The 144179-nt window shown below is 39.5% G+C and overlaps 1 protein-coding gene across 1 annotated transcript; it reads left to right on the top strand.

The window, feature by feature from the left end:
• Positions 1–46714: 46714 nt before the first annotated feature.
• LOC124803424 (ARL14 effector protein-like) lies at positions 46715–94742 on the top strand. The gene is made up of 2 exons (XM_047264607.1): positions 46715–47249; positions 94687–94742. Exons 1-2 carry the CDS (start codon positions 46715–46717, stop codon positions 94740–94742), a joined length of 591 nt encoding a protein of 196 aa, XP_047120563.1.
• Positions 94743–144179: the final 49437 nt, after the last annotated feature.

The following is a 144179-nucleotide window of genomic DNA, read 5'->3' as shown; positions in this document are numbered from 1 at the left end:
GTTCCAGACTGAAGCGCCTAGAACCGCTCGGCCACACTGGCCGGTGGAGTATTACTGTACTGTGTGGCATCCGCATCATATGGCACTGATGGATGACATCGAAAAAGTTCAAAGAAGGGTAGCTCGTTTTGTATTACCGCGAAAGAAGGAAGCTAGTGCCACAGACATGATACGTGAACTGGAGTGGCAATCATTAAAACAAAGGAGTTTCTCATTGCGACGGGATCTTCTCATGAAATTTCAATCAACAGTTTTCTCCTCCGATTGCGAAATCATTCTGTTGGCTTCCACCTATATAGGGAGAATCGATCATCACGATAATATAAGAGAAATCAGGGCTCGCACATAAAAATTTAAATGCTCCGTTCGAGAGTAGGGAGAGACAGCTTCAAGGTGGTTCACTGAAAACTCTGCCAGGCACTTCATTGTGAATAGCAGAGTAATCACGTAGATGTAGACGTAGATGTAGATTACTCTGAAACTCACAATTAAGTACCGGGCAGAGGGTTCATCAAACCACCTTGAAGCTGCTTCTCCACCGTTTGACTCTCGTACAACTCTTACCTCTCTCCATACGAGCACTGATATCTCTCATCTTATCATGATGATCATTTTTCCGTACACATGTGGGCCCCAGAAAAATACTTTCACACTCTGAGAAGGAAGTTTGTGATTCAAAATTCAGGAAAAGATGAAGCCCAAGCGAAATACGCCCTTGTCTCAATTACTGTCACCCCAAGTCGCGTATCATATCCGTCGCACTGTTTCACCTATTCCATGATGATACAAAATGTATTGGCTATCTTAGTACTTTAACGATGTCGACCGGCAATCCTATGTGTTGCACACTACACAGCAATACTCCAGAAGAGGTCGGAAAAGTGTAGTGTAAGCAGTCTCTTTAGCAGACCTGTTGCATTTTCTGTGTATTCTGGCAGTCTTTCGTTTGCTTTCCGCACAACATTACCTGCGAGGTCGTTCCAATCTAAATTATTCGTAATTAAAAACCGAATTCTGTAGTTCAGTCTAAATCATTATGATTTCGTTGATTCTTTGTGTTTCCTTAATTTAGCGTACTCCTTTCATTAATCGTTTGTATGACCATACACATAACGTCATTTAGAGTCAATTACCCCTTTTCGCACCAGGCAAACATCTTGCCTAAACCATTTTGGACTGCGTCATCTTTATGACTGCACTGCACACTAATCTACAGCATCTGGTTGAAACTATGAAAGAGGGCAGTTCAGAGTGTCTTCTAAACCTGTAGTTCAAGCAATTACTTCCCATTTCCTTTCTTGGTTGTTGGTGTGACTTGTGTAACTTCCCTGTCTTTACGTACGGAGCTTTCGACGAGCGAACGGTAATAAATGATCTGCTAAGTATGCAGCTATTTTATCAGCATACTATGAAGGGAACCTGACTGTCTGGACAGGAGGTCTTGCCTTCATTAGATGATTTAACCTTCTACACTACTTCTAGGATATGTAGTTCCAAGTTATTCAAGTTGACAAAATCTTGGTCCGAATCCTGGATTATTTACTTTGTCTCCTTTCGTGAAGAAATTTATGAAATCCATATGTAATAACTCTGATTTACTTTGAAGGAATTTCTTAAAGCCACATTTAATAACTCTGATTTAGTGGTAACACGATGATAACATCACCAGTGTTGTCGTGAAGTGAGGTACTGATTGCGTCTTGGCGCTGGTGTACTTTACATACGACCAGAATCTCTTTGGGTTTTCTGTCAGGTTTCGAGACAGAGCCTCGTTGAGAAAACTGTTAAAAGCATCTTGCACTGTAATTTGCGCTAAATTTCGAAGTTCTGAAAAACTTCATAAATCTTGGGGATTCTGTGTACTCTAAAATTTGGCATACATTTTTCATTGCTCCTATTACAACGTTCTCATCAGTTTTGTGTACAATGGAGGATCAGTTCCATTTCTTATTAATTTATCTGGTATATATCTTTCAATTCGTGTCGCTACTATTTCCCTGAACTGACACCACATTTGGTCTATACTTACATAGCAGACTGGAGGGCGTGGAGACCGTCTCTTAGGAAGGTGTCAAGCGAATTTTTATCTGATTTTTTAAGTAGATGTATTTACCGTGTATTTTAGTCGAACTTTAATGCTTTGATATTCGATTTCCAATTTCTATCTGATTTCTTAAGTAAGTGTGTTTACCGTGTATTTTAGTCGAATTTTAATGCTTTGATATTCGAGTTCCAATTTTTATCTGATTTCTTAAGTAGGTGAATTTACCGTGTATTTTAGTCGAATTTTAATGCTTTGATATTAGATTTCCGTTACAATAGCCTTGTGGAAACTAATCGCTATATTTGTCATGATGCTCCCTATTTGTTCTGGATTAGTTGTTGCTAACAGATCAGACAAGTTTTTGCAGCCATTTACACTTCGAGGGGACTCCTTAAGTAACTGTTCAGAATAATTTTGTGATGTTGCACTCAGTAAGATTTTGGACTGTGTATTACGCCTGCCACTGACTTTCATCGTGTATTTTAGAGGACAGATTGAAATCAGCACCGACCATAATTGTATAAGTGGGGTACGTTCTTAGAATGAGACTCAAGTTTTCTTTGAATTGTTCAGTAATTGTATCGTCTGAGTTGGGCGTCGGTAAAAGGTACCAATTATTGATTTACTTCTGCTGTCGTGTATAACCTCTAACTGTACTAAATCACAGGAACCGTCTACTTCGATTTCGCTTCAAGGTAAACTACTTCTGAGAACAGGAATCACATCACTAGCAATAGTATTTAATCTTTGCTTTCCGAACAGGTTTAAATCCTTGGCAAAAAAATGTGCGGCTTTACATTTTTCCACATATAGCCAGATTTCCGTTCCCATTAGGATTTGAGTTCCAGTGTTTCCTGTTAGTGCTTGCAGCTCTGTTTCTTTCCCAGAATAACTACAATAATTTACAACTTCAATACAGTTTGCTTCTAGGTCTACTTTCTTGTGTTTGCCCTACACCATTTTGGGCTGACACCGTTTGTGCAGTTCCCTGAGACCCTGTAGCCTAATAAACTGCCCAGTCACCTCCACACAGACTCCACTGTCCGTGTAGCCACTTCCTGTGTGTGGCGGGCCCCTGACCTTTAAAGCGGTAACCAGAAACTCACCACCCTATAGCCCGATTCAAGTGATCTGTAGCCTACACTGTTGCAGAACCGCTTGAGCGGCTGATACGGACCCTCCGCTTTGCTCTGCATGAATGAATCACCTTTGGTTCTGTCGACGATGATACAGACAGTGAGCTCCACGTTCATCTTTCGTGCAATACTGGTGGTCTTTACCAGTTCAGCTGGCTGCCCAAAACCAGAGACAATCATTTCGAATCCAAAATAACACCCATGGTTAGCACCGATAAGAGCCACCACCTGCAGCTAACCGCACTCTGAACACCTCATGGCATCCAGAATCCCGTTTCACATCTGGAACGAGTCTCAATCACCATTAAGCGCCTAACTTTGAAAATCCGGAATACTAGTAATCCCTCCCTCTGTTAGTGTCCAGACAATGCTCACCTAGACGCTTCCTCTGGAATGGTGTGACCAACTGCATTTTGGTCTGGGTCTTTGACAGCCACAGATGACACCAGAAGCCTGAGGATGCCCGTCGATCGTCTCCTCGAAACCCCTGCGGTGCCTGCGGCATCCTGGAACGTTCTCCCACTTCACTACAGGTGTGGGATCAACCCCAGTGGGGGCAGTACCTGGGGAGGCCACAGTAATGAACCGATCATTATTGACGTCCATCAGATCCCTATTTCTAGCCCCCACACTGATGCCGACTGGCAACAGCCTGAAGCTGTGTGACTGAACAAAATCTGTCTGGAGCTGTGAAAGAAGGGTCACCAAATCAGTTCGTATCTGAAGAAAGCAATCATAGGATCTACCCATGCTGAAGGAGGTGCAAATGTAATCTAGACATAAAAGTAACAGATAAGTGAAAATACGTCGCTCCTTTTTGAAGCTGGTAAAAATAATTCATAATCGAAGTCTGTACTTAATTAATCTGTGGCAGGAACGTAGAAGGGTGTGTAACTACAGTCTAACCGACACTAAACTGTTCCTCCACAGCAAAAAAAAAAACGAAAGCCTCTATAATTCGAGGATCGATACAATCATTGATACAAGCGGACATACGTAACAGTACAGTGCCATTAAAATGAAAGACCGTGCATAGTAATCACTCATATAAGATAGAAAATTTAAAAAAAAAATAAACTAGTAACCACGGAGATAACTGGTAGGCATATTTACTTAATCTCTGGTAAAAATCAGATCCCGTTTGAGGCTCGTAAAAATCATTCACGTATCAACAGTGTACTCCCATGATCTTCTGTAGGATTGTAAGGAGATCTTTCACTGACGATCTGACGGACGCTCTAAGCGACTGTCTTACCCTTCTTAATTGACAGTCCCTTACAAATAAGTCTATCACCCAGACGGTTGGGTACATGCATGTTTTCACATGCCTTTTTGTATCAGCTCGTGGAGATAACGTTACTGGCAACACCACTATACAGTACCAGAATGATTAAGAAATTGCCTACATACATATTAACAGCAGACTGTGTCACGGCAATTTACCGAATTTGTTGCATTAAAAATGCTTATAACATTCTTTCAGTAATGAATACCATTCGCAAACAAGAACATAAGCGAAGTGGTAATTTAAAATGGTCACGATAACTTTTATAATATTTTACATTGACCAGCGAGTCATGTTCGCAGGTAACAGACATTAATATTTCTCGTTACCGCCGGTACGCACGTTTACTTTATCACTGACAAATATCAGATGCAACACGAATTGCTAACGTTTAAATGCTTGTATTAAAGAAGTGCAAAATGCAGTTCAAAACATTACTGCATTTCTGATGCTAATAATTAATTTCCTTTTACTTGCAAACAAAAACTACATTGAGTTCTGAAGAATCAGTTTCGTTTTGATGTTACATTCACAGAGCTTACACCTACAGACAGCCTCCCTCTCTGTCATTACGTGAGGTGGCAATAGGCGTTGGGGGGAGCAGCAGCTGCTACCAACTTGTGCAGTCTCTGGTACGTCAAGTCATCAGCAACAGCAGATGCACTTATATAGGGTTTTGGAGTGAGACGGATGGAGGGAGGAGGTACTGATGAACGTTGACGCCCATGCTCCGATGCGTCGGTGCAGTACGGTGCAAGCTCACAGGCTAACTGATTAAACTCAGCGCCGCAGGTGCCAATGGCCCCTATGCTTACTTCCGCTCTCCAGATCAAAGTGGAAGTTAAAGCCACTGTGCTGTTCTATTTGAGCCACCAGTTAGTGACACGAGGGCACTGTCTGTGAACTGACAAGCCATGCGGAAATTACATTGGATTCGATAACCCCCATGAACCATGGACCTTGCCGTTGGTGGGGAGGCTTGCGTGCCTCGGCGATACAGATGGCCGTACCGTAGGTACAACCACAACGGAGGGGTATCAGTTGAGAGGCCAGACAAACATGTGGTTCCTGAAGAGGGCAGCAGCCTTTTCAGTAGTTGCAGGGGCAACAGTCTGGATGATTGACTGATCTGGCCTTGTAACATTAACCAAAACGGCCTGGCTGTGCTGGTACTACGAACGGCTGAAAGCAAGGGGAAACTACAGCCGTAATTTTTCCCGAGGACATGCAGCTTTACTCTATGATTAAATGATGATGGCGTAATCTTGGATAAAATATTCCGGAGGTAAAATAGTCCCCCATTCGGAACTCCGGGAGGGGACTACTCAAGAGGACGTTGTTATCAGGAGAAAGAAAACTGGCGTTCTACGGATCGGAGCGTGGAATGTCAGATCCCTTAATCGAAAGGTAGGTTATAAAACAGAAAAAGGGAAATAGATAGGTTGAAGTTAGATATAGTGGGAATTAGTGAAGTTCGGTGGCAGGAGGAACAAGACTTTTGGTCAGGTGATTACAGGGTTATAAATACAAAATCAAATAGAGGTAATGCAGGAGTAGGTTTAATAATGAATACAAAAATAGGAGTGCGGGTTAGCTACTACAAACAGCAAAGTGAACGCATAATTGTGGCCAAGATAGACACAAAGCCCATGCCTACGACAGTAGTACAAGTTTATATGCCAACTAGCTCTGCAGATGATGTAGAAATTGATGAAATGTATGACGAGATAAAAGAAATTATTCAGGTAGTGAAGGGAGACGAAAATTTAATAGTCATGGGTGACTGGAATTCGGCAGTAGGAAAAGGAAGAGAAGGAAACATAGTAGGTTAATATGGATTGGGGTAAGAAATGAAAGAGGAAGCCGCCTTATAGAATTTTGCACAGAGCATAACTTAGTCATAGCTAACACTTGGTTCAAGAATCATAAAAGAAGGTTGTATACCTGGAAGAATCCTGGAGATACTAAAAGGTATCAGATAGATAATATAATGGTAAGACAGAGATTTAGGAACCAGGTTTTAAATTGTAAGACATTTCCAGGGGCAGATGTGGATTCTGACCACAATATATTGGTTACGAACTGCAGATTGAAACTGAAGAAGCTGCAAAAAGGTGGGAATTTAAGGAGATTGGACCTGGATAAACTGAAAGAACCAGAGGTTGTACAGAGTTTCAGGGAGAGCATAGGGGAACAATTGACAGGAATGGGGGAAAGAAATACATTAGAAGAAGAATGGGTAGCTCTGTGGGATGAAGTAGTGAAGGCAGCAGAGGATCAAGTAGGTAAAAATACGAGGGATAGTAGAAATCCTTGGGTAACAGAAGAAATATTGAATTCAATTGATGAAAGGAGAAGATATAAAAATGCAGTAAATGAAGCAGGCAAAAAGGAATACAAACGTCTCGAAAATGAGATCGACAGGAAGTGCAAAATGGATAAGCAGTGATGGCTAGAGGACAAATGTGAGGATGTACAGGATTGTCTCACTAGGGGTAAGATAGATACTGTCTACAGGAAAATTAAAGAGACCTTTGGAGAGAAGAGAACCACTTGTATGAATATCAAGAGCTCAGATGGCAACCCAGTTTTAAGCAAAGAAGGGAAGGCAGAAAAGTGGAAGTAGTATATAGAGGGTTTATACAAGGGCGATGTACTTGAGGACAATATTATGGAAACGGAAGAGGATGTAGATGAAGATGAAATGGGAGATAAGACACTGCGTGAAGAGTTTGACAGAGCACTGAAAGACCTGAGTCGAAACAAGGCCCTGGGAGCAGACAACATTCCATTAGAACTACTGATGGCCTTGGGAGAGCCAGTCATGACAAAACTCTACCATCTGATGAGCAAGATGTATGAGACAGGCGAAATACCCACAGACTTCAAGAAGAATATAATAATTCCAATCCCAAAGAAAGCAGGTGTTGACATGTGAAAATTACCGAACTATCACTTTAATAAGTCACAGCAGATAATACTAACGCGAATTCTTTACAGACGATGGATAAACTGGTAGAAGCGGACCTCGGGGAAGATCACTTTGTATTCCGTAGAAATGTTGGAACACGTGAGGCAATACTATCCTTACGACTTATCTTAGAAGAAAGATTAAGAAAAGACAAACCTACGTTTCTAGCATTTGTAGACTTAGAGAAAGCTTTTGACAACGTTAACTGGAATACTCTCTTTTAAGTTCTGAAGGTGGCAGGGGTAAAATACAGCGAGCGAAAGGCTATTTACAATTTGTACAGAAACCAGATGGCAGTTATAAGAGTCGAGGGGCATGAAAGGGAAGCAGTGGTTGGGAAAGGAGTGAGACAGCGTTGTAGCCTCTCCCCGATGTTATTCAATCTGTATATTGAGCAAGCAGTAAAGGAAACAAAAGAAAAATTCGGAGTAGGTATTAAAATTCATGGAGAAGAAATAAAAACTTTGAGGTTCGCTGATGACATTGTAATTCTGTCAGAGACAGCAAAGGACTTGGAAGAGCAGTTGAACGGAATGGACAGTGTCTTGAAAGGAGCACATAAGATGAACATCAACAAAAGCAAAACGAGGATAACGGAATGTAGTCAAATTAAATCGAGTGATGCTGAGGGTATTAGATTAGGAAATGAGACACTTAAAGTAGTAAAGGAGTTTTGCTATTTAGGGAGCAAAATAACTGATGATGGTCGAAGTAGAGAGGATATAAAATGTAGACTGGCAATTGCAAGGAAATCGTTTCTGAAGAAGAGAAAGTTGTTAACATCGAGTATAGATTTAAGTGTCAGGAAGTCGTTTCTGAAAGTATTTGTATGGAGTGTAGCCATGTATGGAAGTGAAACATGGACAATAACCAGTTTATACAAGAAGAGAATAGAAGCTTTTGAAATGTGGTGCTACAGAAGAATGCTGAAGATAAGGTGGGTAGATCACGTAACTAATGAAGAGGTACTGAATAAGATTGGGGAGAAGAGAAGTTTGTGGTACAACTTGACTAGAAGAAGGGATCGGTTGGTAGGACATGTTTTGAGGCATCAAGGGATCACAAATTTAGCATTGGAGGCCAGCGTGGAGGGTAAAAATCGTAGAGGGAGACCAAGAGATCAATACACTAAGCAGATTCAGAAGGATGTAGGTTGCAGTAGGTACTGAGAGATGAAGAAGCTTGCACAGGATAGAATAGCATGGAGAGCTGCATCAAACCAGTCTCAGGACTGAAGACCACAACAACAACAACAACAACCACATATGTGGCACTTCTGTCTGCTAAGCAACTGAATTGATGGACCTGCAGCCATGTCACCCAATAAGACCTTCCCAGGGTACAAGCCACGTCAACTGGGTGTAGCGAACATCGATGAGCATTCGGGTGAGAGCACCTAGAACTAAAATGTTGCAAGACATTCCGGGAGAAATTCGCAAATTGAAAACCGTCGAGATGAAGAGTAAATAGCTATTTTTTTTTTCATTCTGTCGTTCAGTGACATGAAGATGAACCGTCTCGTGAAAAGAGCAACTTCCCATCAGTCAGCAGTTATTCTGGTAATATACATGACTACACGAGACATGTGAAAGATAATCTAATCGTCAGGCACCATACACAGCACCACATGAATGTAGACAATATTATGTCCACAGGCGATGTCTATAGCAGAGTAACATCAGATTAAACATAGGGGTCACCAACCGAACCACCCAGAGAATTCAGCGGTATTTAATCATGGTGTGGAGACTGGAAGTAAGAAGGCATTCGACGAGACCACACTCATCACGAGTCCTAACAGCATCTACGATAGTGCTACAAAAGAAACTGTAAAGGAAAAGATTAGCAATATCAACCTCAATAAAAGTGATGACTTATTGATCTGTAGATCGTGCAACTTGCCCTTCGTGTTCTTAAGCATAATACAGTATATACGGCACAAAATCATTGCTTACGGGACGAAAACAGCAAATACGCAGCAGTAAGGTACCACAAGACGACAAAACAGGAACACTCAGTTGAAAGTTATTTGATATGCAACCAATCAACACGGTTAGAAACTTAAGAAAATTTTGTACACAAGTGATCCACATATCAGGCTCCTTCTTATTAATTCCTTAGTAACTTTTATGACTTACTCCATCATTCAGCCAGAATGGCTCCACATCACATCCATGCTGGTACCTTCCATAAGGTCATTAACTCTATTCGACTTTTCTCCTGCACATATCACTAAAAGAGGTGAATAATCAAGCTTTTCGCAAGTGGTCACACTAATGTGAATGGACAACTATATATATATATATATATATGTATGTATATATATATATATATATATATATATATATATATATATATATATATATATATATTCTCTTGCCATTCTGCATCGACTACCGCAGTCTTTGCGCCAGTCATTGGCCAGATATATGGCAAAGCTATTAGAGCCTCTGAGGGTCCTGAATCCAGCACAGAATGCTTCGATGTTGCTAGCAGCCACCACAGACCAAAGGCAGAGAGACGCCCACCTTCGCCTTCGCCATTGATAGCTGACACACTCCTAGGTCAATAAAGGCGAAACCTCCATCAGCTCCTGATGTGGTCTCTCAGCACTCTACAATGGTCGTCAGCTGCTGCAAACCAGCCTGCGCCGCTGACGCCCAAGTACTGTGAGGATGGCAACAAATAATACAGAACGTTGCTATTGAACATTGATTTAGAACCGTGCACTCTTCACAATACTAAAGAAACCACAGATACACCTACCCACAAACGAGACTCTGCTACCATAGCTAGCCAGCCATTAAGCCACAAAGACAGAAGGGGTTGCAAGGCAAAAGAGACTATGTCCACTAATATTAACATTCACAGACACACATAAAATTGGAGTTTAGCCAGGTTTCCAGTGTTATTCGTGAATCCATTTTATTTATTCTTAATGTCAGATTCTACACAGTTCTAATCACATCATTTATATTACAATTCTCATTCACAGGAAATGAGCTACTCATTTGTGATGGAACTTATCTCAGCATCAGGACGTGAGTTTGCATGCTGCTAATAACCATTACCATCATCCTTATCATCTTCATCGTCGTCATCAGCAAATAGACATGTACTGTTGGGTAGAGGCCTCACATAGACTTTTACATCTAATAAAACTTTACTCTTGACGACAGTTATTTTATGGACGTTTGCTAAACTGAACACCTTTCTGCATTCTTCCATTTTCAGAAGGTCCATCATGTGTTGATAGAATCTTGTATGTCTTACTATAGTGAAGAATAAGTTCAGGCTACCCTTTATGATAGTAACATTTTGAGATACGATGTATCAGTATACGATGGACACTTTCGAAACGGCGGAACGCAGAAATACTTCAAGGTGTAGTAAATATTAAACTTTTATTGATGAGTAAAATGTTTATCTAGCAGAAAAGTCTGAATGCTACACCTCATAAAGTATTTGTTCAGCGTATTTCCCACATTCCATTTGCTACGGTTTTTATCTGTACTCACCTGTGGTACTAGTGAACGCTAATATGTCCTAAAAATACATCACAACTAATGTGTGTAGGCTTGTGATAGCGATTTTCGTGTACTGAGAATCACCGAAGTTTCAGAATCGGATGCACTGCTCTTGTTTAGGCAATTACACGCGACTTGTGTGAACAGGATTGTGCACAGCCCGACGTGGGGTAGAATTGTTAGATTTCAGATTGAATAACGACTTCTACTACTACATCCTCGACTTTCACATCACCCGATACGTCGCATATCAGCTATCGTACATGCCTTATATATCATTATATATTTCACTCTAAGACAGTTGAGTGTCTCTGGATTCACCCAATTTTCAGTCTTTTGGGAGCATTCTGCTGGTAGTTACAGCATCCAGCAGTGATAGGGTCAAACAGGTTCTGGCATATTATGTTTGTACGGGCTGCTTAATTCAGGGGCAAGCATAAATTCAGCGGCAAACCTATTGTTATGCTAAATGATTAAAATAGCCCCTGAGGGTTTATTTATGACCCTCTAAGGATAATTCCTCCTCAGATAACTTCCACCCCTTCCCCTTCTCTTTCCCGACAATACTGGGAGATCCCCAACCCCCTAGGTGATACAAGCGCACACTTGACATCAAATGATGTGACTGTTTAATTGAGCTGATTAGTTAATTAACCCATCTGCAAAATATTCTATCCCTCTCCTCCACCACTCAGCAGTCCTATCCTCCACATGGAAATTGACTGGAAAAAGACTCAATCTGCAGTGGAGAGGAAGGATCTCGTGATATGAAATTAAAATCAGTGTCAATAATATACTGATGCATGTTCTTTATTTAATCAATTTGTAGGAGACAGGGTTCCCCACATGCGCAGAGCTCAATTCTGCCCCCACTTTCATGGACACAAAAACTGTAAGCACTAAGGAACGGGATGAAGTGCAGGCCATTAGTGCCGATGGTAGTCGCTCACACATGTGTGTCTGTCCTCTGAGCACAAGGCGCACGCAGCTGCATGTCACGGAAGTTGGGTCCCTACTGAGGCTCTTGTTCCACATGCCACAGGCACGTGGCAACTGCATTACAATTGCCTCCCATCCCTACATTGCCCATTCTGTGTTGATATGTCAGAGAGGAAGGACTTACTATGGAATGCTTTTGTGATGATAAGTAAAGAAGCAACAAAGAGATGCTGTATTAAAGTATGTATTTTGATGGGTATTTTAGCTATGTTCAGAATCATGTGCTTGTAGTGCCTTAATATGTCCTCCTGGGTAGGTACCGTCATAATGTGTTCAACCGAGTAGATGGTGGTGTTGGACAATAAGTTTAATAAGTGTATTATCCCAATGCATATAGTTGAGGACTTCGTTCATCGCCACCTACTTGAAGAATGGAGGGAGGTGCGGGGATGAGCAGGTGGCGAATACTTTTGATAAAGGTAAGAAATGGCGGTTACTGTACTTACATCTATGTTGTTTCAACTAATTTTTAATGACAGTCCCTCCCAGTCCCTGTACGTAGGAGACTTTCTTAAGATGTTTCTCTGGGTAGGGAATATGAAAATTAATATTTTCTTGTACAAAAACTTTTAATAGTTTTATCCTATACACTTACACACAGAAAAAACTCTTCCTTTATTTTTATGTGCAGTTTTAATAACATCGAGCTTGATTTTTAACTTAAAATTGGAGTCTACACATGAATCATATATTTCACTCTCCAACCAGTAATTTGACAAATTCAAACAAGGTTAGTTCTCGAATTGTAATACATATCTATTTTATTTTTCTGTAAACTATCTCCTTTACTACGCTAACAATAAGATCCGCTTCCTCTCGCAGCTCGTCTAACTGAGAGCATTCGGGGAATTTAATTTCTCCTTTATCCCCCGCATAACACTATTGTTATAACTCTCCATGTCTTCCTGGGTGTACACTGCCAACTCGACTGCTCTATATTCTTGTGGAATTTCCATAAAGAAATTTAAGTTTAAACCTTTTGCTAACGAATTACCATTAAATGTCCGCCTTCTTAGCTTGGTAGCAACTGCTCACCTCCCATTCAAGCGGACCTGGGTTTGATTCCCCGCTGGGTTCGAGATGTGCTATTCTCGGTGACTGGGTGTTGTTTTGTCCCCACCATAATTTCATCCTCATCACCGGCGCCCAATTCGAAAAACGTGGCGTCGACTGAAATAAGGCTTGCACTTGGCGGCCGCACTTCCCCGGGTGGGGCCTCCCAGCCAACGATGCCATAAGCTCATTTCCATTTACTATTAAATGACTTTATTCCGTTGGTTTTAAACTATGCAAACGGTTGTTCTGTTGCAAGGAGCACAATATACAAACCAATCTTTTCGGATATGATGTAACCTTCATTTTCAGAAGATCATGGTACGAATAGAGCTTTATAAAGAGATTTTTCGTGCTTACTTTAATGCTGTTAACGATCTCGATGCCGTCTTTTGCGGCCAGTACTCCAACATATGACTACTTACCACTGTTATTTACAGTAAATATCGATATTGTCTTTATTGGAATTAGTCTGAAGAATGTTCACGTAGTTTACAGGTACATATTTAAGATTCAGTTCATACAGAGCATAGTTTATAAGCCTCACTCGATCTTGAGAGTCCGTAGACCTACCTGCGAACCAGTCAATTGTCGGGTATTCTTATTCCCCAGTGGGTAAATTGCATAACGGTGTTAAACACCACACAGCAGCTGTTCTGTAAGTTATTAGTCAGCTGATACCACATGGATGACATTGTCAAAGAGTAGAGTGGAGCACATTGTAGTGGTATATTGTAGCCCCCAGTCCGGCAAATTGTGCTGTTTTGTTGTAGTCGCATGTCTGGTCACTTTATAAAATCTGTAAGGATTGTACCGATAAGTTTGTGCAAACCAGGGCTTGTGACTTGACACAAAATCTTGTTAAAAATCTTTACTCTACAATTGGAGGTCATCCACGTTAAACAGTCTGTTCCAACTGATTTATCGTTTTCCACAACAACATTGCTTCTTCTCTGGCGGTCTTTTTCTGTGTAGAAATAGTTTCTAGTGTTACGTAGACGCACATCTGGATTATATTAAAAACCACGGCAACATCTTGAGTTATGCCCAAATCCACATGGTAACAGTCGCCGACTAGTATCTGCTGCTATACTCCTGGCCGCTCTTCCATTATAACATCCATTTTTAATGTCAGCTAAATTCACTTTATATGTTATAATAACAAGATTTTTATACTTCTTCGAAATGTTTTCCAGCGCCTCCTTGCCGATTTTATCCACTGTTCGTGTTGCTGTCACACTGTCGTTCCCGTGTAGGAGAAATGGTAGCTTTACAATAACACCATGTCTTGTAGCGACGAACTTGTAGAATTTTCTACGAATATTATAGTTATATGACCCACACATCTCCTTCTCTAACATTACAAATCGTCTCTTCTCTAACTGATCTTCACAATAAGCTTGATCACAGATTTCAACTACCACAATGTTATCTCAGAATGTTTCTGTAATACGAGTAATCTCATTTAAATTCTCCTTGTTAAGGAGAATTTATGTTGCGAATGTCAGAAACAAGATTGTCCAGATTCTCAAGTCGTAACCACAAATCAAAGTAGTGGTCGGTTGGTAGCATCCATCTTTATAATATCTGAAGGATGATAAGCACTTTGGGGGAACATTTGTTGACACTTTAAACTACCACAGAACACTAACGGTTGCCGATGTCAAGTCGCCATTTATACTCTGAAGTCACAAGATAGTGGCACATCCAGTCACGTTATTTTCTGGTCATACAATCTAAATTGGTTTGCACTTGGAATCCAATTGTAAGCTCCTAGCCCATTGTACTATTTAGTGGATAAAGTGTCAGTGGAATGGTGGGGACTGGACCTTGCCATTACCACACTATCCCGTGCCGCAAGCCGGCCGGAATGGCCTAGGGGTTCTAGGCGCTGCCGTCTGGAACCGCGTGACCACTAGGTCGCAGGTTCGAATACTGCCTCGGGCGTGGATGTGTATGACGTTCTAAGATTAGTTAGGTTTAGATAGTCTTAAGTTCTAGGGGACTGATGACCTGAGAGGTCAAGTCCACTAGTGCTCAGAGCCAGTTGAACCATTTGAACCGTGCCGCTAATTCCCGCTATCAAGCTCGTATACAGCAATACTGTATTCCGTCCAGCCACGGCAATATACCAACCGACACCAGCACCGTGCCAGGGTGCAGCATTACCCTCTACTGTGCCAAAACTGCGTTGTACTACACGTTCTGAAAACGTAATAAGGTACAGTTCCATTGTCGACTGTGGAGATATTATGCAGTACTATTCTGTCCAAAAACACTGCCAACTACAGGGCTGTTCACTAAATTGCGTAAGGGTGACACTCTCGAGTAGCAGATTCCCTCCCTCCTGTGGATACCTTCCACACAAAATATCTTAACTAAGCTACGAGTATGCAACTGGATTGCAAGAACACACAAATTTACGACGCATAACCGGAAAATCACGTGACTGGAAGTGTCACAATCTCGCATCTTAGAGTGTGAAAGGAAGCTTGACAACCACAGCCGATCAGTTTTCCAGGATTGTTGAAAGTGTCAATAAGGATTCCTCCAAAGTGTTCAACATGCCTCAGCTATTATGGAGGAGGACGAGATCCTAAAGGCAACATAAATTAATCCACTAATTGTACGCTTCATAGCAAGAAGAATAAAAATGTCTTACTCCTATTACGGAACCATTTTACAATAACATTATGGTAGTTAAAATCTGTGGCTGAGTGAATTACTAGGATCAGTTAGAGAAGGGACGATCTGTAATGTCAAAGAAGGAGATCCGTTGCTCATTTAAGGACAGCACAGGGCAAAATACATATATATCTCCGAAAACGCTATGGCTGAAACAGTAAAACTTAAGACAATTATGTACAACACGGTGCTTGGCATTCTGTGCAATTTTTGTTCGAATATGCGCATCGACATTCATTTTACGAGGGTTTGAACTTTTAATCACTAGTGTTTCTATAATGTGCCTTTTCTAGTCCATTAACGAAGCAATGAAACTGGTATTGTTCTGTTTATATCTGCGTAAGAGACATTTCATGTGGAATCGATCTTTGTTTAAGGTCATAGTAGCTTTGAAATTAATTTCTCAGGCATGTGTTAGCCGTGACCGCTCTATTTTCGTCTAATCTTAAAGGAGAACGTTTCTCCGTGAAAAGATAAGGGAAAAATGCAGCACAGGATTATTCAGTATATAGTTCTTAAGAACTATGCCAGTTTTCTGGATGTCAGCTTTTCTAGTTCTTGAGATAACGTGCAATACAGCTCAAAAATGTCAGTTCTTGGCAGTAAGGATTCAAAATTTTTATTTCGAATTTTCACGATGTTGCTAAACCTCTAGTGACTACAGCTGTCTATATCACAATCTTAATCGTCTTCCTCGTCTTACTGGAGTAATCTCTCCCCCTGCCTCCCTTGACTAGCCAACTTTTGCACTTTTTCTTCTGCTGGCTCAGCTTTTTCCAATCACGCTTCATCGATGCTTCTAAGTATCTACAGTGTGAATGCACCTGGATGGCAGCCTAGTCTCCGCAGGCACTTAATCCTATCTACACTTCCACAACTCAACACCAGACAGGCATCACATGTAGCTATCTTCACAACTGAAGACACAAATACCTTCTCTGGACAAAGCGTCCTTATAAGGTGATTGTAACTCTCATTTGTTTCTGTGTTTTACCATGCTCACAAATTTTTCACAGTTCAGGATTGGCTAGGTACCCCAATGTTGGTTTCATAACATCTAAAATAGTAAGTGCGAAACCATGTTTGGAGTGTATGGCTTTCCAATGGCTTCATCCTTAAGATATTTTCACCATGATATGCCATAAAGGGAATGTCTAGGATTATCATCTCTGGAAAGTTTCTTCATTGCCATCAGTGTTCTTTCTTGTGTCACACTGAGAGCAATATTTGCTCATTACTTGAAAGTCTAAGATTTTCCCTGTATTCACACTAATGACACATGACACACCACTGAGTGATATAGAGGCCCTCTTCATCCAGGTTCCATCAAAATAGACACACAGATCTTTCACTACACAGTATCCTTCTTGCACTTCATTGTTGAAATCTACAGCTTTCTCAAAAGGTGCTTTCATGTCCTCCTTGCACATTTTTATAGCCAGAATTCGGTTATGAACCTGTGCGATGTCTATTTTTAATAAATTATGCAACAAAGTAATTCGTCATTTCGACCTGCAGTTCCTTATGTTTACAGCGTTTGCAATTAATATAGTTTGACGTAAGGTCCGCCAGTTATGCAAAACACCGTTTTTCGAAGTTCCCAAATATGTTTCAGCACCTGTGTGCCATCATCAGTGCCATCATCAGTGGGCTCGTGGTTTACTTAATTTGTAATGTGTACATTTTTACTAAATGATTATAAAATTACGGGAATATTTTGTAATCTTTTAGAAAAAATGTTCAGATTACATACTGAATAAAGCAGAAACCCACTGATGATGATACAGGGGTACTGAAACATGTTTGGGTACATGAAAAAGCGGTGATTTGCATAACTGGCGGACCTTACATCCAACAAAAGAAATTGTTCGTTTTCTTTCTCAGTTTTGCTATATGTCTGCCATTGACTATTATAAATGTTGTAAATTCTCTAAATTCGTTGCTGCAACGTATTGTGTCAGTGCAAAGCTATCATTTCTCATGTACCGGAACGACAATGTTACAATATGAGAAACACTGGACAAAATCGGCTAGGAGGCTATGGAAAACATTTCGCAGAAATCTAAAAATCCTGAGGTTATACCATAGAAAGTGGAACTAGCTGACATTAAAATCGATATTGTAATTGAGTAGCTGCATGGAAAATTGCAGCAGCTGCTTGTCAACGACTATTGCCTTATGGATTTCGAAATTATGCAAGACGTTGCCGGGGTTATTAATACAATCGAGATGTGCGGCTACATAAAACGAAAAACTATTCCTACAGAGACAGCGACCACCAGGGAAACAGCAATGTAATTGTGGAGAACGAATAGGCAGATGGGATAAACTGTCTACCACGAATAACCACATATTGTGGAGTAAAGATATATAATGAATTTATACGTCACATCATAAGGCCAGATATGAACAAAGGCATAGGTAACAACGTTATAGATTTTAGAAAGCATCCAGACATGCAACTACATGTGATTGACCCTGCTCCAAAATCTTTAAGTGTTTTAAACTCAAACAAGCAGCATTTACAATGTGTTACACTGTACTCTGTGCAGATCACATTCATGTGGTGTCAGGTAATTAACAACTTACAAAACTCCTCCTATATTGTGTTTAACAAAGCTCTGCAGTTTGTCTACTGCGACAGTAAAAATATTCGAAAATTGACTGGTATACATGGAAGTCGACTGGACTCTCAAGAACAACAACAGCTTTTAAGTTATGGTCTGTTTACATATAGTTTTACTTAATTGCCTTTAAGTTATGTGGAGATTTGTAACACTGACTCCGACAAAGACAATATACGTATTATACAAAAGTACCACAATAAAGCAGAAAAAACGTATTTCTCTCAAGTCAGATCATTGTTCTCCACAATATCACTCTATAGCTGTTGTAAATGTCCATATGTTTGAAGTACTGGTCCTAATGCCATCATTGTATTTAAATGTGTTCGTCTGCATACGGTGCACCAAGCAACAAAATAACCGTCCGCAGAGGTTAAAACAAACGTAATAACAACATTTAGAGGTACCTCGTTTGCAAAAGCTATAAACTTGAACTTCTATGCGGAAATTCCACAATAATGTGCAGCAGAAGGGATTGCAGTGCACACCAAGAACGACATCAAGTGTGTAACCATGAGGGGATAAAGCAGAAATTACATTCTCCGAGAGCTCATTGGTAGGAGACCTCCAAGAGGGAACGGATCTAACTGTTAACGCAGTAAAGGAGATAGTTTACAGGAAAAATCGAGATATGTATTAAAATTCGAGAACATACCATCTTTTTAATAGTCAAACTACTGGTGGGACAATTAAAAATAACATCTGATGTAGACTTAAATTATAAATTAAAAATTATGCTGGCTATAATTAAAATCACACCAAACACACATAAAGAATGTTTTTTCCTCTCTAAATGTATGTGCAAAAATTAATAAAAGTTCTTGAACAAGAGCATCTGTTTTTGTATCCTCCACCCAGTCAAACATCCTAATAAAATCTCCTATTTAGAATCATATATATGCATGCCTATTGGGTGAGAGTATAGGAGGTGGATGATCTGGAAAAGTAGTTGAGAGTAGGTTGTTGAAAGTATAGTAACCCCCACTTCTAATGTATATGAAAAGTGCTTCATGTTGTAAGCAAACTAACACAGAACCAGGCCAACTGACGTTCAAACTGACACAACTGTGAAAGATAGCAGAATGAGAATGAAAGTGATGGGATTTTGTATACCTTTGCTAACTGAGCATTAGCCAGTAGATATATAATTTCCTGAGGAAGCTTGAAAACCTCATACTGTGTGTCTTGACACCTTGGTTTGTGCAATGAGCTCTCCATCCAATTGCTCAAATTTGCTCTCGCTTCCCATGATGTAATAACTACATGCATCAAGGAATGGAACGGAGAGCAGTACATTAGCCACCATGTTGGGTCACATGCACATATGTCTGTCTCCAGTGCACTGGACCTGCACAAAAGCACACCATGGAGGTTTGGTCGTGCATGCCAGCTAGCGCTGCCAGTCATTTACTGTGGCTGTCTCTACGGTGATAATCTGTCCGTACCAGCATTCCATGCATAATTATCACAAATGCATATCGCATATGCAGGGCAGCTGTTCGCTGCTACATCTGATCAACGGATGTTTAGAACCAAGTACGGTAAGAAGCCACCAACAAGGAAAGCCATTTACCACTGGCACAACAAATTTTTTACGATGGCTTGCCTGTGCCCTGCAAAGAAAAGCAGACGTCCCAGTGTGAGTGAAGCGAATGTGGAGCGTGTGTGAGAGACATTCATAAGGAGTCCAAAGAAATCGGTGCTTCGTGCATCCCATGAACTGGAAGTGGCTCCACTGTCAGTGTGGAAAATCCTGCATGAGAAACTGTCTATGAAACCATCAGAACTGACTGACACAGTGGACGGTGCCATGCTGGGATGGCTAGAGCAAAGAATTTGATTACCGTATTGACGTCTGCCGGGTCACTCATGGTTCGCAAATCGAGTCTTTGTAAAAAAGCTTTCAGAGTTTTTCTTCAAAATGCAATATGTACGACATCTGTACAATGCTTAGTTCTTGTGCAATAGATAATTGAAAGTGTTTCCGGACTTTATGTACACCTTGTACATCTGACTAACTTGTTTCAACTACTATTCAACATCATCCCCACTCCTATGTCCCCAGTCCAAAAGTTATACAGAGATCATTATAAATACGAGACGTCATGAAGAACATTACCAGAGGAGAGCACTTGAAAACAAAAATTCTTGTACAAAAGGATGTAGGCAAGAAACGAAGGTTACTCTGCATTTGACTGTCTTGTTTGAACCACTTTTCAAGCTCATCCTCCCTCCTATACCCCCTATATAAAATGCACGCCCATAGATCACTGTAAAAAGGAGACTTTATTAGGATGATCGTCTCTTTCCTTATTTTTGTTTGGTGTAGTTTTAGTAACACCCAGCTTAATTTTTAACTTCAGTATTAAAATCCACATTTGTAGCATACACTTCATTCTCCAACCAGTAATTTGACAACTACAAAGAAGGTGTCCTCCAATTGTAACGCATACTTAGTTTCTTCTTGTAAACTGTCTCGTTTATGGCTTTAACAGTTAGTTCTGTTCCATCTTGCAGTTCTTCTGGCTGCAAGCACTTGGGGATTCTAATTTTCCCCCTTACCTCCTGCATAATACTATGGTTATAACACACCATTACTTCTTGGGTGTACACTTCACCACTGCTGTTGCTAATTCTTGTGGAATTCCCATACATAACTTTAAGTTTAAGACCAATGTACTGTATTTGGTTATGATGTAACTATCATTTTAGCAGCTCATGGTACGAATAGAGTTCTATAAAGAGATTTTTCATGTATCTTTTTATGTGCTAAACATTACCAATGCTGGTATTTCCAGCCTGTGCTCCAATGCATTGCCATTTACCATCGCTATTTACAGAAAACGCTGATGTCTTATATTCTCCACTTGTGTTCAGACTTTCCATATTCTGTGATTAAAGTTATATGTAAGGTTTGCCTGTACATCTGCAGACCTTATTTTTCCAGTAGTAGTTTATACACCTCGTTAGCGACAGTTTCCTTTGCCAACTACTTGTAGTATTTGTTTCAGTTTTGGGCTTCAAGCTCTTCTATTTCCAGTTCTGTTTTTGGTAAACTTATTACATTAACTGCACCTAAAAATTAATTTGTTTCATTGGGAATAGTTTAGTATGTTTGATACATTGATTCCTTTTCTTAACACAGGTGGTATAACGATATTTGCATGAACTAGTACCAATTCAACCATATCTGAATCTAACAATATTGTCAGGAACAACTTTCTGTCTTGAGAGGAATATGTTTCTTCTACTTTATTATTCTACTTGTGTGTAACACTTACGTTGTATTTGATGGAGTCAGTGTTAAGAATCTCCAAGCAGTTCACAGGTAGATAATTAAAAATGTATGCAGTTAAAGTGTAGCTTATAAGCTTTACTCGGTCTGGAGACCTCAGTAGAATTACAAGCACACCAGTCAATTTCCTTTTATTCTTACTGGCCAAGTAGACAACAGAACGGTGTGAAACACCACATAATAGCTGTTCTGTAAGTTATTAGTTAGGCTGACACCAGCTGGATGAGATTGGCAAAGGGTACATTTGACCACATTGTAAATACTCTTTGTTAGATTTTAAAATTTAAGCAGTTCTGCATTTGCTCAAACGCACAATTCATTCTGTAGTGTACACTGTAGCCTCTAATGTGGTAAGACCATATTGTTTATCCAATGAGGACGTAAGAGTTTCTCATAGTCAAGTAGTCAAATGTATGGACACTTTGTACGGCGATCGCAGATCTCCAATTTATTAAAAATCTCTGCAAAATCTTGCATTATATCAAAACCTATAAGGCAATAGTCGTCGACAAGTAGCTGCTTCTATATGCCAGATAGCTCTTTCATTGTAACATGCACTTTAACGTCAGCTAATTCCACTTGGTATGGTATAGCCACAATATATTTGTATTTCTTCGAAATGTTTTCGGGTTCCTCCTTGTAGATTTTATCCGGTGTTTGTCTTGCTTTCATACTGTATGGGACGCGGTAGCTTCGCCTTGACACCATGTCTTACACCAACAACCTTGGAGAATTTGCTACGAATATAACTGTTATATAAGCTACACATCTCCATCTCTAACATTACAGATTGTCCCTTCTCTACCTGATCTTCACGATAATCTGGATCACAGATTTTAACTACCATAATATTATTGCAGTACGTTTATGTAATAGGAGTAATCACATTTAAACTCCTATCACTATGGAGTGGAACATTTCCAGTGTAATTAATGTCCCAAATGACAGAAACATTAATTTACATGCTCTCCAGTTGCAACCATTAACCAAAATCTTTGTCTTTTGGTCTCATCGTCCTACCTCATAGCGAAAGTCATATGCACAGATCACTCAGAATGACAGCTAATATACCACACTTTATTCCGTTCCTCGATTCATATGATTGTTATATCATTGGAATTGGAGCAGACGTGAGTTCCACCCATGTCCCGGAGCCCTGTCTCCCACAACCTGATTAAATACAGAATTTGCTTCATATGTTATTGTCACTGAGTTGAGTTTTGTGTCATGAGACCCTTCTTCTCCAGTACAGACTGAGACTAATTTCGAGCCAGGTTGGGAACAGATACAGGTGGTAGCATGGCTGGGGTTTTCCCCAGAAGGTTAATAAATTGAGAAATTTAATTAATAATTCAATTAATTAGTTACCAAAACTGTGCTTACATCGTCAGGGGGATGAGATTTTGAGATTTCCCAGAGAGGGGAGAAAGAGAGGGAGGGGTGGTATACAGTGCTTCTCAGAAGGAGGTATTAAAATAGTTGGTTTAAATCAACCCTTGGAGCATCGTACATTGCTTAATATAACAATAGATTTGTCCATGACTGTATGCTTTCATCTGAATGTAGCAACACGCAGAAACAAACTGTGTCAGAAGCCTCTTTACTCTACTACTTCCTTCCACATCTCACAGAGCACATTAGTGTTTATATATCTCACTGTTCCGCCCAACTTTTCCTCATAACCTAGCAAAACCACTCCCAGTATTGTTGGACTAGCTTCGATAGGGCACTTGACCTATCCATTGCCTCACAGGTATTACTGACAGAGAAATCCTGTAATTCTGAACAGAATGTATCCTGTGCTCATTACAAGTTAGAACATAAATTCTGACCCATACAACTGCCTTTTAAAAGCAGAAAGCTTCGAATTAGTCCATCTGGGAGCACAGCAAGTATTTCGCACAGAACAAAAGCATTATTTGTGCATGTCTTGAATATGGTTGGTAAGAACATTGTTAATGACAGTCACTCATCTTCACTATTAATACTCCGGGGATGGAAATTAAAGTCCACCACGATTTTATGCCAAGATATTTGACAGCTACAATTGTAGTTAGCAAGCGCTCCTTAGGATAGTGATTGGTGTATGCCTCTGTAGCTCAGCCATTGGCCTGTACCTACTAACTGCACTTCATTTACATATATCATTCTTTGTGTACAATTTTCAAAATGTTGCACTGTACCTGTAGGCGTCTAACTACTATGCTACGAATGGAAAGTGCTAAGGTACACACATTATGGAATACATACGCGCATTAACAGCCTCACTGTCTCCCCTTCCAGTGGTGACTACAATTACAGTTGCTTGTATTGGAGAGCCAAGTTTGTATTTGATTTACATGTAATTACCAGCATAAGCACAGTAATAGAATATTACTTACCTATTGGACACAAATGATCGAAACATATTCCGTACAAAGAACACAGACTTCAAATTTCCCAAACATCCGCACTACTTCGCTCCAGCAAAATGTTCCAACTCGACGTTCTTACCTTCTTCAGACCTTTCTCCAGGCACTGGCGTGCCATGATATCTGAAAAATGGTAAAAATGTAGATAAAGGCGCTACGGAAACAGAATTCTTGCATCCGAAGACCTTTAAGGGGTTTGAGTGGTAGAAACAAAATCAAAATAATAAAGATAGAGTAACAGTTGTTCAGATTTTACGACAAAGGTATAACGGCTATAAATCCTAAAGTGGTACGTAAAGTTCGCAACTTTTTATACTATCGTAAAACATGGATTTGTCTCATTCCCATTCACTTTGAGAGGTTACATGATTTCGCAAAACCTGCAATTCATTGCATCGGAAGCAAGAGTAACATGGAGGTGTGTGACTCCTCTAACCGGCTGTCACACATATTCATTGTGCCAACTCGTGAGAACACCACTCAAGCAAAACTCATGTACTTAACATCTACATCTACATCTACATCTATGCTCCTCAAGCCACCTGACGGTGTGTGGCGGAGGGTACCCTGAGTACCTCTGTCGGCTCTCCCTTCTATTCCAGTCTCGTATTGTTCGTGGAAAGGAGGATTCTCGGTATGCTTCTGTGTGGGCTCTAATCTCTTTGATTTTATCCTCATGGTCTCTTCGCGAGATATACGTAGAAGGGAGCAATATACTGCTTGACTCTTCGGTGAAGGTATGTTCTCGAACCTTTAACAAAAGCCCGTACCGAGCTATTGATCCTCTCTCCTGCAGAGTCTTCCACTGGAGTTTATCTATCATCTCCGTAACGCTTTCGCGATTACTAAATGATCCTGTAACGAAGCGCGCTGCTCTCCGTTGGATCTTCCCTATCTCCTCTATCAACCCTATCTGGTACGGATCCCACACTACTGAGCAGTATTCAAGCAGTGGGCGAACATGCGTACTGTATCCTACTTCCTTTGTTTTCGGATTGCATTTCCTTAGGATTCTTCCAATGAATCTCAGTCTGGCATCTGCTTTACCGACGATCAAGTTTATATGATCATTCCATTTTAAATCACTCCTAATGCGTACTCCCAGATAATTTATAGAATTAACTGCTTCCAGTTGCTGACCTGCTATTTTGTAGCTAAATGATAAGGGATCTATCTTTCTATGTATTCGCAGCACATTACACTTGACTACATTGAGATTCAATTGCCATTCCCTGCACCATGCGTCAATTCCCTGCAGATCCTCCTTCAGTGTATATAGGGCAGACTTCGCTTTCATACTACACAACATAGATGAGATATTGTATACTGTTGAGATAGTTACATTGGTTTTTCCCTGTTCAGAATAATGTCATGGTCCATTTATTTTAATGTATATAATAGGAAATTAAGATTACGTCAAAGCTTCAGTGAAGATAGTTGGGGAAATCTAACTTCATATGACAGATACGACTTCAGTACAAATAGTGTTCAACTGACTCACCATCATATATCACCAGCTGGGAGCGACCTGGGTGGTATTTTAGGCCTTGCTTGTCTTGTTTGACAGTGCTCTGTGCAGTTTCTTGGCGGCGTTCTATCTATGGCAGAGTACGGAGGAGAAGGTGTGCGAGTTAATAGGTGCGGTACAAAACAGACCACAGTCTATTACTCTCTGTAGTACCTGGATATAACACATGGAGACATGATACGACTCCCCATACGTTACCGTCCCAATATATACCGATTTGTATGTCACTCCTGTTGGTCAGCTTCAATACAAAACGGACCTAATTTATTTATGACACTTATGCGTTACACAGTCCGATTAAATTGTGGTGTTCCATTTTCTTTTGTAATTTATTATCCCTTCTACACAGATCGAGGTAATCACAATGAGCAGCAGACAGAGTGATACTGCCTGCCACCACACTTCTGGAAGTGCAAGGCGTAAAGCAAGAGATGATAAGGAGAGGAGACACATGCTGTTACATCCAAAACACGTAAACTGTCCGAGTTTTTTAATGTTCAGATATATTTTGCCGAATATGCTCAAAGTGAAGTACAAAATGCAAAATCTGTAGTTGATCGTAAGAATTATAGCTATACTACAGAAGATTCATCATGATATGCAACTTTTTCCGATGTAGTTACGTTTTCCGCAAGTGATCAAGCAGCTGAGGAGACTGTAAGTCTTCCCTCTTCAGCCATATCGTCTCCAAGCCAATCTGAATTGAAATGCATAGGAAGTCCTATCGGCCCAGAGCCCTTGTCTTCAAGACAATGAAATGTCCTGAGAATGTTACAGGATTCTGATGTTACTGCATCTTGTACATGTGGAACACAAAGTGAAAGTAAAATGTATTCTAACGATATATGTGAGTGGCCACACAACTTTGATAGCGCTTAATGGATTACGAAAGGAAGTAGCGAAAATCAGCAACTGAACAGTAGGTTTTTGTCTTCAAAGAAATAATATGAGAAGGAAAATAAGCCAAGATTCTGTAGCAGGTCGTTTTTCACATACAAACATAAACTAACGAATAAAACTTACGAGAGACATGGGTTGTGCTACTCAGAAAGCAAAGGGCCACTGTTCCGGTATGTTTGCAGAGTGTCAGGTTCTTATTGCTCGCCTCTGTTTACGAAAGACGGACTAGATGACTGCATGAATGTAAAAATTTTACTGAAGGGATAAGAAGAAAGCGGTTTCTCACAGAAAACCGATAATTTCCCTGTTAGTTCTAAAAAAACAATGATGCACGTGTCGATTCTCAACTCGTAAGTCAAACCTGGAGCGAACAAAAGTATTTGTGAATACTCTTAAAATGAATTGTTGCAACCATAAGTTTTTTAGCTGAACGAGGGCTAGCAATTCGATGTAGTGATGAAATTGTTGGTTCACCCGACAAAGGACTTTATTCAGGGTTATTTGAATTACTAGCCAAATTTGATGTGTTTCTCGCCCAACATATACGTATTCATGCACATAAAGGAAGGGACATACGTCTTACTTGTTAAAAACAATGTGCGAGGAATATATCCATGTAATAGCATCGGCCTTACCGGATCACATTATTTGCGAAATTAAGAGATTCAAATACCATGCAGTTCATATTATTTGCCAAATTAAGAGATTCAAATACTATTCAGTTCAATTGACTCTGGTAGTGCACTACGTCCTACCACCCTGACCAGTGAAAAGATTTGTGTAGTTTTTGGATATGGAAGGTCATACTGCTGAGCATCACTCCCAAAGCTTACTATCTTTTTTGACAGAGAATGGCAATAATATCAAAGATTGTCGTGGGCAAAGCTATTACAATGCCACTAACATGAGTGGCACGTACACTGGCTTAGAAGCACGAATTACAGATATAAGTAACTGCACTGAATATGTTACCTGTTTTTCACATTTGCTAAATTATGTCGACAAGAAGGCTGTAGAATTTTGTTCAGAAGAATCTATTTTCTTCGATTTCCTTGAAAGCCTCTAGAATTTTTTTCTGCTTCTACGTATCGATGGGGCCTGAGAAATGAAAGTACTAAAACTCCGATTTAGAAAACGTTATCGAACACTAGGTGGTTGGCCAGAACTGATTCTACAAAGGTATTTTTTTTGGTTTTCATACGATCAAACAAGTTTTGAATGACATATCTATTAATATGCATCACAAAGCAGAGCACCGCAATCAGGCTTACGGGCCGATTTTTAAAATGTGTAAGCTGGAAACGGGAATAATGTGTGTCGCATGGAACACAATCCTAGAACGAGTGCCAGCGACTAACGTTTCGCTGCAGTCGTCTGGTCAAGATCTGAGCATCGGATATGCGCTTTAGAAATCCTTACATGAATATATCCAAGGAACGAGGTACACATTTTCAGAAATTGAGGCAAAAGCCAAATCCCTGACCAGCAGTGAAGAATATCAGCAACAACCTTCAAGACAACACAAGTGCAATACAAAGTACAACCACTTTAAAGGGTCAACTAGACTCAATGAAGTTGTAGAAAATCTAACAGATAGTGAACATTTTGAATATCAGGTGTTTATTGTGATAACTGATAATGTACTGCATGCATTAGCGAAACCCATGGAAAAATACCATCACCTAGCAATGTTCATGATGACTGTGATCCCATATGGGAAACATAGACTGACAACATAGAATGAATAGCGAATTGTCCCATTTAGTAAACGTGTGATGTGTGTAACTGTGAGTCATACAAACATTATCTAGCTTATATAGCACATTTAAAGGAGGAAGGGTACTTTACAATGTCTCTGTGGTAACAGGCAGCCTGCATCCGACTTGTACACATACTGTTAGTCTCCATTCCTAACCAATAATTTAGAGAGTGATGTTAAGAACACATAATGTGTTAAAGTTACTCTTATGTAGCTTCAAGATATATATGATAAATGCAGAAGAATGGAATATGTACTGAAAGAGCCACAATCAATTCGCAGAGTTCTTGAAGACTGTGATCCCATAAGGGAAACATGGACTGACAAAACAGTATTAATAGTGAATTGTGCCATTTACTAAACGAGTGGTGTGTGGAATTGTGAGTCACACATATATCTTCTACCTTATATAGCACATTTAAGGGAGGAATGGTACTTTATAATGCAACTTGCTTACAAGAGTCGATGTCAGGCATTTCACACATTATTATTTGCTGAGTATGGCAGCCCTGCCACACATTCCATTGCCTACAAAAGGATGACCACGTTTAGAAAAGGCTGTGATGCTGAGTTATTTTCCTAAGAAAAATAACACTAACGACTCATATGCAATTTCTAAGTTACATACGTCGATGCAACTCGTACAGATTCAAGTATTTGCCATCAAAGGTCTTATCTTGTACTATTCTATTTCTATACGAGAACATTTACATTTTGTGACACTGCAAATGGAAGGTCATTAACATATAATAGGAACAACAAAGCATCTAAAATAGAGCCCTGGGGCAGCCCTTGTCTAATGGTTTCGTATTTTGAATGACTATTGTTGTGTGGTAAGAATGATACAGACACACATTGTATTCTATTAAACTGACAGAATGAGATCAATGAGCTAGCTACTCCTGTTATCCCATAATATTTTAACTTTTTAGTGAGGATATCATGCTTAACATAATCAAAAGCTTTAGCCAGATCACATAATATTCCAAGTGGTAATAATTTATGAGTTTTTGATTCTAGTATATCTTCTGTAAAAGTGAATATAGCTTGATCAGTTGACAATCCCTTCTGAAATCCACACTGATTGTGAATGAGAATGTATTTCTGTACCACATGTTTATAAACTCTATTGTACATAACCCTTTCAAACACTTTTGAAAATATTGCGATGTGTCTCCTTTTTTGTGCAGTGGTTTGACAATTGCATATTTAAGCCTATTTGGGAAAGTAACACTGTGGAGTGATTCATTACATAAGTAACTCAGTATCTCACAAAGTTCTGAGTAGAAACATTTAATTATGGTACCGCTGATTTCATCACAACCGCTTAACCATTTGTTTTAAAGAGTGCTAATAATATTAGAAATCTCTTTTGGTGAGGCAGGATATAGCTGCATTTGGTCAAACTTCTCTCGAAATGCATTTTTTAAATATTTTAGCCTGATTTTTAAGGTACTATGCAAACCTAATTTGTCTGTTACTGATAGGAAAATGTTGTTGACAGTGTCTGCAATTTTGGAGGTATCTCTAATCAACTCATTATTTACATTTAACATAACTTCCTCATTTGCCTGATTACATTTTCCTGTTTCACTTTTTACTATCTCCCATATAGTTTTTATCTTGTTATTAGAGGCATTTATTTTTTCTTGAAAATAAGACAATTTGAGGTTATGATTATGTTATATTATAATCTGTAATGTGATTTAACACTGCAGTCATCTTTTTCCCTTGACATTAAGTACAGTCTTCTTTTTATTTTGCAAGATATTTTTATCCCATTTGTAATCCAACGTTTCGAAACATTTAATTCATTTGCTTTGATTACTTTCTTTAGGCAGCAGTTCTCAATGTAACCAATCACCATATTAGAAAAATAATTATACTTTTCAGTTATCCCTCATGAATTACATATGACATTCCAGTCTGTATTCCTCAAACAGTTTTTTGTACCTTCAATGTTGCTATTTTCGTTTATTATTCGTATAGGTTTCCACTTCCTGTTATTAGTTGAATCAGACCACACTATATTAAATATAAGCAACTGGGCTTCATGATCTAAAAGTCCATTTAATATTGGATTTATACTAGGATGTGCTAGTGTGGTAGTATCTATAAAAATATTATCAATAACAGTGCTGCTGGTGCCCATAACCCTGGTTGGAAACTGTACTAAGGGAATGAGATTATAAGAAGTGGTAAGAGGCTCTAGTATGTATCTTGAGTGACTATCCTCCAAAAAACATAAAGTCTCCACTTAGTACGAGTTCATTATTTTTAGAAGTTAAGCAATTTAATACAGCATCAAGCTGTTTAGTGAATAGCTGGAAGTTACCAGTTGGATCTCTGTATATTGTGACTATAATTATATTTCTTTTGTGTGTTTGTACTTGCGTGGCACATGCTTCAAAGTGCTGATCACTACGGTATTAAAGAATGCCAATTTTTCTATACTTGTAACCCTTTCTAATGTAAGTGGCAACTCCTTTCTCCACCCCTTTTCTACAATACTTTGAAGCTAAGGTATACTCTTCCATAATAAGCAACTCAATTTCACTGCCTAAATGATGTTCAGAAATACAAATAATATCAACAGGATTTGTAGTGTGTAGCTCATCTAAACAGATCTGAAATACATTAAATTTGTTTTTCAATCGTCAAATTTTTAGGCAGTAAATTTACAGTTACTTTTATTTTGTCTTCATATGTGGTATGCTTATCTCATCTAAACAGATCTGAAATACATTAAATTTGTTTTTTAATCCTCAGATTTTTTAAGCAGTAAATTTACTGTTACTTTTATTTTCTCTTCATATGTATTATGCTTAACAGTTTCAGATACATCTTGTTTCAGTATTGAATGTGTAGATAATGAGCTTAAGCTAAAAAAGAAATATTACGACGAGTAGCAGTGTCCCTCCTTGAAGAATTTGCTATCAAATTAGCCAGCATATCCGTCGTTATTCTATTGAGATGCAGGCCATGAGACGTAAAGCTCCACCTACCAATAGTGTCAACAAGAACCAAACCGATCCTGGACCCAACAACAGCCTGTAGCAGTCGATCCAACTCCATATTGACCCTCTTCACAGAGCTTTTCAACTGGGGTCGATCATACCACCTGAAAACAGGCACAAACTCAACATTAGTATGGCATGTTGCTGATGTTATTTTTTCAAGGTCACTCTCAGTACTGCAGCCCTAGTCCATATGAATACTGTTCCCTGCTCCACCCACAATTACATGATCCTCCTTGGTGGAACCTTTACACAAAGATCCTATGCCCTCTATCACTTGGCTGAGAGATGCACTAGGCCTGAAAAAGTTTGTGACCTGGTAGCTGTCACCTAATTTTCACTTCAGAAGTTGGCCCACGCCTCTTCAATGACTGCTAGCTAACAGCCGAATTTTCTTCCTGCTTCCTACTTTTCCTGAAGCAACAGACTTCCTAACTGACTTTTGCTGTGCATCAGCTACAGCTACATCTACATGAGGCTCTTCATTAATTAACTGTGGCAGCAGGGCAAATTTGTTTTTTGTGCCACCAACAATGCAACTGTCATATACTGTCCTCTTTCTGTGGCCCCTGTTCCCTGCTACCACTTCCCACTTCTCTTCACCCTTGTTCCCCTGTTAACTTAATTAGTACCTCCCTAGCTCTATCTAATTCAGCCTGAGCGGCTCTAATCTTCCCCTCCTGTTCTTCTATTTTCATATCCTATGAACACACTCTACTAATCACCTGCTCGTACGTGAACAACAGCTGTACTTATAAAGCAGAGAGACTTTCAGTTGATGTCAATCAGTAATACAGGCATGAGAAACACAAGAAATAAGTAGACTTTATCTTATAGCTAACACGGCACTACAATCAGACAGTCACTGATCCTGTGATAGACTTAGCAAAATACTGCATAATAAAAGATGTTCAAATGTATGTGAATTACTAAGGAACCACACTGCTGAGGTCATCAGTCCCTAGACTTACACATTACTTAAAGTAACTTATGTTAAGAACAGCACACACACACACACATGCTCGAGGGAGGACTCTAACCTCCTGCGGGTGGGGCCTCAAACTGTGCTGCCACATCACACTACTACCGCATAATAATGTATGTCCAAAGGACATAGCTATATTTTTGTTAAACTGATATGTCACACATACGTATCCTATATGAAGACACACAATACCAAAATAGCTCAGCCCTTAATAGAACATCTCCTTCGAAAAATCTAACCAGCCATAGGGAGCAGCGATATTTGTGAAAATGTTGTTTTACAAGAGTCTGCAAGTAACACCACTCGACTAAGTAGGCAGTCTTCTTTGGGGTTAGAAAACAATATTTTATTCCCTGTAGATTGCTACTATGACCACATTTTCACTTGTACTACACAGTTCAGTATCATATGTTAAAATAGGCCTTGCAATATGGTAATAGCATGCGAGAGGTACCTCTTACATCAAGTTAACCTAGTCATCTTTCTTCATGAACCAAGGAACTTGCCGTTGGCGTAGTACACCACAATACGTGGACACTCCAATAGCATTGACCGTAAATGCAGATAACCTTATCCCACATTTGTATCAAGACTTTATCCATATACTGTGTTTAAAATCATTGGTAAACCCTGACTACACATTCGCAATTTCCTCATCTTTTCCGAAAAATATTTTACAATTTCCCATGGTGTGATCCATTGTCGCCAAATGACCTAGTTCTGAGTTTTTGAAGTCGATCATTTATATTTCAAGTGTTCCATATGAACTGTACTTAAAGTAGGAATGTATTTAAGAGGGATAAGTTGAACCCTATTCTGTACACTATCTCTTCTTCCTAAGATCTGTAGAATAACAATTTTCATAGGGACAGTAACAGTTTACGATACTTTTTCCTTAAGACCTGTGAAACAACAAGACTCACAGTGTCCAGGCCACCACATGGTGATACAGTATAGCCATCCATTTCTTAAGCAAATCCTAACAGAAACGGATATATACAGAGCGCTTATATATTCACTAATGTAGTAAACATCTTTACATCCATCGGTTTTGTGTCAGTTCACGAACGTGTGACCAATTTCCATTAGTTCTTATTCCATACCGGTATCTGGCTATTTGTTCAGTATTCTCTGTAATTATGTATGCAATAATTATTAAGGTTTATTGTGCAAGACTATTTGTACTGTTATTTGGTACCTTACAAGGTGTGGCTTGACTTCTTCAGCATCCAACTGTGGCTTTGATTTCCCCAGAGTACCTGTAAAGTGTTTGCAGCAACATTTAATTTTCTTCTTCCAAATCTTCACTCAGCAAAGAGACCTTTCATCAGCGCAATACCAGCTGTCTACGACCTTCCTTGTACACACTGAAATGCTAGAATTGTGGTGGAGATGGAGTGTGTTCCAATGTAAAGTAGCATATTTGAGGACACGTGTTCAGTCTGCCTATCTTAAATACGACTTTACACTTATTGATTGTCATAAAAAATAGTTTCATGAGAACGTCATATCGATGACAGTCATTTCTATTTTCTTTATTAATGATAATACTGATCAACTACAGCTGACACAGCTTTGTATATAGCATTGATCCATCGAGGTGTGAAGTATGGACTGTACATCCTCGACCATACAGACTGCATGTCTGTGAGAACCTCTCTCAAGGCACCCTGTTAAGCACTGTATAATCCAGTCATCGCATTTGGGTACAGCACTACACATAACAACCTGCTAATGCGTAGTACAGTCCAGTCCAAATACTGTATCCAAGTACAGCGCTATACTATTCTGTCCATTAAGTACAGGTGCTACTCACTAAGTGTAGTCTCCCACCTCAGACAGTTATCATGTATATTCCATCTGTTACATACATTTTCGTTGTTAGGTAGTTGTGCAGGTACATTTTCTAAGAACTAGTAAGCATAACGTAGCTAAAGGTGATACAGCTGCCGACAAAGTGCTAATTGAAATAGGAACATGCTCCACTTTCACAACGTTCCGTGGATTTCAGCGTGACTTTGACAGGTAACATTGTGTTTCTCAGGTTTTGCTCTGGATATGTGTTTGGTAGACGAAGAACAAATGCTCCACAAACACAATGTAAGTACTGTGGCTAGATGGGAGAATCAGAATAACTGCTGGATGTTAAGGAAACCAATCTACACATTGATTAACGAATAAAAATACACAAATTTTTGCAATAATGATGTAGAAATTAGTGCATAGGCATACACACAGATAGAATATCAAAAAAATTCAGATACAATGGTAGAAATAAGATACCTGCATTTACTGTTAATAGTAATGACAGTTGAAGACAGATTGTTGTACTTGCCAAAAATAATGGGTTCATTTACTACATTAGGAGATATGGCAAGAACATCTGTGGATGAGCCTCGATTGCTAGTGGAACCTACTTAAAAATTGCAGAAATTTACAGTAAAAGTAAAATCCTCCAATTCACCCAGTTACTACCAGTTGTTGCTTATGCGGTCTTTTTAGCAGACTTGTTACACCTTCTAAGCGTTCAGACAGTACAACACAGCACTAGTGTGACAGCAACAATTCACATTAATTTACATTATTTTGGATGTGAGATACAAAAAAGACAAGCAGACATTTTGATGTTCTGCATAGTTTACATTTCAGTAGAAACACTAAGTCACAAACCCTATGGTTCAATTAACAAAATGCTGAATAACAATATACACGCTAATGCTGCAGCTGTTCTCTTTTTGATTAAAATTTCTATTTTGGAACAAATATTATCGACATACATCAACTCCTAATATGATAACTTTGAGTACATCGTGATCATAATACGTCCATTGAAATAACTGGTTAGCATTAAGCAACCATGATTTTAGTGGCAAAATGTGGAACTGCCTTACAAGAGTAGTAACATTTGATTCTGTAGACAGTCTTCCGCAGGGTTAAAAGAAAAACAGCTTTTTAATTCCAGTGGCGTACTAATGCTAAGATATTTGCACATGAACCACTAAGTTCGGCATCGCCAGTTAAAAAGTTATTAGCGATATTGGAATAGCGTGCCAAAGGCAACTTTTACACACCACTAACCTTGTAGTAACATTTGACGATGCATCAAGCAGAGTAATTATCCGATTTTGTTACAACACAGCACTCTGTACCACAACAATTTCATAATAAATTGTCTACAGTGTATTTCAAGATCATTTATAATTCTCACTTCAGTTATATTACACTGACCTACAGGTACTTTTGGAAAATGCTGTATACAGAGGAAGATGGTTTAATTTGCAATAACTTGTCGAATTTAATGTAAGCGCAAGACATAAAAGTAAGATGATACAACATACGTGTAACTTACCAGAGGAAAGATACGGCATTCTAAACTAAACACCTAGCTACATACCACATGTGTCGAATTAACAATGTAGCCAAATACTGTGAAATAATATCGTGCAGTAATATAAGAAGCAGATTATACCACATTTCTATACTTTAAGGTATATACGACAATGAAACTTTACCTCCATATTCTGTAAGCTTACATGGCAGAGGAAGGTAGCGGCTAACCATTAAGATGTTAGACATACCTCACTGTACTTTGTGTCACAGGGTGTGTGCTGAATTTTATAAATTCCCTTACTTTCAAATTTATTTATTATCTTGTTGCTTGTTGTTACAACACCGTTCCAGAGAGACAGTCAGATCCCGTTCGTAACGAGATAAATAAGTTCGAAAGATGGGGAGTTTTTAAATTTTAGTGCGTATCCCTTGATGAAAAGTATATTAGTCAACAGAAAGAACATTTTCGGTCAGACATGAAGAGCATAAAGATGAATTCAGACACGGTAAGTATGATAAATCATCTGTTGTGCATCACGTATAGTAGACATGCCACCTCACTAAGGGAATAGAGGAAGTCCTGGAAACCTTCTCCTTCAAAATGAAAGGAGGAAAATTTATCTTGCCGGAAATATTGGAAATCACGAGTCATGAAAATAAATAAGGCAATAATTTGAATGTGCAACGAAATCAAATTTCTCAAAGACTTCGCAGGATTATTTTGAGGCTGATACTTAATCATATATCGGTAATGGCAGGCATATCGAACATGTCATGACCTAAACCCGAATATCTGTAGTGACGTTTACACTGTGAATAAGATGTGTGCATGCCGTAGTTTGTAACCAATTTACTTTTCATTTCATATAGTACAATAATTTTCGCCCTGTGTATTATGAGGCGAGAGCATGTACAGTACTCGTCAATGGGTGTGGCGTACCTCAGGCTCGTTATAGGAAGGCATCAGTAATAAGTGGAGGATGAATATCAGCCTACAGCAGAGAACTAATTTACCTTTCTGTATTTTATTACAGTGGCCATCAAACGAGAGGGAATCTGGAAGCATTGTTTTAAAATATTAAGCAACACGACAACGGAAGTAATGACATTTATATGTTTCAGGCGTCCGAATACAGGAGCAGTGATCACGAGACAGAGCATCTATCCATACAAACGGCAGCATGGCTTCCGTCTACTTCGGCATTGGGAGAGAACACCATCGGATATACTAAGAAAAAGAGGAGTACATGTAGGGTAGGCATAATCTAAATGGAGAGAGCGTTAGAAGTAAAGTTGACAGGTGTTGAGTAAAGAATATAAATTGGGTATAGAAAACAAATTGGGTGAAGAAAATAGTAAGTGTTGTGGGAAGTGTGCATGTTGAGTGACGAGTGGATGCAGTGATAACATAACATAATGGAAATTGTGATAATACAACTCTCAGACGCCGATCACAAACACTTCACATCACATTTTGAAGACAGTTATAAGTGTTAAGGAAGTAATGTTTAGTCGAAACTATAGCACTTACTTCTTCTTTTCATTTTATTGCAATCACTCAGATAATCATATATGGATTCATACAGTATTTATTCAAAGAATTCATTTCTGCCTGTAGTTTTAACCATAACTGTTTGCAAAAATATCGATCTAAAGACATGGCACTGGAGCATACTGAGAGGACTAAGAAGATCTTGGGAGCTGTCTAATCCACTATTAACAATTGCTGTGGGGCATCACAGCGCAACACCCTATGGCCTATGGCGGTGACCACGAAGCAGATTGAAGGAGAACGCCTGTGGCGTCAGTGGACCAGAACAGTGCCGAGCACTAGCATGGAGAGAATGCATTTGGCAAAAGAGGTGAGAAACTGTCTACCTGGCTCCACATCTTAGGCGTTTTTGGCAATGGCAGGGACATGGATGCAGGAGAGAAATGAGGTCGCCTGGCTAAGGCGTTTCGGCAGTCGCCTGTTGTCCAAAGAGCTGCCGACCATGCAAGTCTTTGGGCTTTGATGTTCGCCTTGAATTGGATGCTATAGAAGGAGTCATCAAGTGGTGTTGTCCGTCTGTCTGTCAAGTTTTTTGGGAAGCTTCAGTCGCTTGGAAGAATTTTAGAAAGCAACACAACATTTGTGATGGCATGCGGTAATGTTCGATCCATCTGGATAAATGATCTCTGTTATAAATGTGTTTCTCACTAAACAGAAACTCTCAGAACATGCTACGTAAAGTGATTGTGGGAAGCACAGTTCGAGAGAGTAACTTTTAGTATTCCCTGCACAGAAATTATCGTGTCAGGGATTGGCTGCTTCTCCAGCAAAGAAAAGGAAACTGTCAACTGTGATTGAGATTGGCCGGGAGGGAAAGCAAATGAGCCCGAAGAGTCTTGTGATTGGCACTAAACCCATGTGGGGGGGGGGGGGCAGTTGCGTTGGTGCACTTTTTGAGTTTAAATGGAAAGGGATGATCTGGGAATTGGGGCTTCTGATTTAGACTCTGGTCTAGAGAGAAGTCTTGTTATTGGTGGGCTGCACTTGTGCTACGTTAGAGGGTAATTGCAATCTGTCTCACGGATCGCCTGCCTGCACACTGCATATTTTGTGCATACGACAATGAATTACAGGGCGCAGCATATCGCTCCTCTCCAGATGCTTGTGCCACAATTGTCACCTAAGACAGCCCTCCAGATCTAGAAAGGGGCAAGGTATTGCTGCTCCGGCTTGTTAGAGCAAACAAAATCGCAGTCTCGCCACTTCTCACCTGCACCAACGTAGTGTAACTAGTGTGTAGAACAAATCCTTCGAATTCTATTCCGCGCTAGATAACTTCAGATTGAGTCATCGATGTTTTGAGACAGGATAAATAAATTAAACAGACAACACATTTTCTTTGTGAACCAAATGCCACCCACTGGAGTTTCAGTTGTTTGTTGCTTCAATTTGAGTTGCCAACAGCCTTTGAGTTAATTTTTATCTCGATTAACTTGTGGTGTTTGTCCTTCATGATGAATAATAAACCCTTGTCATTTCTACTAAAGATTAATCCTGTGTAGATATATTAATCACCCATCACCAGCTGACTACATTAATGACAGGGCCATCATTTCATTAATTCTTCTTAACATTCACATTGTTTTTTTAATATTCTAATAAAAGTGACAATGGGAAAAGCAGGATAGCAATAACAACCACTGTCCGAGGGCAGAATCAATTTAGCAGGCACATGGGCAGGTAGACAAGTGGAAGGCTTAAAGGTTAAAGCGATTGCTTTCAGGGTGTAAACTTATAGTTGCCTGTAGTCTTCCTAAGCAAACCGGAAGACCAGTTTAAGCTGTAAGGGTCTACTAGGGAACCCATGAGGTTTCTGTACAGCTGTGTCACATCAAACGCTGTGTGAGCTATAACGTAAAAATGCTGTCTCACACGAGAAAGCTCAGTTTGTTGTGTGGTTATCAGAAACCAAATCATCGATTACTGTGCAGCGGTAGTTTTTCTCTCATTATGATAAGAAAGCATCTGATGTCAAGTTAATCAGAACATGGATGTAAACGTTGAAGAAACTAATTTATTTCAGAAACGGACAAGCAGCAGCAGACCATGGAGACTGTGTAAGCATTCCAAACTGCAATCGCGAGGTCGAAGCTCCATGAAAGATTCAAGTGCCAAAGAGTACAGTGCGTAAAGTAATTCGCAAATGTCTTAAATTGTGTGGATTCAAAGTCCAAATTGTTCTGGCATGTCAAGGATGAGATATCTTAAAAATGAGTAGTTTGCAGTTGGCAAACTTATTCGTTTGGATGAGGACAATTATTTCCTAAAAACCTCCATACAGAACGAGATAGCGGAGTGGTTAGCACACTGGACTCGCATTACTGAGGGCGGCGGTTCAAACCCATATCTGACATTTCCATTTGTGGTTTTCTATTGTGTCCCAAAATCATTTCAGGCAAATGCTGTTATGGTTCCTTTCAAAGGTATGGCCGACTTCCTTCCCTTATCCTTCCCTAATCTAATGGGCTGATATGCTGGCTGTTTGGTCCCCTCCCCCAAATCAACCAATCTAACTGCCATAATGTCCTCATCTGGTGATTAAAATATCCTCAATTCGAACGAGAACACATTCTGGACAGTCCAAAGGTTAATGTGTGGTTTGGGTTAATGTGTGTTCGATGATTCACCGATTCTCGTTCCCTGAAAGCAATATTAAATTGATATGCTTTTGTAGACACGTTGGTTAATTATCCCATAACCAAGATATGGGATGTGCAAGACGCTATGATTTTTCGGCAAAATGGCGCTCCCTCACAATGGGCTCTAGAAGTCCTTAATTTTCGTCATGGAACCTACCCCAACAGACAGAGTGGCCCAGTTCCATGAACACCGAGACCACCTAAGATTACCCCCTCGTAATTTATATTTTGGGCTATGTCAAAGATAATGTGTACAAAACAATAGCTCCTGATGCTGCGATATTGCAACAATGAATCAGAGGTGCCCTTGGCATAATCACATCAGAAATGTGGCAGAATGTGTGGAAGGGGATTGAGTACCAGATTGATACTTTGTGGGTAACTGGGGTTACAAATGTTGAAGTGGTTTAAGGGGAGACGGCAGGCGAGTGAACTTCACCAATTCTGTTTATAGTTTTTATCATATTTGAAATGCCTGGTCTTTCCTCCGTGAAACAGTTTTTTTTTTTATATAAATACGACAATTTTATCGTGAGATATGGTGGCTTTGCTGACGTTCTGTGCAATCTGGGGACAGTGACAGCACGGCTTATGACCAGGTGTGTGCAGAACAACCCTATGGTGCTAATGTAACAACTTCTAAATTAGAGTGCATTGGGCATGTCCAGAAGAGAATGGGGTCCAGATGGAGAAGATTATTGAAAAAAAAGTAAAAAATAGTTTTGGAGAATCGTAAGAAGGTAGATGGTAAAGGTCACCTGACAAATTTTGAAACAGACAGATTTCAGAATTATTACGGCTTCGCCATAAGAAAAAATGTAGGAAATATAGAAAATATGAAAAAAGCTGTGAGGCCTACCTGTTTCAATAAGCTCTCCACAAATGAAAATCCGGTGCATGGCTTTTGCACGAATGATCCTGACACTTGGTGCAAGTACAGGAGAAGTGCCGGATGCATTCTTTACCTGCATCAGTAATGACTGAAATTATACCCATATTTAGAGATCTTTGTAAAGATACCTAGTTGAAGAAATGTCTTCATGGGAAAACCAAAATGTAAATGAATGTGAGAATTCTGTCATTTGGAACTGGAGACCGAAAACTGTATTTGTTCAGCGTACAACCCTCAAATTTGGTGTTTATGGTGCTATTTTATGCTTCAATGATGGTGTAACCAGAAAACTGAATGTTTTGGATTTATTGGGCATAAAATCTAGTAAAAATACAGCAAAATCCTTGGTGCAAATGGGTTAAGAGAGAATCCGCAAAGCAGATATTGCTAATTTAAAATGCACAAATGAAGCCTGACAGAAAAGAAGAGGCAGCAAGAGAAGAAAAGATCAGAATGATTCGGATGACGCTCATTATGATGCAGGAAAATATTAGTGGTAAGTAATTATCATCAATAACTATACTAAAATCGCAATGTTAAACTTTAAATGACTTTTTCTCAAAACTACATTTTTTACTTTCAGGTACAATTATTTGATAAATTAATGGGTTTAGAAACATGAAATATGGTAAATTTTTACTGCAGATGGGAATAAGTACCCCCAGCATGAACCATGGACCTTGCCATTGGTGGGGAGGCTTGCGTGCCTCAGTGATACAGATAGCCGTACCATAGGTGCAACCACAACGGAGGGGTGTCTGTTGAGAGACTAGACAAACGTGTGGTTCCTGAAGAGGGGCAGCAGCCTTTTCAGTAGTTGCAAGGGCAACAGTCTGGATGATTGACTGATCTGGCCTTGTAACAATAACCAAAACGGCCTTGCTGTGCTAGTACTGCGGACGGCTGAAAGCAAGGGGAAACTACAGCCGTAATTTTTCCCGAGGGCATGCAGCTTTACTGTATGATTACATGATGATGGCGTCCTCTTGGGTAAAATATTCTGGAGGTAAAATATTCCCCCATTCGGATCTCCGGGCGGGGACTACTCAAGAGGATGTCGTTATCAGGAGAAAGAAAACTGGCGTTCTACGGATCGGAGCGTGGAATGTCAGATCCCTTAATCGGGCAGGTAGGTTAGAAAATTTAAAAAGGGAAATGGATAGGTTGAAGTTAGATATAGTGGGAATTAGTGAAGTTCGGTGGCAGGAGGAAAAAGACTTCTGGTCAGGTGACTACAGGGTCATAAACACAAAATCAAATAGAGGTAATGCAGGAGTAGGTTTAATAATGAATAGCAAAATAGGAATGCGGGTAAGCTACTAGAAACAGCATAGTGAACGCATTATTGTGGCCAAGACAGATACGAAGCCCACACCTACTACAGTAGTACAAGTTTATATGCCAACTAGCTCTGAAGATGACGAAGAAATTGCAGAAATGTATGATGAAATAAAAGAAATTATTCCGATTGTGAAGGGAGACGAAAATTTAATAGTCATGGGTGACTGGAATTCGAGTGTGGGAAAAGGGAGAGAAGGAAACATAGTAGGTGAATATGGATTGGGGCTAAGAAAAGAAAGAGGAAGCCGCCTGGTAGAATTTTGCACAGAGCACAACATAATCATAACTAACACTTGGTTTAAGAATCATGAAAGAAGGTTGTATACATGGAAGAACCCTGGAGATACTAAAAGGTATCAGATAGACTATATAATGGTAAGACAGAGATTTAGGAACCAGGTTTTAAATTTTAAGACATTTCCGGGGGCAGATGTGTACTCTGACCACAATCAATTGGTTATGACCTGTAAATTGAAACTGAAGAAACTGCAAAAAGGTGGGAATTTAAGGAGATGGGGCCTGGATAAACTAAAAGAACCAGAGGTTGTACAGAGATTCAGGGAGAGCATATGGGAGCAATTGACAGGAATGGGGGAAAGAAATACAGTAGAAGAAGAATGGGTAGCTTTCAGGGATGAAGTAGTGAAGGCAGCAGAGGATCAAGTAAGTAAAAAGACGAGGGCTAGTAGAAATCCTTGGGTAACAGAAGAAATATTGAATTTAATTGATGAAAGGAGAAAATATAAAAATGAAGTAAGTGAAGCAGGCAAAAAGGAATACAAACGTCTCAAAAATGAGATCGTCAGGAAGTGCAAAATGGCTAAGCAGGGATGGCTAGAGGACAAATGTAAGGATGTAGAGGCCTATCTCACTAGGGGTAAGATAGATACCGCCTACAGAAAAATTAAAGAGACCTTTGGAGATAAGAGAACGACTTGTATGAATATCAAGAGCTCAGATGGAAACCCAGTTCTAAGCAAAGAAGGGAAAGTAGAAAGGTGGAAGAAGTATATAGAGGGTCTATACAAGGGCGATGTACTTGAGGACAATATTATGGAAATGGAAGGGCATGTAGATGAAGATGAAATGGGAGATATGATACTGCATGAAGAGTTTGACAAAGCACTGAAAGACCTGAGTCGAAACAAGACCCCCAGAGTAGGCAATATTCCATTGGAACTACTGATGGCCATGGGAGAGCCAGTCCTGACAAAACTCTACCATCTGGTGAGCAAGATGTATGAAACAGGCGAAATACTCTCAGACTTCAAGAAGAATATAATAATTCCAATCCCAAAGAAAGCAGGTGTTGACAGATGTGAAAATTACCGAACTATCAGTTTAATAAGTCATAGCTGCAAAATACTAACACGGATTCTTTACAGACGAATGGAAAAACTAGTAGAAGCCAACCTCGGGGAACATCAGTTTGGATTCCGTAGAAACACTGGAACACGTGAGGCAATACTGACCTTACGACTTATCTTAGAAGAAAGATTAAGGAAAGGCAAACCTACGTTTCTAGCATTTGTAGACTTAGAGAAAGGTTTTGACAACGTTAACTGGAATACTCTCTTTCAAATTCTAAAGCTGGCAGGGGTAAAATACAGCGAGCGAAAGGCTATTTACAATTCGTACGGAAACCAGATGTCAGTTATAAGAGTCGAGGGACATGAAAGGGAAGCAGTTGTTGGGAAGGGAGTAAGACAGGCTTGTAGCCTCTCCCCGATGTTGTTCAATCTGTATATTGAGCAAGCAGTAAAGGAAACAAAAGAAAAATTCGGAGTAGGTATTAAAATTCATGGAGAAGAAATTAAAACTTTGAGGTTCGCCGATGACATTGTAATTCTCTCAGAGACAGCAAAGGACTTGGAAGAGCAGTTGAATGGAATGGACAGTGTCTTGAAAGGAGCGCATAAGATGAACATCAACAAAAGCAAATCAAGGATAATGAAATGTAGTCTAATTAAGTCTTGTGATGCTGAGGGAATTAGATTAGGAAATGAGGCACTTAAAGTAGTAAAGGAGTTTTGCTATTTGGGGAGCAAAATAACTGATGATGGTCGAAGTAGAGAGGATATAAAATGTAGGCTGGCAATGGCAAGGAAAGCATTTCTGAAGAACAGAAATTTGTTAACATCCAGTATTGGTTTAAGTGTCACGAAGTCGTTTCTGAAAGTATTTTTATGGAGTGTAGCCATGTATGGAAGTGAAACATGGACGATACATAGTTTGGACAAGAAGAGAATAGAAGCTTTCGAAATGTGGTGCTACAGAAGAATACTGAAGATTAGATGGGTAGATCACATAACTAATGAGGAAGTACTGAATAGGATTGGGGAGAAGAGAAGTTTGTGGCACAACTTGACCAGAAGAAGGGATCGGTTGGTAGGACATGTTCTGAGGCATCAAGGGATCACCAATTTAGTACTGGAGGGCAGCGTGGAGGGTAAAAATCGTAGAGGGAGACCAAGAGATGAATACACTAAGCAGATTCAGAAGGATGTAGGTTGCAATAGGTACTGGGAGATGAAAAAGCTTGCACAGGATAGAGTAGCATGGAGAGCTGCATCAAACCAGTCTCAGGACTGAAGACCACAACAACAACATGGTAATAAGTTATTACAAGTAAATTGAAAACTACCAAACAATCAGAAACTATTTTATAATAATTAATGTACAAAAGAAGTTAAATTTTACTACTGAAAGAATAAAATTCATTTTCATCAAAACCATAAGAGGTATTACGTTCAATTTACTTCTAAATTAAGGCATATACGTTGTATATATGAAGTAAAAATGTTATTGTCTTATCACTTATAGTCCTTTTGAAAAGTGTACAGCATTGGCAGAATAGGGGTAAAAATTGCCTTCCGTCTCCCCTTAAATGTTCTGAAGCGCATAACTTGTAGTAAATGTTATGTAAGATCGAAAACTTAATGAGCAGAAGCATCTGTGATATAACACACGTTCCATTTACTATAGCCATTAAAGAGTTACATTGCTTTGTTATGAGGGTGAATATTCATGGATACCCTGTATATACACTGTTGGGGTCAACTATATACAACAAGATGTGTGTGGTCATTGCAGCACCTATGTAGTTCCCGTGCAGTAGTTTCATTCTCCTAAGGTTTGCGACCAAATTTTGTGTGGTGTCTACATAGGCGACCTTTGCTTGAGATTGAATGTCAGTGTGCTGGAATGTTAATAATAACGTCTGAATCCTCGAAATATTCCAGATAAGTAAGAGGCTAGTTTCAAATTAGAGCACGTATATGTGTAGCGCTCTCCGCGACTCCCTAATACAGTGCTCATGCAGTCACATTTTCAGGTTGCCTGCATTATGGTTCGAACAGAAACTTACCCGTTCCTCTACTTGGTTGGGCAGTGAATGTGTTTGTGTTCATGATCCATCATTTGAGACGTGGTGCTTCAGAGTTAGATGGACAGATGATATAAGGAATGAGGAAGCTCTCCTCAGTATTGCTAAATAAATGTTTGTTTGCAAAACACTGACATGAAGAAGAGGCCTGCAATGGGATATATGTTACGACATCGTGCAATAATTTGCATGCTACCAGACCGAGCTACAGAGGAAAATAACTCTGTGGGAAGACACGGACTGAAATACTTCCAGAAAATAATTGTAGATGTTGCGTGCAAGTGATACTTTGAAATGAAGAGGTAGATGCACGAGGGAAATTCCTGGTGAGTTGAATCATAACCCAGCCTCAGAAGACGGCTGGCTAGCAAAAGAGAAATGAAACAAAATGAAAATAAAGACTAGAAAACAAAAAATTTAAAAAATAAAAACTATGTTAACATAGTATGACAAAACCCATGGTCATATGTAGGATGTTTGCGTGGGGCTGATGGATGCGGTTATTTACAAAAGGGTCATTCCACACCAAGTGGTCTAAAACTGAAAAAAGTTCCCACCATCATGGTCTCCAATTTTCGTCAAATTTTAACTGTAGCTTTAGTCAAGTGTTGAAGTAAGTTTCCCAAGATTTCAGGCCTCTAGCTGCAATAGCTGCTGATCTAGACCCCCTTGTCTGAAGTGTACTTAGTCCGTGTGCATGCAACATAAAAAAAATGTCATATTTGGAGTCTAATAAAATCGAAACTAATTCATAAGAATGGTTAGTAAGATGCGACCCTGTACAGTTTTTTTTGCTGATTCCAACGAAATTATGTATAACATTACTCATGCAAACCCCGGTCAAATAACTCGACTCAAAGTATACTTCAAAATTTGTCGTGACACAACGCGACAAATTTTGACCAATATTAAGACTGCAATGATTTCCTTGCAGTTGAAGATATGGACTTGAACTTTTGGCCAAGCTTCATGCTTGTGCTAGACATAATGCAGCCGGATTTGCAATGATCCAGGCCATATGGTCGCCCTGCAGTATCTCTTCAAATTAGGCAGTGTCAGCACAAACGGTAAAATTTACCAAAGTTTCAAGCCGATTACTAAAAAATAGTTGGCCTGAATCTGCTTGTGAATAGTATCACCTAAAAGAGAAACTCTTGCTCTACAAGACTGACATTTGTTTTTTTTGCAACGCGACCATTAAGTACTCATTAACTCACATCAAAGTTGTTATATTTTGTATGCGCGATGCACTAATTTTTCTTCATTTCTAGGAATTTGAATCTTAATAGTCGCTTAGAATTACTGATATAATTGGATATTTCATTCGTGTTTTATTCAGTGATTGGCCAGTGAGAGATGTCAGAAGTTAATGAAGAAGAAGAATCGTTGGCCCCCTGTTCAATTGGAAAAGATGCTGCTGCATCGAAGTGCCATGTTATCTTCTATGCTAAGAAGACTGGATTCAAAGCGTTTAGTGATTTCACAGAATGTGACCAGAAATTGCTTGTTTCGCGTTCAGAAGCCAAACTTGACGAAAATTCCATCATTTGCTTCCACCATGAAGCCCTCTTCCTACATGAATATCAAGCGATGCAAAAGAAATGTTGCAATCCATTCAAGAAGAGGAATCACAATGTAAAAGCTGGACTTAGACTGCTTGATAATGAAACAGCTGCCAAACTTTGCCTGTTAAAGAAAAAAGAAGTGATTGATATAATACCTGGTCAGAAGCTTTGCCCTCGCTGCATGTCGGCACTGAACCAAAAGCTAGAAGATTCATCATCACTATCAACCCAATCTGAACAAGATTTCACAACGGATGAAACTGAACCAGCCATCAACAAAAGTTTATCATTTATTGGTGCTTCACCATTGAAAAGAAGACAACTAAGTAAAAGAGATAAGCAAAGCTATGCAAAAAGAAAGATCTTGGATGCACAAAGTTTAATTGGGAATCAAATTGCTGCTGCTGTAGGAATCAATTACGATGAACAGCCAAGTTCAAGTAAAAGTCGCCCATGCAATAATTGTGCAGATCTTGATAATCTTATAGAAGAGTTGAAAGAAAAATGTAAAGTGTCAAATCGTAGGACAAAAGTTCAAATATTGACCTTGGTTCCAAGAAGCTGGACAATTAAAGATACGACAACAGCATTTAATGTATCAGAAAGAATGGTAAAGCAAGCGAGAAAACTGAAGAATGAGCAAGGTGTTCTAGCTTTTCCAGCAAATCGGCAAGGAAGGAAGCTTTCAGATGAAGTTGTCCAGAAAGTACATGACTTTTTTCAAGATGACGAATTCAGCAGACTTTGTCCAGGGAAGAAAGACTGTGTGCCTGTGAGAATTTCAGGAACAAAGGTGTACAAGCAAAAGCGGTTGTTGCTTTGCAATTTGAAGGAAATGTACGTGTCTTATCAGAAGCAAAATGGACCAGAAATTGGCTTCTCAAAGTTTTGCGAGCTTAGACCAAAATGGTGTGTTACAGTTGGCTCTGCTGGAATGCACTCAGTTTGTGTCTGTACAATACACCAAAATGTCAAGCTTATGCTCACTGGTGCATCAATCAATGAAGACTACAAGGAAATTCTTAGCAAAGCTGTTTGCAGCTTGGAAAACAAGGATTGTATGCTTCATCGTTGTGAAAACTGCCCTGGTCCAGAAGGTGTAGAAGCAGTTATTGCAACATATTTTGAAGATAATGACCCTGAAGAACTGATTGAGTACAAACAATGGATTCATACCGACAGGGATACTTTAGAAACAAAGCAGCTTTCAACAGAAGAGTATGTTGAAGATATTGCAGCAAAAATTTGGAACCTGTCTTGTCATCACTACATTGCCAAGCATCAAAGCCAGCACCTGAAAGCTCTCAAAACTGATTTGAAAGAAGGCGAATTCATAATACTAATGGATTTTGCTGAAAACTATTCATTTATTGTTCAAGATGCAGTGCAAGGCTTTCACTGGGAAAACAGTCAAGCAACAGTTCATCCATTTGTAGTCTACTACTGTGAAAACGAAGAGGTGCAATGTGTGAATCTTTGTGTTATTAGTGACTGCCTTCGACACGATACGATTACTGTCCATGTTTACATTGGAAAAGTAATCAATTACCTGAAGATGCAATTTTCCAAAATAAGCCACATCCACTACTTCAGTGATGGTTCAGCTGCACAATATAAGAATTTCAAGAATTTTCTCAACTTATGCTATCACAAAGAAGATTTTGAAATAACAGCAGAATGGAATTTCTTTGGAACAAGCCATGGAAAGTCGCCTTGTGATGGCATTGGAGGCACAACAAAACGGTTGGCAGCAAGAGCAAGTTTGCAACGTCCATATGAAAACCAGATTCTAACACCCAAAGATCTTTTCAACTTCTGCAATGATAATATCAATGGAATCAAATTCTTTTTCATCAACAAAGAGGAAGTTGAAGAAGAAAAAGCTTCTCAAGAAGAAAGATTCCTGCAAGGGCACACTCTAGCTGGCACAAGAGAAAACCACCATTTTTTGCCCATTGATATGACGACAATTAAGGTCAGTAGAGTTTCTAATGATGCGACATCTTTTTTGGCCAAAATTAGTGCTGCTGAAGTAGTAGTTCAAGTCATGGATCTTCAGCCTGGGCAGTATGTTGCTTGCATTTATGAAAAGAAATGGTGGATTGGAAACATCGTTGAAATCTCAGTCGAACAGAAAGATGCTTTCATAAGCTTTATGCATCCTCATGGTCCTGCAAGTTCATTTTATTGGCCCTTAAGACGTGATACTTGCTGGATTCCAGAACAACTTATCATTGGTGTTATTCCAGCTCCATCAGTGACATCATCTGGTCGGCAATACAGTTTTCCTGAAAGCATTCTCTTGCAAATCAACGATGCTTCCAGAATGATGAAGTAACTGAGGAAGACAGGCTTGGGAACCTGCATAAAGAAACCCACAATCAGGCTTGGGATCCTGTGGTAAAGACACCCTGTAATCAGGCTTGGGAACCTGCAGTAAAGATACCCACCCGTGGCTGTTACTGCATGGCTATCGGGCGTGGCCCCTATGGCGATGGGGATGCTGGTTTTATTGTGATAACCAGTAATGGCTCAGCCATCATGGACCAACGCAGGGCACTGCGCACACAAAATATAAGATACTTTGACCTGAGTAAATAAGCACTTAATGGAAGCGTTGCAAAAGAAAAATATATCCATCTTGTAGAGCAAGAGTTTCTCTTTCAGATGATACTATTCACAATTAAATCCAGGCTGACTATTTTGTAGTAATGGGCTTTGAACTTTGGTAAATAAAGCCATTTGCGCTGACACTGCCAAATTTGAAGAGATTTTGCAAGGCGACTATAAAGCCTGGGTAGTTGGAAATCCAGCTGTATTATGTCCAGCACAAAGATAAGACTTGGTAAAAAGTTCAAGTCCATATCTTTATCTGCAAGGAAATTATTGCAGTCTGAATATTGGTCAAAATTTGTCGCATTAAGTCACGACAGAATTAGGGGTACACTTTGAGTCGACTTGTTTGACCGGATTTTGCATCAGTAATCTTATAATTAATTTCGTTTGAATCAGCACAAAAAACTGTACAGGGTCTCATCTTACTAACCATTCTTATGAATTGGTTTCAATTTTATGAGACCCCAAAAATGGCATTTTGTCTGATGTCGCGCGCATGCGAACTTACTACCCTTCAGACAAGGGGGTGTAGATCAGCAAGTATTGCAGCTAGAGGCTTGAAATCTTGAGAAACTTAATTTAGCACTTGACTAGTGCTACAGATAAAATTTGAAGAAAATTGGAGACATGATGGTGGGAAGGTTTAGACCACTTGGCATGGAATAACCAAAAGGGTCATAAATCCTTGCACTGAAAGTAGTCCTGCTTCACAGCTATAGCCAGTAGACATTTAATTATAATGCAATTAATTTTTTTCATTAATATTATGGTTGCATTTAACAGACCTGACAAAAGAGCCAACTGATGATGGCACAATCGTGTCGAAACATGTTTTAGCCTGTGGTGTGATAGAATTTCATTAATTTAATACGGATATTGTCGGTTTTGTGGCGGTGTTCGTAGCGACAAACACTTGGCTGTAGAAATGGCTTACGAAGTCACCGCCACACTTTTAACAGCGGGCCGACCGATCCGCTGGAACAGTAAACAGAAAGATGAAACCCCAAACACTCTGATTAAATAAAAGCCGGTACTTATCTTTATTGATGAAGATACAGAAACACAGTAGTGAACTCGGTGTCTACAGAAATCTGTCTAGTTCGAGTCGGAGCGGCTAGGTCTGCGTCGGCTGACGACAAACAACAACTCTGCTGCGATGAACACGCTACTGACTAGCATGTACACAATTCGGTGGCGAGTATACAACTGAGCGGCGAATACAGAACTGTCCTAGCGCTCGCGACTCCAGCGCTTAAGAAAGCAGAAGCCAGCGGTGGCGCGCGCAGACTTGCGGCGATTTCCTGTCTCGCTGGCGCTGCTTATGCGGACGGCGTCCGGACTTTGATGCTGCCAACCTTTTGGCAGCGGGCTCGGGTGGCATTACTGGCTAGGATACAACAGTCGGAATACCGAAACCAAAAAGTAATGATTTCATCTTTTAACCTGCAACTTCGACAATACTTAAAGGAATAATTCACTGAAAATTAAAAGAAGAATTACCATAAAGTTTACTACAAGCGTCTCACCCATAATGACAGTCTAAACTGCATGAAAATCCCTATGAAAATCATGTCATTTCAAGAGCACAACGCATAAATAAAGGTAGAAATAATAATGCTGAAGCAACGTATTAGATTACTATGTGGTTAAAACGTTGCTGAACATGAAACTTCTCAAAACACGTCTAGCATTCAGCATTAAATAAAAATCTCAGCTTACTGTTCGAAAGTAAGAGAAAAAGACACCTATTTACGAAAGGTAATACAGCAAGAAAAGCACATGGAAACTAAAAAATGTGATTCATATAAGAAATACTAATACTGATATTAAAATAAAAACAGATATGTAAATCATAATGTTAATAAGGAAGAATAAGGATTACAAAGACAAAACACAATTTCCTGATGGAGAGGAATGTTAATGTTACTAGCAGTGGCCTACCTGTAAGATACTAGCGAAACACTCAACAACCACAGAAAAAGCATTGAAGAGCATTCACGAAGTGTCATACGAAGGGAATTATGTAGAACAATTCTTCCACCCTAAATTATTTGGCTGCAGTGTAAGAACGAAATACTCAAACAAGACCTTTTATTAATTTTAGAAATGCTCATCCTATCTCTCAGCCCAACACACTTGTATATTACTACATATAATATTCGCTTGTGTGAAGAATAAATGACGAGAAATTACCCCAAGGCCATAGCAGTCATGATCAGTAACACAGATATTCCAGATATAGCAAACCATATATCATTTTTTTATTTATTTCCACGTCAGGTTCCGTAGGACCAAATTGAGGAGCAAATCCCAAAGGTAAGGAACGTGTCAGTACATGAAAGTACAACATAAAATAATAACAGATAAAAACAAAATGTTTATGAACTCGAAAAAATCGTTAATACGTTTAAGTAACTACAATCAACAATACAACTAGAGTTAGCTTAATTTTTCAAGGAACTACTCGACAGAATAGAAGGAGTGACCCATGAGGAAACTCTTCAGTTTCGATTTGAAAGCGTGTGGACTACTTCTAACATTTTTGAATTGGAGTGGTAGCTCATTGAAAACGGGTGCAGTGGTAAACTGCACGCCTTTCTGCGCAACAGTTAAAGATGTCCGATCGAAATGCAGGTTTGATTTCTGCCCAGTATTAACTGAGAGAAAGCTGCTTATTCTTGGGAATAAGCTAATAGTGTTAGGAAGAAATGCCAGTAAGGAATATATGTACTGAGAGCCCAATCTCAAAATACCCAGACTCGTGAATAGGGATCGACAAATGGTTCGTGAACTTACACCACTTATTGACCGAACCGCTAGCTTCTGAGCCAAACATATCCTTTCAGAATGGGATGAGGTTCTCCAAAATATAATACCATACGACATAAGCGAATGAAAATAAGCAAAGTAGATTAATTTTCGTGTCGAACGATCACTCACTTCAGACACCGTTCGAATAGTAAAAATGGCACCATGAAGTCTATGAACAAGATCCTGAACATGGGCTTTCCACGACAGTTTACTATTTATCTGAGCTCCTACATATCTGAACTGTTCAGTTTCACTAATCATATGCCTATTCTGTGAAATTAAAACTTCCGGTTTTGTTGAATTGTGTGTTAGAAACTGTAGAAACTGAGTCTTACTGTGATTTATCATTACTTTATTTTCTACAAGCCATGAATTAGTTCATGAACTGCACTAGTTGAAACCAAGCCAATGTTGCACACAACATACTTTACTACCAAGCTAGTGTCATCAGCAAACCGAAATATTTTAGAATTACCTGTAATACTACAGGGCAAATCATTTATATAAATAAGGAACAGGAGTGGCCCCAACACTGATCCCTGGGGAACCCCCCTCTTGACTGTACCCCATTCAGACCCCAAATCACAGCCATTCTCATCATTGTGAAGAATGACCTTTTGATGTCTTTTGCTAAAGAAAGAGGTGAACCAATTGCGAGCTATTCCCCATATTCTGTAGTGGTCCAACTTCTGGACCAATATTTTGCGATCAACACAATCAAACGTGAAACTTTCTGGCAAATTAAAACTGTGTGCCTGACCGAGAACTCGGGACCTCTGGCTTTCGTGGGCAAGTGCTCTATGAACTGAGCTACGGAAGCAAGCCTCACGCCTGGTCGTCACAGTTTTCTTCTGTCAATATCTGTGAGGACTGGGCTTGAGTCGTTCTTCAGTAGCTCAGTTGGTAGAGCACTTGCCTGAGAAAGGCAAAAGTCCCGAGTTCGAGTCTCGGTCGGGCACACAGTTTTAATCTGCCAGGAAGTTTTATATCAGCGCACACTCCGCTGCAGAGTGAAAATCTAATTCTACAATCAAACGTCTTGGTTACATCAAAAAAATAAACTTAGCATTTGGAACATCTGGTTTAACCCATCCAGTACCCCACAGAGAAAAGAGAATATAGCAATTTCAGTTGATAAACGACTTCTAAAGCCAAACAGTACATTTTATTCCAAATCATGTGATATAAAATGATCAAATACCCTTACATACACAGTCTTTTCAATAGCTTTAGCGAGCACAGATGGAATAGAAGTAGGTCTAAAATCGTCTACATTATCCCTTTCTCCCTCTTCAGAAAGCGTCTTTACTACTGAGTACTTTAATCACTCAGGAAACTGACTATTGCTAAGGAAAAATTACAAATATAACATATAGGGTTAACATATGCAACACAGTACTTTAATATTCTGCTAGGAACTCCATCATAACCATGAGACTCCTTAGTCTTCAGTGATTTAATTATTGACTCAATCTCCCCCTTGTCTGTATCAAGGAGAAGTGTTTCAAACACCAATCTCAGAAAGGTATTTGCCAAGAAAGTTATACAATTTACTGAAGAAACAAAATTTTTATTTAATTCACCAGCAGTTCTCAGAAAATATTGTTAAGTACACTACATATATCTGATTTATCAGTAACAGAAATATTTTTACTATGAACTGACTTAATATTGTCGCCCTTGGGCTACTGACCAGACACTTCCTTCACAACTGACCATATGGTTTTAATTTTATCCTGTGAATTAGCTATTCTATTTGGATACCACATTCTATTTGCTTTCTAATAACATTTTAAGCACCTTACGAATTTGTTTGTAATGTGCTTGATTGTTACTACTTCTAACATTTTAATACAATTCTCGCTTTGTTCTACATAATATCCTTATCCCACTAGTCAGCCACACAGGCTGCTTATTACTGCTGGTACCCTGTTTGGAACGTTCTAATGGAAAACAACTCTCAATGAGCATGAGAAATGTGTTATGTAAAGCCTTATATTTCTATGTTATTGGCACCATAAACATCCTGGCACTCTTTCTCCTTGACAAGGATTAAAAACTCTCTATTGCCTTCTTGGATTAAGTTTCCTGCATAGTTTTTAATTAGATGTGACATATGTTTGAGTATAAAAGTCATTTGGTGTTAAAATTTGTGGATGATGCTCTGAGAGGACATTCACCATTTTACTAACAGAATGCCCATGTAGTATCGAAGAGTAAATAAAATTATTGTCTATGGCTGTGCTACTGTTCCCCTGCACCCTAATTGGGAAAAACACAGTCTGCATCACTTCATATGAATTTAGGAGATCTACCAACATCCTTTTTCTTCCACCATCATATACAAAATTTATATTGAAATCACCACACATAACTAATTTGTAGTAGTTAGTACAAAGTGTATCAAGAACCTTGTATAGTTTGAGCATGAATGCTCTAAAGTCAGAGTTCAGCGACCTATAAACTACAACAATTAGAAACTTAGTTTCACTAAATTCAACTGCCCCTGCACAACATTCAAATATCTGTGCAGTGCAGTGCCATCATACGTCTGTAGACTCAAATGGAATACTGTTTTTTACGTACATAGCCACTCCCCCACCCTGTAAGAATCTCTTTGAAGGTATCAAGTCATCGTGTGCCTGTACTTCAGTAGGCGAAACCATCAACAAAATCACAAAAAGATGAAACCCACAAAGCAACACAAGGCACAGCATGAAGAAATTACAACAATTCCTAGGGGTGTAATGGCACAAAATTTCTCTTACATACAAGGAATATTAGTCTCAGCATGAAGAACTGACAATGAGATAACCAGTTAGTGGGCTATTGGCCAATACTTTTCTGAACTATCTTGGAAAAATGAAAAAAAAAAGAAGCTAATAGCTACCTCTTTTGCGTGAAAATAGAATTAAATATAGGAAACATGAAACCAGGAAAGACAAGAGAAAAGCAAGACAGTAAGCACCTCTTCAGTTTTTAGGTCCCAGCCCTTTTTTGTCCGTAATCTTGCTACAGCTTTTCACGGCATGCTTTCCTTTCTGCGAAAGAATCTATTACGTCATCAAAGTCCGTCAAATGTTTTGGTACATGAAAAATCAAAATGTCGTTGTCTAATAGTGGAAAAGCTGTTGAAGCAAATTGCACACAAGGCTGTGTGGTTTCTCGACTTGATTGCGTGTATTTTTGGTACTGTCTGCTTAATGAAACGAAATAGGCCTGTCTAATGTTGCAGAAGTTCTAATACGCGCCAAATAAGCGAGACTGCTTTGGCACAAATGGTCATATTTATCTACCTCATTTACAAAAATAATAGGACAGAATATAATTCACAAAGTATCAATATGAAATGCCTATTAGACTTTCTTCAAGCAAAAAGTTTTATGTTAGGAAATACTTTCACATTTCATTCATAGGCTACAGTTTCTCAAGCATGAGGACGAAAAGTAGTAACACGAAATCTGTATACAGATTTGGAATCGTCATATTCTTCCATGTAATTTATGTCATATCCCCGTTTCTTCTTCTCCCTCGTTCCAATTAACCATCTTATCATCACTAATTATGTAACTATTCTGCCATTGCCGAACATTTTCTCCAGTTAAATTCACTAACCCTACCAGAAACACCACCTTCACTATACTGCGTTTATTCTCCGGTTATCTGTCGTCACGTGTTCCTACAACGCATTTTCCGCGCTATTCTGAGAACAGAACTTAAGTGACTGCTAACCGAGGGTTGTACAACTGGCCCATAGTAGTGTAGCGATCTGGCAAAAACTTTCTGCCAAAATTTCATTTCCTTCGAAACACGGAGAAGAATAAAATGTAATCTTTCTTACATGTTATTCCTGTCAGTCGTTTCTTTCCACTCTGGTAGTCTGAATCTGTGGATTTCGCTAACAATTATAACAACGCTGCTCATTCCTGCACAAAACCGGCCACATAAACAAACAACTATTGGCTTTCATATGTTCAGGTTGATAATGCTCAGATCATATAGCCCCATGCCATATTGTCTAAGGGGAAGATTTTTATTTCTATATGCGACGGGGATTCCACTGGCAGAGACAGCACGTACACTATGCACGCATTCGAAAATCAACTTATGATTCGTTCATAGATGAATTTAGAGTGTTTTCAGAAGCCAGCAGGAATGCACTTCAAAATCATATAAGTAATCGATAGACCAACGTCTGCTGTATGCTAGGAGCTTTGTGGAATAAAGTTTTGATCATCAAGAATACGAATTCGGCCTCCCCTGAAATTGCCGAACGGGGCAGACCCCGCAGTCCCCCCCCCCCCACCACCACCGGCCCCTCCCCCACCGCTCTGGTTGGTTAAAATGGTTCTGAGCACTATGAGACTTAACATCTGAGGTCATCAGTCCCCTAGACTTAGAACTAATGAAACCTAACTAACCTAAGAACAGCACACACATCCATGCCCGAGGCGAACCTGCGGCCGTAGCTCTCGCTCGGCTTCAGACTGTAGCGCCTAGAACCGGATGGCCACTCCGGCCGGCGATGACGATCATTCAACATATGTGATACACAAAGGTTTGAGCAACTTGGGTACCGAGAATGTCAAACTACAGAATAAAGGGACAATAAAAACAGTTGACTCCTACCCCTTGCAGCGCTTCATTTTGGAGGGACCTCTGTTTCTGGAAAATTGTGACTGGGGACAAAACATGAGCCACTTTTTTGAACCAGCGTCAAAGAGACTATCAATAGAATTGCGTCACAGAAACTCAGTAAAAAAGAAAAATATCAAAACTGTGCGATCTGCAAGGAAATTTTGTGGCTACAGTATTCATATTCTGGTATGGAGGGGATGCTATTACGGTTAATTTTTTGGAGCAGGGATGCACCATAAATTCAGTCTTATACACCAGAACCCTCAAACACCCTGTAGTACATCTTCAGCAAGCACACGCAACAAAAGCTATGGCGGATGTTCTTCTTTTGCATTAGAAAGGAAAACCACCACACATGTTGTCAGACCAGTGAAGGCATTGTAGCGGCACTACCGTTTGGGATAGGAAAAGTCAGTTTTGGTGCAATATTTCTGAGCGCGCAAGTTACATCCAGGCGTGGGCCGGTTTACAGTGAGTTACGCTCACCAGCAGTTGCGAAGTAAAATAGAGTCCATATGGGCGTAGAACTGCAGGATAAAGTAAATGCAGTGGTTTGCATGGCGCAAGTCACAGGCAGAAGGGGCCCACTGGCCACCCTAAGTGTTATGAGTGTGTGATGCGGTGCGGCGCATTTAGCAAAACAGAGGTGCAGAGCCGCATATAAATAGGTGCCGATTCACTAACAAATCATTCAAGTGTGGCAGCTCTCCTGGACGGCAGGGCGTGTCAGACCACCGGCTACACACAGCAGCAGATGGGGCGCCAGCGTTCCAGTCCACGGTGGGTCGCTGGTTTGACCCTCTGAGGACACTGAGAGGAACGGCGGCACTGTAGCTGGAAATAATAAATAACTTGGGAAACGCGGCCGAGTCCTAATACGGTACCTTCTGCCTCTTCCCGCTACATTTGGTGTTGCTGTTACATTCTTTGTCAGAAGTTACTACTACAGAATTGTGAAAATTGAATGGGAAGTATTGCCTCATCACACATACAGCCCTGATCTCGAACCACCAGATTTTTATCTGTGTGAGCCGCTAACAGAACCTCATTGTGGGATTCACTCTCACTATGAGGAGGACATGAAAACTTTCATGGCTTCGGATGCAGGACCACGCTTTCACCACAACAGAAAACATATGCGTGCTGAAAGATGGAGAAAAGCTGTCGAAATGGACGGAGAATATATTGAAAAATCATAAATTTGCTGTCAGTGTTGTGGTTTTTAACCGATGTAGTTGCACAAGAATTTCTTCCAAGTATAAAAATGAAAGGCCTTCTTTTTGACTAACCCTCGTTTCATCCTACACCTTACACCTGTTAGTGTTTTCCACATACTTCTTTTGTCGAAGGCTGTATAACAGATCCCCCCCATTTTCTTACCTCTTTAGCTCACTTAAATCTCAGAGTCCTTCCGTAGTATCACACCTCAAACACTTTACAGTGTTCCAGATGTGCATTCCCGTAAACTCCCTTTCCAAAGTAATGCTTATGATTAACACTTGTCGTCTCTTTCGGCTATGATATCTCTCGTCACCTTTATTAAAGTGCTTCTAATCTGGTGCTTTCTTCGTCCGTCATGCACTATATTGATTCAGAGGTAGGAGAAATCTTGCACTCACTTAGTACGTGACCCCTTGTTTCGATTTTAATTCTCTCGCTAGCTTCGGTTCTGTTACTCATCCGAAGATTTCGTCTTTCTTTGTGTTGCTCTGAACCCATATCCTGTGCTCAGCGGGTCTTTGATTCACTCAAATTCCCAGAGGAAAGCAATGTCATCCTCAGCCTTGTCATTAATATCCCGCCATCCTCATTTCAAACCCTACTTAACAATCATTCATTTATTTGCTCCACTGCTTGTTCGATACACAGTTTGAACAAGAAAAAAAAAAAAAAAAAAAAACGGAATCCCTACCTTACGCTCGTACCAGACCCAGAAAATCTCTCTTGCTCCTGCATTTCTAGTTCCCTCTTCGGTCTTGTGCATATCTGTATTACGGAATTTTCCATTTGAGGTATATTTATTTTTCTGAATATGTCAAATGTATGACACCACTTCGCATTGTTTAACAACTTTTCTACATCAAGAAGTTTTATGAGTATCTCTTGATTTTTCTAATGGCTTGCTACTATCACTAGGCATAACATTGATACTTATAAATATATTATTAATTAATAGGGAAGCTGTCTTCCCCAAACCTAAGAGTCAAGCCTAACCAGTACCACTAACTGGAGATGAGGAAGATCATAGGGAAATCGGCTTAGGATAGCAGAAAGGGTCCGATATGCCACAGTGGGACACACTTCGTCTGGCTCCTCCTCCTCGGCATGTGTGACTTTTTTCATCTACGCTACCGCCAGTATAGCCCTCCGAATTCAGAGAACACAAACCTCCTCGCCCACACCGACAGAGATGTGAGAAGGCGGTATCCCCTGACGAGAGGAAGTAACGAACGAAGAAAGCTTACCCACCATGATAAGTTCATTTAAGCCTGTTGGTCGAAGAAGTCAAAGAAGACCAAGGAAGCCATGGGTATCATAACGGGCAAACAAAAAAAAAAAAACTGTAAGTGAAGACGACGACGACGATGATGATGACTAATTTGTAATTCGCTAAACAAATTGCCACACTCAAATGTAATGAAACATTTTTGGATTCAGTATTGCAGTTACTGTAAAATCTCCTCCTGTTTGAATTTATTATCCCAACATTCGTTTGCCTGGTTTGATGCTGTCCTCCATCTTTCATCTTCTGTCGTGTGCTGAACTTTTCTACTTTTCATAATTACTACATCCAACATATTCTATTATCTGTTATCCGTATTGCAGCTTTTGTTTGTCTCACCTGCTACGCCCCCCCCCTCTTTTTCTATTTTCCTGGGTGCCATACATGTCACACCAACCTGTACGTTTTTCACGCTAGGTCTTCCATAGATTCATTTTGTCAGATACTCGTCACAAGTCTCCAATTTGTTCTTTATTCGCTTACTCAATCTTCAACATTACTTTGTATTCAAATCTCCAAACCGTTTTTCTCTTCTGGTATCCACATGGACGACATTTAACTTCCAAACTTCATTGCAGTCATACATTTCCTGAAAATCATCGCTCATTTCTTTATCGATATCTTCCAACAGCTGAGTTCTTGCAGTCGCTAAAGTAATTTATCGTCTGTCACAGTCTACTTCCGATACATATTTTGCTTCATCCATAGTATTTAATTTTGCTTTTGTCGTAGGAGAATTTTCCACTCCTGTACCCTTCCAATTTTTATACGGAAGGGATAGGTATCATGCTTTCTCTTACTTTTCGCCAGCTTCGTTTGGGATCTGTTTGTTCATGAAAGCGTTTTCTTTTCTAAATAGGCTGCAATTTACTTTCAACTGGTTTTTTTAAGTCTTCGGCGTTTTCCGCAAGAAGATCTGTGTAAGTGCATACCTTATTATTGAAATCAGTTAGCCTTCCACAGTTATTACAATAAAATGTTCTCAGGTTTCCAACCACGAAAAATTGCTTAAAACTAAATGAGCTTTCGGCCAAACACTCCTTGGCCATTGTCAAGTGGAATGACAGACAGTGGGTTTTTTTTTTTTTAACTTTCATTTTGTTCGCTTCAGTTCGTTGTATCTGCTCGGGGCGGACGTCGTAAGACATCCATTTAAGTTCGTTGTTGATCTATTTTCTCAGTTTTTTATTGCATAGGGCACATTACCCTCTGTCCGAACACACTGAGCTACCGTGCCGGCTAGGCTGTAGGTGGGCCCTTATATACCCTAGCTGCCGGCTGTGACGTCACTGGTGCCCATGACATTGCCATATATTAGCATGTTTTGAGTCAGCGTTCGATGTACACTCCTCAACCGCGCGATCGCTGGATCTCAGTCAGCGCTGAGCTGCAAGCCGCCATCTCTATTCCGGGTGTTTGCTGTAATTTTTATTTCAATTGCTTCCTTTATTAAACTGTCCCAGAAGCCGTTAGTGTGAGCCACGACAGAATTTTACGTGGTGACCGTTTTCTAACGCATGCTCAGCTCTTCTATCTCCATTTCTATTTTTCGTAAAGTTAATACATTAACTGCACTCAAATAATTAATCTGTTTCATGGGCAATAGTTTAGTCTGTTTGATATACATTGGTTCTTTTTCTTAAAACTTGAGGTATAAGATTATTTGAATGAACTATACCCATTTCGTCGGTATTTATACTCGACTGTATTTTTTTGTACAATGTCCTGCATTGAAAGAAATATGTTTCTACCGCTTTCATATAGCACTTCTGTGTAATATCGATATTTTCTTTACTGGAATTAGTCTGAAGAATGTTCACGTAGTTTACAGGTCGATAATTAAGATTCAGTGCATACAGAGCATAGTTTATAAGCCTCACTCGACCTTGAGAGTCCGTAGACCTATCTGCAAACCAGTCAATTGTCGGGTATTCTTGTTTCCCCAGTAGGTAAATTGCATAACGGTGTTAAACACCACACAGCAGCTGTTCTGTAATTTATTAGTTAGCTGATACAACATGGATGACATTGTCAAAGAGTAGAGTGGAGCACATAGTAGTTGTATATTGTAGCCTCCAGTCTGGCTAGTTGTGCTGTTTTCTCGTAGTCGCATGTCTGGTCACTTTATAAAATCTGTAAGGATTGTACCTATACGTTTGTGCAAACCAGGGCTTGTGACTTGACATAAAATCTTGTTAAAAATCTTTACTCTACAATTGGAGGTCATCCACGTTAAACAGTCTGTTCCAACTATTTTATCGTTTTCCACAACAATATTGCTTGTTCTCTAGTGGTCTCTTTCTGTGTAGAAATAGTTTCTAGTATTACGTAGACGCACATTTGGAATATATTAAAAATCACGGCAACATCTTGAGTTATGCCCAAATCCACATGGTAACAGTCGCCGACTAGTAGCTGCTGCTATACTCTTGGCCGCTCTTCCATTATAACATCCATTTTCAATGTCAGCTAAATTCCCTTTGTATGTTATAATAACAAGATTTTTATACTTCTACGAAATGTTTTCCAGTGCCTCCTTGCTGATTTTATCCACTGTTCGTGTTGCTGTCACACTGTCCTTCCCGTGTAGGAGAAATGGTAGCTTTACAATAACACCATGTTTTGTAGCGACGAACTTGTTGAATTTTCTACGAATATTATAGTTATATGAGCCACTCATCTCCTTCCTAACATACAAATCGTCTCTTCTCTAACTGATCTTCACAATAAACTAGATCACAGATTTCAACTACCACAATGTTATCGCAGAATGTTTCTGTAATACGAGTAATCTCATTTAAATTCTCCTTGTTAAGGAGAATTTATGTTGCGAATGTCGGAAACAAGGTTCTCAAGTCGTAACCACAAACCAAAGTAGTCGTCGGTCGGTAGCAGCCTTCTTAATAATAGGTGAAGCGTTATACGCACTTTGGGGGAACCCTTGTTTACACTTTGAATTACCACAGAACACTAACCGGTTGCCGATGTCAAGTCGCCATTTATACTCTGAAGTTACAAGATAGTGGCACATCCAGTCACGTTATTTTCTGGTTATACAATCTAAATTGGTTTGCACTTGGAATCCAATTGTGAGCTCCTAGCCCATTGTACTATTTAGTGGAAAACGTGGCAGTGGGAATGGTGGGGACTGGGCCTTTCCATTACCACCCTATCCCGTGCCGCAAGCCGGCCGGAATGGCCTAGGGGTTCTAGGCGCTGCCGTCTGGAACCGCGTTACCACTAGGTCGCAGGTTCGAATACTGCCTCGGGCGTGGATGTGTGTGACGTCCTAAGGTTAGTTAGGTTTAGATAGTTCTAAGTTCTAGGGGACTGATGACCTGAGAGGTCAAGTCCCATAGTGCTCAGATCCAGTTGAACCATTTGAACCGTGCCGCTAATTCCCGCTATCAAGCTCGTATACAGCAATACTGTATTCCGTCCAGCCACTGCAATATACCAACCGACACCAGCACCGTGCCAGGTTGCAGCATTACCCTCTACTGTGCCAAAACTGCGTTGTACTACACGTTCTGAAAACGTAATAAGGTACAGTTCCATTGTCGACTGTGGAGAGATTATGCAGTACTATTCTGTCCAAAAACACCGCCAACTACATGGCTGTTCAATAAATTGCGTAAGGGTGACACTCTCAACTAGCAGATTCCCTCCCTCCTGTGGATACCTTCCACACAAAATATCTTAACTGAGCTACCAGTATGCAACTGGATTGCAAGTACACACAAATTTACAACGTATAACTGGCAGATCATGTGACTAGAAGTGCCACAATCTCGGATCTTAGAGTGTGAAAGGAAGCTTGACAACCACACCCGATCAGTTTTCCAGGATAGTTGAAAGTGTCAATATGGATTCCTCCAAGGTGTTTAACATGCCTCAACTATTAGGGAGGAGGACGAGATCCTATTGGAAACATAAATTACTCCACTAACTGTACGCTTCATAGCAAGAAGAAAAAAAATATCTTACTCCTATTACGGAACCATTTTACAATAACATTATGGTAGTTAAAATCTGTGGCTGAGTAAATTACTAGGATCAGTTAGAGAAGGGACGATCTGCAGAGTGAAACAAGGAGATCCGTTGCACACTTAAGGACAGCACAGGGCAAAATTCATATATATCTCCGAAAACGCTATGGCTGAAACAGTAAAACTTAAGACAATTATGTACAACACGGTGCTTGGCATTCTGTGCAATTTTTGTTCGAACATGCGCATCGACATACATTTTACGAGGGTTTGAATTTTTAATCACTAGTGTTTCTATAATGTGCCTTTTCTAGTCCATTAACGAAGCAATAACACTGGTATTGTAGTGTTTATATCTGCGTAAGAGACATTTCATGTGGAATCGATCTTTGTTTAAGGTCATAGTAGCTTTGAAATTAATTTCTCAGGCATGTGTTAGCCGTGACCGCTCTATTTTCGTCAAATCTTAAAGGAGAACGTTTCTCCGTGAAAAGATAAGGGAAAAGTGCAGCACAGGATTACTCAGTATATAGTTCTTAAGAACTATGCCAGTTTTCAGGATGTCGGCTTTTCTAGTTCTTGAGATAACGTGCATTACAGCTCAAAAATGTGAGTTTTTGGCAGTTAGGATTCAAAATTTTTATTTCGAATTTTGACGATGTTGCTAAACCTCTAGTGACGTCAGCTGTCTATATCACAACACATATTGTCTTCCTCGTCTTACTGGAGTAATCTCTTCCCTTGCCTCCCTTGGCTAGCCAACTTTTGCATTTTTTCTTCTGCTGCCTCAGCTTTTTCCAATCACGCTTCATCGATACTTCTAAGTATCTTCAGTGTGAATGCACCTGGATGGGAGCCTAGTCTCCGCAGGCACTTAATCCTATCTACATTTCCACAACTCAACACCAGACAGGCATCACATGTAGCTATCTTCACAACTGAAGACACAAATACCTTCTCTGGACAAAGCGTCCTTATAAGGTGATTGTAACTCTCATTTGTTTCTGTGATTTACCATCCTCACAAATTTTTCACAGTTCAGGTTTGGCTAGGTACCTCAATATTGGTTACATAGCATCTAAAATAGTAAGTGCGAAACCATGTTTGTGAGTGTATTGCTTTCCAATGGCTTCATCCTAAAGATATTTTCACCACGATATGCCTTAAAGGGAATGTCTAGGATTATCATCTCTGGAAAGTTTCTTCATTGCCATCAGTGTTCTTTTTTGTGTCACACTGAGAGCTATATTTGATCATTACTTGAAAGTCTAAGATTTTCCCTGTATTCACACTAATGACACATGATACACCACTGAGTGATATAGAGGCCCTCTTCATCCAGGTTCCAGCAAAAGAGACACAGAGATCTTTCACTACACAGTATCCTTCTTGCACTTCATTGTTGAAATCTGCAGCTTCCACAAAAGGTGCTTTCATGTTCTCCTTGCACATTTTTATAGCCAGAATTCGGATATGAACCTGTGCGATGTCTATTTTTAATAAATTACGCAACAAAAGTAATTCGTCATTTCGATCTGCAGCTCCTTATGTTTACAGCTTTTGAAATTAATGTAGTTTGACGTAAGGTCCGCCAGTTATGCAAAACACCGTTTTTCGAAGTTCCCAAATATGTTTCAGGACCTCTGTGCCACCATCAGTGGCCTCGTGCTTTACTTAAATTGTAATGTGTTCATTTTTACTAAATGATTATAAAATTAGCGGAACATTTTGTAATCTTTTAGGAAAAATGTTCAGATTACATACTGAATAAAGCAGAAACCCACTGACGATGATACAGGGGTACTGAAACATGTTTGGGAACTTGAAAAAGCGGTGTTTTGCATAACTGGCTGACCTTACATCCAACAAAAAAAATTGTTCGTTTTCTTTCTCAATGTTATTCTATGTCTGCCATTGACTATTATATATGTAGTAAATTATCTAAATTCGTTGCTGCAACGTATTTTGCCAGTGCAAAGCTATCATATCTCCTGTACCGGAACGACAATGTTACAACATGAGAAACACTGGACAAAATCGGCTAGGAGGCTATGGAAAACATTTCGCAGAAATCTAAAAATCCTGAGGTTATACCATAGAAAGTGGAATTAGCTGACATTAAAATCGATATTGTAATTGAGTAGCTGCATGGAAAATTTCAGCAGCTACTTGTCGACGACTATTACCTTATGGATTTCGAAATTATGCAAGACATTGCCGGGGTTATTAATACAATCGAGATGTGCGGCTACATAAACCAGAAACGATTTCTACAAGGAAAGCGACCACCAGGGAAACAGCAATGTAATTGTGGAGAACGATTAGGCAGATGGGATAAACTGTCTACCACGAATAACCACATATTGTGGAGTAAAGATATATAATGAATTTATACGTCACATCATAAGGCCAGATGTGAACAAAGGCATAGGTAACAACGTTATAGATTTTAGAAAGCGTCCAGACATGCAACTACATGTGATTGACCCTGCTCCAAAATCTTTAAGTGTTTTAAACTCAAACAAGCAGCATTTACAATGTGTTACACTGTACTCTGTGCAGATCACATTCATGTGGTGTCAGGTAATTAACAACTTACAAAACTCCTCCTATATTGTGTTTAACAAAGCTCTGCAGTTTGTCTACTGCGACAGTAAAAATATTCGAAAATTGACTGGTATGCATGGAAGTCGACTGGACTCTCAAGAACAACAACAGCTTTTAAATTATGGTCTGTTTACATATAGTCTTACTGAATTGCCTTTAAGTTATGTGGAGATTTGTAACACTGACTCCGACAAAGACAATATACGTATTATACAAAAGTACCACAATAAAGCAGAAAAAACGTATTTCTCTCAAGTCAGATCATTGTTCTCCACAATATCACTCTATAGCTGTTGTAAATGTCCATATGTTTGAAGTACTGGTCCTAATGCCATCGTTGTATTTAAATGTGTTCGTCTGCATACGGTGCACGAAGCAATAAAATAACCGTCCACAGAGGTTAAAACAAACGTAATAACAACATTTAGAGGTAACTCGTTTGCAAAAGCTATAAACTTGAACTTCTATACGGAAATTCCACAATAATGTGCAGCAGAAGGGATTGCAGTGCACACCCAGAACGACATAAAGTGTATAACCATGAGGGGACAAAGCAGAAATTACATTCTCCGAGAGCTCTGTGCCAGGAGACCTGCAAGAGGGAACGGATCTAACTGTTAACGCAGTAAAGGAGATAGTTTACAGGAAAAATCGACATATGTATTAAAATTCGAGAACATACCTTCTTTTTAATAGTCAAACTACTGGTGGGACAATTAAAAATAACATTCAGATGCAGACTTAAATTATAAATTAAAAATTATGCTAGATATAATGAAAATCACACCAAACTCATATAAAGAATGCTTTTTCCTCTTTAAATGTATGTGCAAAAATTAATAAAAGTTCTTGTACAAGAGTATCTGTTTTTGTATCCTCCACCCAGTCAAACATCCTAAGGAAATATCCTATTTAGAATCATATATATACATGCCTATTGGGTGAGAGTATAGGAGGTGGATGATCTAGAAAAGTAGTTGAGAGTAGGTTGTTGAATGTATAGTAACCTCCACTTCTAATGTATATGAAAAGTGCTTCATGTTGTAAGAAAACTAACACAGAACCAGGCCAACTGACGTTCAAACTAACACAACTGTGAAAGATAGCAGAATGAGAATGAAAGTGAAGGGATTTGTATACCTTTGCTAACTGAGCATTAGCCAGTAGATACATAATTTCCTGAGATGGCTTGAAAACCTCATACTGTGTGTCTTGACACCTTGATTTGTGCAATGAGGTCTCCCCCCAGTAGGTCACATTTGCTCCCGCTTCCCATGATGTAATAACTACATGCATCAAGGAATGGAACGGAGAGCAGTACGTTAGCCACCATGTTGGGTCACATGCACATATGTCTGTTTCCAGTGCACTGGACCTGCGCCAAAGCACACCATGGAGGTTTGGTCGCGCATGCCAGCTAGCGCTGCCAGTCATTTACTGTGGCTGCCTCTAGTGATAATCTGTCCGTACCAGCATTCCATGCATAACTATCACAAATGCATATGGCATATGCAGGGCAGCTGTTCGCTGCACTGAGTACATGCAGAGTATATCCATGTTGGGTGCCTAACAGCCCACCACAGGCAAACTATTGTCAGAGGCCCGAGAGCCAGCTGCCAGTGGCTGGCGCAGGATTGCAGACCTGCACATGCATCAACTCTCTCATGTCGGTAAGAAGCGAAGGTTACTATACAGGGTATACATAAAGTCTGGGATCACATTCGATTGTTTATTGCACAAGAACCACACACTTTACAGATATCATAAACATTTAATTTTAATGAGAAACCCTTAAAGTTTTCTGTTTCATGGATACCACCACAGTGTAGCTTGTTAGTTGACCTATAGTTAAAAACCCTAGTCACAAACATGGCGAGTTCAGGTGCGGAGCGATCTTTGTCTGTGTTGAGAGTTCGACGGATGTTTAGAACCAAGCACAGTAAGAAGCCACCAACAAGGAAATCCATTTACCACTGGCACAACAAATTTGTTACGACGGCTTTCTTGTGCCCGGCAAAGAGAAGCAGACGTCCCAGTGTGAGTGAAGTGAATGTGGACAGCGTATGAGAGACATTCATAATGAGTCCAAAGAAATGGGTGCGCCGTGCATCCCGTGAACTCGAAGAGGTTCCAATGACAGTGTGGAAAATCCTGCAACAGAAGCTGTCTATGAAACCACGGGAAATGACTGCCGCAGTCGACGATGCCATGCTGGGATGGGTATGGCAAAGAATTCGATTAGCGTATTGACGTCTGCCTGGGCCACTCATGGTTCGCAAATAGAATCTTTGTAAAAAAGCGTTCAGTGTTTTTCTTGGAAATGCAATATGTACGACATCTGTACAATGGTTAGTTCTTGTGCAATAGATAATTAAAGTGTTTCCGGACTTTATGTACACCTTGTACATTTGACTAACTTATTTCAACTACTTTTCAACTTCATCATGACTTCTTGGGTATACACTGTCACCACTGCTGCTGCTAATCCTTGTGGAATTCCCACACATAACTTTAAGTTTAAGACCAATGTACTGTATTTGGTTATGATGTAACTATCATTCTAGCAGCTCATGACACGAATGGAGTTCTATAAAGAGATTTTTCATGTAGCTTTTCATGTACTAAACATTACCAATGCTGGTATTTCCAGCCTGTGCTCCAACGCATTGCCATTTACCGTCGCTATTTACAGTAAACGCTGATGTCTTATATTCTCCACTTGTGTTCAGACTTTCCATATTCTGTGATTAAAGTTATATGTAAGGTTTGCCTGTACATCTGCAGACCTTCTTATTTTTCCAGTAGTATTTTGTACACCTCGTTAGTAACAGTTTTCTTCGCCAACTACTCGTAGTATTTGTTTCAGTATTGGGCTTCAAGCTCTTCTATTTCCAGTTCTGTTTTTGGTAAACTTAATACATTAACTGCACCTAAAAATTAATGTGTTACATTGGGAATGGTTAAGTCTGTTTGATACATTGATTACTTTTCTTAACACAGGTGGTATAATAATATTTGCATGAACTAGTACCAATTCAACCATATCTGTATCTAACAATATTGTTGGGAATAACTTTCTGTCTTGATAGAAACGTGTTTCTTCTACTTTATTATTCTACTTGTGTGTAATACTTATGTTGTATTTGATGGAGTCAGTGTTAAGAATCTCCAAGTGGTTCACAGGTAGATAATTGAAATTCTATGCAGTTAAAGTGTAGGTTATAAACTTCACTCGGTCTGGAGATCTCAGTAGAATTACAAGCACAGCAGTCAATTTCCTCTTATTCTTACTAGCCAAGTAGACAACAGAACGATGTGAAACACCACACAGTAGCTTTTCTGTAACCACATTGTAAATACTGTTTGTTAGATTTTAAAAACTTAAACAGTTGTGCATTTGCTCAAACGCACAATCCATTCTGTAGTGTACACTGTTGCCTCTAATGTGGTAAGGCCATGTTGTTTATCCAATGAGGACGTAAGAGTTTCTCATAGTGAAGTAGTCAAATGTATGGACACTTTGTACGTTGAACGCAGATCTCCAATTTATTAAAAATCTCGGAAAATCATGCATTATATCAAAACCTATAAGGCAATAGTCGTCGACAAGTAGCTGCTTCTATATGCCAGATAGCTCTTTCATTGTAACATGCATTTTAACGTCAGCTAATTCCACTTTGTATGGTATAGCCACAATATATTTATATTTCTTCGAATTGTTTTCCAGTGCCTCCCTGCAGATTTTATACAGTGTTTGTCTTGCTTTCATACTGTAGGGGACGCGGTAGCTTCGCCTTGACACCATGTCTTACACCAACAACCTTGGAGAATTTACTACGAATATAACTGTTATATGAGCTGCACATCTCCCTCACCAACATTACAGATTGTCCCTTCTCTACCTGATCTTCACGATAATCTGGATCACAGATTTTAACTACCATAATATTATTGCAGTACGGTTATGTAATAGGAGTAATCACATTTAAACTCGTATCACAATGGAGTGTAACATTTCCAGTGTAATTAATGTTGCAAATGACAGAAACGTTAATGTCCATGTTCTCCAGTAGCAACCATTAACCAAAAGGTCTGTCTTTTGATCTCATCGTCCTACCTCAAAGCGAAAGTCATATGCACAGATCATTCAGAATGAAAGCTAATATACCACACTTTATTCCATTCCTCGGTTCATATGATTGTTATATAATTGGAATTGGAGCAGACGTGAGTTCCACCAATGTCTCAGAGCCCTGTCTCCCCCAACCAGATTAAATACAGAATTTGCTTCATATGTTATTGTCACTGAGTTGAGTTTTGTGTCATGAGACCCTTCTCCTTCAGTACAGTCTGAGACTAATTTCCAGCCAGGTTGGGAACAGATAACGGTGGTAGCATGGCTGGGGTTTTTCCCAGAGGGTTAATAAATTGAGAAATTTCATTAATATTTCAATTAATTAGTTATCAAAACTGTGCTTGCATCGTCAGGAGGATGAGAGTTTGAGATTTCCCAGAGAGGGGAGAAAGAGAGGGAGAGGGAGGTATACAGTGCTTCCCAGAAAGAGGTCTTAAAATAGTTGGTTTAAATCAACCCTTGGAGCATCGTACATCGATTAATATAACAATAGATTTGTCCTTGACTGTATGCTTGCATCTGAATGTAGCAACACGCAGAAACAAACTGGGACAGAAGCCTCTTTACTCTACTACTTCCTTCCACATCTCACAGAGCCCATTACTGTTTATATACCTCACTGTTTCGCCCAACTTTCCTCAAAACCCAGCAAAACCACTCCCAGTATTGTTGGACTAGCATCGATAGTGCACCTGACCTACCCATTGCCTCACAGATTTTACTGACAGAGAAATCCTGTAATTCTGAACAGAATGTATCCTGTGCTCATTATACGTGAGAACATAAATTCTGACCCTTACAACTGCCTTTTAAAAGCAGAAAGCTTTTAATTAGTCCGTCTGGGAGCACAGCAAGTATTTCGCACAGAACAAAAGCATTATTTGTGCATGTCTTGAATATGATTGGTCAGAACATTGTTAATTACAGTCACTCATCTTCACTATTAATACTCTGAGGATGGAGATTAAAGTCCACTCCGATTGTATGCCAAGACATTTGACAGTTACAAGTGTAGTTAGCAAGCGCTCCTTAGGATTGTGATTGGTGTATGCTTCTGTAGCCCAGCCATTGGCCTGTACCTACTAACTGTACTTCATTTACATATATCATTCTTTGTGTACAATTTTCAAAATGTTACACTTTACCTGTGGGCATTAACTACTATGCTACGAATGGAAAGTGCTACGGCACACACTTTGTGGAATACATACGCGCATTAACGGCCTCATTGTCTCCCCTTCTAATGGTGACTATAATTACAGCTGCTTGTATTGGACAGCCAAGTTTGTATTTGATTTACATGTAATGACCGGCATAAGCACAGTAATGGAATATTACTTACCTAATGGACACAAATGATCGAAACATATTCCGTACAAAGAACACAGACTTCAAATTTCCCAAACAACCGCATCACTTCACTCCAGCAAAATGTTCAAACCCGACGATCTGGCCTTCTTCAGACCTTTCTCCAGGCACTGGCGTGCCGTGATATCTGAAAAATGGTAAAAAATGTAGATAAAGGCGCTACAGAAACAGAATTCTTGCATCCGAAGACCTTTAAGTGGTTTGAGTGGTAGCAACAAAATCAAAATAATATAGATAGAGTAACACTTGTTCAGGTTTTACGACAAAGGTATAACGGCTATAAATCCTAAAGTGGTACATAAAGTTCGCAACATTTTATACTAACTAAAACATCGATTTGTCTCATTCCCATTCACTTTGAGAGGTTACACGATTTCGCAAAACCTGCAATACATTACATCGGAAGCAAGAGTAACATGGCGGTGTGTGACTCCTCTAACCGGCTGTCACACATATTCAATGTGCCAACTCGTGAGAACACCACTCAAGCAAAACTCATGTACTCAACTTCTACATCTACATCTACATCCATACACCTCAAGCCACCTGACGGTGTGTGGCGGAGGGTACCCTGAGTACCTCTATCGGTTCTCCCTTCTATTCCAGTATCGTATTGTTCGTGGAAAGAAGGATTGTCGGTATGCTTCTGTGTGGGCTGTAATCTCTCTGATTTTATCCTCATGGTCTCTTCGCGAGATATACGTAGAAGGGAGCAATATACTGCTTGACTCTTCGGTGAAGGTATGTTCTCGAAACTTTAACAAAGGCCCGTACCGAACTACTGATCGTCTCTCCTGCAGAGTCTTCCACTGGAGTTTATCTATCATCTCCGTAACGCTTTCGCGATTACTGAATGATCATGTACCGAAGCGCGCTGCTCTCTGTTGGATCTTCTCTATCTCTTCTATCAACCCTATCTGGTACGGATCCCACACTGCTGAGCAGTATTCAAGCAGTGGGTGAACAAGCGTACTGTAACCTACTTTCTTTGTTTTCGGATTGCATTTCCTTTGGATTCTTCCAATGAATCTCAGTCTGGCATCTGCTTTACCGACGATCAACTTTATACGATCATTCCATTTTAAATCACTCCTAATGCGTACTCCCAGATAATTTATGGTATTAACTGCTTCCAGTTGCTGACCAGCTATTTTGTAGCTAAATGATAAGGGATCTATCTTTCTATGTATTCGCAGCACATTACACTTGACTACATTGAGATTCAATTGCCATTCCCTGCACCATGCGTCAATTCCCTGCAGATCCTCCTTCAGTGTACATAGGGCAGACTTCGCTTTCATACTACACAACATAGATGAGATATTGTATACTGTTGAGATAGTTACATTGGTTTTTTCCTGTTCAGAATAGGCCTTGCTTGTTTTGTTTCACAGTGCTCTATGCAGTTTGTTGGCGGCGTTCTTTCTATGGCAGAGTACGGAGGAGAAGGTGTGCGAGTTAATAGGTGCGGTACAAAACAGGCCACAGTCCATTAGTTGCTGCAGTACCTGGATATAACACATGGAGACATGATACGACTCCCCATACTTTACCGTCCCAATATATACAGCTTTGTATGTCACTCCTGTTGGTCAGTATAAGTGAGACAGGCTTGAAAATATTCTAATGCAAGTTACTTTGAATGCATAAGAAATCGAAAATACATCTGTACAACGCCAATTATCAGTCTCGAAGTGGAACTCAATGTTTTTACAACTCTATTAATTTTTCATTCGTCGTTGCGAGTTTATATTCCACATTTAGTATTCCATTCTAGCACACGTGCAACTCCACGAATTTTTATTTCATAGTCAAAGGTCTAAGGCAGTACAGGTCCACCACCTAGTCACAGTGTGCTCCAGCATTCCTTCGATAACTAATCAGGTAGCATGGGACAGCCTTCCACGTCCGGCCACTGAGAGGCGCTCGTCTCGATTTACTCATTTGTGATAAGCGAGTCCTACAGAGCACTTGTCATGGCGCTCTTGTAACTAGAGTCTGCCTCTTCTATTTTACATCTTTCTGGCCATCCAATTTTGATTTTGCTACCCGCACAGACGCCGGCTACTTCTCCCTCTCGCTACTGTTTAACACTCAACACGGAATTGTCACAGCTCCATTCCAATATCTTTTAACTTTCTCCACCCATGTCAGTTGTTTGCGAGACTGTTATCGGTGGTGCTCCATCTTTCCTGTAATTTCACACTGTGAACCAAATCGCGCCAATAAACGAAGATATATTTTTAGTATTTATAACCTCAGAATTCTTGTGGCACAACAATCTTTCCCACCATAGCCACATCCAGATGAGTTTCCTGCATAAACCAGTGAACGGAAGTACAAAAAGACAAGCTCCTATTTAAGTTTCTTTGGCCTAGAAAATATCTGTTTAGTATAGTTTCCCATGCATCTTACGTAATTGTACAGATAGTAAAATCTTTGCTTTTAAGTCTTTAAATTGGTCTTGTTCGCAAGAGCAGTTGATGAATTGATGCAGGCCGACGTCATGTGCATCTCTCTAGAGGTGACCGATACACAACTGAACTAATTCCTCTCGGCTGAGTGATTGCTGACGCAGCAAACGGAGCAATAGATGTTTGAATTGTTAGTGTCTCTGCAGTGACGTCAGTTAGTGCTCTAGGGCAGGCTGTTGCAACACTGTGCCCTCAACATGCTAACTTAATCACAATGGTATAGATTACTTTCCAGATAAATATATAATATTGACTATGTAGCAGAGGTGCTGAATCACTGAAAGGCTCCAGCTGTCACAGACTGTGTATACGTGTGTGTGAGTTGCGTTTGCGTGAGTATGTGTGTGTGTATGTTGCCTAATTTTGACAAAGGCTTTGTTGGCCAAAAACTGATTGTGTGACAGTCTTTATATTGTGTCTATCTGCGACTCAGCACCTCTGCTATATGGTGAGAAGCAACTGTCTTTTTCATTGTATTATTGCATTCCGTCTTGGATTTTCCATTGTTTGATGTACATGGATTTTACAATGTTCGATGTACTGGTCATCCAACGCTTTAATCTCATAGACGATCCTCTGTAGAGTACCACTGCTTGGCAGCTCGTTTCGGATACAATGACCTGTAAAGAACTGACTCACGATTGATGCAGTTCACCGAGCCACCCTCTGCTATCTACACGCTACTACTCACAATTCCTCACTCCGCTACCCACTCACTGCTCCTGTATTCTCTCGATTCACTCGCTGACCCAGCCCGCAGCACTCCTCACTCATTCTCTGATGAAGCTCACAGTTCGGTTTCAATATTCCTCACTCAGCATTCTCCATTCTAGTTCCGCTCGCCTTTAAAGGCGAGCGAAACTGTTCTGATTGCAACAATGATGGTATATATATTATGTTATTAAATTTTACAAATATATTAGTGTATGAGTAGAATTTAGAGTACATTGCCAGTACATTTGTTATCATTCAAAATTTTGAATCTTTAAAATGTGCGTATGAACTATTTTAATTTTCAATACACATAATTTTCCATACCGCATATTACGCCAGCCAAGACACCTCCACCTGGAAGTGCTTCAAACGAATAGGTATAATTTTACCAAACACAATAATAACTGAAATTGTCGTTGATACCATCAGGTAACTTCCTGTTCTACTTTCTCTTCAACAGACCTGAAATATGTCCCAGGTCCAGTCATCCAGCATCTTGCCTGGATGGAATAGGTTAGAGAGGTGAACAAGAGCACAGTCACCTGATGACTCTTCTGCAGGTGTCTGTGAATTTGTTTCTCATGAATGACCACACATGCTTGCTTCCGCTGTGGATAAAGTTATCCTTCCGAAAAGTTCAAAGAGAGTCTGAGTTAGTATGCACCGCACCCAAGTCATTTGGCTCCCAAACACATCATAATTTATTTTCTTTCGTGCTACTTTCACCAGTAGCTTTCCGTTCGCTGTACCCTGTAACTACACGTATCTGGCCTATAAGGTGAATCATATCGGATAGAAGTATGACATTGGATACAAAACGTTACGATTCCAATCACATTAAATGAAATTATGACATTAGAAGCACAAAATTTTAAGAAATTCATAATATGCTTTGGGCCAATTATAAAGAGCAACTTCTAAATCCTTATAAATCTTTGTAATGACTAGTTATTTGATGAGGTTAGGAGTGACTTGACCAGGAGAAACGCAATGATTGGTGGTCGAATATAAAGTGGATGAGAAAGCACAACTGAAACCGCACGCCAAACTGAAGAAAGACATGCTGCAGCAAATACACTGAAGAGCAAAAGAAACTGGTACACCTGCCTAATATCGTTTAGGGCCCCCGCGAGTACGCAGAAGTGCCGCTACACGACATGGCATGGACTCGACTAATGTCTGAAGTATTACTTCAGCGAACTGACACAATGAAACCTGCAGCGCTGGCCACAAATCCGCAAGAGTACGAGGGAGTGGAGAACTCTTCTGAACACCACGCTGCAAGGCATTCCAGATATGCTCAATAATGCTCATGTCTGGGGAGTTTGGTTGTCCGCGAAAGAGTTTAAACTTAGAAAAGCATTCTGGAGCCATTCTGTAGCAATTCTCGACCCGTAAATTGTCGCATTGTCCTGCTGGTATTGTCTAAATTCGTCGGTATTCACAATGGACATAAATGGGTGCAGGTGATCAGACACGATACGTGCGTGTCATCAATCAGAGTGGTTTCTAAACGTATCACGGGTCCCATATCATTCCAACTGCACACGCCCCACACCATTACACAGCCTCCGCCTGCTTGAACATTCCCCTGCTGACATACAGGTTCCATTGATTCATGAGATTGTCTCCATATCCGTAAACATCCATTCGCTCGATACAATTGGAAACGAGATTTGTCAGATCAGGCAACATGTTTCCAGTGATAAACAGTCCAATGTCGGTGTTGACTGGCTCCGGCGAGGCCTACGACTTCGTGTCGTGCAGCAATCAAAGGCACACGAGAGGGCCATCGGCTTCGAATCTCGTGTCGGTGATGATTCGTCGAATGGTTCGTGCAATAGCACTTGTTGTTGGCCCAGCATTGAAATCTGCATCAATTTGCAGAAGGGTTGCATTTCTGTCACGCTGAACTATTCTATTCAGTCGTCATTGGTGCCGTTTTTGCCGGGTCCTTTTCCTCCCCGGTGCCAGACACTTGTTACACAGGCGTTGCCGACAGCAGCGCTGTGTTCTCCCAGTATACATATCTCTGTATTTGAATACGCATGCCTCTATCAGATTCTTTGGCACTTCAGTGTATTTCAAACAGGGCAAAGGCCGTTACCACCAAGTACAAAGTTAAGCTTAAGATCATTGCCACATTAACGGACCATGCATCAGTCAAGAAATTAACTTACCATTCCTTTAAAACCCATTCTTTAAATATCGTTGTGCAACACGCATTGTAAAAGTCAATACGTAAAACTGTTCATATGGGCAAAAGTTCAGTTACGTTTTTCTAAATGTATCGATTTCCTTTATGCAAACTTATTGGTATACTGGGGGATGGTTAACTAAAACTCTAGTCAACAACTAATCACCGCTGTAACTCGTGGCAATTCTTCAATTTAATATGAGTAGGATGATACCATGTCTCAGCTCCAACGAAGTGTGAATAATTATTTCAATCTGCAAAGACAAAATAGTATATATCTCTGCCATATTTTACTGCCTTAGTTGCTGCTATTATTGGTATTTATTATTCAAAATAGGACAGGCAGGGAATGCCTCCTCCTTTGTGTCTATCTCATATTGTATCTCAGAGTGAAACCGTCTCTCAAATCTGTTCATTAGAACCTCAGGAAAAATAACTGAAAATTATGATTTGATCTATATTTTATATATCAGTATGAGCTTACTTCCATTCACTAACAGTATATAAACTTTATTTTATTTCGCTAATGATATTGTTTTTTACATTTCTAGTATCAGTTACGATGGAAGGAGATCAATTTGGTGACGAGCCATATCGCACGTCACCTACGCGCCGTTATGTGCAGATTTCCACGATACAGAAAAATACGAAGATTGCAGTTTACATTTGTTCCAGGAAGTCAGATTTGCATCTTTAAATACATTGCAAATCATTTTGTTGCATTACATTTCGTTCCTGATTTTGTTTTGTGAGAGTAACAATAATCAGCAGTTTAGTTGTACAAGATGTCACAAACGTGAGTAATGGCGCAGAGATGCTCGAATTCTGCGTCTTATTAATGTTATATTCAAGAATATTCTTGTACAGCGTACTTAGTTATGTGTTACATTAATTCGGTTTACGGGAATTCACATGACTGAAGTCATTTTACGTGTCATGATAAAAAATGGAAATTCGCTTAACGTGGAGCCGGAAAATCAACAGGAGAATTTACAGATGAGAATGGACATAATGTTGACACTGTACACGCGAAACTGAATTGAGCGCTGAAAGAAAAACAATTAGTCCTATTGTTAGCCCTTCCACTAGTCTAGTACAAGACCCAAACACTATTATGCCTCGCAAGTTAATGGAGACTGCTAAGAAAATGTCAATGAATATGTGTACTAGAAACGAGAAGTTAGCTACGCGTAATGAAATGTCGACAGAGATATTCAGTGAAATAACAACTGAAAATGAGGGGTTGCAAAATAAAATTTATACTAAAATAAAATGTCAACTAAATTCGATGAGATTTCCTCTCAAATGTCGGTCATGAGCACCACCATGTAGAATTTTACTTTACAGCAGAATCCCATAAAAACTGTGGTGACAAATTTGTATTTGCAACACGGTACACAAACTACAACAATCAATGAACTGAATGATGACTCTCAAACAATAATTTCACCAGATACTAATTCATCGGACCATAAATATTTTCTGTTGAAACTCCAATTAATTATATGGTAATGCACAGTTAATTTCCAAACTGACACAAATAGTGTAATCTATAACCGTTTAACCTCTATCTCAACATGGCGCTTCGGAGAAAATTATTGAACCTGAACAGAATCCGCGTGATATACCAGTAAAACAATTTTACCAGAAAGAGAAGAAAATAACAATGATATGATACAAATCAGTAATGTAGCAATGGAGCAATACGATAAAAAAGGAAGATCCATTTTCATCTGTACCTACTCCGCGTAGTGAACACGTCTGCCGACCAGTACGTGGTAAAATGTTTAGTAACAAATAAAGCCGGTCTGTCACCAAAATCTGTGTCGCATAGTGTGGGGCCAATACAATTTATACTCCACTTTCAAACACGAATATTTCTCTATCAACGAAGAGTCACAGATTTCCACAGCTATTACAAACAGGGAAAACAACAGATGTGGCATGGATTACTTTTTTCCGATGCACTCACAATTTGTCGTCGTTGTACATCGCAAGACAAACGCGGAATTCCGGTGATACAGACAAAGACGCCACTACAGTGGTACTCGAGACACACAGAAAAGGATAACATAAAAATAGTCGGTTACAGCCATCACGACATAGAAATGTATCCTGCTTATGACAGAAACGCAGACCAAAACGTAAACGAAATAAAAAAACAGCACTACTTTTAAGGTGATTTGTGAATGGAGCCCACCCTCACTAAATTAAATTGACCTCAAACAATAAACCAAGCGAATGGGTTGGGGGCAACCGACACCATACAGTAAACTTGTTATGTTATGATGATGATGATGTAGACATCCAAGAGGAAATAACGTCAGATTATTCTAAATGCCGTAGTCAAACAAAAGTATTCTATGCTCATAATGCAAGTGATACTGGATGGTAGACCGACTATGGTCGTGCCAGACACACGTGCTACGTTATGCGTATTATAGTGTAATGTATTTAATAAAATATGTGATGTCATTGAAGTCCCACGTATTTAGTACGGAATTATAGCATTATCGGAGCTGTTGGTATCAAACCACAATATCAACAGTTACAGAATCAGATGATTGTGAAAATAGGAAATTCAATACTATAATTCCAGTTCCTAATTACAAGTAAATTAGTGGAGGAATGCATTTAATCGTCATTTCTTGTGGGAAAAGTACACAGTCACTGACTTCTGTGGGGGGAACTTTATTTGAACATCGATAGGCAGAGTAATGTCATAGATTTCATAAAAGCACATTTGCTGACAGCAGTCCATGTCGCTTTGATTGATTCCTGCAGCAGATGATTTTTTAGAAGATCTGTGTATGATACACTGGTGACAGTGGTCAGTCTAGGAATGTAATGCTCCAAAATGACGCCTTTTTCGCCCCAAAAGAGAGTCAGCATAACTTTCCCTGCTGATGGTTCTGTTCGAAAATTCGTTGGTTTTGGTCATGAGGAATGGCGCCATTCCTTGTTCGCTCTCTTCCTTTCCGGTTGGTGAAAGTGAACCCAGGTTTCGTCCATAGTACCAATCCTTGCAAGGAAGCCATCACCTTCTCGTTCAAAGCGTCGGAGAAGTTCTTCACAAGCATCAACACGTCGTCATCTCATTTCAGGAGTCAGCTGCCGTGGCACCCATCTTGCAGAAACATTGTGAAACTGGAGCACATCATGCACAATGTGGTGTGCTGACCCATGACTATCTGTAAACGTGCTGAAATGTCATTCAGTGTCACTCGGCGGTTTTCCTTCACTATGGCTTCAATTGCTGCATTGTTCTGTGGAGTCACAATTCGTTGTGGCTGACCTGGACGAGGAGCGTCTTCCACTGAAGTCACACTATTTGCGAACTTCCCACTCCATTCGTAGACTTGCTGCTGTGACAAAAATGTATCACCGTAATGAACCTTCATCTGTCGATGAATTTCAATAGGTTTCAAACCTCCACTACGCAAAAACCGAATAACAGAAAGCTGTTCTTCCCTGGTGCAAGTCGCAAGTGGGGCGGCCATCTTTATACTGATACTGCGACGGTATGTGTGCATCTACACTAAGCTGTCACCTACACGCCATTCTGTAAGCTGTTTGTAGCATGCTTACCAGCTTACAGGATAACGGCGTGAAATTTCGATTTGTTATTACAAATGCAAGGTTTTCATTTGACTCACCCTCGTATATGAGATTATGTATTTTGTGTATGGTTTTCTTTATTTATTTTAATTAATAGGTTTTGTTAACTGGGTTACCTATTGCTGACTGTGGAAGACGTGATGCTGCATAAGAGAAGGACAGTATGGACTAGAGAAATTGTAGGATCTTAATGACATTAGTAATTAGAACTTTAACTGAAAAAGAAAATATAGGTTAGTGAGATTTAAGTGAGGATACCTTCGACTTCCAGACTATGTATGTAATAAACATTATTTGTTGGGCGTTGGATTGCCTAGAATATTTAAAGTATCTGTAAGTATATGTAATTGTATAAATAGGATATAGCATATGCACTGAAATGATTAGTGACAACATTATGTTGACTTAGAAGGCTAATGAGAAGGCTCACTATTTCATATTATTTGGACATAATACTTGAGCGTAACGGGAAGTAACCGATCCTCTAGACTGTTGACGTGTTCATACAAAGAATAGAATACCTAAAAACTAGTATATTGATCTGAGCAATTTTTTTGCATGAATAATTTATTCTAAGGTCTACAGACGTTGATAGTAACTAGCTTCGATTCACGATAAATTGTTCTTCCATTGCTTCTGGAGTTAGTAAATGAAAGGATTGCCACCATGAAAAATGCTATATACATTCATACCTTTGAACAAATCCAAATATTCTCATTACCATAAAGCAGTTTGAGAAAGTTATTTAGACTTAGGATTATGTAAAGCTTTGTGAAGTAGATATACGCAAATCAACTATATTTTGTGAGAGTAAAGTTTCTCAGCTTCTGGCGATTTCACGTACATCTTTTGCTCAGCTTGGATCCTTTGATTTCCTATTGTGTTTCTTTACTGTTTCCTGCCTCATGTATTGATCTGACATGACAGTCTGTGTGACAGTCAGAATTTTTAATCTGTTCAGATCGTGGTCCTAACTTAATGCAGGAAGGAAGGTGGTTATGTCAGAATCGAAAATAAAACGTGAATAGTAACTGTAAACCCACTCTACTGAAAGTGTGACAACGATCCTTACGGCACGAGATGGACAAATTGCCTCGTAAATATGATAATTAGGTGTCGTATGTAAAGAGCACTTGGATTCCGTGCGGAAGACAACATCGTTAACAGTAAAATGTTAAATCATTAGTCTATGACTATGCGAAAACGGTCCCTAAAAAACCGGGCTATTAAGATAGTGAATAAGTAATGAAACACAGAACTTTGAAGGATATGGTGGAGAAGACAGACGTACTGTTTCGGGGCGTGTTGCTGTTGACTGCAAGACTAAAACTTCCAGCGCACATCTCACATCGGAGTGTACTACAATGGGTCACCTGTGCTAGTGCAGTTCAGATAGACGACGGTATTATCCGAGTGTGGAGAGGAACGCTCACTCGCAAGCTTCACAAACACGCACACTGAGCAGTGCACTTTTACGACGCTCAGGGCTGACAGGGTGTGGGAATGTCTAATAGCCTCAGTGTGGGACACCCGTCCTTATTGTAGCTGAGATTTCCAGCGCAATCCTATTGCTTAATTGAAATATGTATTTCAGTACTAATGAGATACGGCGAAGAGAGAAATTAAAGAAGTGCATGTTGAATTAGTTAGGTGAAGGAAAGACTTTAACAACAAGAACTACCTCATCACGGAATTTACTAACTCGATACTGTATACAACACTAAAATGACGCATTAACAATGAAAAATTGATCTTATTCCCCCACAAAAAACACGGATCACTTTAATGTGGCATGAAATTTTGTTCTTAAAGTGTGTTAATGTAAAAAAGGAAGAATTTCTGTTTGTACACTAACGAAAATCTCTTTCAATGCAACTTTCGGAGGTGGTAGTAATTCAGTTGTACAATTGCTTCATGTGATCTTACAATGCGGTGCTGTGTGAGGAAAACGTGAAAGATGACGAGGTCTGTTCTGATGATGACCTTTCCTTTTGGGATCGTAATCACTCACGTGGGTCCTACCTCAGCCGACGACGTTGCCAGAACTCTATCTTTGGGTCCATGGTATCAGGTTATCGTCTGCCACAACCTTCACCCATCAACATAACACAGCCTCTTACGGACTGTTTCATTCCAATTTTTTGGAGTAGAAATAGAATTTATGCATTGCAAACTTTATATGTACTTTCAAACTGATGGTAAGATACTTACCCGATCACTTAAAAATTATGGACTTCTCTTCAATCACAACTCATTTGAAAACCATACTTCTTTAATAAGTATTACGAAAACATGCTACGTTAGTTGAATCTCTCAGAGTGAACAATTATTTTAGTGTAATATGTGTAATGTGAACGACTGAAAGCCGCATCGCAGTATTCTCAGGTTTTCATGTCTGCCCAGATGAGGGGATGGGAGGGAGGTGTGGGAGAATCAAGTTGAATGTCACCTCCAATACTGGAAACAATCGTGCCACAGGCATGCAAGAGAATATCGAAATTAATTAGTTTGCTCTGCCAAAATGAAACTATATGTTACCACTTCCATTCTACTACAGGCATAGTTGTCCTAGTTTAGATGTTCATTATCAAAATAAGAGAGACACGAATCGCCTCCTTTCTTCTGTCTGTATCTTGCTGCATCTCAGATTTTAAGTATTTCATGAATTGGTCCATAAGCACTAGATACATAATAACTGGAAAATCTGACTTATCCAGTGTATTTTTTATCAATATTTTGGAACCAGTTATGAAGGAAGCAGATCAGTTTCATGACTTGTCGATTCGATCTGCTTCGCCGTCCACATAAGTAATCCAATTAATTAAAATCCACAGCACACAAATACTATGAGAGACAGTCAAATGAATACCCAATACCCTTCAAGATGGGACTGTTGAATAGCTACATTCAAAAGTAAGCGCCACACGCGTTAAATACACTTCTTCCACTATAATTCGTTCATCTCGAGAATAGATCAGATGAAAACAATCACAAACGCGATGATTGGTCAGAAGCGGTAGCGCACGTACACTGGTGTTGTTACGCTGTTTGGAGTAGGTCATACTAATGTATTAGATATATTTTACTCAGTTGCGTTAAGTGAAACTCTAAGGTATTTAACTGGATTAAGAGTCATTCTTTCTTAATTACTCTTTAGCTACGTAGTTTTTATTTCAAAAATCGTGTACACTCACAGCCTCTCCAGCCTTGTGCTCTGATTGTCGCGCTGTTATTGAGCCGTATGAAAATGGCTGAGGCCACTCTCTGTTCCGTAGTGAAACACGAGTGTGGAATACGGTTAAAAACTGCTGAGAAATAGGCTGTTCTTAATGTTTTTCACAAATTTACGGAGATAATAGGATTTGAACATTTCCTAGCCACTGTGTGTAAAACAGTTGATTCACTAGTCCACACCGTACATTGGAACGTTAACCAATTACTGTAAATGGTTCGAATCTCCTCAGCATAATTTTTTTTCGTTCACTTCAAGTACCTACATCTCCCAGTTATAAAACTTTTCATCATTTTTTCAGAATAGCGCACATCCTCTTGTTACATACTGCAAGCGAAATTCCTGTTTTCGTTTCAAGTACAAATTCTTAATTACACAGGCCAACGAAAGTTTTTATTTGAAAAAACATTTTCTACTTTGATAGCTGATCTTAATAGATCTTATAAGTTGCTACCATTATCTAGCCTTAGTTTTTTTTTATCACCCATAGTTTTCGAGCAATATGCTTTCTAATATACAGTATAAAACTCCTATGTTATACGGTAAATGGAGAAAATGAGACACTTTGTTACAACATAAGCATGATTTGTATTTATAGTAAGGTACTTAAAACAATACAAGTTTCACTTTTCAGCTGCAGTTAGTTTGTATTTACTTTTTGTTTTTTGCTTTGAAGCTTCTTGTGTAGCTTTTTCTAGGATGAATCGCTTGGTGAATTTCTCGGTTAAGTAACCAACATGTTGGTATTCCAGCCGCCTTGGTACCGTTTTCCCATCACTTTACTGTCCTGGCGAAAACGCTCTCCTTACTCCTCACTAACATCTCCCATATTGTCCGGGAAGATATCAAGGTGACTGTTCAAAAAGTGAACTTTCAGGCTCATAAAACTTCCTAAAGTTGTAAACTTGTTTAACATTGTAGCTATAATAGAAACATATTCTGTGTCTTTTTCATGTATTAAGAACTTTGTAACGACTTGCTTGAATGACACCGATGCTTCTTTCTTATTTAAGATCATTGTGGATTCAAAATTAACATCAAACATCAATTTTCTAATGTCAGGTCCGACAAAGACGCTCTCTTTTAGTATATCTTCTGGAAGGTGTGGAGACTTTTGGCAGAGAAACTTAAGACACTGTCCAACTTGAGGCAACGACTTTACAAACTGTTTCATTTGGCCTAACTTTACATGTAGAGGTTGTAGGAGTCCGTTTTCTGAATCTACAAGGTTTTTGCGTAGAATGTTGTGCTCACCAGGTTTTAAAGACTCCCTCACGGGCCAGTTCTTTCTGCACCAGTGTTGATTCTTAGCCCCACTGTCCTATTCACATAAGAAACATGGAAATCTGGTAAAGCCACCTGCTGACCAGAGAGCACGCATGTTACTTTTAGATCGCCACATCTCATCCAACCATGAGCAGAATAGCCTATGTTATTTAGCACTATTCCTAGGTTTTCGTAGCTTTATTTCGTGTGTACAGAATGTCCAACAGGTACAGATGCATATATGTTACCATTGTGTAGTGAAACAGCCTTTAAACTAATTTTGGATGAATGAATAAACAGCCTCCAGTCTTCCTTTTTATATTCAATACCAAACTCATACATCAGACCACGAATGGCTGAGCAGTACAGGAAATCACCTTTTTGTGGAAACACCTGGTTAAATTGCTACTCTCTCTTTATATACATGTATAGCCTCATTCCAACTGCCAATACGTTCTTTTCTTTTAATCTAGAGCCAAGCAATTCAGCATTTTCTTTCGTTAAGCCCAGATCCCTAAACAAATCCTTAAGACTGGTCTGATTAAACAATTTGGGCTCTCGACGTTCTGTATAATAATGGACTTCATCATCCTCTGGTTCATGTAAATCAGATTGTACATCAGAAAATACTTCTGTTTGAATAGAATTTAAATCATCTGATGGTTCAGGAACTGGCAAATCTACACGAAACCCTACTGGTCGGATGGCGGACAGAAGGTTAGGGTAGCTTGTTACCTTCTTATGTTTCTAATTTTGACCAGTAATATCAACACTGCAGAGGTACCAATCATCAGAATGATTTCTTGGCACCCTGCATATCACAGGAACTGCCGATGTAAAGGCTTTTTTCTCCTTTTTGGACCATTTTCTCAGATGTTCAACACCCACACGTAACACACTTTATGCAGTGCCCAAGTTTTATCTTGATCACCAAGTTTAGATCCAAAGTATGATTGATAAACCTTTTTCACAAAGTCTGTAATGTTTCTTTAGTGTTTAATCACAAATTCACCACAAATATTGCAACAACTGTCAGCAAAGTTTGTACAACCACGATTAGACATTGTACTGAGCACATGTACAGAAAACGGCAAAGTGAGGTTGGGTTGACCGTTAGCAAAACACCATCTGTTAGCACAAAAATAGAATCGACCTTTTTGGCAGCAAATGTTTTTCAGCACTGCTACCATCATCTACATTCATTACAACTCACATTCAAATTATTTAACTGTATAAAAGGTGTTAAATTCTTTAAAACATCCCTTAATTTAATAAATTTAACTGTAAAATGTGAAGAAATGATGAGTGATACTGTTTTTTAAATATTATATTTGGATTTCCCACCCTAAAAAACATAAGAATAAGGTATTTTCAGAAAAAAAGTTTTTCCACCGTATGCCTGCATTATCGATGTTTTATGAAAGGCTGTTCATAAAACCTGCTTAAATTTGGGAAACGTAACAATTTATTTTTTTAAGGCAACATGAAAGACCAGGCCCTCTTTATTTTGACTATGTCCATCGTTTTATACCAAAGAGGTAGATAAGTGTCGTAGAAACATGAAAAACAATCATTTTCACAGCATCAATTACATCACACAAATGCTGCAGTTTTACCTTTGCTACTGTATCATTACAATATGAACCATACAGAAGTGATCTGAAGCCAAGTTGCGAGATTTGGCCTGAGAAATAACAAGACCGTTAAGCTGCCAGACGTACTGGAAATGACGCACGCAGCTTTCTCACATGTCACAGCCCAATGCTGACGGGATGTAGAACTACTCGTCATAAATGAAGGCGAGAAAATGCGGCGCCTGGTCGGCATAATGGATTCTGTTGTTGATAGGCTCGTTATCAGCGTAGCAGGTGATACTTCAAGAACTGAAATGTATTTCTCGGGTCGGATCAGGAAGGAGCTAAGAATGGCTTCAGTATTCAACATTACTGCAAAATCCCTGCAGTATGCTTTTCCATTACACACAGTTCACTCAGAAAAATTACCCAGTGGTTTATTTAGAAATTTTCATCACTCTTGTTTGTAATAAGAATGCTGTGACAGGTGAGAATTAGTGCATTTTATGCCTTCCGTCTGGTCACCTAAGAAGCGCTCGGTAGTGCTGAAGTCTCTCCGACTATTATTTCATTCTCTTTAAAAATTAAATGACATTCGAAGCTATAATGTTTCTTTGCTCGTCTCTTTTTACATATGAACCTCAACAGCTTACGTTACTGCAGGTTAGTTGGAAAACTGGCTAGCCAGTGCTGTCCAAGTTTAATGCACTGGTAAAGCTGTTGTCCCACGTTATCGCTCAATCCGTGTGCGTGTAACACAGCATGAAACATATCCTTATGATCGTACTTTACTGTACTGGTGGCAGCTTGGTTTCAGCTCCACGTGAAACGACATCCAATGAGAACCAAGCAAACGCGGAAGAATGCATGGCGTAATATTTACTTCACGTTCATTCTTGTGATGAACAGAGTATAGGAGAAGAGACGATCAGAACGCGATCTGCCACTGACGGATTAATAACCACGTCCACTCTCACAGTTCCTCGTCTGACTGAAACCAACGTCCACACTTGTCTTTCTACAGGTCACCAAGGATGTAAAAATCACACGGTGAAAGAGTCGGGCTGTAAGGACGATTTTGCAGTGTTTCTCTACGAAATCGCTGAAGCGTAGGCGTCGTCCAATTGGCAGTGTTGGAGCGGGCCTTTTAATGCAACATGATGTTTCCGTCCAACACCATTCCAACAGGGCGATGAAAAGCGGAAAAGTCACCTACTGAATCATTCCACATGGTCCCCGCCAAATACATCCAAATCTATCCACACAAAGTCCCGTACCCTCATGAGGACTTTCTCCTTCGACAGCAGGGCCACTCTGCTCGTCGAGTTCCTCGAGCATGGAAACACAATCAGTGCACAGTGCTGTGAAGACACTTTCCAAAAACTGTGAAGCGCCGTAAAGTCTAAACGTCGAGGAATGCTGTCGGACGCAATCAACCTGTTGCACGATAAATTTTAAATTTGTTTTCCAAACTTACCATAATGCGTTACAGAAGCCACGGTGAGGACCTGCAGCGTTTGTCGAACTAGACATATATTGTCATATTCATCGTAAACGACAACTGTACTACAGTCGTTCAGTAAATAAAGTCTCACAATTTTCTCTCAGAAGGTATTCATACTTAAGTATTAGAATTTGGTGTCAACGTCAGCAATTGTTTCTTTTACATGCGCACTTTTTCTACGACTCCATCATGTGCTTTGGCAGTACGGCAGTGCTGTGTTAGGGCAGGTACTCCTTGTTGGTAACAGCGCTGGCCCTGTGCTTGTAGACATATTTTCACTCCCCAAATTACGCTATCATCACCTTAAAAAAATTCTTCAGTGGCCCAAACAGGTGCATATCCGAGGAGGTTAAGTCTGAGCTACAGTAAAGATGATCGTCACAGGACGTCCCGAATGACGCTGATTATCGCGCTCATTTCTTGCGCTTCCTGACACTTAAACTCTGTTTATACATCACCCAAAAGTTTTCCTATCAACTACATCACTACCATACGCTGCGCTTGTATGTCAAAGGATGTTCATTACGGGTTCTTTTTCTGCAACTAGGAATTCAATTACTGCACGTTGTTTGTACCAGTTGTGTTGTGTAGTTACTCTTTTCATGGTTCGCCATGTCACTCCTATCTGTCGAAACTATTCCAAACTTTGCACACATGTGGAAGAAGCATGAAATTAAAATCATGTAGAAGGACACTTTCCTATGTATGTTTTATGGATCTAAAAAAGGGAGAAACGAAAAAACCGCTTTATTTATGGCGCTGATTGTCCTTGTGTGTATGTATTTCTCTATCTCTCTCCGTCTCTGTCTGTGTGTGTGTGTGTGTGTGTGTGTGTGTGTGTGTGTGTGTGTGTGTGTGTGTGCGTACGTATGTACATGCAATTGCAGTTTTTGTTAGTCGAACTAACATGTACTAACTACTGTGTGTGTAAATTATTGGTGTTCTGTGGTACTTTAGGGGGTGATGTAAGGTGTGGACATTACATAGCTTGTGATATTATTTGCTGGTGTCCTCGGGGTTTGTCCGTTGTCCACAACGTTTTATCACTTCAAATAACATTTGGTTACTGGTGTTTGTCCATTCGTTCATGATCTGTTTCATCTCGATTATTGCATTTTACATTTGAAAGTTCTCTTCTACGGTCAGGCTTTATTTCTTGTTATCGAATCTGTCGTATTTTCGTGTCATTTTCAATTGTGGAAGGATGGCGGTTCCCTTGCAAGAGGCATTTTGAAAAAAAAACTGACTGTCTGCTGCCGTATCCCCACGCTTCTTTATGTCCTTTACCCCTTATTTGAAAAGTACTACTGGTGATCTGTAAGTGTAGATCATCGCAGCTATTACTCTGCAGTTGGTAAATGCTAGGTGTTTTACACACGTAACTGTCAATTTCCTTCTTTACAATTTCCCATATTGAGTTTTTGGTTTCATGTTCTATTTTTATTCCTTGTTTATTAAGGGTGTTCCCAGACTTGTATATGAGTTTCTGTCCATATGTGAGCGTGTACCAGCTTGTCTGTGGAGTTTCTGTATCGTGCCTTTGGTGTGTAGTTTTCGTATTGTTCTTTAGTTTGATTTTTGTTTGCGTTTTGAGACCATGAGTTTGTGTGGTGTTCTGTTTTCATTTTCATGTTTTTCTGCATTTTTTAAAATTTTCTTAGCATCTCTTATTTTTCTTATCTGAATTGTTATGTCCAGCTGATTATTGTTGTTGTTTGTCAAGTGGTACTATGTTTAGTGTGTGGAGCATATATTTCAGGGCTCACACTATTTGGGGGACATACTCTAAAATGTCTCTTAAAAGAGAAAGGAAAAAGCAGTGGCTGGGCAATTCATTAAAATTGGAGTGCTTGCTAGCAGATGCTTTGGAAGGACTGGTTTGTGGTAGAAGACTGAGAGGAGGAAGGAGGTGCAAGATCACAAGACGACATAAAGGGAAGATTAAATTGTGCAGACTTGATGATGATGGCAGAAGATCAGACAGCCTGGAGAACTACCATGTGAAAACCTGCCTTTTGGCAGAATACTGATGATGATGATGGTGACCGTTTTTGGGTGGTTAGATGACTGGTGCAGTGTTGTGTCCGTTGTGATGTTTTTCCTGAATTGCTCAATGAGCGTTGGTTGCTTTCCTTGTAATGAATGTATCTAGGAGGTTTATTTGTCCTACTTGCTCTTTCTCTAAAGTGAACCTTATGTTTGTGTAGTGTGTATCTCTGCATGTAGTTTTCCTAGTTTATTTTCTGGTACATCTGTCAAGCAGAGTATGAAATCCGTTTGTTTCCATTATTATAGTATGTTGTATTTTCCTAGTACAATTATCTCAAGATTTCGTTTTCTGTTTTTTTAATGAGGATATCTCCTAACTTTCTAGATATTGTGGTTCCCACTGGCAATCCCTCTTCTTGCAGGAAGATTTCGTTAGTAAATTCAAAGTAATTTTGGCCGGTAATAATGTATGATAGTGCCTCTATCTGTGATATATGTTCTTGTGGTGACTGATCGTAAATATCTAGGTCTTCTTCTGTAACCTTGAGTGTTTCTCTGATTGACATTGTAGAGTAATTATTTCTAGATCCAGTAAGACCAAGATATCTGTATTTCAGGTGTCACACAGGAGCATTTATTTTGCAAATATTTGGCTGGCTACACAGTGTTGGGATATTACGTTTTATATGTATTTTATGAGCTTTCCGTTTGTTATAAACGTTGTGTTCTGTTACTTTTACCACATTTCTCATTTTTACGTGGACCCTGTGTGTTGGATCTGACTTTAGTCTTATGATGTTGTTCTGTGAAGAGTGTTATTGTGCCTTTTTATTGCACTCTCGTTTATCCGTAACAACTACTATCCTCCCCTTCACTTCTTTCGTTTTGTGTTCATTATGATATGTCGGTATAGCTCTTCAAGTTTCCACAGACTTTTAGCTTTAGTGGATATCTCACTTTCCTTATCATGTTCATGTCTTGTATCTCTTTTAATTTCTTCAAATAATTCAAGGAGAGACGCAAATATTTCACTTCCACGTCTTCCTGCCTCGGTGCCTTTATCAACAAAGAGAAGAATTTTCAATAGTTGATGTACTCTTGTCTTACTCACAGTTCCTCCAAATACGGCTCTTCCCGATAAATTTGACCATAAATCGTAATACTAAATATTTTTGTCCTGGTAAATTTTCATTAGAATTAAAATTTTCAGCTAAGCATTTATTCAGAAACGCTAGGAGAAGACAGTTTTCTTCTTACAGCTTAATTTTTGTGGTCAACAGTTGCATGTACTATTTCAGGAGTGAATAATTTCTTGAAAGATTCACATGTAACTGTTAATTTCGCAGCAGTAGTTATTTCATGATGTTCACGGACTACGCTGGCTGAATCCCATTTACAATGCCTTGTATTTTCCGCAAGATACACTCTGCCACAATTTGTAACATATTTTTCGCAGAGTTGCCTGCATGGTTTGTTTCTCCATAGTTCTCCACTTCTTCATTTCAATTCTCTTCTACTTCTGTATGATCTAACTCAGAATCACTGAATCTGATAATTCGTCGTCTACTAGAAGTTCAGCAAAAATTTCTATGTCATTCTGTTCTATAATATTCATTGTAGAAGATCTACTTTACAAATAAGGCATTTGCTCTAGTGTGTGTGACAAACTGTTGAAAATAATAGCTGGTAATCAGCAATGAAAATGAAATTTGACAATTACAATCACAAGAAGGCACTGTAAAACTCTCATTCGAGGCTCCCAAGTCAAATTTAATAAAAGAGATATTTACAGACAATTTTCGTTGTGGTTTGCTGGTTGTAGGGAAGGCAATGAAATTGTGGTCGCATGTAAAACCAGCCCTAGGAAAAATGTGCTCATGGACACAAAATTTCTTTTTCCTTTTTTTAGCAATTTTTAAAATTTTAACCACATAAGCGTACGGTATAGTGCTTTAGACGGTAAAAGACAAGCAGAAATATGCCCCCAAATACAAAAGGATGTCTGTTATAATTTTTTAATAAAATAAAAATTTAGAGGAAATTTTTGCCCATGCCTCGTGGTTGGAGGGTTAAGTTCGGTATTGGACACCTTTATGACACATGGGTATAATGTCTGTGGATGTCTCTGTCCATTTTGGTATTTAGGCCATTAGTTTTCCCAAAAAGTGCTGTAAGTTTCTTATTCTCATACATTAAGTTACTTACATAATCTGTGTTAATATTTTGAACACGGACCCCTTAGAAGAACAGTGGGCCTAGGAAAACGGTAAGTTTTGTGGGTTTTATAGGTTTATTGGTACATATGTAAATGAAGGACCAAACTCCTCGTTTTATATTTAATATTTACCTTAGTCCTTAGGCAGATTAGAAATATTGAAGCAAAGATAAGCCTCACTACAATCATCCTCAAAAGAAAAAGTGCGAGGTGAGTTTTTTTTAAGGTTCCTCTCCCTTCAGCTTCGATAACTTCTTGCTCACAGAAAAATCGTGACGAATTTGTTCCAGAATTGCAGAAATGTACGAAATCTGAAAGGTAAACGAATGAAATTGCACTGGTTCATGCTGGTTCAGCCGTGACAGCAGCTGTTACCTTCACTAACATCTCTTTCGAAATAATTCTAGAAACTGCCAGCAGACGGCAGGGTCATCAAGAGGCAAGTCGTGAGACGTTTGTACATAGTTTTCACACGAAATGAGCCCAATTTTCGAGCAGTAGGTGGCTTGCGCATGGAGAAAATCGCTTCCGATCTATACTCTGTGGCAGTCTTTCTAACACATAGTTGCGGCCCAAGATATACTCAGGCTTGGTATCCAAAGTGTTAATTATTATCTTTACTCACTGTTTCTTGCAGCGTTAATAATGTCGTAAGGACTGTGCCTCTTTGAATGCTATCGTGTGCAAAATACCTCATTTCAGTACCTTGAACTGTTTATGAAATACTACTGTTACAACAAAATATTTCTCACCGCACTTAGAAGGATTCGAGGAACCTTGATCAACCATCTCGTATATACACAAATCAATAACTAGAGAATGCAGAGAGATATCTCTCTTCCTAGCTTTAAATACAGGCTACATTTCATAGACAGCGTTGTGTCACCTAAAGTTAGCCAAACGCGCGGTCTATGCAACGTATTTTTACCATTGGAAACTGTTAAAATTTTGTGCACTTATTTACTTAATATCTATGCAGCATAATAACAATGCTGAATAACGAAAATAAATTTAGTCATTTAGTAAGTGAAGATATCAGGCCGTAACACACAAATCAATCAAATATTTGCACTTAGTGGTTTTCTCAAACTTGGATGATGAGTGTTTGATAGTGGCCAGCACTTCCATCACTGTGCTTCTCCGAAAGTACGCATAGCAACTTTGGGTACCACTGATCTCACGGGTAGAGTGGTCTGTGATTGGCGGCGAGCGCCTGCAGGGCAGCTCCTGGTAGCGGGAGAACGTGGACAAACTTTGACGAGGAATCCTGAAGCGAGGCATTTCAGATGTATTCTTACATTCAAACCTTACCGCTGAAACTAACGTTGCCCCGCGGAAGCCCAGAGTGGGACAGACAAGGACAGCTGTGCTGTTAGTTGTGTTACTGCTCGCCACTACAGACTTCACGTCAAAGTTGTTGACACTGCTGATCTGCAGTGCTGCCAAACCTCTTCGTTTCGGTTGAGAACTTTCTTGCCTTATCCTGTGGCAAGGTCGACATGGCAAATTACCACATGAAAGACGCCACTGTGTTCGCAGTGGACTGCAGTACTAGGTAGACATGTATGAAAGAAGTTTCAGCTAGGTAAAAAATAAGTGACACCAAGTCTTATATTGGAACAACAGAGAAACACCCCAAATGAATAAGGCTGCTGAGTCCGATGAGGATGTTGGAAAGGAAAACGAGATTTCCGGAGAGTTTGGTGCTATTTCTTTGTACACAACTAAAAATCGTTTTCATCCAACCAGGAAACCACTGAAGAATTACGGAAATGAAAATTTTGACGATATGTGTGCAACCTTTCACGTGCAGTAAATCACATCTCGTACAGAAAACCAATATTACTCAGAGTGCCAAGAGGTGCGCAAGTTGCGTTAAATCTTGAAGCATACAATTTTTTGTCTGGAGGACAGAATAGCCATTATTAAAGTTTCTTGATACTGGGAGCAAAGCCACATAGTTCTTACTCAAAAATCTGCCAACCCACAAATTTCACGATTTTAGTAATGTGTTTCAGGTTACTACTGCGAAGTAAGCAAATTCACGTAATCCACACAGCCATATATAACTATATTTTATATCTCCGGCTGCTGAAAACACTGCTATGTCATTTGGCTAGTCAGTTTGCGAAATGAAAAGTTCGTATTTATTGTGCGTAGAACACAAACTTGATGCTGCTAATAGCACAGATTTGAGAGAAGATCTGAGCCAAGACGGCAACTATACGAGATGACCTCAACATTATTTTCAGTTACTATGATACAGTTACATTAAGCGTCTTATGTAATTAAATGTGTTGATATTGTGTTTAGGATCTGTGGTGATTCATGGCATATTAACAGTTCATGCTGATGATGATACTGAATAATGTGTATTGTCTACAGTAGTGATGAATACGTTGAGAGGTCCTGACGATGAAATAAAAGCGAACCTTCCACTGTTGCCTTCCACTGGACGCTGAGGTCAAAGCTTACAATGGTAAAATATGTTTCAGTTCTGCGAATGACATTCTGCAAACGCCGAACTAACCAACAAAAAGTAGTTGGCACACCACCTTCAAATCATTTATTACTAGCTTGCTTAAAATTAAGTATTTCATGCAGAATGAAACTTTCACACTGTAATGGCGTGTTCACTAACACGCAGCTAACTGGCACAATACTCCTTTTCGTCGTATTGAGACTCGAAATAGTGACATTTCCCGTTCGTCGGCCAATGCACTACGGACCGAGCTACCGATGCACGAGTGACGATCCCTCCTCACACCTTCACTTCCGCCAGCACCTCATGCCCTGCCTTCCGTGCTACTGGCGCTAGTAAAGCTGTGAGGAGAAGCCCTGAGTAGTGCAAGGTTGGCTCAGTCGTCAGGATACTTCCCCGGAGACGGCAAAGATTACGAATGGCGGTCCTGCACACAGTTTTAACCTGCCAAGTACTTTTGTATCAGCACACATTGCGCTGCAGAGTGAAAATTCGATTGTGGAAACATCCCCCAAAGTTTCCCTAAACCATGTCTCAGCAATTTCCTTTCTTTCCAAAGTGCTAGTCTCGCAAGTTTCGAGGGAGAGCTTCTGCGAACTGCGGAAGGTACGATATGACTTACTGGTGGAGGTAAAGCTGTGAGGACGAGTCACAGTCGTGTTTCGTTAGTTAAGCACCTGAAAGATGGAAGTCCCGCGTTTAGCCAAGAGTGTTTATTGTGATGTTGTCAATCATTCTAATTTCTCCAACAACAGAAACAAGTCCGCGCGTATGTCAGACAGTCCCTCTCGGCAATAGACAGCCTTGGATGCCGTCGATGCGTAGACAAATCCGGAGAAAGCCAGACTTGTGACAACCTTAAACCAGTAGGCAATATTCTTATACCTGGTTTTATCGTCATTCCGGAAACGGCAGGCTCTTTAGTTCCATGTTCTTCACTCACTGACAAGGGTTTGTAACCTGAAAACTATTACCGTATGAAAACTAATTTACTGTATTCTTGTATAATTTTGGAAGACACGTCTTCTCATGACATCCATCAGCATTCCTTGTCTATCAAATGACCTGTCTGCTAAAATATGACCCCCATAGAACAAAATTTGTTCATCTCCTGCCCCTAGTATGCACGTCGATTTTTTAAAAAGTAGAAACGGAGGGGGCAGCAGGTGTCGATCTGCAGATACCGGTTGGCATATTGTGTAGCTTTATATAGTATTACTGACATACAGACTGCACGAGTGTGTCTGCTTTCGTCTCTTTTTGATAATAAGGACGACCATGCGTGACTTATGAAGTGAAACTACGCTTGTACATATTCTGTCCATCGAAAACTCACATAGGCATTGCAGCTAGAGTGTAGCTGAAAATTTCTTCACACACAGTAAATATGACTGTTTCGTAATGATACCTAGATGTTTTGTTGAAGTAAGATAGGTCACCTTTCGCATCACAATAGAACTCTTATTGTATACGTACACCCATGTAACAGATTACATAAAAAAAATTAGGGTCCCTTTGCTCAATATGTTAACGTCGTGTACCGTCACGTTATTGTAGCATACGGCATTAAATTTATGTAGATCAGTTATGTTCACCTTTGAAAACATCTGCACACGCGTACATCACTTTCAAACCTATTTATGCTAATTTACAGATCGTTTTCGTCATAGTAATTAAAAAATCTTCTTAAGGTCCCTGAAACGTTCTCTTCATTTTAATCTTTCAGAAAGTGACAGACTGTTTCGTATACTCCTTTACTATCATTCTAAGCTATTACTAATATTTTAAAATTTTTTATAACAGTCTTCATCATCTCTAACTTCCTCATTTTAGCGTCCATTGTCCTTACCACCATAGGAGGTTGTAAAGAAGCATCGAACGTCAGTCCGTTATTCGCATCATCATTTGGAAAGTTGTCTATGATGTCTGCAATGGAACTGAAACGTATAAATAAGAGCGCAAAGGAAAGCCCATACATCTCCATTTGTATATGAGATAGCCAGAAAATAATGGTCTTAGTCAGTCACGCCTTTACTAGCTCTCGCCATTTTATATTTAACCGTTTCAATTTGAGCGTCTTTCCATTCAAATGCAGGAACTGCTGCACTGTAGCTCGTGGGTAGCCAGTAGGTCGAGGTTATGTATGTACTGCTCGCTTAGGCTTGAAGTGGCTGCATTGTGGCAGAGTGAGTGACGAACACTCAGTGCGCACTAGTATAGTCAGGGCTTAAATGCATACTTTCACTACGTGGCCCACATTCTCAAGCTAGGCCGTTTGTGGGAGCCGAAATTTTACCAGCGTGCTTCCCTCATCATATATAAAACATGAAGCCAAGAGGATGATGTTTTGTCGAGAGCTCTAATTACGAATAATTTATTGATATAACACGTGACCATTTTAGCAGCAGCTGTATATAAATTGCAGCTGTTTCAAAGAAAACGCCTTTTTTGAATGCCGCACGTCGAAACTTTTATTTTTATTTATGCACCCAGACGAGTTTCGCCTTTATTACAAGGCATCTTCAGTGAGTGTGCTGAAATATTACATGATTTGTCCATTTTTACACATAGGTAATGGCTTCTCATCTAGGTTATAGCTTTAAAAGCAGTTCCTTAACATATTTTATGAAATGGAAAGGTACTTACAGGTCACTTCTAATTCATTGCTTCTAAGCAAACTGCATTTTTTCATCTGGCAACTAGGTGGACATCTTACAGTTCACTTTCAGTTCACTTTTAACGCTACACATCACTGTATCTGTCATCTTTTTAATACAGAGTTTGATTTGTTTCTCTAAGTATTACCAACATTTTCAGTTCTCTGATTCAACTGTTTTGTGAATGTGCGCGTGTGTATGTGCATGTATGTGTGTGTGTGTGTGTGTGTGTGTGTGTGTGTGTGTGTGTGTGTTCGTGTGTGTGTGTGTGTGTGTGTGTGTGTGTGTGTGTGTGTGTGTGCGTGTTTTATAGAGGGAGAGATATTTATTATTATTTTTTTTAATGATAATAATATTTATTATTATATTTTCCTATATATACCTATCCTCCCCCCATGAACCATGGACCTTGCCGTTGGTGGGGAGGCTTGCGTGCCTCAGCGATACAGAGGGCCGTACCATAGGTGCAACCGCAACGGAGGGGTATCTGTTGAGAGGCCAGACAAACATGTGGTTCCTGAAGAGGGGCAGCAGCCTTTTCAGTAGTTGCAGGGGCAACAGTCTGGATGATTGACTGATCTGGCCTTGTAACATTACCCAAAACGCCCTTGCTGTGCTGGTACTGCGAACGGCTGAAAGCAAGGGGAAACTACAGCCGTAATTCTTCCCGAGGACATGCAGCTTTACTATATGATTAAATGATGATGGCGTCCTCTTGGATAAAATATTCCGGAGGTAAAATAGTCCCCCATTCGGATCTCCGGGCGGGGACTACTCAAGAAGACGTCGTTATCAGGAGAAAGAAAACTGGCATTCTACGGATCGGAGCGTGGAATGTCAGATCCCTTAATAGGGCAGGTAGGTTAGAAAATTTAAAAATGGAAATGGATAGGTTAAAGTTAGATATAGTGGGAATTAGTGAAGTTCGGTGGCAGGAGGAACAAGACTTTTGGTCAGGTGATTACAGGGTTATAAATACAAAATCAAATAGGGGTAATGCAGGAGTAGGTTTAATAATGAATAAAAAATAGGAGTGCGGGTTAGCTACTACAAACAGCATATCGAACGCATTATTGTGGCCAAGATAGACACAAAGCCTATGCCTACTACAGTAGTACAAGTTTATATGCTAACTAGCTCTGCAGATGATGAAGAAATTGATGAAATGTATGACGAGATAAAAGAAATTATTCAGGTAGTGAAGGGAGACGAAAATTTAATAGTCATGGGTGACTGGAATTCGGCAGTAGGGAAAGGGAGAGAAGGAAACATGGTAGGTGGATATGGATTGTGGGGGTGAAATGAAAGAGGAAACCGCTTTGTAGACTTTTGCACAGAGCATAACTTAATCATAGCTAAAACTTGGTACAAGAATCATAAAAGAAGGTTGTATACCTGGAAGAATCCTGGAGATACTAAAAGGTATCAGATAGATTAGATAATGGTAAGACAGAGATTTAGGAACCAGGTTTTAAATTGTAAGACATTTCCAGGGGCAGATGTGGATTCTGACCACAATCTATTGGTTATGAACTGCAGATTGAAACTGCAGAAACTGAAAAAAGGCGGGAATTTAAGGAGATGGGACCTGGATAAACTGAAAGAACCAGAGGTTGTAGAGAGTTTCAGGGAGAGCATAAGGGAACAATTGACAGGAATGGGGGAAAGAAATACAGTAGAAGAGGAATGGGTAGCTCTGAGGGATGAAGTAGTGAAGGCAGCAGAGGATCAAGTAGGTAAAAAGACGAGGGCTAATAGAAATCCTTGGTTAACAGAAGAAATATTGAATTTAGTTGATGAAAGGAGAAAATATAAAAATGCAGTAAATGAAGCAGGCAAAAAGGAATACAAACGTCTCAAAAACGAGATCGACAGGAAGCGCAAAATGGCTAAGCAGGAATGGCTAGAGGACAAATGTAAGGATGTAGAGGCTTGTCTCACTAGGGGTAAGATAGATACTGCCTACAGGAAAATTAAAGAGACCTTTGGAGAGAAGAGAACCACTTGTATAAATATCAAGAGCTCAGATGGCAACCCAGTTCTAAGCAAAGAAGGGAAGGCAGAAAGGTGGAAGGAGTATATAGAGGGTTTATACAAGGGCGATGTACTTGAGGACAATATTATGGAAATGGAAGAGGATGTAGATGAAGATGAAATGGGAGATAAGATACTGCGTGAAGAGTTTGACAGAGCACTGAAAGACCTGAGTCGAAACAAGGCCCCGGGAGTAGACAACATTCCATTAGAGCTACTGATGGCCTTGGGAAAGCCAGTCATGGCAAAACTCTACCATCTGGTGAGCAAGATGTATGAGACAGGCGAAATACCCACAGACTTCAAGAAGAATATAATAATTCCAATCCCAAAGAAAGCAGGTGTTGACAGATGTGAAAATTACCGAACTATCAGTTTAATAAGTCACAGCTGCAAAATACTAACGCGAATTCTTTACAGACGAATGGGAAAACTGGTAGAAGCGGACCTCGGGGAAGATCAGTTTGGATTCCGTAGAAATGTTGGAACACGTGAGGCAATACTAACCTTACGACATATCTTAGAAGAAAGATTAAGAAAAGGCAAAGCTACGTTTCTAGCATTTGTAGACTTAGAGAAAGCTTTTGACAACGTTAACTGGAATACTCTCTTTCAAATTCTGAAGGTGGCAGGGGTAAAATACAGGGAGTGAAGGGCTATTTACAATTTGTACAGAAACCAGATGGCAGTTGTAAGAGTCGAGGGGTATGAAAGGGAAGCAGTGGTTGGGAAAGGAGTGAGACAGGGTTGTAGCCTCTCCCCGATGTTATTCAATCTGTATATTGAGCAAGCAGTAAAGGAAACAAAAGAAAAATTCGGAGTAGGTATTAAAATTTATGGAGAAGAAGTAAAAACTGTGAGGTTCGCCGATGACATTGTAATTCTGTCAGAGACAGCAAAGGACTTGGAAGAGCAGTTGAACGGAATGGACAGTGTCTTGAAAGGAGGATATAAGATGAACATCAACAAAAGCAAAACGAGGATAATGGAATGTAGTCAGATTAAATCGGGTGATGCTGAGGGGATTAGATTAGGAAATGAGACACTTAAAGTAGTAAAGGAGTTTTGCTATTTAGGGAGTAAAATAACTGATGATGGTCGAAGTAGAGAGGATATAAATTGTAGACTGGCAATGGCAAGGAAATCGTTTCTGAAGAAGAGAAATTTGTTAACATCGAGTATAGATTTAAGTATCAGGAAGTCGTTTCTGAAAGTATTTGTATGGAGTGTAGCCATGTATGGAAGTGAAACATGGACGATAACCAGTTTGGACAAGAAGAGAATAGAAGGTTTCGAAATGTGGTGCTACAGAAGAATGCTGAAGATAAGGTGGGTAGATCACGTAACTAATGAGGAGGTATTGAATAGGATTGGGGAGAAGAGAAGTTTGTGGCACAACTTGACTAGAAGAAGGGATCGGTTGGTAGGACATGTTTTGAGGCATCAAGGGATCACAAATTTAGCATTGGAGGGCAGCGTGGAGGGTAAAAATCGTAGAGGGAGACCAAGAGATCAATACACTAAGCAGATTCAGAAGGATGTAGGTTGCAGTAGGTACTGGGAGATGAAGAAGCTTGCACAGGATAGAGTAGCATGGAGAGCTGCATCAAACCAGTCTCAGGACTGAAGACCACAACAACAACAACATATATACTTATGAGAGGAATCCAGTGTGTAATCATTTGTGGGGATTTGTGTCCATTATTATGATCAATCAGTGTAAACAGTGACTTGTTAGTCATATTTTCTTGGTCATTTAGTAGTTGTTTCTTTTCTTAGGAGATGTCTTTCATTATTTATTCTAATTATTTTCATACAATTTTCTCTTGTAGTAGGTTTCTGGTTATTTTCTCTTAATTTTTCTGCAAAAGTATGTTGTAATTCTTTGTAACTATTATATGTTGTATGTTGTAATTCTTAATTTTCCAAAATGTTATCAAAGATAATTATAACATAGTTTATTGGGTCAGCTACATGGGTGACATCCTTTGTTGAATACATGAACTTCAGGCAAAAATTGACAAGTTGTATAAAGCTACAAACACAATACACAGAAAGATAAGATTCACAATGGAAAAAGAACAGAACAACCAAATAAGCTTTTTGAATATATAACCATTGAAAAAGAAAGCAATGAGCATAGCTTTGAAATCTACTGTAAATCTACAACTGACACAATCCTACATCAGACTTCCAATCACCCACACTCACAGAAACAATCAGCACTCAGATACAAGCTTCGTAGACTCGACACACTTCCATTCAATGCCGAAAATTACCAGAAAGAAATAGACGTCATCACACAAATAGCAATAAACAATGGGTACAATATGGATTTAGTCACCAAATTAAACAAAAGAAAGTAAAAAGAAACAAATACAGTCAGTGAACACAGTACATAACACTCACAACAATAGTGCAACAATACACTACACAAACTGGTATAAACAGTGACAGAACAATAATGACGCAAAGAGTAAAGGAAAACAAGAAAGAAGTTTCAAGATTGCACACAATGACATACAAGCACAAACTCACACATAAAATAACAATCATTTTCAAAAGTCAAGGGATAAACATAACGTTCAAAACAAACAGCTCAATCATAAGGCACATTCCAAAAATTAAAAAAAAAACACAGGTATCTACCAAAAAGCAGGAATATACCAACTACAGTGCAACATATGTGATGGCAGGTATAAAGGACAAATCAGCAGAACATTTGACACCTGGTACAAACAACATATCAGGGCATGGAAATATGGAATGAGCCATTCAATTTTTGCAGAAAATTTAAGAGAAAATAACCACAAAACTACTTCAAGAGAAAATGATGTCAAAATATTTAGAATAAATAGTGAAAGACATCTCCTAACATTACAGGAAAATTATCATATATACAATACAAAGGCTGAAAATAAACAACTATTAAATGACCAAGTAAATATGACTAACAACTCACTAACTCATCGTGTAATAGACACAAATCCCAACAAATGATTACACACCTGATTCTGCTCATAAGTATATACAGGAAAATATAATTACGTAAACAGTGACCTGAAAGTGAACTGCCAGATGTCCACCTGGTTGCCAGATGAAGAAACGCAGATTGCTTAGAAGCAATGAATTACAAGTGACCTGTAAGTACCTTTCCATTTCATGAAATATGTTAAGGAACTGTTTTTAAATCTGTAACCTAGATGTGAAACCATAACCTATGTGTAAAAATGGATAAATCATGTAATATTTCAGAACACCCACTGAAGATGCGTTGTAAAATAGGCAAAACGCGTTTGGGTGCATAAATAAAAATAAAAATTACGACGTGCAGCATGCAAAAAAGACATTTTCTTTGAAACGACTGCAGTTTAATGATATTCCTGATACTGAACTGACGTGTAATAACATCTGAGTGCTCACTCTTAATATCGTTTTCATCTTCTTCGTGCATAACTTTTATGGGCAGAGATTCAATAGATCTCGATAAGCGGAAAGCTGTGGTGGTCTAAACTCTTAGAAGGCGACTGTCGGTTTCATCCCACCCTGGTGTAGTGCTAGTGAGCCTACTCTAGCTTCTGCTTACACGGCACGTATCATTCGCAAAAGCTCTCTAGGTCAAAAACTCTTTTGTATATAGCTTAGGGTTAGCGCAGTCAACTGGCACTAGCTTCAATACAAAACGGACCTAAAATATTTATGATACTTATGCCTTACACAGTCCGATTAAATAGTGGTGTTCCATTTTATTTTGTAATTTATTATCCCTTCTAAACAGATAGTGGTAATCACAATGAGCAGCAGACAGAGAGATACTGGACGCCACTACACTTCTGGAAGTGCAAGGCGTAAAGCAAGGGATGATAAGGAGAGAAGACACACGCTGTTACATCCAAAACACGTAAACTGTCTGAGTTTTTTAATGTTCAGATTTATTTTGCCGAATACGCACAAAATGAAGTACAAAATGCAAAATCTGTAGTTGATCGTAAGAATGATAACTATACTACAGAAGATTCATCATAATTTGCAACTTTTTCCGATGTAGTTACGTTTTCCGCAAGTGATCAAGCAGCTGAGGAGACGGTAAGTCTTCCTTGTTCAGCCATATCGTCTCCAAGCCAAACTGAATTGAAATGCATAGGAAGTCCTATCAGCCCAGAGCCATTGCCTTCAAGACAATGAAATGTCCTGAGAATGTTACAGGATTCTGATGTTACTGCACCTTGTACATGTGGAACACAAAGTGAAAGTAAAATGTATTCTAACGATATATGTGAGTGGCCACACAACTTTGATAGCGCTTAATGGATTACGAAAGGAAGTAGCGAAAATCAGCAAATGAACAGTAGGTTTTTGTCTTCAAAGAAAAAATATGAGAAGGAAAATAAGCCAAGATTCTGTAGAAGGTCCTTTTTCATATACAAACATAAACTAACGAATAAAACTTACGAGAGAGATGGGTTGTCCTATTCAGAAAGCAAAGGGCGACTGTTCTGGTTTGTTTGCAGAGTGTCAGATTCTTATTGCTCCCTCAGTTTACGAAAGACGGATTAGATGACTGCATGAATGTAAATATTTTACTGAAGGGATAAGAAGAAAGGAGTTTCTCATAGAAAACCGATTATTTCCCTGTTATTTCTAAAAAAACAAGAATGCACGTGTCGATTCTCAACTCGTAAGCCAAACTTGGAGCGAACAAAAGTATTTGTGAGTACGCTTAAAAAGATTTGTTGCAACTATAAGTTTTTTAGCTGAACGAGGGTTAGCATTTCGATGTAGTGATGAAATTGTTGGTTCACCCGACAAAGGAATATATTTGGGGTTATTTGAATTACTAGCCAAATTTAATGTGTTTCTGTCGCAACATATACGTATTCATGCAAATAAAAGAAGGGGACATACGTCTTACTTATTAAAAACAATGTACGAGGAATTTATCCATGTAATAGCGTCGTCCATACCGGATCACATTACTTGCGAAATTAAGAGATTCAAATACTATTCAGTTCATATTATTTGCCAAATTAAGAGACTCAAATACTATTCAGTTCATTGGGATCTACTCCTGAAATATCCACGTAGATCAATTGACTCTGGTAGTGCACTACGTCCTACCACCCTGACCAGTGAAAAGATTTGTGTAGTTTTTGGATATGGAAGGTCATACTGCTGAGCATCACTCCCAAAGCTTACTGTCTTTTTTGACAGAGAATGGCAACAACATCAAAAATTGTCGTGGGCAAAGCTATTACAATGCCACTAACATGAGTGGCACGTACACTGGCTTAGAAGCACGAATTACAGATATAAATAACTACACTGAATATGTTACCTGTTTTTCACAATTGCTAAATTTGGTCGCCAACAAGGCTGTAGAATTTTGTACAGAAGAATCCATTTTCTTCGATTTCCTTGAAAGCCTCTAGAAATTTTTCCTGCTTCTACTTATCGATGGGGCCTGAGAAATGACAGTACTAAAATTCCGATTTAGAAAAGGTTATCGAACACTAAGTGTTTGGCCAGAACTCAGTCTACAAAGGCCATTTTATTTGGTTTTCATGCGATCAAACAAGTTTTGAATGACATATCTACTAATATGCATCACAAAGCAGACCACCGCAATCAGGCGTACGGGCCGATTTTGAAAATGTGTAAGCTGGAAACGGAAATAATGTGTGTCGCATGGAACACAAACCTAGAACGAGTGCCAGCGACTAACGTTTCGCTCCAGTCGTCTGGTCAAGATCTGAGCATCGGATATGCGCTTTAGAAATCCTTACTTGAATATAACCAAGCAACGAGGTCCACATATTCAGAAATTGAGACAAAAGCCAAATCCCTAACCAGCTGTGAAGGATATGAGCAACCACCTTAAAAACAACACAAGTGAAATACAAAGTACGACCATTTTAGAGGGTCAACTAGACTCGATGAAGTTGTAGAAAATCTAACAGATAGAGAACATTTTGAATATCAGGTGTTAATTGTGATAACTGACAATGTACTGCCTGCATTAGCGAAACTCATGGAAAAGTACCATCACTTAGCAAAGTTCATGATGACTGTGATCCCATATGGGAAACATAGACTGACAACATAGAATTAATAACGAATTGTCCCATTTACTAAACGTGTGATGTGTGTAACTGCGAGTCACACAAACATTTTCTATCTTATATAGCACATTTAAAGGAGGAAGGTACTTTACAATGTCTCTGCAGTAATAAGCAGCCTGCATTCGACTTGTACACATACCGTTAGTCTCCATTCCTAACCACCAATTTAGAGAGTGATGTTAAGAACACATAATGTGTTAAAGTTACTCTTATGTAGCTTCAAGATATATTTCATAAATTCGGAAGAAAGGCATATGTACTGAAAGAGCCACAATCAATTTGCAGAGTTCTTGAAGACTGTGATCCAATAAGGGAAACATAGACTGACAAAACAGAATGAATAGTGAATTGTGCCATTTACTAAACGAATGGTGTGTGGCATTGTGAGTCACACATATGTGTTCTAGCTTATATAGCACATTTAAGGGAGGAATGGTACTTTATAATGCCTCTTCCTTACAAGAGTCGATGTCAGGCGTTACACACATTACTATTTACAGAGTATGGCAGCCCTGCCACACATTCCATTCCCTACAAAAGGATGACCACGTTTAGAAAAGAATGTGATGTTGATTTATTTTTCTAAGTAAAATAGCACTAACGACCCATATGCAATTTCTAAGTTACATACATCGATGCAACTCGTACAGATTCAAGTATTTGCCATCAAAAGTCTTCTCTTGTACTATTCTATTTCTATACAAGAACATTTACATTTTGTGACACTGCAAATGGAAGGTCATTAACATATAATAGGAACAACAAAGGATCTAAAATAGAGCCCTGGGGCAGCCCTTGTCTAATGGTTTTGTATTTTGAATGACTATTGTTGTGTGGTAAGAATGATACAGACACACATTGTTTTCTATTAAACTGATAGGATGAGAACCATGAGCCAGCTACTCCTGTTATCCCATAATATTTTAACTTTTGTGTAAGGATATCATGCTTAACATTATCAAAAGCTTTAGCCAGATCACAGAATATTCCAAGTGGTAATAACTTATGAGTTTTTGATTCTAGTATATTTTCTGTAAAAGTGAATATAGCTTAATCAGATTGCAATCCCTTCTGAAATCCAAACTGATTGTGAATGAGAATGTTTTTCTGTACTAAGTGTTTATAAAGCCTATTGCACATAACCCTTTCAAACACTTTTGAAAATATTGCGATGTGTCTCTTTTTTGTGCAATGGTTTAACAATTGCATATTTAAGCCTATCTGGGAAAGTAACATTGTGGAGTGATTCATTACATAAGTAACTCAGTATCTCACAAAGTTCTCAGTTGCAACATTTAATTATGGTACCGCTGATTTCATCACAACCACTTAACGATTTGTTTAAAGAGTGCTAATGATATTTGAAATCTCTTTTGGTGAGGTAGGATATAGCTGAAATTGGTCAAACTTCTACGGAAATGAATTTTTTAAATATTTTAGGCTGTTTTTTGAGGTACTATGCAAACCTAATTTGTCTGTTACTGATAGGAAAAAGTTGTTGACAGTGCCTGCAATTTTGAAGGTATCTCTAATCAACTCATTATTTACATTTAACATAACTTCCTCATTTGCCTGATTAGATTTTCCTGTTTCACTTTTTACTATCTTCATATAGTTTTTATCTAGTTATTAGAAGCATTTATTTTTTCTTGAAAATAAGTCAATTTGAGGTTATGATAATTTTATATTATAATTTGTAATGTGATTTAACTCTGTAGTCATCTTTTTTCCTTGACATTAAGTACAGTCTTCTTTTTATTTTGCAAGATATTTTTATCCCATTTGGAATCCAACGTTTCGAAACATTTAATCGATTTGCTTTGTTTACTTTCTTCGATTAGCAGCTTTCAATGTAACCTATCACCATATTAGGAAAAAATTATATTTTTCATTTATCCCTCATGAATTATATATGTTTCCAGTCTGTATTCCTCAAACAGTTTTTTGTACCTTCAGTGTTGCTATTTTAGATTATTATTCGTATAGGTTTCCACTTCCTGTTATTAGTTGAATCAGACCACACTATATTAAATGTAAGCAACTGGGCTTCATGATCTAAAAGGCCATTAAATATTGGATATATACTATGATGTGCTAGTGTGGTAGTATCTATAAAAATACTATCAATAACAGTGCTGCTGGTGCCCATAACCCTGGTTGGAAACGGTACTAAGGGAATGAGATTATTAGAAGTGGTAAGAGGCTCTAGTATGTATCTTGAGTGACTATCCTCCAAAAAACATAAAGTCTCCACTTAGTATGAGTTTATTATATTTAGAAGTTAAGCAATTTAATACAGCATCAAACCGTTTAGTGAATAGCTGGAAAATACCAGTTGGAGCCCTGTGTGTTGTGACTATAATTATATTCCTTTTGTGTGTTTCTACTTGCGTGGCACATGCTTCAAAGTGCTGATCACTACAGTATTTAAGAATGCCAATCTTTCTATACTTGTAACCCTTTCTAATGTAAGTGGCAACTCCTTTCTCCAACCTTTTTTTTACAAAACTTTGAAGCTAAGGTACACTCTTCCATAATAAGCGTTCCAATTTCACTGCCTAAGTGATGTTCAGAAATACAATTAATAACAACTGGATTTGTAGTGTGTAGCCCATCTAAACAGACCTGAAATACATTAAATTTGTTTTTTAATCCTCAGATTTTTTAGGCAGTAAATTTACTGTTACTTTTATTTTGTATTCATATGTATTATGCTTAACATATTCAGATACATCTGGTTTCAGTATTGAATGTGTAGATAATGAGCAAAACCTAAAAAAGAAATATTATGATGAGTAGCAGTGTCCCTCCATAAAGAATTTGCTATCAAATTAGCCAGCATATCCGTCGCTATTCTACTGAGATGCAGGCCATGAGACCTAAAGCTCCACCTACCAATAGTGTCAACAGGAACCAAACCAATCCCGGACCCAACAACAGCCTGAAGCAGTCGATCCAACTCCATATCCTCTTCACAGAGCTTTTCAACTGGGGTCGATCATACCACCTGAAAACAGGCACAAACTCAACATTAGTATGGCATGTTGCTGATGCTATTTTTTCAAGGTCACTCTCAGTACTGTAGCCCTAGTCCATATGAATACTGTTCCCTCCTCCACTCACAATTACAACATGATCCTCCTTGGTGGAACCTTTACACAAAGATCCTATGCCCTCTATCACTTGGCTGAGAGATGCACTAGGCTTGAAAAAGTTTGTGACCTGGTAGCTGTCATCTAGTTTTCACTTCAGAAGTTCGCCCACACCTCTTTCATGATGGTTAGCTAACAGCCGAATTTTCTTCCTACTTCCTACTTTTCCTGAAGCAACAGACTTCCAAACTGAATTCTGCTGTGCATCAGCTACAGCTACATCTACATGAGACTCTTCATTACTTAACTGTGGCAGCAGGGCAAATCTGTTTTTTGTGCCGCCAGCAACGCAACTGTCAGATACTGTCCTCTTTCCGTGGCCCCTGTTCCCTGCTACCACTTCCCACTTCTCTTCACCCTTGTTCCCCTCTTAACGTAATTAGTACCTCCCTAGCTCTATCTAATTCAGCCTGAACGGCTCTAATCTTCCCCTCATGTTCTTCTATTTTCATATCCTATGAACACATTCTACAGTACCTAACAAGATTCTCATTTTGTTCTTCAATTTCCATGCCGCTACATCCCCCCAGTGAAACGATCTGTCAGGACAGCTGCATAGCACCCTAGGACTAAAGTTCCTATGGTAGGTAAAACCTAGCTTTTGCTAAATAAAGATAATTTCCCGTTTACTATCCTCTACAGTGCTGTCGTGTAAATATAATACTAATGTACATACTTAATCACAATTCGAATCACTTATATTTTGCGCACAAAATTTAGGCCTAAAACGGCTGGGTGCCTTCCTTATGCATTTAGGTTACAGATGCAGCAATCCAGTCTGTTTGAGACTCATTTATGATGTGATTCGCAAGCAACCATTACTAATCACCTGCTCATACGTGAACAACAGCTGTACTTATAAAGCAGCGAGACTTTCAGTTGATGTCAATCAGTAATACAGGCATGAGAAACAAAAGAAATAAGTAGACTTTATCTTATAGCTAACACTGCACTAGAATCACACAGTCACTGATCCTGTGATAGAGTTAGCAAAATACTGCATAATAAAAGATGTTCAAATGTATGTGAATTCCTAAGGAACCACACTGCTGAGGTCATCGGTCCCTACACTTACACATTACTTAAAGTAACTTATGTTAAGAACAGCGCACACACACACATGTAAGAGGGAGGACTCTAACCTCCAGCGGGTGGGGCCTCAAACCATGCTGCCACTTCGCACTACTACTGCATAATAATGTATGTCCATAGGACACAGCTATATTTTGCTTAAACTGATATATCACACATATGTATCCTATGTGAAGACACATAATACCAAAACAGCTCAGCTCTTAATAGAACATCTCCTTCGATAAACCTAACCAACCATAGGGAGCAGTGATTTTTGTGATAATGTTGTTTTGCAAAAGTCTGCAAGTAACACCACTCGACTAAGTAGGCAGTCTTCTTTGGGGTTAGAAAACAATATTTTATCCCCCGTAGATTGCTTCTATGAACACATTTTCACTTGTACTACACAGTTCAGTATCATATGTTAAAATAGGCCTTGCATTATGGTAATAGCACGCGAGAGGTACCTTTTACACCAAGTTAACCTAGTCATCTTTCCCCATGAACCAAGGAACTTGCCGTTGGTGTAGTACACCACAATATGCTGACACTACAATAGCATTGACCGTAAATGCAGATAACTTTATCCCACATTTGATTCAAGACCTCATCCATATACTGTGTTTAATATCATAGGGAAACCCTGACCGCACATTCGCGATTTCCTCATCTTTTTCGAGAAATAGTTTACAATTTCCATTGGTGGCGTCCGTTGTCGCCAAATGACCTAGTTCTGAGCTTCTGAAGTCGATCATTTATATTTCAAGTGTTCCATACGAACTGTACTTAAAGTAGGAATGTATTTAAGAGGGATAAGTTGGAGCCTATTCCGTACATTACCTCTTCTTCCTAAGATCTGTAGAATAACAATTTTCACAGGGACCCTAACAGTTTACGACACTTTTTCCTTAAGACCCGTGAAACAACAAGACTCACAATGTCCAGGCCACCACATGGTGATACAGTATAGCCATCCATTTCTTAAGCAAATCCTAACAGAAAACGGATGTATACAGAGCGCTTATATATGCACGTTTTAGGACACGTGTTCAGTCTGTTTTCAGTCTAGTTTCATGACAACCTCATATCGATGACAGTCATTTCTATTTTCTTTATTAATGATAATACTGATCAACTACAGCTGTCACAGCTTTGTATATAACAATGATCCATCGAGGTGTAAAGTATCGACAGTACATCCTCGACCATACAGACTGCATGTCTGTGAGACCCTCTCTCAAGGCACCCTGTCAAACACTGCATAATCCAGTCATCGCATTTGGGTACAGCACTACACATACCAACCTGCTAATGCGTAGTACAGTCCTGTCCAAATACTGCATCCAAGCCCAGCGCTATGCTATTCAGTCCATTAAGTACAGGTGCTACTCGCTAAGGGTAGTCTCCTACCTCAGACAGTTATCATGTATATTCCATCTGTTACATAGATTTTCGTTGTTAGGTAGTTGTGCAGGTACATTTTCTAAGAACTAGTAAGCATAACGTATCTAAAGGTGATACAGCTGCCTACAAAGTGCTAATTGAAATAGGAACATGCTCTACTTTCACAACGTTCCGTGGATTTCAGCGTGACTTTGACAGGTAGGTTACATTGTGTTTCTCAGGTTTTGCTCTGGATATGTATTTGGTAGACGAAGAACAAATGCTCCACAAACACTATGTAAGTACTGTGGCTGGATGGGAGAATCCGAATAACTGTTGTATGCTAAGGAAACCAATCCACACATTGATTAACGAATAAAAATAAACAAATTTTTTACAGTAATAATGTAGAAATTAGTGCATAGGCATACACACAGATAGAATATGAAAAAAATCCAGATACAATGGTGGGAACAGGATACCTGCATTTACTGTTAATAGTAATGGCAGGTGAAGTCAGATTGTTGTACTTGCCAAAAATAATGGGCTCATTTACTACATTAGGATATATGGGAAGAACATCTGTGGATGAACCTAGATTACTAGTGGACCCTGCTTAAAAATTGCAGGAATTTACAGTAAAAGTAACATCCTCCATTTCACCCAGTCACTGCCACTTGTTGCTTATGCGGTCTTTTTAGCAGACTTGTTACACTTTCTAAGCGTTCAGACAGTAAAACACAGCACTAGTGTGACAGCAACAATTCACATTAATTTACATTATTTTGGATGTGAGATACAAAAAAGACCAGGAGACATTTTGATGTTCTGCATAGTTTACATTTCAGTAGAAACACTAAGTCACAAACCCTATGGTTGAATTAAAAAAATGCTGAATAACATTATACACCCTAATGCTGCAGCTGTTCTCTTTTTGATTAAAATTTCTATTTTGGAACAAATATTACCTACATACATCAACTCCCAATATGATAACTTTGAGTACATCGTGATCTTAATACATCCTTTGAAATAACTGGTTAGCATTAAGCAACCATGATTTTAGTGGCAAAAATGTGGAACAGCCTTACAAGAGCAGTAACATTTGATTATGTAGACAGTCTTCCACAGGGTTAAAAGGAAGACAGCTTTTTAATTCCTGTGGCGTACTAATGCTAAGATATTTTCACAAGAACGACTATGTTCGGCATCGCCAGTTAAAAAGTTATTAGCGATATGGAAATAGCGTGCCAAAGGCAACTTTTACACACCACTAACCTAGTAGTGACATTTGACGATGCATCAGGCAGAGTAATTATCCGATTTTGTTACAACACAGCACTCTGTATCACAACAATTTCATAATAAATTGTCTACAGTGTATTTCAAGAGAATTTATAATTCTCACTTCAGTTATATTACTCTGACCTACAGGTACTTTTGAAAATGCTGTATACAGAGGAAGATGGTTTAATTTGCAATGACTTGTCGAATTTAATGTAAGCGCAAGCCATAAAAGTAAGATGATACAACATATGTGTAACTTACCAGAGGAAAGATACGGATATCTAAACAAAACACCTAGGTACATACCACATGTGTCGAATTAACAATGTAACCAAATACTGTGAAATAATATCATGCAGTAATATAAGAAGCAGATTATACCACATGTCTATACTTTAAGGTATATCTGACAATGAAACTTTTCTTCCATATTCTGTAAGCTTCCATGGCAGAGGAAGGTAGCGGCTAATCATTAAGATGTTAGGCATACCTCACTGTATTTTATGTCACAGGGTACGTGTTGAATTTTATAAATTCCCTAACTTTCAAATTTATTCATTATCTTGTTGCTTGTTGTTACAACACCGTTCCAGAGAGACAGTCAGATCACGTTCGTAACGAGATAAATAAGTTCGAAAGATGGGGAGTTTTAGTGCGTATCCCTTGATGAAAAGTATATTAATCAAACAGGAAGAACATTTTCGGTCAGACATGATGAACATAAAGATGCATTCAGAAACGGTAAGTATGATAAATCATCTGTTGTGCATCACGTATACGAGACATGCCACCTCATTAAGGGAATAGAGGAAGTCCTGGAAACCTTCTCCTTCAAAATGAAAGGACGAAAATTCATCTTGCCGCAAAGATTGGAGATCGCGAGTCATGAAAATAAATAAGGCAATATTTTGAATGTGCAACGAAATCAAATTTCTCAAAGACTTCGCAGAATTATTTTGAGGCTGATACTTAATCATATGTCGGTAATGGCAGGCATATCCAACATGTCATGACCTACACCCGAATAGCTGTAGTGACGTTTACATTTTGAATAGGATGTGTGCATGCCGTAGTTTGTAACCAATTTACTTTTCATTTCATATAGTACAATAATTTTCGCACTGTGTATTATGAGGCGAGAGCATGTACAGTACTAGTCAATGGGTGTGGCGTACCTCAGGCTCGTTATAGGAAGGCATTAGTAATAAGTGGTGGATGAATATCAGCCTACAGCAGAGAACTCATTTACCTCTCTGTATTTTATTACAGTGGCCATCAAACGAGAGAGAATCTGGTAGCATTGTTTTAAAATATTAAGCAACACGACAACAGAAGTAATGACATTTATATGTTTCAGGCGTCCGAATACAGGAGCAGCGATCACGAGACAGAGCATCTATGCAGACAAACGGCAGCATGGCTTCAGTCTACTTCAGCATTGGGAGAGAACAACATCGGATATACTAAGAACAGGAGGAGTACATGTAGGGTAGGCATAATCTAAATGGAAAGAGCGTTAGAAGTAAAATTGCCAGGTGTTGAGTAAAGAATATAAATTGGGTATAGAAAACAAATTGGGTAAAGAAAATAGTAAGTGTTGTGGGAAGTGTGCATGTTGAGTGACGAGTGGATGCAGTGATAGCCTAACATAATGGAAATTGTGATAATACAACTCTCAGACGCCGACCAGAAACACTTCACACCACATTTTGAAGACAGTTATAAGTGTTGCGGAAGTAATGTTTAGTCGAAACTATAGCACTTACTTCTTCTTTTCATTTTATTGCAATCACTCAAATAATCATATATGGATTCATACTGTATTTATTTAAGAAATTCATTTCTGCCTGTTGTTCTAACCATAACTGTTTGTAAAAATATCGATGTAAAGACATGGCACTGGAGCATACTGAGAGGACTATGAAGATCTTGGGAGCTGTCTAATCCACTATTAACAATTGCTGTGGGTCATCACAGCGCAACACCCTATGGCCTATGGCGGTGACCACGAAGCAGATTGAAGGAGAACGCCTGTGGCGTCAGTGGACCAGAACACTGCCGAGCACTAGCATGGAGAGAATGCATTTGGCCAAATAGGTGAAAAACTGTCTACCTGGCTCCACATCTTAGGCGTTTTTGGCAATGGCAGGGACATGGATGCAGGAGAGAAATGAGGTCGCCTGGCTAAGGCGTTTCGACAGTCGCCTGTTGTCCAAAGAGCTGCCGACCATGCAAGTCTTTGGGCTTTGATGTTCGCCTTGAATTGGATGCTATAGAAAGAGCCATCAAGTGGTGTTGTCCATCTGTCTGCCAAGATTTTTGGGAAGCTTCAGTCGCTTGAAAGAATTCTAGAAAGCAACACAACATTTGTGATGGCTCTGAAATGGTGTGTGTTGAGACATAGAACACTTCACTTAGTTTATCCGATGATCTGGTTGGACATGCGGTAATGTTCGATCCATCTGGATAAATGAACTCTATTATAAATGTGTTTCTCACTAAACGGAAACTCTCAGAACATGCTACGTAAAGTGATTGTGGGATGCACAGTTCGAGAGCGTAACTTTTTGTATTCCCTGCACAGAAATTATCGAGTCAGGGATTGGCTGCTTCTCCAGCAAAGAAAAGGAAACTTTCAACTGTGATTGAGATTGGCCGGGAGGGAAAGCAAAGGAGCCCGAAGAGTCTTGTGATTGGCACTAAACCCATGTGGGGGGGGGGGGGGGGGTAGTTGCGTTGGTGCACTTTTTGAGTTTAAATGGAAAGGGATGAGCTGAGAATTGGGGCTTCTGATTTAGACTCTGGTCTAGAGAGAAGTCTTGTTATTGGTGGGCTGCACTTGTGCTACGTTAGAGGGTAAATGCAATCTGTCTCACGGATCGCCTGCCTGCACACTGCATATTTTGTGCAGACGACAATGAATTACAGGGAGCAGCATATCGCTCCTCTCCAGATGCTTGTGCCAGAATGGTCACCTAAGACAGCCCTCCAGATCTAGAAAGGGGCAAGGCATTGCTGCTCCGGCTTGTTAGTGCAAATAGAATCACAGTATCGCCACTTCTCACCTGCACCAACGTTGTGTAACTAGTGTGTAGAACAAATCCTTCGAATTCTGTTCCACGCTAGATAACTTCAGATTGAGTCATCGATGTTTTGAGACAGGATAAATAAATTAAACAGACAGCACAATATCTTTGTGAACCAAATGCCACCCACTGGATTTTCAGTTGTTTTTTGCTTCAATTTGAGTTGCCATCAGCGTTTGAGTTACTTTTTATCTCGCTTAACTTGTGGTGTTTGTCCCTCATGATGAATAATAAACCATTGTCATTTTTACAAAGGATTAATCTTGTGTTGATATATTAATCACCCATCACTAGCTGACTACAATAATGACAGGCCATCATTTCATTAATTCTTCTTAACATTCATGTTGTTTTTTTATATTCTAATAAAAGTGACAATGGGAAAAGCAGGCTAGCAATAACAACCACTGTCCAAGGGCAGAATCAATTTAGCAGGCACATTGGCGGGTAGACAAGTGGAAGACTTACAGGTTAAAGCGATTGCTTTCAGGGTGTAAACTTATAGTTGCCTATAGTCTTCCTAATCAAACCGCAAGAATAGTTTAACCTGTAAGGGTCTACTAGAGAACCCACGAAGTTTCTGTACAGCTGTGTCACATCAAACACTTTCACCACAAGGAGCGCTGTGTGAGCTATAATGTAAAAATGCTTTCCCACAGGAGAAAGCTCAGTTTGTTGTGTGGTTATCAGAAACCAAATCATCGATTACTGTGCAGCGGAAGTTTGTCTCTCATTATGATAAGAAAGCATCTGATGTCAAGTTAATCAGAACTTCGATGTAAACTTTTAAGAAACTAATGTGTTTCAGAGATGGACAAGCAGCAGCAGACCATTGAGACTGTGCAAGCATTCCAAACTGCAATCACGAGGTCGAAGTTCCATGAAAGATTCAAGTGCCAAAGAGTACAGTGCGTAAAGTAATTCGCAAATGTCTTAAATTATGTGAATTCAAAGTCCAAGTTGTTCTGGCATGACAGTGATGTGATATCTTAAAAATGAGTAGTTTGCAGTTGGCCAACTTATTCGTTTGGATGAGGACAATTATTTCCTAAAAACCTCCATACAGAACGAGGTAGCGGAATGGTTAGCACACTGGACTCGCATTACGGAGGACGGCGGTTCAAACCCATATCTGACATTTCCATTTGTGCTTTTCTGTTGTCTCTCAAAATCATTTCAGGCTAATGCTGGTGTGGTTCCTTTCAAAGGTATGGCCGACTTCCCTCCCTTATCCTTCCCTAATCTAATGGGACCGATATGCTGGCTGATTGGTTCCCTCCCCCAAATCAACCAATCTAACTGCCATAATGTCATCATCTGGGGATTATAATATCCTCAATTCGAACGAAAACACATTCTGGACAGTCCAAAGGTTAATGTGTGGTTTGGGTAAATGTGTGTTCGATGATTCACCCATTCTCCTTAAGCGATATTAAGTTGATATGTTTTTCTAGACACGTTGGTTAATTATCCCATAGCCAAGATACGGGATGTGCCAGATGCTATGGTTTTTCGGCAAAATGGCGCTCCCCCACAGTGGGCTCCAGAAGTCCTTGATTTTCGTTATGGAACCTACCCCAACAGACAGTGGCCAGAAGGCCCTGTTCCATGAGCACCGAGATCACCTAAGATTACCCCCTCATAATTTATATTTTGGGCTATGTCAAAGATAATGTGTACAAAACAATAGCTTCTGATACTGTGATATTGCAACAATGCATCAGAGGTGCCCTTGGCATAATCATATCAGAAATGTGGCAGAATGTATGGAAGGGGATTGAGTACCAGATTGATACTTTGTGGGTAACTGGGGTTACAAATGTTGAAGTGGTTTAAGGGGAGACGGAAGGCAAGTGAACTTCACCAATTCTGTTTTTAGATTTTAGCATATTTGAAATTCCTGGTCTTTCCTGCGTGAAACAGGTTTTTTTTATATAAATACGACAATTTTTTCGTGAGATATGGTGGCTTTCCTCACGTTCTGTGCAGTCTGGGGACAGTGGCAGCAAGGCTTATGACCAGGTGTGTGCAGAACAACCCTATGGCCCTAATGTAACAACTTCTAAATTAGAATGCATTGGGCATGTCCAGAAGACAATGGGGTCCAGATGGAGAAGATTATTGAAAGACAAGTAAAAAATAGTATTGGAAAAAGGTAAGAAGGTAGATGGTAAAGGTCACCTGACAAATTTTGAAACAGACAGATTTCAGAATGATTATGGCTTGGCCAGAAGAAAAAATGTAGGAAATATAGAAAATATGAAAGAAGCTTAAGGGCTACCTTTTTCAATAAGCTCTCCACAAATGGAAATCCGGTGCATGGCTTTTACAGGAATGATCCTGACACTTGGTGCAAGTACAAGAGAAGTGCCGGATGCATTCTTTACCTGCATCAGTAATAAATGCCATTGTACCCATATTTAGAGATCTATGTAAAGATACCTAGTTGCAGAAATGTCTTCATGGGAAAACGCAAAATGTAAATGAATGTGAGAATTCTGTCATTAGGAACTGGAGACCGAAAACTGTATTTGTTCAGCTTACAACCCTCAAATTTGGTGTTTATGGTGCTATTTTATGCTTCAATGATGGTGTAACCAGAAAACTGAATGTTTTGGAATTATTGGGCATAAAATCTAGTGAAAATACAGCAAAATCCTTGGTGCAAATAGGTAAAGAGAGAATCCGCAAAGCAGATATTGCTAATTTAAAATGCACAAATGAAGCCTGACAGAAAAGAAGAGGCAACAAGAGAAGAAAAGATCAGTATGATTTGGATGATGCTCATTATGATGCAGGAAAATATTAGTGGTAAGTAATTATCATCAATAACTATACTAGAATCACAGCATTAAACTTTAAATGAGTTTTTCTCAAAACTACATTTTTTACTTTCAGGTACAATTATTTGATAAACTAATGGGTTTAGAAACATGAAATGTGGTCAATTTGTACTTCAGATGGTAATAAGTTATTACAAGTAAATTGAGAACCACCAAACAATCAGAGACTATTTTATAATAATTAATGTACAAAAGAAGTTAAATTTTACTAGTGAAAAAATAAAATTCTTTTTCTTCAAAACCATAAGAGGTATTACGTACATTTTACTTCTAAATTGAGGCATATATGTTGTATATGTGAAGTAAAAATTTCATTGTCTTATCACTTATAGTTCTTTTGAAAAGTGTACAGCATTGGCAGAATAGGGATATAAATTGCCTTCCATCTCCCCTTAAATGTTCTGAAGCGTATAACTTGTAGTAAATGTTATATAAGATCGAAAACTTAATGAGCAGAAGCATCTGTGATATAACACACGTTCCATTTACTATATCCATGAAAGAGTTACATTGTTTTGTTATCAGGGTGAAGATTCATGGACACCCTATATATACACTGTTGGGGTCCACTATATACAACAAGATGTGTGTGGTCATTGCAGCACCTACGTGGTTCCAGTGCAGTAGTTTCATTCTCCTAAGGTTTGCGACCAAATTGTGTGTGGAGTCTACATAGGCGAACTTTGCTTGGGATTGAATGTCAGTGTGCTGGAATGTTAATAATAACACCTGAATCCTCGAAATATTCCAGATAAGTAAGAAGCTAGTTTTAAAATTAGAGCACATATATGTGTAGCACTCTCGGTGACTCCCTAATACAGTGCCCATGCAGTCACATTTTCAGGTGGCCTGCATTATGGTTCGAACAGAAACTTACCTGCTCTTCTTGGCGCTTCAAAGTTAGATGGACAGATGATATAAGGAATGAGGAAATTCTCCTCAGTGTTGCTAAAGAAATGTTTGTGTGCCAAACACTGACATGAAGAGGAGGTATGCAATGGGATATATGTTACGACATCGTGTAATAATCTGCATGCGACTAGATCGAGCTCTGTGGGAAGACACGTACTGAAATACTTCCAGAAAATAATTGAAGATGTTGCGTGCAAGTGATACTTTCAAATGAAGAGGTAGATGCACGAGGGAAATTCGTGGTGAGTTGCATAATAAGCCAGCCTTAGAAGACGGCTGACTAGCAAAAGAGAAATGAAATAAAATGAAAATAAAGAATAAAAAACAAAAAATTAAAAAAAACTGTGTTAACGAAGTATGACAACACCCGTGGTCATACGTGGGATGTTTGTGTGGGGCTGATGGGTGCGGTTATTTACAAAAGGGTCATAAATCATTGCACTGAAAGTAGTCCTGCTTCACTGTTATAGCCAGTAGACATTTAATAATAATACACTTAATTTTTTTCAATAATATTATGTTTGCATTTAACAGACCTGAAAAAAGTGCGACTGATGATGGCACAATAGTGTCGAAACATGTGTTAGCCTGTGGTGGGATAGAATTTCATTAATTTAATACGGATATTGTCGGAATACCGAAACCAAAAAGTAATGATTTCATCTTCTAACCTGCAAGTTCGACAATACTTAAAGGAATATATCTCTGAAAATTAAAAGAAGACTTAACATAAAGTTTACTACAAGCGTCTCACCCGTAATGACATTCTAAACTGCATGAAAATCCCTATGAACATCATGTCATTTCAAGAGCACAACACAGAAATAACTGTAGAAATAATAATGCTGAAGCAACTTATTAGATTACTATGTGGTTAAAACGTTGCTGAACACGAAACTTCTCAAAACACATCCAGCATTCAGCATTAAATAAAAATCTCGGCTTACTCTTAGAAAGTAAGAGAAAATGACACGTATTAACGAAAGGTAATACAACAAGAAAATCACATGGAAAATAAAAATGAGATCATATAAGAAATACGAATACTGATATTAAAATAAAAACAGATAAGTAAATCATAATGTTAATAATGAATTATAAGGATTACAAAGACAAAACACAATTTCCTGATGGAGAGGAATATTAATGTTACTAGCAGTGGCCTACCTGTAAAATACTAGCGAAACACTCAACAAGCACAGAAAAAACATTGAAGAGCATTCACGAAGTGTCAGACGAAAGGAATTATGTAGAACAATTCTTCTACCCTAAATTATTTGGCTGCAGTGTACGAACGAAATACTCAAACAAGACCATTTATTAATCTTAGAAATGCTCATCCTATCTCTCAGCCCAACACACTTGTATATTACTACATAAAATATTCGCTTGTGTGAAGAATAAATAACAAGAAATTTCCAAAGGCCTTAACAGTCATGATCAGTAACACAGATATTCCACATACAGCAAACCATACATCATTTTTTTTTATTTCCACGTCAGGTTCCGTAGGACCAAATTGAGGAGCAAATCTCGAAGGTTAGGAACGTGTCAGTACATGAAAGTACAACATAAAATAATAACAGATGAAAACAAAATGTTTATGAACTCGAAAAAATCATTAATTCGTTTAAGTAACCACAATCAACAATACAACAAGAGTTAGCTTCATTTTTCAAGGAGCTACTCGACAGAATAGAAGGAGTGACCCATGAGGAAACTCTTCAGTTTCGATTTGAAAGCGCGTGGACTACTGTTAACATTTTTGATTGGAGTGGTAGCTCATTGAAAACGGGTGCAGTAGTATACTGCACGCCTTTCTGCGCAAGAGTTAAGGAAGTCCGATCGAATTGCAGGTTTGATTTCTGCCGAGTATTAACTGAGAGAAAGCTGCTTATTCTTGGGAATAAGTTAATAGTGTTAAGAAGAAATGACAGTAAGGAATATATATACTGAGAGCCCAATCTCAAAATACCCAGACTCGTGAGTAGGGATCCACAAAAGGTTCGTGAACTTACACCACTTATTGCCCGAACCGCCCGTTTCTGAGTTAAGCATATCCTTTCAGAATGGGATGAGGTACCCCAAAATACAATACCATACGACATAAGCGAATGAAAATAAGCAAAGTAGATTAATTTTCGTGTCGAACCATCACTCACTTCAGACACCATTCGAATAGCAAAAATGGCAGCATGAAGTCTTAGAACAAGATCCTGAACATGGGCTTTCCACGACAGTTTACTATATATCTGAGCACCTACATATCTGAACTGTTCAGTTTCACTAATCATATGCCTATTCTGTGAATTTAAAACGTCCGGTTTCGTTGAATTGTGTGTTAGAAACTGTAGAAACTGAGTCTTACTGTGATTTATCATTAGTTTATTTTCTACAAGTCATTAATTAGTTAATGAACTGCACTAGTTGAAACCAAGCCAATGTTGCACACAACATACTTTACTACCAAGCTAGTGTCATCAGAAAACCGAAATATTTTAGAATTACCTGTAATACTAGAGGGCAAATAATTTATATAAATAAAGAACAGGAGTGGCCCGAACACTGATTCCTGGGGAACACCCCTCTTGACTGTACCCCATTCAGACCCCAAATCACAGCCATTCTCATCATTATGAAGAATGACCTTTTGCTTTCTTTTGCTAAAGTAAGAGGTGAACCAATTGCGAGCTATTCCCCATATTCTGTAGTGGTCCAACTTCTCGAGCAATAGTTTGCGATCAACACAATCAAACGTGAAACTTCCAGGGAGATTAAAACTGTGTGCCTGACCGAGAACTAAGGACCTTTGCCTTTCGTGGGCAAGTACTCTACCAACTGAGCTACCAAACCATGACTAACGCCCAGTCCTATCAGTATCTGTGAGGACCGGGCTTGAGTCGTTCTTCAGTAGCTCAGTTGGTAGAGCACTTGCCCGCAAAAGGCAAAGGTCCCGAGTTCGAGTCTCGGTCGAGCACACAGTTTTAATCTGCCAGGAAGTTTCATAGCAGTGCACACTCCGCTGCAGAATGAAAATCTCATTCTACAATCAAACGTCTTGGTTACATCACAAAAATATACTTGGCTTTCGGAACATTTGGTTTAACCCATCCAGTACCTCACAGAGAAAAGAGATTATAGCAATTTCAGTTGCTAAACGACTTCTAAAGCCAAACAGTACATTTTATTCCAAATCATCTTATATAAAATGATCAAATACCCTTACATTCACAGTCTTTTCAATAGCTTTAGCGAGCACTGATGGCATAGAAGTAGGTCTAAAATCGTCTACATTATCCCTTTCTCCCTTTTCATAAAACGGCTTCACTACTGAGTACTTTAATCACTCAGGAAACTAACTATTCCTGAGGAAAAATTACAAATATAGCTTAATATAGGGTTAACATATGCAACACAGTACTTTAATATTCTGCTAGGAACTCCATCATAACCGTGAGAGTCCTTAGTCTTCAGTGATTTAATTATTGACTCAATCTCCCCCTTGTCTGTATCAAAGAGAAGTATTTCAGACACCAATCTTGGAAAGGCATTTGCCAAGAAAGTTATACAATTCCCTGAGGGAACAAAATTTTTATTTAATTCACCAGCAGTTCTCCGAAAATATTGTTAAGTACACTACATATATCTGATTTATCAGTAACAGAAATATTTTTGCTATAAACTGACTTTATATTGTCGACCTTGGGCTACTGACCAGACACTTTCTTCACAACTGACCATATGGTTTTAATTTTATCCTGTGAATTAGCTGTTCTATTTGGTTACCACATACTATTTGCCTTTCTAATAACATTTTAAGCACCTTACGAATTTGTTTGTAATGTGCTTGATTGTTACTACTTCTAACATTTTAATACAATTCTCGCTTTGTTCTACATAATATCCTTATCCCACTAGTCAGCCACACAGGCTGCCTATTACTGCTGGTACCCCGTTTGGAACGTTCTAATGGAAAACAACTCTCAATGAGCATGAGAAATGTGTTATGTAAAGCCTTATATTTCTATGTTATTGGCACTATAAACATCCTGGCACTCTTTCTCCTTGACAAGGATTATAAACTTTCTATTGCCTTCTTGGATTAAGTTTCCTGCATAGTTTTTAATTAGATGTGACATTTGTTTGAGTATAAAAGTCATTTGGTTTTAAAATTTGTGGATGATGCTCTGAGAGGACATTCACCATTTTACTAACAGAATGCCCATGTAGTATCGAAGAGTACATAAAAATATTGTCTATGGCTGTGCTACTGTTCCCTTGCACCCTAATTGGAAAGAAAACACAGTATGCATCAGTTCATACGAATTTAGGAGATCTACCAACATCCTTTTTCTTCCACCATCATATACAAAATTTGTATTGAAATCACCACACATAACTAATTTGTAGTAGTTAGTACAAAGTGAATCAAGAACTGTGTATAGCTTGAGCAGAAATACTCTGAAGTCAGAGTTCAGAGACCTATACACTACAACAATTAGAAATTTAGTTTCACTAAATTCAACTGCCCCTGCACAACATTCAAATATCTGTGCAGTGCAGTGCCATGATACGTCTGAGGACTCAAATGGAATACTGTTTTTTACATACATAGTCACTCCCCCACCCTGTAAGAAACTCATTGAAGGTATCAAGTCATTGTGTGCCTGTACTTCAGTAGGCGAAACTATCAACAAAATCACAAAAAGATGAAACCAACAAAGCAACACAAGACACAGCATGAAGAAATTACAACAATTCTTAGGGGGGTAATGGCACAATATTTCTCTTATGTACAAAGAATATTAGTCTCAGCATGAAGAACTGACAATGAGATTACCAATTACTGGGCTATTGGCCAATACTTTTCTGAACTATATTGGAAAAAACCATTTAACTAGGTAGGAGACCCCAAATACGAAAAAGACGTATTTATCAATATATAGACGACATAATATGGCATGATAGTGATTCACACGTACACAAAGACACGCAAAATAGCTTCTTGGTGAAATAACGAATTTGAGCCTAAAATAAAATTCACATTACAAAGAGAAACAGACAAAACAATTTTCAGGATCGCTCCACAGAAAGGAAAATCAACAAAAATTATTTTGCAGTATACAGACTACACGCAATAAAACGCACCACTCTCATCAAGCAATCAAATCATCCAAAGACGCAAAACCAAGCAAACGTTAGCGTAATTCTACACAGGCCGAACATAATATTCTTAATCAAATGGAACTACGCACACATCATAACACAAAGTGACAGTTAGCAATGAAAAATTGATATTACACCAACATAAACCATAAATACCCCAGCAGAATTTAAATGAACATACCAGACACACAGAAGGCCCTGCACAACAACAGAGAATAATCCACCACCCTCACATTGTGAACACAGAACACACAACTGGACAAGAAGCCACACGCAGAAAAATTGCTTGTAATTACTAGCAATAATAAAACAGCGCAGAGAGGAGGCATATTTCTAAAGAGGTATGGAATTCCACCGCTGTTGATGAATATGTTAAAGGTTCTTAGTTACTGGCTCCACTTGATTCTTGCAAAATCTTTCGATTCGAAGATACGGCCTTCTTACTTAGGCACTGAAAATCACCAACATGGATTTGTGCCTTTTAGTATGTGCAGACGAAGCGTTAATCTTAATTCAGGAGACTAGTAAAGGACAAAGCTGTGAAACCAAATGAACTTCACAAAGTTAAATGAATAATTATTGAGACGTGACTACAATGCTATAACAGCTATAAACAGTGAAACAGTATTGGAGGTAGGTAATATTTTAAAGAAAAAAAAGACTTCCAGCAGAATATTGAAAAAACCACATGACAAGAAGCCACTCAGAAATACATCACATGCACAAATCAGATCAACATGACGGCTATGTAGCAACTTAAATGCAGCTTATAAAACATAGTGCTAACGTGTACCAACTTGAAGACAATATATTCAGAATATTTTAACCATAAAAAAGTATTACATGATATTGCACTTGTACTAAGCACTTGACAGCACATAAACATCAGCCAATCAATCGAAGTACCAAACCACAGCGCATACCATAGATCTTATCAAAACAGAATACATCTGTACACAGAAAAGGCAATAGTAGAAAGTAAACATATTATAAGAGAATAAATTACACTATGCAGTGAGACACTATTTGACAGATTAAAGAAGCTTCGCTCACACACAAAGACAGAGAGCGAGAAAGAACGTAAACAGGGTGCCTCGAATCGCTCGTTCGATCGTGAAAACAAGCAAGCAGTAAACATCAACAGGAAACCAAAAGTTAGCAGCAGTATCAACGTACAAGCGTTCTACGTTTCACCTTGTAACTGCTGTTAGATACAAGCAGAAGTTATCCCTGCCGATTCTATATTCCGTCATCTTTGGTCCTTGCATCTTGGCGTCACTTATAAATTCTCGGCTCATTACCTTACAGACGAGACAGAGCCATTGGTAGCACCCGCTGACGTCAACCAGTGACGTCTGCACCAGCTCCTAAATGCAACACAGACATGATTTCAAGTGGGTGATCTTCACTTCACCATTACAATAGTGTGGAAGTATGAACACGAATTAAGAAATGCAACAAATTCTTAATAACATATATTCAACGTAACTGAAAACCAAAGGAAATTCATGGTTATGTGCAAGGAAAAACAAAAGTCTAGAATGACAACCATAAAACTAGGAAAATACTAAGATACAAAGCATAACTAAAGAGATAAGTACGATAAAATGTTTGCCATCAAATGAACAAAATCCGAAAGTAGTACTTACAAATTGTATCTAATTCCGAATCATCACTTGACCTATTTACGAGTAACTCGATTGAACAGCCAGCCATCAATACAGAAAGCCAATAACCGACCGACACAAATACGAAAAGCTGAAGACCGATACCAACACAAGTGCCAAAATCAAGGGAATCAGTTACATTTGATATCACTTGGATGTGAGATAGTATAAATGAAATCGGACCTGCCGATGACGATATACTTCATCCTGCCGATTTGGAACAGTTTGACCACCCCCGCTATCACTCGTTACATCACTTTCAGTTATTAACACGATTTCCATACAGTTTACATTACATGATGCAGTCTTATTGGCAGTTTAAGTTAAGAAGTCTGACGTGTTATTTAACTGTAGTATCATATTTTAGTGATGTTGATCTCATTATTCACTAAAAAGTATTGATTTTGTTACGTCATAGGTTAGCTGCCATTTGAGAAAACGTTCGAGTGAATTATGGCTAATCACTGTTTACACTCGTCACTCGGGTAACCAAAGATAATATTGAAGCCTGGCTAATTTGAGGTGTGAGCTTATCATCTTCTGTCCAAGCAGCAGAATTTGTAAATTTTGTTGCATGCCGATTGCACCACAATTCAAACGCCCTATACGAACCTAATACAGACTCATCATTAACTGGCACTATTAGCACTCCCAGGCAAAACGAGCACTTTTTAGCGTTAAAAGGAGTACTGTCTTGTCTTTCACGTGGAGGGAGAAATTTACTTCCCAGTAACAGTAAATAAAAGGAAATTGATCTTCCGAATGTAAAATGACAACTGAAATGTAGGTGTTAGCAATGATTGTTTCTTTCTGTCGTTATTTTGTAGATAATGCCTTGTATAAACATTTAAGGATCATCCATTATATTTTATTTTTATATTAAATATATTTTAATGATATTCGAAAGAGGTAGCTATATTAATATGAGAGATGAATCTATGGACTGCAAGTGACTCAGTGCAAAATTACTAGATTAAACATGTTTTTTGATGACTTCGTTAAACGAGTGTAGGGACAGTGAGACGTTGTTTGTATTTAGGTTCTAATACTATACGGAACATAATACGTGTTGGCTTATTGCAATGATGCGCAACAGCTGCATCGAGGTACACATTGACGGTGTCAACTATGAGGTACACTGAGGTGACAAAAGTCGTGGTACAGCGATATTCACACATGCAAACGGCCGTATTGTCGCTCTCACAATGTATAAAAGGGCAGTGCATTGGCGAGGCTGTCGTTTGTATTCATGTGATTCATGTGGAGTGGCTTCCGACGAGATTATGGCTGCACGACGGGAAGTAATAGACTTTGAATGAGGAATGGTAGTTGGAAATAACGAATGGGAAATTTCATTTCGGAAGTCGTTAGGGAATTAAATTTCCCGAGATACACAGTGTCAAGACTTTGCTGTGTGTACCAAATATAGCGCATCAGCTCTCACCACGATCAACGCATTGGCTGACGGCCTTCGCACAACGACCGAGAGCAGAGGTGTTTGCGTAGAGTTGTCAGTGCTAACAGACAAACAACACTGCGAGGAATAGCAGCAGAGATGTATGTGGGGCTTACAGCGATTGTATCCGTTCTGTCATTGTGGTGAAATGTGGCGTTAGTGGACCATGGAAGCAGATGACGGCGCGAGCGCATTTTCTAAGAGTATGATATAGTCTATAGTGCCTCTCCTGGGCTCGTGAGCTCGTGACAACAGTGGTTGGATACTAGACGACTGGAAAATCGTGGTCTGGTCAGATGGGTCTGATCTGAATTGGTAAGAGCTGACGACAGAGTTCGAGTGTGGTGCAAACCCTACGAAGCAATGGACCCAGGTTGGGAACAAGGCACTGTGCAAGCTTTTGGAGGCTCCATTAACGGTAAATCGTTACTTTCGTCTAAATGGAGACCATTTGCAGCCATTCATCTACCTCACGTTCCCAACAAAAGAAGGAATTTCCAGGGGTGATAATGCGCCATGTAACCGGGCCACAATTTTTCGCGATTGGTTTGCATAACGTTTTGGACAATTCGAGCGAATGATCGAAGGATTTGGCAACCAAATCGCCAGACATGAATCCCATAGAACATTTATGTGGCATAATCGAGAAGACAGTTCGCGCACAAGGTTCGTCACCGGCAACTCTTTCGCAACTATGGACGGCTACCTAGGCAGCCTGACTCACTATTTCAACAGAGGACTTCCAACATCTTGTGAGACCATGCCACGTCGAGAAGGTTCACTACGCTAGACAATAGGTGGTCCGACACGATATTATGACGTATCCCAGTGTAACTAATTTTGCACAATTTGGTCAGTATCACTACTTCGGCAGTTGTTTGAAAGGTGGATAGGGATGGAAGTTCCATGTCCGTGGGCAATGTGTTTACCATCCCTAGCCATACTTGTTTTTCTCTTTTTGTGATGTCATATGCATCTATACGTGTCGAGAGTGAAGAGGGTCTCCAGTCAAAAATTCTTCTTTCCTGCGAAACTGCTCAAATATGCCGTTGTTATTAGAAGCCGTTAGACAGGAAACAATTCACTTTTAGGCGTGGAGCATATGGAGACACATTATTTAGCTTAAAGAAGACTCTCGTCAACGAAGTCCATCCGACAACAAAGACAAATGGCTCTGAGCACTATGGGACTTAACTCTACATCTACATCTACGTATATACTCCGCAATCCATCCAACGGTGTGTGGCGGAGGGCACTTTACGTGCCATCGTCATTACCTCCATTTTCTGTTCCAGTCGCGTATGGCTCGCGGGAGGAACGACTGTCTGAAAGCCTCCGTGCGCGCTCGAAACTCTCTAATTTTACATTTGTGATCTCCTTGGGAGGTATAAGTAGGGGTTAGCAATATATTCGATACCTCATCCAGAAACGCACCCTCTCGAAACCTGGCGAGCAAGCTACACCGCGATGCGGAGCGCCTCTCTTGCAGAGTCTGCCACTTGACTTTGCTAAACATCTCCGTAACGCTTTCACGGTTACCAAATAACCCTGTGACGAAACGCGCCGCTCTTCTTTGGATCTTCTCTATCTCTTCCGTCAACCCGATCTGGTACGGATCCCACACTGATGAGCAATACTCAAGTATAGGTCGAACGAGTGTTTTGTATGCCACCTCCTTTGTTGATAGACTACATTTTCTAAGGACTCTCCCAATAAATCTCAACCTGGTACCCGCCTTACCAACAATTAAATTTATGTGATCATTCCACTTCTAATCGTTCCGCACGCACACTTCCAGATATTTTGCAGAAGTAACTGCTACCTGTGTTTGTTCCGCTATCATATAATCATACAATAAAGGATCCTTCTTTCTATGTATTCGCAATACATTACATTTATCTATGTTAAGGCTTCAGAACTTAGAACTACTTAAACCTAACTAACCTAAGGACATCACACACACCCATGCCCGAGGAAGGATTCGAACCTTCGACCGTAGCAGCTGCGTGGCTCCAGACCGTAGCGCCTAGAACCGCTCGGCCACTCCGGCGGGCACAGCAAAGACAGAAAAATGCTACGACAGTCATCTGTTTAAAGTGACTAAGCTACAAAAGGTAACAACGGAAGCGTTTCAGATGTGATGTTCCCAAAGAATGCTGATAGTTAAATAGAGATTTAAGAACATGGATTTTTCGGAGTCAAGGGAGACATGAGTTCATAAAAAAATACTGACTAGAGAAAGAGATAACATAACGGGGATTGTTAAGAGATCTGTGAATATGTTCCAAGCTGCTAAAGTAGATGCAGAGAGTAGAAATTGTAGGAAATGACGGGGTTGTATTGTACACAACAAATATAGAAGTGTTCAAAGCCACACAACAAAGAGACAAATCTCGTAGCAGCCATTTTACGCCCGCACGGTATTAAACAAATGTTATAAAAGTACTAATACCTGGTAATTGTGTAGTTAAATGAAATTATGTATTGAACATATTACTATGTGAATTTTTATAGCTGTCAGTAGACCATGAAGACATTTTTTTTTCCTTTTCGCACAGAAGAAATTCATGGTAAACCCCTCTCACGCTGTTAACAGTCATAACGGTTCTTTACTTAATTTTTCTAAATGGCGATGAACATTATTCCAGTTTTACGCATGGCAGTTGTAACATTCTCAGTTGCCATGAAGTACACACGAGGCCTACATGGATGTTTTTAGTGCAAGTGCAAGATATTGTAGCTTTTATTTTTCCCGTTTGCTTTCTGACAAGAGGATCGTGAGGGCACGTGAAAGACGTGGACTTGATTAAATAAATTGATTTTCACAGTTAGATTAAATTTAAGGATGATGCATCCATTTGTGTAATATCACACACACAGTGATGCCATTTCTAAACTTTAACTCAGTTCGTTTTGACGGTTGGATTAAGCCTAAGGACACTGCACTGCTTTGTGTAATATAACAGGCACTATGAGACTACATTTAAGTCTTTAATTATCTGTTTAATGGTATTTCCTATTTGTGCAACATCAAAGCTACAGTCTGGCCAGGTATTAAAAATGTCATCCACTAAGTTCATTCTACTGTAACATAGAAATATTAGATTCATTCTAAATATCTTTATGACACAATGGTTTAAAGGCACTTTGTTCATTATTTTCCCTTTGGCTGATCCTGCGACGTAGAATACATGATAATATGACACTTTACAACGAATAATTCCAGGCAGGCTGCAAATAGTTTGTTTAGTAGTGGTTCTTCCATACAACGACTTTAATTTGGCTATAGCACCATTCTGCAGTAAACCTGTAGATGTTACAGTTGGTGAGTCTACTTACGTTTATCAATGTTGTATATAAGAGTCTGTTTACGTATACACTTCCGCCTAGTTGGAACAGGTTCCCACATTGCATCAGTGAGTATACTGTCGACTGTCTGTTTATTGCTAGACTGTTGTAAGTCACGTCATTGCTATTTATCGTAAAATTTTTTCGTGGAATATTATTGACAGTTTTTTCTTGTCGATGCTTTGTGCTTATAGTGCTATCTTTGTTAGTCAGAGTCGTTGTGTTTCATTGATATTGTAATTTTGATATAAGTCTGTAGTTCTTTGTTGCTTTCGTTAACTGTGTGGTTTTATCCGTCCACAGTTCCCAAAATGTCAGTAAAATTTTCTAGATAATTTTTTGTTTAATATATATCTGTTTATTGGTAATATCGTTGCATGATTTTTCATGTAGGTATATATATATATATATATGTATAAATCTTCCAGAAAGTTCACAGCATGTCTATTTGATGTTTAGTGTAGCAGAACTCATTAAAAATGCTTTACAAGTTCAACAAGTCGCGGTTGTGACTAGATGAAGAAGTAGTTGGAAGATGAAACTAACTGTTGCAAATAAAAATTTTTTTATTTCCATTGTGGTTTCCATTTCGTGTCCTATCTGACTTTAATGAACGATTTGCCCTCGTAATACGTAGTAGATATCTGTGGCTCACTCCTACACGTTAAAGTAAGAAATTCTCTTCCACGTTCTTTAGAGAGTATTCAGGAGATTCTCCCCTTTGCACTTTCGTAGAACCTTCTCAGATTTTCACTTCAGAAAATAGTTCGGCAACATCAGCTTCCACATTGTTGCAATGGAAGGAGAGATGACCTAACATCTGCACAATCCTGATATAGTTCTACCTTTGTGACACAATATTTCTATATCAACAAAGACAGTAAAAGACCATAGTAGATAAACAAAATTATTTAATTAATTCAAACTTTGAACGTTAATAACATGAAAACGAATTGAACAGGAACAGTAACGTAAACAAGAACGAACTGAACAGGAACTAGTTTTTTAACATTTTAACAAACAGAACGGAAATTAAACAAAAACAGCAACTTTTTTCAACGTAAATAAGAACTGGCTTTATGGGCATCTTGAGAAAGCTTGTTTCTTGGGCGGGCCAGTAACAATGATCAGCCCGTCCTCCAAGTGCTGCGGCATTCGAGCACAGGTGTGGGCGGCTGTGCTGGACGCCGCATCAGGGTCCACGTTCAGCGATGCCGCAGCGTCAGGCACTGCCATCTGCCGGTAAAAAACGTAACGGCAGCAGTTAATTAACTGGAAAATGTGGTGATTGTGAGACAAATTACAGAAGTTTTGTACAAAACTGTTTATCCCCAATCTGACACGAATTTAACTCCGAGACTGTTCTGAATTAGGAACATATTCGGCGAGCTTCATTCATAAGAGAGCCCTCTATGACAGATACTGAACAGTGCTTCAACAGGAATTCCTTTCAACACACATATCAAGGAAGTAGTTTTTTCTCTATTTATTCGTGTCCTCGAATATACAACGAACCGAGGTGATCTGAATGCGATAGCATTGAAATGAATACTTGAATAATACCAGCATAAAACCGTCGGCCTATCAACTTTCAGCAGTACATTAGGTCAATTACCAAAATTAAAGTCCTCTGAAAGAAAATGTCACTATGAATCTCTAAGAGAAATGTGGTTTATATTTCAATGAAACATGAAATTCGGCCACCCCAAATTTAGACACCGTAGCTTGTTGTGCTACAGTTCGGCAATTGCAGCCGTAGCTAAATTCGGTAGTTCGAAATTGTGCGAGGTTCTGCTACACAAAACCCGTCACGTTCAGTAGAAAGGTTTGCCAATGTGATTTCACTAATAAATTCTCAAACTTTTTCATCAAATGTGGTGACTGCAAGTATCACCACATAGCGTGAGGAAGTCTTGATAATTACTGGAATGGAGAGAACTGATGAACCCCAGAGAAGAGAGCAGTTTAGTCTTACCTCAGCCAGGGTTACTACACTATGGTAAAGTGCGTAATTTGTATAGGAGGATATCGGAAGAAGATGTAAACTTGAGTTCGTGCAGGTTTTCTATGTTTGACAGCAGGAGAGTATATGGGGCTTCTGAAACTTTTGCATTACTTTCACAAGGAAATAAAACTAAATATTAATACGTCTCAAGAGCAAAGTATCTGACGTAGCAATAACTGGAAACGAGGGGAAGTATTTCAGCCAAAGAACCCTACGACAGTTCTACGGTTATGAGATTTCCTGACATTAAGCTATGTCCCTGTGAGTTATTTACAAGGCGGCATCTAATTCTACTCTTCAAAATAAGACGTTCATAAGTGAGATCATTAACTTCTTTAGTGGAACCATAGAGTTTTGAAGGCGTTAGTGCAACGACGTTCGTCATTTACGGGACACTAGAGAAGCACAAACGAGTACGTGAATAGGAAAATACTAAAATAAGAGAAGAGAAACAGATGATTAGAGTGGTGTAATCGCCTGACATGCGAGACTTCGATTAGTGACATAGGGCGCAAAGTTCAAATCTTGCTGAACAGAAATGGTTACAATATCTGGTAAATGGTACCATTGACAAAATAGCACTTACAGCTGTAATTAACAAATCCCGACACAGATGACTTTAGAGACTGTGATGGTGTTCATCACTTTCTTCCGCAGCCACTTACAGTGGAGCGGATTTAAAGGCAAAGCTACGGAATAACATGGCGTTATTTCGTATTAAGAAACGTGAACATAGGTGATAGAGGTGACCTGCGACGAACAAAGCTTTTACCATTGACCTGATATCTAACGCCAAGCATTTAGATTCGTATTTAAGCAACTGAACTCTGAAAAGTCGAGTCATACAAATATGCTTTGTACTGACATAAAATCAACCACAAACAGCTCACCAAGAAAGGGAATAGTCACTGAACGATGATCTGCACGACCAAGTACCCAATTCCTAGACAAAAGTACACCTAATGCCATAGGTTCTCGTTCCATCGCTCTTTCGTCCTGTGCTGGAAAGATATTGGAGAGGACATTAATACAAAGTCGGTACGTTGGTGGAAAACATCACTGGGTTCACATGGTTGCCCCCCGCCCCGTTGCCCGTGACCAGATCTTACATTTGATTCGCAGAAGATTCGCAGAATAGCAAACTCTTAACGTTACTCCAACAGTCTTATTAGTGCGGTCTGTGACACATGGAAATAATCGGTAACACAGGAAAAAGCATTTTGACCATAAGAGGTAAATAAACATTTATACATGTTTATCGAAATGATGTAACTCCCCATCTAGCATTACTTCGGAGACAAGTAGATACACTGAAGCAACAACAAAATAATAAGGGACCTCCTCGGTTTGAATAGGAATGGCTTCGGTAAGTTTCACATGTCAGGATACCAATGTTATTGCGGAGAGACGAAACAACCTAGTATCAGAAGTACGGGAGGGGAGGAGACGCACTAAATCGCCCATGGCAGAACATGAACATAAGTGAATGGAGTCCTTACAAGTTGCTCATTCATCTGATCAAACACACTGCACAAACAGAAAAGTCGGAGAGAGGGTCAAGATAGTACAATAGACGTCTCACACGAACCGCATCAGCAGGGGGATGAGGGGTGAGAGTCTACTGTGTGACGACGTGTTGGCTGCTAGATATGGTACGCCGGCGGGCCGACCGTCTGCTATAAAACACCACAGTGGATGCTACTGGAAGGAAGAAACAATCACTGTATATTCTAATTCACAGAGATGGAGGGATACTTTATGAGACGTATTTCTGGACTGGTACAGAAATTAGTTAAATAACCACCGGTAACAAACAAGTGTCATGTGTTCTAGTTGTAAAAGCTTCGTGTGTCCGTGGACGTAAGTTTGAGATTAGGAAAAAATCCTCGGCGCGCTAGGTGTACTAAATATAATCACTAACTGAATAAATGCTGTAAGAGTAACATTCCTCCAACTGAGGCGGCAACATGACGTCCTTAGAATGGCAAATGCCACTCCGGTTGTATGTCAGATAGATCCATTTGAGAAGTTACAAAACTAAATTCAATTTATAGACATAACTTCAAACAAATAACTGCTAAAAATGTACCGTTTGAAATGACGTCCCTCAGGCTCGTTAGTTTCTGTACGTAGATTTGGGGCATGTACCAAACATAACATAAATGTGCTGATTAAAAACTGGACGACCGATATAAGTTTCTAAGGAACACAATATGAAGAGCAGGCAGTCAATCCTTAATTACTGTTGAATACTCTCAGTATGGACTACAACTTTTAACACTCTTTTTCAGGCTTGTTGTTCTGTAACAACTGACAAAAGCTTAAAGCAATAACGGAACTAGTAAGGGTCCGTTTAAACAACAAAATTCGTGTTGCTGCTTTAAAGTTACAATGTCAGGGAAACTCACCTCTGCTGAAGAAACTGTCGCCTTGATCGAATCCTCCATAGCTGTGGTCTGCACCACACCAACTTCCACCTCCACCTGTCGGCATAATGATAAAATGTCTTAAGTTTTCCTTACATATTACGCAAATTTAATGATGCATCGACGTTCACACGTAAACACCGTTTACATCATTGTAAGAATTATCATCACATCTCAATACATGACATGTAGAAATTAAGGAAACGTTGCTTCACACTATATGTCTGGTGTGACGAGAGGTACGTGTTACTGTGACGACACAGCAGTGAGAAACAGTAAGACTTGGAAAGAGTTGCCACACTTCTTTTCCGATAATCAGTGGAGATGACATTACCGTTACAAGTTTTTCAATTACCTGTATGTACATAGGATAAATTTCGAAATGACATCTCTCAGGTTGCATCCCCTGGTGTACCTGAGTTTCAGGGATCTATTCAACATATCCTATTTGGGAAAATAAAATGTTTGTCACACATACACTAATCTGAATTAGAACAGGAGGAAGAGGGGCTATTCCTATTCCTATCAATACGGACTCAAACGCGTATCACTGTTCTTGACAGTAGTTGTTATGTAACAGCCGACAGAGCTGCAAAGCAACGATGAGTCTAGTAAGGGCCATTTTAACCTACAATATGTCGGCTACTACTTTGAACCAACGTTACTACATCTGTGAAACTCACCTCATCTGAGGAAACTGCAGTACTGAACGAATGCTCACACTCCCCCGTGTCCTCCGTAGCAGCGGCTTCCTCCTCCACCTGGCGGCAGAAGAATAGAAATTCTAGAATTTTCCTGAACACTAAGCAAGTTCCATGTTGCTCCGATGAGTACACGTAAATAACGTCCATATAATTCTAACAAATATCATGATACCTAGAAACACTACAAATCGAAGATATGTATGAGTATATGTCGCTTGACACTGTACGTGTGTTGTGAACGGAAGGTATTTGCAGCTGTATGGACATACACGCATCAAAAAAAGTTTTACATCGACTCGGTTAAGAGAGTTATGGAACCTGTACAGAAAATTGGAACAGAGGTCAACATAAACATCATTTCCGCCCTTTTCATTGCTCTTGAAAACTGCCCAATTAATGTTGTACCATCATACAGCGAGACCGTCAGAGATATTGCACTACACACCGATACCTCTAATACAAAGTAGCACGTCCTCTTGCATCGATGCATGTCTGTATTCGTCGTGGCATACTATCCACAAGTTCATCAAGGCACTGTTGGTAAAGCTTGTTCCACTTTTCATTGTCCCACTCGTTTCGGTGTAGATCTCAACGTCGCCCATAAACATCCCTTTTCAATCTATTCCTGGCTTGTTCGATAGGATTCATGAATGGAGAACATGCTGGCCGCTCTAGTCGAGCGATGTCGTTATCCTGAAGGAAGTCATTCACAAGATGTACACAATGGGGGCGCCAATTGTCGTCCATGAAGACGAATGCGTCGCCAGTATGCTGCTGAAGTGAACGCACTATCGGTAGGAGGATGGCATTCTCGTATCATACAGACGTTACGGCGCCTTCCGTGACCACCAGGGGCGTACGTCGGCCCCACATAATGCCACTACAAAACAGCAGGGAACCACCACCCTGTTGCACTCGCTGGACAGTGGGGTGTCTAAGGCGTACAGCCTGACCGGGTTGCCTCCAAACACGTCTGCGACGATTGTCTGGTTGAAGGCATATGTGACACTCATCGGTGACGAGATAGTGATGGCAATCATGAGCAGTCCATTCGACGTGTTGTTGGGTAAATCAGTACCGCGCCGTACGGTGTCCTGGTCGTTAAGATAAAACTCGCCATGGACGTCGTGAGTGAAATTGAGCATCTTGGAGCCTATTGCGCGCAGTTTGTGTCGTAACACGACGTCCTATGGCTGCACGAAAAGCATTATTCAACATGGTGGCGTTGCTGTCAGGGTTTCTCTGAGCCATAAGCCGTAGGCAGTGGTCATCCATTGCAGTAGTAGCCCTTGGGCTTCTTGAGCGTGGTATGTCATCGACAGTTCGTCTCCGTGTATCTCCTCCATGTACGAATAACATCGCTTTGGTTCACTCCTAACTCGTGGATACTTTCCTTGTATAGAGCCCCTCCTGGCGCAATGTAACAACGCGGACGCGATCGAACCGCAGTATTGACCGTCTAGGCATGGTTGAACTACAGACAACACGAGCCGTGTACCTCCTTCCTGGTGGAATGACTGGAACTGATCGACTGTCGTACCCCCTCCGTCTATTAAGCGCTGTTCATGCACGGTTGTTTACATCTTTGGTCGGGTTTAACGACATCTCTGAACAGTCAAAGGGACTGTGTCTGAGATTCAGTATCCAGAGTCAACGTCTATCTTCAGGAGTTCTGTGAAACGGTGTGATGCAGAAAATTTTGGATGAGTGTATTTGAGAAATATACCAATGCTTGGGAAAGGATCCCAAATTTCTTCCTTAGAACAGCACAAGTGACTTTGTCACTACAACTTTTCAGTTGGCTGTATATAGCTTGTCTAAAGTACGAAACACGATCAGTCAGCCTTGAGCCCTAGCTGTACGAGGCTTTGGGGAATCTGTGCAACACTCAACCGTAGACGACTCATCCACGTTCCTCAGAAACGTAACATGAAAAGGAGGGGCTAATCCATATTGGATGCTGAATGAAGCTGACACTATCGACCATAACATCTATCATTCTTGTTATTGGGTAACAACTAAGAAGGGCTTGAAGCAAAGATGAAGCTATTAATGGTCAATTTACACTGCAGTATGAGGGAAGCTGCCTTGAACCAATGATACTGTGACTGTGAAACTCACCTCTGCGGAACTATCTGTAGCCTTGATAGACTCATGACCCTTCTCAGAATCCTCCATGTCAGAGGCTGTCGTCATCCCAGCTTCCTTCACCACCTGTCGGCAAAACAACAAGAAGTTTTGAGTTTACCTCCAGTGTGCAAATTAAATAATGCGTCGATATCTACACCAAAATCACCTTTATATCGTTGTAATAAATATCATCATAACTGAAAACAGGATACATCGAAATAAAACAAATGTCATTTCACACAGTGTAGGTGGCGTGAACTAGAATATCTGTTGCCGTGTAATCAGAATTGAGTGAAAGCCTACCCTTTCCAGTAGTTGCCGCACTTCCTTTCGAGACAAATTACAGAAGACGTGATTAGTGGAATTTTTCCTTAGCTGGCTTAGCTGGTCGTATCTTGTCTACAAAGCATTGCATAAAAGACACCGTTAGTTTTTCACCTATATCTCAGACCAGTCCATAGTTTGCTAAGTTGTACTGATAAGGGAGCATCGACACTTGTCCAGTACATCTAAGTTTACACCTGCGATTATTCGCAATCTTAAACATAAACCCTATAATGTTTGGAGAATGTAATTTACTGCATGTAACAAGTACAGTGCTACAGAATGACTTTAAATTTGTAATTTATCGAGACAGGGTGATATTTTAGGAAGCGTGGATTTGTTGGGCAATTACTGAACTAACAATTGGTAAATAAAGAGAGGCTCACATAATCTTCGTTGGCAGTAGTTATATAATCTTCATGTGCCCATGGACATGCGTTTGATATTCAGAAAAAGTGCTCGGTATACTACGTGTACTGAACGTAAAATAGATTTGAATACATATTGTAAGGGTGGCCTTCCTACAGCTGATTATTCATGACAACGTTGATAGTCAGACAAGTATCGTTGTCTCTAATGCATCTTTCACCACTCTGTTAACATCCACACATTGCACAAGTTACTCGACCACTGATGATTTACAGTCATGGCTCGAGGTAAAAAAACTGAAATAAAGAGCTACAGTTTGAAATGACTACTCTGAAGTCCGATCTCTTGCTGTGAGTAAATTAGGATGACCTACGCAATACACTGCATTTGGAAAAATAAGAAACTCGCTAACAAACCTAAATTACTCATAAATATAACAGGAAGAGAGGGGAGCGAACTCTCAGTTGTTGCTAAACGACGCTACCACAGTGTCACTGTAACTGAGGATTGCTATTCTGAAACAAATGTCAAAGGCTTCATTTACTCTACAATATGCGCGCTGCTCCTTTGAACCAAAGTTAGTGAGTCTGTGAAACTCACCTCTCCTGGACGAATAGCAGATTTGAAAGGCTGACGACCGTTGTCGATGTATGTGACAAAGATCACCTCATCTCCTTTCTTCACCTGTCGGGAAAATGATAAACAGTCTTCACTTTATCTAATCATCTAATGATGCGTCATTGTTTACATTTAATGTAAATGTAATGTGTTGGTACTGGAAAATATGTTATGTTTCCGCGAAAGACTAGTTTACGAAATTAAGAGAAAGTTCCTTGATATTGGTATGTGGGGTGTAACCTAGAGGTGACATCACAGTTGGTTGAAACAGATATGCTAGGCAATCTTTACTACAATACCTATCAATGATAAACACTGAAGATACATTCCCTGAGCATTTTTCAATTATCAGGGCGTATCTATACTACAAACTATAATATAAGAGATCCCACTTCTACGGATATCGTCCACGCTGCTGTATTCTGAGCTCAATCGTAATGAGGCCAGTTAACATAGATTTCATAAATATCGGTAATGTGACACCCATATTGTTATTTCCTCTTATGAAAGATAAAGACGAAGGCAATTAAGGATCTTGGGTAATTCTTGACTTCCGAATGGCTTTTCTGTTATCACAACGCAAACGCCTATTTTAGATACACACATCAAAAAAAGTCTTCCATCAACTCGGTTTCGAGAATTCCGGAACCAGTACAGAACAATAGAACATAGATCAACATAAACAGCAATTCCACCCTTTTTATTCCTCATGAAAACCACAAACGGCATGTTGCACCACCATACAGCGAGAGCTTCAGAAATGGTGGTCCACATTGCTGTACACATCGGTACATATAATACTCAGTGGCATGTCCTCTCACATTGATGCATGCCTGTATTCGTCGTGGCATACTGTCGACAAGTTCATCATGGCACTGTTGGTTCAGATAGTCCCACTCCTCAACGGCGATTCGACGAAGATTCCTCAAAGTAGTTGGTGTGTCACATCGTCCTTAACAGCCCTTTTCAACCTATCCCTGGCTTGTTCTATAGGGTTAATGTCTGGACAACATGCTGGGCACTCTAGTCGAGCGATGTCATTATCCTGAAGGAAGTCATTCACAAGATTTGCAAGATGGGGTCGCCATTTGTCGTCTATGAAGACAAATGCCTTGCCAATATGCTGCCGATATGGTAGCACTATCGGTCGGAGGATGGCATTCACGTGTCGTACAGCCGTTACGGCGCCTTCCGTGGCCACCACTGGCGTACATCGGCCCCACATAATGCCACCCGAAAACAGCACGGAACCTCCACCTAGCTGCACTCGCTGGACAGTGCGTCTAAGGCGTTCAGCCTCATCGGGTTGCCTCCAAACACATCTCCAACGATTGTCTAGTTGAAGGCATATGCGACAGTCATCGGTGAAGAGAACGTCATGACAATCCTGAGCGATCCATCCGGCATGTTCTTGGACCCAACTGTATCGCACTGCATGGTGTGGTGATTGTAAAGATGTACCTCGCCATGGACGTTGGGAGTGAAGTTGCGCATCATGCAACCTACTGCACACAGTTTGAGTTGTAACACGTCGTCCTGTGGCTGGACGAAAAGCATTATTCAACATGGTGGCGTGGCTGTTAGGGTTCCTCCGAGCCATAATCCTTTGGTAGCGGTCATCCACTGCAATAGTAGCCCCTCGGCGGCCTGAACGAGGCATGTCATCGACAGTTAATGTCTCTCTGTATCTCCTCCATGTCCGAACAACATCGCTTTGGTTCACTCCGAGACTCCTGGCACTTGCATTGTTGAGAGCCCTTCCAGTTACAAAGTAACAATGCCGACGTGATCGACCCGCGGTATTGACAGTGTAGGCATGGTTGAACTACAGGTAACACGAGCTGTGTACCTCCTTCCTGGTGGAATGAATGGAACTGATCGGCTGTCGGTCACTATCAGTCTAATAGGCGCTACTCATGTATGGTTGTTTACGTCTTTGGGTGGATTTAGTGACATCTCTGAACAGCCAAAGGGACTGTGTCTGTGATACAGTATCCACAGTCAACGTCTAACTTCAGGAGTTCTGTGAACCGGGGTAATGTAAAACTTTTTTTGATGTGTATAGCATGATCACAAGGGTATCAAGCGCGATTAGAAACTGTACTGACGATTTCTTTGTGAGGAGGATACAGCATGTTATCTTGGATGGAGAGTCATTGACTGATGTAGAGGTAACATTAGGGGTGCCACCAGGATATGCTTAGGGCCCCCCCTTTCCACACAGCCTACGAATTACCCGGCAAAATTCATTTACAGTAACGCCAGATTTACTGAAGTTGATGCATTTGTGTGCAAAAGGATATTGTGCAAAATGAGCTGCCTAACACTCAGTTGCAAGTCAGTTACTTTTGAAAGTAATGTAAATACTGGAAAGTAATTGGAAGTGTTCAGAAGTATAAAAGTGAGCACTACAGAAAGCAAAGGACGTATTCCGTCATCATTCAGACGTGCCGCCTAGACAGTATTACGTCTCAATCAAATATTTGCGTCTATTGCCCTGCGGCCATATTCCAGGTTAGGCCCAGGCAGTGTTTAAACAACTTGATAGATTGCTGTGGTGTAAACGCCCGTTGTGTCTGACGCACGTGCATATACTGCACAGTATTGTGTCAAGTGGTTTAAATTCTGCCAGCGACTCATCATCACTATCGTTGTAAGATAATCGGCCCAAATATCGGAAGAGGAAATAATAGTAGCCCGGACATACGCCCGAAAGGCGATGGGATATTACATCCTTGGGGAAAATTTAGAAAGAACGCAGGGTCTAAACAGTAACACAGCAATGCGTCACAATTGTAATGTATGCACTCATTCAACAACTTCTGTGTATCAATGTGTAGACAATTGAAACGGGAAGATATACTTACAAGGGAACCTCCCCATCGCACCCCCCTCATATTTAGTTATAAGTTGGCACAGTGGATAGGCCTTGAAAAACTGAACACACATCAATCGAGAAAACAGGAAGAAGTTGTGTGGAACTATGAAAAAATAAGCAAAATATACAAAAAGAGTAGTCCATGTGCAACATAGGCAACATCCAGAAGAGCGAAGGCATAGTAGTGCCGTGGTCTCGTGGTTAGCGTGAGGAGCTTCTTGGTTCACGTCTTCCCTCGGGTGAAAAATTTTATTTCTTTATTTTCGCAAAGTTATGATCTGTCCGTTCGTTCATTGACGTCACTGTTCACTGTAATAAGTTTAGTGTCTGTGTTTTGCGACCGCACCTCAAAACCGTGCGATTAGTAGACGAAAGGACGTGCCTCTCCAATGGGAACCGAAAACATTTGATCGCAAAGTCATAGGTCAACCGATTCCTCCACAGAAAAACACGTCTGATATATTGTATACGACACTGGTGACGGCATGTGTGTCACATGACAGGAATTTGTTGTCGACCCACCCAACTTGTACACTTGGCGAATGGGTAAAAAGATTCTTCTACCTTGTCCGATTTAGGTTTTCTTGTGCATGTGATAATCACTCCCAAAACACTGATGAAAACATAATAGTTTGTCACATAAACTGAAAATAAAAAATTAAACTTTTCACTCGAAGGAATACTTGAACCAAGGACCTCTCGTTCCGCAACTACTCACACTAACCACGGGACCATGACGCTCCTGTCTTTGTCTTATCCTTGATGTTGCTTATCTTGCACATGGACGACTCAGTTTATGTATTTTGCTCATTTTTTCATAGTTCCACACAACTTCTTCCTGTTTTCTCGATTAATGTGTGTTCAGTTCTTCAAGGCCTATCCACTGTGCCAACTTATAACTAAATCTGAGGGGGGTGCGATGGGGAGGTTCCCTTGTTAGTTGTAGGTAACGGAGAAGCAGACTTTGCCTCATTCGAAGAATACTGTGAAAACGCAGTCAGTCTTCCAAAGAGACCACTTACAAACAACTCTTGCGACTCATCCTAACATACTACCGCCGAAGAGGACACCAAAATGGTCACAGGTGTGTGCTACTTAACACAGAGTGTCATGGAAATAGGAAGTAATCTAGACTGACACACGTCGGGAGTCCGACGCCAACCATCCCGTGAGAGCCTACTTACTATGTCCAACACCCATTATTAAAAGGAGAACCATCCACATATCCCTGTAGTATGTGCCATGGAGGTAAAAGCAACTAATTATAGCCCATTTAAGGAAGCCTCCTTCCTATGTTCTATACGATAATGTAATGGGAAGAAACCGTAACCTATGAGTGAATGAGAAGCCGGCCATGCCATATGCTTCAGAGGCTTTTGTAGATTACTGATACAGAAGACACACTGTACTACCTCTCTATTGTGGCAGCCTTGTATAGGGTAGTGCAAGCAGATGCTTTATATATATCTCTACGCTCTTCCTTGACCGAGCTTGTCCTGCTCGGTGGTACAAGATAAAAGATCCAGTTGGGACGTAATAGCTGCTAGATGCTCCACGTATGTAGCGACTCCCTCATACCAAGAGAGAAAGAAGCTCATGCCATCAATATCTGCCCTTCGCCTCCATAACGGGCTGTGGTGCCGGTGGCTGGATGTGAAGGGTAGACAGCTGTGAGTCACTTTGTCA

This window comes from Schistocerca piceifrons, chromosome 6, assembly GCF_021461385.2.
Source record: "Schistocerca piceifrons isolate TAMUIC-IGC-003096 chromosome 6, iqSchPice1.1, whole genome shotgun sequence".
Lineage (NCBI taxonomy): Eukaryota > Metazoa > Arthropoda > Insecta > Orthoptera > Acrididae > Schistocerca > Schistocerca piceifrons.
Note: the sequence above shows the minus strand (reverse complement) of the source record. Positions and strands in the feature narration are given on the sequence as shown.

Excerpts from the sequence above, each read along its gene's own strand:
- LOC124803424 (XM_047264607.1), top strand. The coding sequence starts at position 46,715 with ATGTCAGAAGTTAATGAAGAAGAAGAATCGTTGGCCCCCTGTTCAATT. Across the intron at positions 47,250-94,686 it reads ATTGAAAAGAAGACAACTAA|GATCTGTGGTGATTCATGGC; the intron begins GTAAAAGAGATA and ends TATTGTGTTTAG.